The sequence below is a fragment of the Trematomus bernacchii genome, unplaced genomic scaffold (assembly GCF_902827165.1).
Source record: "Trematomus bernacchii unplaced genomic scaffold, fTreBer1.1, whole genome shotgun sequence".
Taxonomy (NCBI): Eukaryota; Metazoa; Chordata; class Actinopteri; order Perciformes; family Nototheniidae; genus Trematomus; species Trematomus bernacchii.
The window spans coordinates 22,295,811-22,415,377 of record NW_022988043.1 but is presented as its reverse complement, the minus strand read 5'-3'; the positions used below and the strand labels follow the sequence as shown (position 1 = coordinate 22,415,377).

Below are 119,567 nucleotides of genomic sequence, written 5' to 3'. Positions count from 1 at the left end.
TTTTGTCCTGATACTGCGGTACCGCCTGCCAGACGGCAGCAGACAGAACAGTTGCTGGGGTGGTGGGGGTCTTTGATAATCCTGTGGGCTTTCTTCCTGAGACGCTGGGAGTAGAGGTCCTCCATGGATGGCAGCTCCGTCCTGGTGATGTGCTGCCGGGGTCTTTTGGAGTATATGCAAAAAAGAGCTCCTCCTCTTTGTTCTGCTTTGATTGAGTTGAATAAAGGTTATAATACTACAATGTTAACTAAAAAACATGTAACATCCTGGTATCAGGATGTTGATCAAATAGCATGATTATCAGAAGTGTGCCTTTGGCTGACCACAATGAAAGGCCACTTTTATGGCTGTTTTATCTTGAAAATATACAATTAATAGACACTGAACTTTCGATTTCCTATTAATAGTGCTACACAATGAATATCTTAAATCACAACATTGTTACATGTATTTATATATAGAATGTAGAAAGCTATCTGAATAAATAATGTACCTCTCAAAAGTTACATAAATATGACTCATTAGATACAATCATTCTATAGCCTACAATAGAACTATACAATCATGTGTCTAACAATTCGAGAGTAGCCTACCTACATATAAAAGTATTTGGGGGAATGAAACATCTCAATTGAGTCAGTGAGGATAGTTTTTCATATTGACTTGAGGATTGCTAATCAAGCTAATACAAAAATATATTCCTTGCAGGTACCATACAATGAACGATTGTCTATCAAGCATCTAACCGAAATGGTCAATGTCAGTTTTCAATTATTTTAGTGTAAATAATAATGAATGCAAGAAGACGAAGTAGAGTAAATTACATTGCAGCAAAACCCGCGCTTTTATTTTGTAGGCCGCTGCCGCCTCACTTCCGCAGTGCCTTCATTAGCACAGCTAGCTTGACGCAGCGGCGGAAAACCAAACGGAGGCACAGCGGATCAATTCGGAGCCACGGCGGTTGATCGGGATTATGCGGCGACACTGATTGCTGTACCGGTAAGAAACTGCGACCTCAGGCCGCTCCAAACGAGCCCTTTGACGGTCCGTTTGTCCTGTTTGTTGTTTTACCGCAAACCACCTAGCTTAGCGCCCGTGCTTTCCCTCCCCTCTCCCTTTGTTCGCTTGCGCCTCTTTTTTTTTTTGCACCGATGCGGGTTTTGTAAATACTGGCGCAATATGGCTGCCGTCTCTGCACATATGTTAACATGTTGGGGTGTAATAAACTGTTGTATGTGCTGGCCAATTAATGAGGAGGAGGAGGGTAAACTATGACCTCTGGATAGTCATCTTCATCATCATCAGCCAAAACAAGCAGCAACAACAGTGATATCCTCAGAAACACATCACTGACACCCTGCTGCTGCAATGTTACCTGAGAATGTGCCACAGTGGGGGATGAGTTCATCTGTAGTCTCTGCACAGGTTATTACAAATGAGTGGCATAATGTTATCGATACAATGCTTCAGCAAGCACTACACTTCAATACCATACGCCACAACATCAAGAGATGCAACGATAAGTCGACTAATCGATTAGTGGTTCCCAATATTTTTGAATGGGAACCCCTATTTTTTTCAATCTATAAACCGACTGACGCCCCCTGACTCACATTAAGTGACATTAGGATAGTTCATATTATATTTAACACACAACCATAGCAGTAAATTACTTGCAGAATGTACACTTATTGAACTAAAACAGTGAATGCAATAACAGCAGGAAGTTTGTAAAATTAGCATTTTGGAAGAATCTTTTGCATATTGTTTAAGTTTAGGCCAACTCATTATTTAAAGTTATTTTACACCCTTTGAAATCATAGAGCCTTGTGACCCCCATTAAGGGTTGGCTTCCTCTAGCAGGGGTCATTCAAGTATTATTTTTATGGAAAAAGGCCAGGAGTTGCAATTTTAATCTCAAATATGGAGATTCCCTCCTTTTCTCTGTTTAATATCATATTTAAGTGAATTTGGTCGTGTTTGAAGTGAAAAAACTAGACACTTGAAACCATTACAATAGACTTTGAGAAACGGAGATGAACATTGTCTGTTTTTAAAATACATGTGATATATGACAACAATGAGATTGTGTGACAGGAGTGCCAGAGATGAGATTTTATGATTGCTCATGATTGCAGGTTTGGTTTGCTTTAAAACTATCTATTACAGTAAATTAATCAATCAGTAATTATGATGATGATCTATTTATTGTTTCAGGTCGTTTTCAAGGTAAACATGTTACTCACCTCAAAACAAATCAGCTGTTGCTTGTAGTGAAGTTCTTGCCTACCTTCTCCAGAAAAAAATGGGTAATGGGTAAATAAATGAATGATGAATATAGCAAATTCCTGAAAGTGATGGCAGTTGTATTTTTCCCGCCTCACTATAGAGTGGTGCAGTGAACATGTTTCCTGTAGCAGACCTTGAAGTTGGCATCGCAAGGGCTCACTCCACTAAAAGCAATGGCATTTTTTGATTGGATTTTTGAATATTGCAGAAAATAAGATCTGTGGCAAACACATGTTTATGATACTTACATGTTCTGTTCAGCATAGTAATATTTACATATTAACAATGCTCTATAATTTATGAATAGTAAAAGGAATCGATTGAAGTAAAAAGCTAATGTTAGGCTAAAAACAAACTAGCTTAGCGAGGTGACGTGAAGTTGTGCAACTGTGACGTAAAGGCGGCTTATATTTGATGTTTAGTAGTCTCATTTAGTGACGTGTTAGCAACCATTGGTTTTAAAAGCTTCAGACATTCCCAGGTAGGGTATTCACTGACATATGTTATGCCGTAGAACAAAAAACAGCCTTATTTTGGGAAAATAAACAAAAACACATTCTTCGAGACGAAGGAACTGGAAATGATCAAATGCAAACTAATTTCAAAATGTTTGGACTAATTCATGCACCCTTAACGGTTTTGCAGACTCTCAAACCAACCTCTTAAATGTCTGCAATCAAAAGTGAATTATTGCATTTTTACAGAACACTGGTGTGATGGTGTTTGTCACATGGAGCAGCTGTCAGGAGTCGACTGCACTTCTACCTTCTCACAGCAGTGAAAGGCTTTAATCCAAACATCACAGTAAAGTCAGGACTGACACACCCCTCAGCCCTCACACTCCCCCCGTTTACACGCCGCAGAATCCAGCTACCATATCCACAAACGGGACATTTTCACTGTTTTCTGCTATTTGTAATTTACAAAATAATCTGCAGATCAGTTAATAATCAAAACAATCAAAGGCTGCAGCCCTACTTGAAATTCCGACGCCTGTTGCTGCAGACATGTTACAGTCCCTGCTTGCTGAGGCAGTGTTGGTGTGCTGTAGGAATAAATCAGGCTCAGTTTTTAATGTCTGAAGATGATGATGATGATGGTGAAATCTGCCCGTCTTCCTCCAACTATAACTCTCTGGTCCTTTAAACGAGTGGTTCTGCAGCCTCAGTCCTGTGCTTTAATCCCTCAGATCAGATGTGTACCTCCTGCTGGGTTCCTGCCTTTAATCTTCCTGGCCTGGCTGGTCCTGGTTTGATCTCGGTGTGTTGTGAGTCAGTGCGGCCTGGTGTAGTGTTACTGCAGCGCTGCATGTGTGTGATCATGTAGCAGCAGCAGGCCTGTGGTTTGTGTTGCCGTTGTGGTTGTTGTTTTGCAGCTTGCAGCTCTTTTCAGGTTATCCGTTATTTTGAAACCGTTGATCTGGGAACATCAGGAGTGGTTCTGTGTGTTACTATCATGAGTGTCCTTTCCCAGCCCTGTCTGTCTGTGTTGATGCTGCCAGCGTCTGTGACCTTGTGAGACAAAACATATTTGGTTATCGGGATGTTACGTTTATGCAGATCTTCCCAAGGGTGTCTGTTGTTCTTCACACGGCCTGTTTTGCACCGTGGTGACCGTTTTAATAAAGCTAATAAGCAATTTTGAATAAATTCACTGAACTTCAGAAACTGGAAGTATTCATTAGTTTTGGTTGTGAGAATTACTATCAGTGACAACTTGTTAAGTTGTGAGAAAAGCCTCCTGTGATAGCAGCTGCTTTTGTGGTTTTTACTTAAAGGGGCCCTATTGTGCTCATTCTCAGGTTCATATCAGTATGTAGTGTCTCTACTGGGACATGTCTCCACGCTTTAATGTTCAAAAAGCTCTTTATTTTTCTCATACTGCCTGTGCTGCAGCACCTCTTTTCACCCTCTGTGTGAAACCAGAGCCCAGTCTGCTCTGATTGGTTAGCTGGCCGGCTCTGCATTTCCACTACAGCGCGGTTTAAGCGTGCCGTGCCCGGCCCGTTTTTGGTTGCGTTTCCACTTGGCCTAGTTCCGGCTAGCGGGTACTATTTCACAGTTTTTCTGGCCCCATAAAATCAAGGTGAGCCAACAACCAGGCTGAGTCGGGCTGAGTTTGCTAAACTAGAGAATCGCTGGCAAGGGGGCTACAACTACAACAAAATGAACATATTTGACCGTGATTTAATTGTAATACATTCAAAATGATGCCGAAGTAACAACATACTGATACCGGTTAGTAAAAACCATGAATTAATGCTTTGACAAGTCTGCAGACAGACGGCAGGCAAAAAACCTTTTAAAATGCGTGTTTTCTGAATGGAGATTGGCTAAGCTAACGCAGTATATGCTCCGACCGTCCACACTCACAACAACGGCCTATACAGACATAAATAAAGCAGTGACTGTATTCGCCATGACACAGGCAGTCTGTGGTTTGTACTTGTTTAACTTTTGTCTAGTTTCTGAACAGATATGAGGAGCTGTGAGCTTGAGTGCTAACAGCTAACGGCTGTGTTGTTCGCATTGAAGATGACGTCACGGCTCCGCCTACACTGCGTTACTATAGTTTCTGCCCCAGCTACTAAACTGTAATGGAAACGCAGCATAAAGTGTGCCAGTCCTAACAAGGCCTAACTATTCCGTACTAAGCCGAGCGAGGCCCTGCAATGGAAATGCGCCATTAGAGATGTGGTTTCAAAGTTGTTAGAAATTACAAATATTTAAACCATATTTGATTCAAAATATTCTCTGGTAACAGTTTTGTCTGTTATCATAATAAAGGAGGTATTTCAATATGTAAGCCTGAGTAGTTATGTTAGGTGCTAAACAGTTGGTCTGAATTGTATCAAAATCACAATATACAGGTGTTCTATCCATTCTTCAATCAAACTGAGAACAATGACACAAAGATGATAAATCCCTCCAATATCCTGAATCATATCACAATTGCAATATCACTCAAATGATAACACTTAGATATGTTTTCCAAATTGTTCTGACCTGCATGCGATAGATTTATTTAACTTTTGTTAGTCGTACAAGAAAAGGACTTTGAATACATCAACATTAAAGGTGGGGTAGGTAAGTTTGAGAAACCGGCTCGAGATACACTTTTTGTTATATTCCATGGAATGCTCTTAACATCCCGATAGCAATGAATATCTGAAGTGCTTTGACAAAAAATCCATAAAAAAATGTCATCTGTAAAAAGTACGACCAATCATTTTAGCCGGCCCGGCTAAAATAACTGGATGGCCTACCTGCCTGTCAGCCTTCCATCTGTGCACAAACTTATCTCGTGCCCTCATTGGTCATGTGCGCGTTGGTGTGTGTTGGAGGAGGGGCTCTATAAGGAAGTGGCAGATTTTCTCCGGTTGTGTATTTTCAAATTCTAGCGATCTCGAGCTGGTTTCTCAAACTTACCTACCCTACCTTTAACTAGGTAACTAAGAAAGAAGTTGTCTTTAATGTCCAACGTTGTTCTAGCTTTGTGCTTGTGCAGGACTCCTTGACCTTTGACCTCTAACCCTGTGACCCTGTGTGTGTTGGGAGGTTAAGCCTCTTTGTAAAACAATAATGGGGTTATCAAAGAGCTCGAGTCAAACTGGCAGTTAGTGATTCACTCCAGGTAATCTGAGATACAACAAGGTGAGACTGGAGAGGATTTTACGATCTCATTGTTTCCAAATCTTTATGAGTTTACACTGCAGCACGTCTAGAGGGGAATACGGTCCCTTCAGGTTTATTTAGTGACACCAATGTGAGCTTTTATCCCTCTCTGCCTTTGATCCGATCCCAAACAAACTGAGACATGATACAGCATTACGTCTGTGGGCAACTGCCGGAAGCCATTGATTAGAAAAATCAATAGTGAGCCTTGTGAGTGTAAGGACTTTTAAATTGCATCCCTGATCTTTCATTGAGTCAGGGAAAACATGTCTGGCTCTTAAAATAATTATTGTTACTGATAACTGCTGTTGTTGGGAACATTAGGGATGCACAATTGTACTAGTGCAATATTCAAATCCTAGGAAGGGAAGCACCGTGTTTGTAAAAGGCTAAATAGTTGTTCAAACTAAAAATAGCTGTTGAGCTGCAGAGATCTCCTGCCCTACAAATCGTATTCTACAGACTTAACAAACAGATTTGTTTGGTAAAAGTCCTCTTTACAAATCACACCATGATGATATACATATATTCAATTATATTAAAGGTAGGGTAGGTAAGAATGGAGAAACCAGCTCGAGTGCGCTAGAATTTGAAAGTACACAACGGAAACAAATCTGCCCCTTCCTTCAGACTTCCTTACAGAGCCCCTCCTCCAACACACACGAACGCGCACATGACCAATGAGGGCACGAGATAAGTTTGTGCACAGATGGAAGGCTGACAGGCAGGTAGGCCATCCAGTTATTTTAGCCGGGCCGGCTAAAATGATTGGTCGTGCTTTTTACAGTATTACAGCTTCCACAGATGACATTTTTTTATGGATTTTTTTGTCAAAGCACTTAAAATATTCATTGCTATCGGGATGTTAAGAGCATTCCATGGAATATAACAAAAAGTGTTTCTGAAGTGAATTACCTACCCCACCTTTAAGTATAATTATGCTAAAAAGGATCAATTCTTCTGATATTGTAAATCATCCCAAAATGCAATACCACTGAAAAATAATCCCAATAAGTTTTTTACAATTTGTGCAGCCCAAATGAGTATGTTTTGTAACCTTTGTGTTGACTTGTTATGTTATTTCAGTGTGGCTTCTGATGAGCATGCAGAATAATGAATTCTACTCGTAATCTTTAAAGAGGACCTGTTGTGCTTTTGGTGTTAGTGTGTTATAGGTTGAAACGCCTCCATTGGACTCCTTTGTTTACTTCCTTAACATAGTTGCATCACTATGTAACACATGCACTTCTATAGGCTAGAGCTCTGACACATTGTACGTGATAGGCTAAGGGGCGGGACATCTCTAAGCAGTTGAGCAAAAGAAGCCGGCCAGCTAACCAATCAGCGCAGAGTCCATAGACACACACAAGGTTAAATCCACTGTCTCTGGCGTGTCTGGACAAAATGATCTCTGTTATCATTTAGTAATAGAATATCGTTTTTTCAAAGCTTTGGGGCTTAGGGACATGGGGCATGTCTCTTGTATAAAGAGACATGAAAATGGTTTGAGAATAATTAATAATACGTTTAACATTCATGTCTGCTCCACCCCCACCCCCCCCAGGCTGAAGACACTGACTCCACATCGTGTCACCTGTGACGTCGCCTCAGCCTCCGGTTGTTAGTCTGTACCCGGCCTGTATGCAGCCTGTCCAGGGCCCGGCCTAATTCCTGGTGCTCCTTCTTTCCCACCACCTCCTCCCTCCTTTCCCTACCCTTCTCCCCCCTCTGCCCCTTCCCTCTATCCTCACTCCCCCCGCACGCCCGCCGGCCTGCTGTCCCGCAGAGCGACTCCCAGCCTTTAGCCCGGACCGGCGGCCTGGCTGGCTGCCCCCCTTACAGGTGGATGAATGAAGACCCCATTCAAGAGCCCGACGGCCCCGCGGCCCCCCCGAGCAGACGGGGGTGAGTACAAAGATTCATCAAACACTGAAAACACTAATGTCAGTTTGAAAATAACACACCGATTTCTTTCAACAGTACAAAAAGAGGAAGAAGATAATCAAGGATGTCATGGAAACGATGGTCCGTTTTTCAAATTAAAACATCGTTGTGCTCATGACCTCAGAGTGTCCTTGAACGCATCACCTGTCAGTATGATGGATGCTAAATGTTTGTGCTTCTGTTTCAGGACATTCAGGCGTTTCTGCAAACATGATGAAAAAGAAGAACTCGCATAAGTAAGTCTGATGAATGTAATAAAATATATATTTTTTACAATGTTTTTGGAGGCCAGATGATATAAGCTTAGGCCTGCAAGATATTGCCAAAAATTACATTTAATAACTCCATAAAACTCCAGTGATGAAATAAATCCATGTCATAACCAGTCAAGTACTTCACTGAAATCACTGATTCTCCAGTTTAGGGGTAGGGTGTCTATGTGCTGCAGTGATTTTAAGTAAATTATTATCACACCAATACATTTCAGGAGCAGTCATTTAGAATTAGGCATATCGTTATAATTATTAGGATTGTTAATAATATCACAACACAGAAGTGACATGGAAAACCAAATGTATTTGTGTAATAATTCCCTACAGTGCATACTGTGTTTATTTTATGTTGTTTGTTTATTTAAGTACATTCTGAATATGTGACATTAACCAGCCCTACTATCTCTAAATATTTCTCCCCCTCCCCCCCGTAGGAAACAGAGGACCAGTGTGGGTCCCAGTAAGACTATGTCTCCGCCCAGAAGGAACATAGTGGGCTGCAGGATCCAGCACATCTGGAAGGAGGGCAGTAAGTCGATTAGAATCGTGTGGTTTTTTATCTGGCTGGGGGCTTGACATCCGCTCTTGAAACACTAAATGTTGCATTTGTAATCTTGGCTTTTTATAATAATTGCTGGGGCTTATAGTTATTAACTGATCAAGATCAAACGTATATCTTTCAAAAATAAAAGTACTCCATCGGGCTCTCAGTTGTTGTTAGGACACACGGAACAAATACAACTTGACAAAGAAACAAGCCCCAATCCAAAAGCTGTTTTATGTGAAAGAAAAAAAGAATTAAAAAAAACCTATATAACTATAAAAATGTAAAACATATATTAGTAATTAGATTACAGCAGATTGCAAAACAATTGTATATAAATAAAATATATTTAAAAAAAAATCTATGTTATGGTAATATGCAAATTATATTGTAAAAATAGAGGGAATAGAGTGTTTGGTCTGTACAATTTTAATGTCTTTAGTCTGACAAACCTACAAACCTTGAAGAAATTCAGTTTACTGAGATTTAAAACACAATAATCTGAGACATTAGAAAATTAAACTAGAGACAATTTGTGATCCATCGGGGTCTCAGTCTTGTTGGGATGCATCTCTGAAAAGCTAATAAATGTGTGTGTGTGTGTGTGTGTGTGTGTGTTTGTTCCCTCAGGTAAGTCGTCCCAGTGGAAGGGGACGGTCCTGGACCAGGTCCCTGTGAACCCGTCTCTCTACCTGATCAAATACGACGGCTTCGACTGCATCTACGGCCTGGAGCTGTACAGTGATGAGAGGGTGGTGGGGCTGGAGGTGCTGCCCGACAGAGTGGGTGAGGAACACTGTCCATACCTCCATCAGCCTGAGGGGGCTAACATACAGAGGTGTAAAGTAACTAAGTACATTTACTCAAGTATTGTTCTTAAGTACAATATTGACATACTTGTACTTTACTTGAGTATTTCCATTTTAAGCTACTTTGTACTTATACTCCACTACAATTCAGAGGTATATCGTGTACTTTTACTCCACTACATGTATACCTTTAGTTACTTTACAGATCTGGATGAATGATGGTAAATATAATCAAGTGTTAAATCAGACTTTAGTTCCACCTGGAGTAAATTCACAAGCTACCCTGCAGTATACAAAGTCATTCAAACTAGCTGCACCTTTACCAGCTTTGAGAACACTTTCATGATCAATCATTATAAAACATTTAAGAAATATTTAAAAAATCGATATAATTATAAAAAAATGAAATCACATTTAAGACATTTGATCAAAGCAGATTGCAAAACAGTTATTTGTAAATAAAATATATAAAAAAATAGAACATCAATTAATTGGCACTAATATTGCAAAAAAAGTTTGGTCTTTAAGATTTTGGATAAAATATTATTTATTTCAGAATATGAACAAGTGTTGCCAAATTCAGACGATAAATAAATGTTTACGCTTGTAAAGACAGGGTGACATACCTACGTCTCCCTGGAATACTGAATGACAGTCTGATAGTGAGCCGGCAGTCTGCGGGACAGTGGCTTCAGACGATAAACACAGCGCTGAAGCTCGAGCTGCGAACTGAGCCACTTGCTGGCAACAGCATTTACAACAGGCGGAGTGTGTTGTGTATTTCCTCGGGAAATACACACGCACCAAAACACTCACCAGATTTCTTCCTCACTTTCCCTCATCCGAGTAAAAATATCCTCGTCCTCGAGGCTACTAGCTTAGCCTAATCATTACGACACATGAACCTCCTTCATCCATCTGCTGACTGCTATGAGAGGGACAGCCTGCTAACAAGCCTCTGAAGGCCTTCCTCTCAGGATTGTTTCCTGGAACATTCATTATGTTATGTGACACGTGTTTGCTGAATATTTGGAGATCATTGGAAAGTTAAGAATCTCCTCTTTCCAACAGTGTATATAACAACAATGTGTTTTGGGTTCGATGTGACTGATTTTGATAGAGCAGGTCACAATTACAAAGCATGAATCAAGCAGATTAATTTGTCTTAATTATGTTATTGATGAATTTACCAATAGTTGCAGCTCTTAACACTGTTTAGTATTTTGATGTCCTGAGCACAGACCCCCTGATGATGTCACACTGACCCCCTCCCTGTGATTGGTTTAGCCCCGGCCCGTGTGAGCGACTCCATGCTGGCGGAGACGATGATCGGCAAAGCGGTGGAGCACATGTTTGAGACGGAGGACGGACCGAAGGAGGAGTGGAGGGGGATGGTGCTGGCCCGCGCTCCCATCATGACCGCCTGGTTCTACATCACCTACGAGAAGGACCCCGTGCTCTACATGTACCAGCTGCTGGACGACTACAAGGAGGGAGACCTGCGCATCATGCCCGACTCCAGTGAGTGGAAGCTGGTTCTACTGGAGTAGAGCCCTTCAGCTCCATAACTTCACTGAGTAGTAGTGTAGTTACCAGCATAGTGCACCACGGAAATGAGGATACCCCAAAGTTTGATGTTAGGAATGTATAGTACGGGTCAGAGTTCCCGTTAGAATATTTTTTTGCCGGTCAAAATGTCCGTTAAAGTTTAAATCTTCCGGACAAAATGAGAAAAGTGCCGGTCAAAGGTCTTCTTTGTTATTTATTGAGCTTTAAAACAAATTGATATGATTCGATATTAAACAAACTAATTATAGTAGATTAACTACATTATTCAAACGTGTACAGTAATTTACAATAACACGGGAATAATAAACGGAGCGCTCTCTCTCCCTCTCCTGACAGCCCGTCAGTATCATGCAGCCCGCGGATCCAGTAATGAGTGACCCGACAGTAAAACTAAACATATCTATAACTAGTTTAGGTAGTTTGAGAGGTAATTAAAATAGCTACGTGTGATATTCTAACCTGAAGTGTGTGTTTTGTTCCGCTCACCGCTGCAGGTGATCATGCAGAGCTGCGTGTCGACTCGTCAGCAGCAGCTGATCTCTCTCTCCCGTCAGATTAGACTTTACTCGCGTTTATGTCCATATCGATCTAGCTAGTTCTAGCTAATGATATGACTACCTGCTTATTAAAAGACACCTAAACAGTAAGCTTCGCTATGCAACCGGGTGAGGCCACAAAGTATAGCGCAGCATTATGCATTTGTTTACATGCCCACGGGAACCCCGAGGCATTACCAACAGATCAACTCACAATCAACCCATACAGGACATCTCTTTCTCCACATTAAGTGTTAGACATTAGAATTTACTATTCTTGTCTGTCACATACTCTTCTTGTCTGTCACATACTCTTTTGTCTGTCACATACTCTTCTTGTCTGTCACATACTATTCTTGTCTGTCACATAAGTGGCGCAACTGATGCGGTATTGCGCTAAGGGGAAATAATTTTGACCGGACATTTTGACCGGAGAGATTTCGATTTGCCGGTCTTCAGCATATTTTACCGGTCATAGTCCGGTAATGAGGCTAACGGGAACTCTGGTACGGGTCCCCAGAGAAACTGCTGGAAGCGAACTTGCATATGTAGGGCGATTTGCTAAATTAGCATAAGTTGCGTTAATTAGCATTAGTGGCATTATAGCTTTTGTGGACAATAGTCAAATAAAAATAGTTTGGACACTTTTTGGGTGGTTTTGGCGGTTATTGAGTCCATTTCTGACCTTTTTCAAGATAAATTGCAGTTTTAACCAGAAAGGTTGCCATATTTTTACTTTTTGTTTTGTTGCGACCATTGGATATAGAGAGCACAAGATGACAATTATTATCTCTACTGTGGACAATTATTTTTCTAATAAATAAGCAATCTGTCCAATCAAGTTAAAATCTAAATTATTCAAAATCAGCCCCTGGGGACTACAAATATGGCAATCTTCTGGTTAAAACTGCCATTTTTTAAGCTGAACATTTCAGAAATGGACTCAATATCTTCAATACCCTCAAAACCACTCCAAAATTGTCCAAATCAGCAAAGTATTTTTTAGCTATTGTCCACATAAGCTATAATGCTAATTACCGCAAAATGTGCTTAATGTGCAAATTGCTCAACATATGCAAGTTAGCATCCGGCAGTTTCTATGTGCTGGGGACCCGTAATATACATTTCTAACATAAAACTTTGGGCTACTCAACATTTCCGGTTTCACAATAGGACTATTTTGTTATGTTTCTACATGAGTTGATTATCCTCCCAGCTGCTTACATCTCTCTCCCTCTCCCTCTCCCTCTCCCTCTCCCTCCCCCTCCCCCTCTGTAGACGACACGGTGGCGGCGGAGCGGGAGCCCGGCGAGGTGGTGGACAGTCTGGTTGGCAAACAGGTGGAGTACGCCAAAGAGGACGGAGGCAAGCGCTCGGGCATGGTCATCCACCAGGTGGAGGCCAAGCCCTCCGTCTACTTCATAAAGTTCGACGACGACTTCCACATCTACGTCTACGACCTGGTCAAGACCTCCTAAGACCAGAAGACCCGGTCCAGGATCGGGACCCCATAAAAGACTTACTGAGACCTGCCTAGACCCTCCGAAAAACAAAACAAAACTCCCCAGTGAAGAACAAGTGATTTGAAACATCCATCTGGGACGGATGATATCATTCATAACTCTTGCTTTCATGGAATGCCTTCAACACAAGAAAAATACTTCATTATGGAGGCCCCCCCCCCCAAGACAGGAGAACCACCACCCGCTCCACCTGTATTCAATGATATATCCATCATCATCAGTGTCCAGATGTTGTTAAGTTCCATTAGGATTCTTCAAGACACAAAATGGTTTGATTACCCCAAATAAGACTAAGTTATTTGACATAATAGATTTTAAATTTTGGAATATTTGTAGCAATACTTAACGAATCAGAAAACTAATTTTCTCCAAGCTGATGGGACCCAATCTTGAGATCTTCCTAGCGAACAGGAAACGTCCCCCATCGCATTATCCTCCCCTCCAGAGTGGCAGCAGGTCTGAAACTATTTAAGTAAACAGAACCCCCCTCTCCTGAAACCTTGTCAGACTGCTTGTTGGGGGGGCGGACCGGTCTGCCGTGGTTAATGAAGGGTTGGGACTTCAGGAAGACAGAAACCTAGGGATGAAGTGAAAGCTGAACCATCGTCTCCATTTGTGTTTATCCAAGGTCAACGGTGACTGGGTTGCAATTAGAGGAAGAACTAATCTCCAATCACAGCATTTTACTGACCCTGCCCCCCCCCCCTACAGGGCACCACAAGAGTGGAATAAAGTCTGAAGCGCACCGTGGAGAAAACAGAGAATGCGGACTACTTTCTGTTTCCACCCTTTCACCATTTGTGTTGATGCCGATGCCTTCATTACCCATAATGACTTGAGGTTTCAGCAGGAGAGGGTGTGTTGATCCGGCTTCATCGGTAAGCATCGTTAGCTGTCCTCTGGTCAGCCGATTCTCACTGGAAGCGCTTGTGGTCGCCGCACAGATTTAGTTTTCAGTGGGAGTGCTAATGATGCTAAAGAGCTAATTCCACGAGTCCTAGGCCCTGGATAACGAGGGTGATGCTGAAACGTGTTCACTCAAACGTTTCATGGTCACACAAAGAAAGGTGAGAAGATAGATATCAGTTATTGATACGTCCAGGGTGTGTTGAGGGTAACACTATACTTAAAACTCCTATTCAACACTTTAATAAATACGTAATAAATGGTTTATAGCACACTACAATGTATTCTAAGTAAATACAAATGAAGAAGCAATGAAAATAAGTTTTTCACTAACTTATTAATCAATAGGTTAATTATAACTAAATGATAGTGTGTTATGAACCATTTTTGTACATATTTATATGGAACTTTTAAGGTGCTTATCTGTGAGCAAAGACTTGACGCGATCCCCAAAATGTCTGAATGAGTGGCTTCCCTTGGACGTCTGATGCTGTATTGATCCGTTCCGATCAGTCCTGACTGAGGAGAAAACTAGCAGTGGCCATGTCCCGCCCCCAGTGTGCGGCGCTGTTCTCTGATTGGCTGGACTCAAGCACAGATGTGCTTTGCTACGGACCAAACCGATCCAGTGTTCATCTGTTAAAAGTTGATTTGTATGTTTTTATAAAAAAATCTTTCCCGTTCTTATCTCTTCTTCTGCTTTCATATCGGCGCCCTGTATAGTTTTAACTCTTTGTTTATATGTTCATATGAGCCGGCACATACGGACCGCCTTGTTTCCTCTGTATATTATCTGTTCATTCGTTTCACGTCTTCTGTTCTGTGTGCACTGTATATTACCCAGTTAGCTGTAGGAAGTTTCAATTTCAACCAAAATGACTGAAGTTGTCCCGACTGCACTCCGCTGGATCTGGTTGATATGTAGGATTATTATTATTATTATTGTTTATCTTTGCTGACTGACAAATCTCTCCTTTTATGTAGTGTTGGGGATCAGTTCCAGCTCCCTGTAGAGTGGTGCAGTCCTAAAACCTGGAAATGATTCAGCGTTAAACAACTTCCAGTTCCATTTGGTTTCAACGTTCTCTTGGTTACATGCTTGAAAAAAGGTCTGTGCTAAACACAAGTTTAGGAGTTTCACGTTTTAATCTACCACCATAAAGTGCGTCCTTGTGAACTTCTGAAGTTTTTACACATCATAAAAACAGCGTTTGCTTAACAATTTAAATTACTAAACATTAGTCGCCTTTAGCTTAGCAGTGGTGATGCGCGGACAGGTTTATTTATAGCCTAGTCTTAGCATTTACACATACAATATTATAGAAGTGCTGTTAAAATGTGGAGATTATCCTGCGGAACTAAACGTGTAAGTATCCGAAACATGTGTTTGCAACAGATCTTATTTTCTGAAATGTTGTAAAATCCCATTGGCTTTTTGTCGAGGAAGCCCTTGTGATGCTAACTTCCTTGTTTGGCATACAAAATACACTGCACCGCTCTATACAAATGTTCCCTTTTTCTTTTACGGTTCAGTCAGCGGTTTTGGAAGATCTCCCAGAATCCTCTGCTCTTACCAGATGTAGCTCGTCCCAACAAGGACCCCACTCTCCCATTAGCATTAAACAGCCATGTTGCCTGATCCATGTCTCCTGAAGGGACTCAAACATCTGTTTGAAAGAACATGGGTGTCACAACGTTTTGTTCATTTGTTTTTATTCTCGAACCTGCGTTGCTGTTCTAAAATCTGCCGTTTGATATTGTGCAATGTGTTTCACCGTTCTGATACTAGTCCATGGAGACTCCTGAAGTGAACGTTCCTTCTCCAGTCTTTGATAACATAAATACTCTTTGTGGAACTCACACGTTCTGACACACAATCTGTGCAGCCTCTTTGTTCAGGAGCCGACACGCCGTTCGTATTTTACAGAAAAACGTGTGTGTGTGTGCGTGTATCAGCGTGTGTGTGTGTATCAGCGTGTGTGTGTGTGTGTGTGTGTGTGTATCAGCGTGTATGTGTGTGTATCAGCCCCTGTTCAGAGCAGTGTTGTTTTTGCAAGCATGTATAGCTCAGTGTAAATCGATGTGAGTTGCATGTCTGTGTAGTTTTCAGTTGTTCGACTGACTTCTGTCTGTTGTGGCTTTTTTTTTTGGTGCCTTTTGTTTTGATTTCTCTGTTTTTTCTTTGCCCGTTTCTTTTTGTACTATGTGTCCCAGAGGCTGCTGCTGTTTTTTTTGGGGTTATTGAGCATAAAATAGAAAAACAAAAACAAAGAAAATCCTCCTTGAAACAGCTGACAACAGTGTGTGTGAATTCTGTTTCTGTGTGGAGTGTCCCCTTTAAACAGTGCCAACTACAGATTCCAGTGTTGTACAGAAGCTCACAATATTTACTAAAATAAACCATTTCTCTGTTTTTTCAATCACCAGTCTGTCACTTTCTTTATGTTTTTACACTTGAATTTCATGAAAGAGACGTCACAACAAGAAGTATGAATGTAGACCGGTAAGGGCAAAGAACAACCAATATATGTATTGGTGGAAAGAAAAATGAATCCATTTAAATTAAAAGTGATCATAGTTTTTATATTAAATATTAGTCGCAACATTAACTATATGGTTAGAAACTTAAATAAGTGTGTTGTGTTTTAAAAAACCTAAAATCCCATATATATTAATAATTATAATTATAATACACTTTAATTGAAAAGCAAACTTTAAAAACATAATCTCAAGATGCTTCACAATTCAATGAGTGTTAAAGAGTTAAGAATGATAGAAACATATGAAAGAAGCAGGACATACAGAACTGGAGTTTAGTTTAAACGGAGCATATAAGGTACAACAGAAAACTAGGACATAAAACCATGTATATAAATACAACAGAGTAGTAATAGTATAATATAATAGTAATAAGATATTCCATCCTGTAGAATTTCTTTAAAGATGCAATGTATCTAATACAACATTTTCATTCTTTTTTTTACAACGTAATGTTATAGTCGCAACAGACTATCTTAATAGTATACATATGTATTTTATTTAGTTTTGGAGATACATTACGTTGTGGTTGTAATTTCATTTTTTTTAATAACGAATGCTAAGAAAATGTGAATTTTTTCTTCAGATTTCTAAACACTAAGGGTCTCCTAGTGTTTAGAAATCATTTAGAAAAAACTGTAATGTAATTATAATAATGATTCAGATTCAAGACTTTATTTTATTAAAGTCCAAAATAATAAAATGTGGCAGTCTTCCAATTACAGTGTATGTGAAAAAAACAGAGTTATTATTGATCACTTAAATAAAAAAATATTCTGGACTGCAATGAAATACAATTCTCATTCAGGTTAAAACAAATAAAAAAATCCTCAACTTAATATAAAGGCAGAAGGCAGTTACATGAAAAGGATAAGACATGATTAAATGATGTGCTTGCATTGATAAAACGCTTTTTGAAAAGCTTTCGACAACTGATTTAAACATGACTCTAAAAGAAATGAAAGAAATTAACATAATATGAAAAAATAACAATTATTTGCATTTGTATTTAAAATCCGCAGTTACTTTTTTATATATACACGAGGGTGCATATAGGGTGCAGTTGCCCTTCCACACCACTGGATGCCGCTGTTGTTTCATTTTACAGTTTGCACTCCCACAATGCACCTCTCCAGATAGCTTATAATGCTTTGCCTTTCTAGCTGTTAAATACAAATATAAACACACTGGTGGGTTTTATACTGTTTCCTATTTGTAACTTGAGATGATTTAAGGCACGTATTCTAATGTTGAATATTTCAAATGTGACACCGTGAGTCAGAGAGCTAGAGAGGAGGAACACTCTGCCTCAGCGCCATGTTGGCCATGTGATCTTTCTGGTTCATGAGTGTGATGATTGGTGATCTCACGGTCCATCCGTGACGGGTGCAGCCCAACCTTGTTACGCACTGCGCCTCAGCCCTTCTGATCCTGAACCAGGAGTCACATACACAGCAAACTGTTAGTCAATGTCGATGAAAACTTGGATGATAACATATTTTTGTCCGGTGAAAATAATTTTAAAATGGTTCCCTTTTTAAAATATATGGTTTGAAATACTATTATAGCAGGGCAACTAATTTCACATTTTGATGTCGTTTTCATTCCAGCTCTGCAAAATGATCAATAACTTATTTAAAGTTTTAGGCTATAGTTAATAACGAACTATCAGAATACGGGTCATTATTATGTAAACTATTAAAAACAATATGTAATTAATATGTAGCGATAGACGTAATGCATTTTTCCTAACCACCCTTTATGACATAAAGTTTATGTCATACCTACCTCAATACATGATTTCTTATTTCAGTACCCTTTAGAACATATCGATAACATCTTTAATTTTCAATTGCTGAAATAATAATAAAATAAATGGGATATTGTGCAGTATTTTGAAGTCAATACTAATGTACTTTTACTTAAGTACAATTTTGAATGCAGGACTTTTACCTGTAGCAGATCTGAGTACTGTTTGTACCACTGCCCTGGCCCTGACGATCTTTAAGTGACATATTTGATGGATATTTATTATTATAATCAATGCATGAAAACAATGCAATAAACTGCACAGTTCACTTAGCTGTTTAATACATCTACAAACACAAAGGCTTAAGTCTATATTGTTTTGTCTGTGTGGAGATGACAGGTACATGAATATGAAATGTAGAGTATTAGATTGTGACACCGTCAGTCAGAGAGCTGGAGAGGAGGGACAGAGAGCCTCAGGGCAGGTTCACAGTGTGATCTTTCTGGTTCATGAGTGTGATGATTGGTGATCTCACGGTCCATCCGTGACGGGTGCAGCCCAACCTTGTTACGCACTGCGCCTCAGCCCTTCTGATCCTGAACCAGGAGTCACATACACAGCAAACTGTTAGTCAATGTCGATGAAAACTTGGATGATAACATATCTTTGTCCGGTGAAAATAATTTTAAAATGGTTCCCTTTTTAAAATATATGGTTTGAAATACTATTATAGCAGGGCAACTAATTTCACATTTTGATATCGTTTTCATTCCAGCTCTGCAAAATGATCAATAACTTATTTAAAGTTTTAGGCTATAGTTAATAACGAACTATCAGAATACGGGTCATTATTATGTAAACTATTAAAAACAATATGTAATTAATATGTAGCGATAGACGTAATGCATTTTTCCTAACCACCCTTTATGACATAAAGTTTATGTCATACCTACCTCAATACATGATTTCTTATTTCAGTACCCTTTAGAACAGCGGTTTTCAAAGTGTGAGGCGCGCCTCCCCTGGGGGGCGCCAGAGAGCTTCAGGGGAGGCGCAGCGTGAGAAAAAAAACAACGAGAAAAAGACGAGTGAAGTGACACTTGCACACTTTTGGCTGTCTGTGGAGACCGAGTTCCCCCACCTCGCCAAAAAGGCTGTAAAAGTGCTCATTCCCTTCACCTCCACCTACCTGTGTGAGTGCGGGTTTTCCGCATTGACTTTGATCAAAAGCAAGTGCCGGTCAAGGCTGCAGCCAGAGGATAATCTGCGTTTATTCCTGTGTGCATCAAAGACGCAGACTCATTGTTCCCACTAAAGTAGGGGTGAGTGTAATAAGGAGGCAAAGTTGACGTGCAGTGTGTTGCCGGGAGCATATAAGGATGTATCCACGATGTTGAAAATGTACAAAATGTTTAAAAAATATGTGTTGAGAACACGGCGTGCGAAAATATACGGGTCGTGCTGCAGCTAGATGTGCCTGTCCTCTGTAAGAAGGTGTCGGCGACTGACATGCAAGGAAGAACGGCTGTCCACAGGCTGTTCCAACTTTAACAACTTTATTAACTTCCAAGGTAGTGAATTGAACATGCAATTGTAATTGGGTGTGTGGTATATTTTCGTGCACGCACACGCATGTTCCACAACACACAAACTGAACAACACTCAATTTTCTGATCGCTACCACTGTCCTTGCGATTATAACAACAAAGTGCACGTTACTGATGCAATATGGTTGAGACCATTCGGGCTTATTCTAGAGGGGTGCAAGGAATAGTCCAAGTAGTGGGGGAGTTGTATACAATATGTTTAAAACATAAAAATAAAAAGGTTTAAAAAAGTTATTGTTTAATGTTTTAAGGAGGTGACGCTACTCAGCCAATCAAATCGGTGCAGTCAGTGAGTCAGCACGATAGATTCAAACACACACACAGAGACGAGACAAGAGGAGAGAAACAGTCTTCATTTTATCTTACTGGACCTCTTTGAAATGCAATTATAGCAACAACAACAATAATAATAATTATAGCAATAATAATTGGGAGGGGGGGCGCGGCTGTTCTTATGTTCTCTGAGGGGAGGCTCACCTTCCCACACTTTGAAAACCCCTGCTTTAGAACATATCGATAACATCTTTAATTTTCAATTGCTGAAATAATAATAAAATAAATGGGATATTGTGCAGTATTTTGAAGTCAATACTAATGTACTTTTACTTAAGTACAATTTTGAATGCAGGACTTTTACCTGTAGCAGATCTGAGTACTGTTTGTACCACTGCCCTGGCCCTGACGATCTTTAAGTGACATATTTGATGGATATTTATTATTATAATCAATGCATGAAAACAATGCAATAAACTGCACAGTTCACTTAGCTGTTTAATACATCTACAAACACAAAGGCTTAGTCTATATTGTTTTGTCTGTGTGGAGATGACAGGTACATGAATATGAAATGTAGAGTATTAGATTGTGACACCGTCAGTCAGAGAGCTGGAGAGGAGGGACAGAGAGCCTCAGGGCAGGTTCACAGTGTGATCTTTCTGGTTCATGAAAGTGATGAATGGTGCGTTCATGGTCCATCCGTGACAGGTGCAGCCCTCCCCTTGTTACGCTCTGCGCCTCAGCCCTTCTGATCCTGACCCAGGAGTCACAACAACAGCAAACTGCTAGTGTTAGAAACTAAATGTAATGTCATCATTTCATCCAGGTGATCCATGTCGAGCACCTTGTCACTGAGAAATAAGAAAACACTGATTTGAGTTTCCGTGGAAAGTTATGTGTACATGAAAGGTCTCCTACTATTTGTAGGCATATATTACAGGTCTCAGATATATAAAAACATGTCTATGAAGTGTTTTACTCAAAATACCAAACAGATCATGTATTCTAGCCATGCCTCATACCCAGTGGCGGTTCTAGAACGACGTAGTATGCTTGAAATAGTGGCTCTGGAGCAGCTTTACACGACATTGAGAAACACCCACTGTGATGATGAACACTGCTTTGTTTCAGGAGGAAACTCAGTTATCCAATCAGGAGAGACGGTTTTGATGTAAGAATACATATATATTGCCAGGAATACACAAATGAATGTAATGGAGTTTTGGCGATTAGGCCCCGTTGTGCAGGAGTATCATTCGGGAGGGGAGAACCGATCCCCCGGGGTCTAGACACTGGTGGTGGTGAATGGATAGTTGGGGTCGGTCTGAAGGGGAGGGGCTTAGCTTGACCCTGGATTCAGAGGGACAGGAGGTGAAAAGGGGTGGAGGAGGGTTGCGTTGAGTCACCTGGAATGACAGCTGTCAGAGGGGGGAGAGCAGATTTAAAAGGGTTAGCGGAGCGCTATGATAGGCTTGTGAGAATAGAGCGAAGTGATTGGTTAAGCTGGGGAGTGACGCCCCCGATCACTTATTACATCACATTACATGTTACCTGTTAGACACTTTTATCCAAAGTGACTTACATACATTCAGTACTGTGGGCAATCCCCACAGGAGCAATTTGGGGTGAAGTGTCTTCAGGGACACAACGACATGCTGACTGCAGTGGGACTCAAACTTGCTATCCCCTGATTCGAAGACCAGTGCACTAACCCACTGCGCCTCCTTATTGAGAGGAGAGAGAGTAGTAACATGTAAATAGTAAATGAATGAGTAAAGAAGGTCTTCCTGGTTGAACTTGCGCTGAGCTTCATTAGTCTCAGATCACTTCCACATGTTCTCCATCAGCTCCGTATGGCACCTTGGACACAATACAAGAAGAACATCCTGTTTGTTTTTGAAAGACAAACCTTTATTAATGATCCAAACATTTCATTTGATCACACATCCCATCAGTAAAGTCTGTTCAATGATTTCATGATCACTTTCACTTTATCCACACCATACATGTGTTTCATCTCAGCTATTTCAAACAGAATCATACATGATTTCCTTATTGATTATTATCATGATAAGTTATGTTCTATAAAACATCAGAGTACCCAATTTCTATTTGGTTAACAACAACAACAATTAGTGTGCAAAAAAAAAACATTTTATTTCCCGAGCAAAGACTCTAAGCTATTTACAGGAGAATAATAAATGATGTATTTATTGATTATGATCATGACAGTCAGTAATATCATTTTAAATAAACATGTTATGATGAAATAAGTGTTATAACCATCTGGGAACTCATGTGTAGTTAATTTGGGCAACAATAACATTTAATCTGTCAGAATAATACATGTGATTATAAATGTCTCTGTTGTTTTAGAAAGTGGTCAGAATAAAATGTGTAGAATAAAAGAAGCTGCTTTCTCTCTGAAGACTTGTGCGTTACAAGAGAAACAACAACATGAATCAAAAGAAATATCCAACACATATTTAGAGCAAAGTTTTCATATCAGTTCAGGTGAACAAGGATCCTCCTGAGCAGTGACAGCCTCCATGGCTACACAGACACAGGAAGGAGCCGGAAGAAAGTCCAACATCTACAGGAACAACTCATGAGAAGATGTTGAAGCACATCCCATCATGTTTGATTGACAGCTGATCTCTGCACAGTGAAGACATGGACAATCAGCTCTGATGGACACACGGTGACTTTAAGAAGTAGAAGAGTTCCTCCAACGACTTCAGGCTATTTCAGTTTACAAAGCTCAGCAGTGTTTCCATCATCACAACAAAGACGGACTCCAGCATGTAGCGGCTGAGTGAATGTGGTCTGGACTCTGTGGAGGAGAGTCATGGTTTCAGAGACGCTGTAGAAGGACAGAACACCTGCTCTGTGATCCAGGTACACTCCTACTCTGGAGGACAGAGGACCTGAGACGGGAGTGCTGATACTGTTGTAACGAAATGAATAACTGTTTTGGTCACACTCTAAGGACCAACATTTGTCATTGTATCCAAATAAACTTCCCCCCCCTGCTCTGATGATATTCTTGTATGCGACTGCTACACAAACTGCTCCCCCTCTCCGCTCCACCTCCCAGTAACAACGTCCAGTCAGACTCTCTCTACTCAGGACCTGAGGACACTTAGTGAATCTGTCTGGGTGACTAGAATAAGACTGTGGTTGTATCATGAATGTTGCTTTTCTGCTCCCCTCAGATAATAACAGCTGTGTGTATGCTGTGTTTGGATCCAGAGTGATCTCCTGTGAATATGTTAAGAACCCAGCTCTGGTGGTGGGCTCTGCTGCTGACAGAAAAACCTCCACTTCAGTCGGTGAGAAGTTTGTCCATCCCTCTCTCAGGACGTCCTGTAGTTTGTCTCTGACTGCTGACAGGGCCGCCGTCACGTCCTCAAAGTAGCTCAGAGGACGGATGTTGATGCTGGATGAGTGTGTAGGTTCACTGAGGGCTGACAGTGAGGGGTAGCTGTGCAGAAACTGGTTGTGATCCTCTGTGTGAGACAGCAGCTTCAGCTCAGCGTCTTTCCTCTTCAGCTCAGAGATCTCCTGCTCCAGCTTCTCCTGAAGCTCTCTGACTCGACTCACTTCTCTCTTCTGCTGGGATCTGACCTGCTGCTTCACATCAGAGCTTCTCTTCTTCATGAGACGGATCAGCTCAGTCAACATCTTCTCACTGTGCTCCACTGCTTTATCAGCAGAGCCATTGACGGCCTCCACCTCCTGCTGAAGCCGCTTCACCTCCTTCTCTCCGTCCTGGATTCTCTGCTGGATGTTTAGTCGACTCCCCTCCAGCTCTCTCTGCCTCTCAGTCCTCTCTGCTGCAGCTGACACCGTGTCGTGGCCTTTGTGTTCGTCCACAGAGCAGAGATAACAGATACACTGCTGATCAGTGCGGCAGAACATCTTCATCACCTCGTCGTGACGAGAGCAGATGTTCTCCTGGAGCTTCTTGGAGGGCTCCACTAGCTTGTGTTTTTTAAATGTAGCTGCGTCATAGTGAGGCTGGAGGTGTTGGTCACAGTAAGAGGCCAGACACACGAGGCAGGACTTACAGGCTCTCCGTTTCCTCCCAGTGCAGACATCACAGGCCACATATTCAGCTCCAGCATAGCAGAGATCAGCAGGAGCAGGTGGGGGTCCAGTCTTCTTCAGCTCCTCCACTAAAGCTGCTAACTTGGTGTTTTTCAGCAGGACAGGCCTCGGTGTGAAGCTCTGCCTACACTGAGGGCAGCTGTGGATCTTCTTCTCATCCTCTCCGTCCCAGAAGCCTTTAATACACTTCATGCAGTAGCTGTGTCCACAGGGAGTGGTCACCGGATCCTTCAGTAGACCCAGACAGATGGAACAAGAGAAGGTTTCCCGGTCCAGCTGACCTCCTTTCTGCGCCATTTCCCCTCTCAGTGGCAGCGAGTGTCTGAGTTTCACTTCCTGAGAGCTGAAACTAGTGACAGCTGCTGTGTGTGGGCGGTGAATGTGGCCTATCAGCTCTTGTTCTTTACCCACATGTTGGTTACACCCCTCCTCCTCAGTGTGGATCTGAAGGGGAGGAGCCAGGAAATACAGAGTGGAGCTGGCTGTGTCTGAGAGCAGGAAGGAGAGGGAGGGCTTATCAAACTCTGAGGCCCAATCCCAAACCACTCCCTCGACCCTATACCCCTCCGTGGCGGAGTGAACTCCGTCTGTAGCCACACTCGCAGCTCAACGAGGCTCCCTCCTGTCAGATGACTCCTCCTGTGGCAAGCTTTGGGACGGCCTCCCCTCTCTCCGGCAGAAACAGGAAATGCCGTAACTGTATGTAACAACGGTTTCAAATCAGCATCTCTTAGACAAAAAAATGTAAATTAAGAACTCAAATAAAACTCCAAACATCTTTCATTGTGTTACTTTTTTGTAAAGCTCTTTTAGTTTTAAACCTGATGTTTATAAGCTTCTTAGTTTTTGCAACAGTCTGTAAATATACACAACTTTATAATAAAATGCACACATTTACCTTTTTCTAGACCAGCGGTTTTCAAAGTGTGAGGCGCGCCTCCCTGGGGGGGCGCCAGAGAGCTTCAGGGGAGGCGCAGCATGAGAAAAAAATAACGAGAACAAGATGAGTAAAGTGTCACTTGCACCCTTTTGGCTGTCTGTGGAGACCGAGTTCCCCCACCTCGCCAAAAAGGTTGTAAAAGTGCTCATTCCCTTCACCTCCACCTACCTGTGTGAGTGCGGGTTTTCCGCATTGACTTTGATCAAAAGCAAGTACCGGTCAAGGCTGCAGCCAGAGGATGATCTGCGTTTATTCCTGTCTACATTGCATCCCCGCCAGAGTCCTGCACGGGTCTGATTTTCAAGACCCGCTCACGCCCCGCACCTGCAACGAGCAATACCGAACCCGCCCCACCACCCGCACATATTGCCAATTAGTTCCGCAAACCGACCCGACCCGTCGGCACAAGATCAGCAAACCGACCCGAACCCGCATATCCTAGGAGCACTGAAAACATGCAATTATTAACACACGCAGTTGCGTATTTGGCTCAAAAAGCGTGGGATGTTGGTTATTTTCTCCATCCAGGATGACACCAAAAGCCTCCTAGATGTTGGATTTCGCTCTTGAAGTGTTATTTACAATGCTGTATTCTCCGCTAGAGCTTCACCTCAGCCATTTCGAATGTGGCGCGCTCAGCAGCAGATTGATGTGGTGCAGAGGTTATGATTATGCGCGGTCCCGCGGGGAGAGGTCTGAGGAATCTTACCACCCGCGAATCACTTTTTTTGCGGGTCATCCGTCGGGTACCGACCCAATGCAGGACTCTGATCCCCGCAGGACTCTGATCCCCGCATCATCCACCTGTGCGCATCAAAGACGCAGACTCATTGTTCCCAGCACTAAAGTATGGGTGAGTGTAATAAGGAGGCAAAGTTGATGTTCAGTGTGTTGCCGGGAGCATATAAGGATTCATCCACGATGTTGAAAATGTAAAAAATGTTTAAAACAAATATTTAAAACAAAAAGATAAAAAGGTTTTAAAAAGTTATTTTTTAATGTTTTTAGGAGGTGATGCTACTCAGCCAATCAAATCGGTGCTGTCAGTGAGTCAGCACGATAGATATAGGCCCCGGCTCCACGAGGACAAATACGGCAAAACGCATCGGAGTAACGCAAATGCAACCGCAAAAAACCTTCCGTCCCCACGCAATATACACCGGATTGTGTCAAGCTCCACGAGACGGCTCCGTTTACATCCAAACGCTGGAAAAGCTGCAGTACATATGCCGAACCTGTACGTGGCGCTGTAACTTCCTCCACAAAAGCAGCAACTTCCTCCACAAAAGCAGCGAAGAAGAATGGTTGTCATGGCTGCACTTCTGTGTATTCTCCGCGGTGGGGGCCGACAGAACCGGGCAGAGTTTTTCGCCGGTCAGCGTGTGTTAAAGTTTAAATCTTCCGGACAAAATTATAAAAGTGACGGTCAAAGGTCTTCATTGTTATTTATTGAGCTTTAAAACAAATGAATAACGACGATATAATGATATATAATCATCAAATACATCTCTTTTTCCTCTCTTCTGACAGCGTCAGTGTCTGTCTCATGCAGCAGCTGATCCTGTAATGAGTGACCCGACAGTAAAAATGAACATATTTATAACTAGTTTAGGTAGTTTGAGAGGTAATTAAAATAGCTAAGGGTGATGATCTGACTTGAAGTGTGTGTTTTGCTCCCGCTGCATCACAGCGGCAGGAGCTGCGTGTCTCCGTCCTGTCAGATTAGACTTCACTCGCGTTTATGTCCATATCGAGATAAAGATAAATAATCTGAATTCAAGGAGGAGCTCCTGTAGATGTTGCACAAAGAACTGTAGCATGGTCAGTAGCGACTGGAGCACGATAGCAACCCCGCGGGGGAGAGGCAGGGAGAGGCGGGGCTATGAAAACGAATGACCGTATAAGCGACTCCACGGCCCCGTTGGACCCCCCAGAGCGCTCAGTTCCCAGATCTATCCACCTTTGGACCCGTTGTCGTTTGCGGGGTCTGTTTCTACGTTTCCCTTACGGCGTCGTGGAGCTTAGAGGGCTATACGCATGAGAAATATGCGGATTCAACCAGTTTCCGTCCTCGTGGAGCCGGGGCCAAACACACAGAGACGAGACAAGAAGAGAGAAACAGTTGGAGTAACTTCAAATGGCGTGCTCAAAAAAGAGAAAGGTAGACAGCGAAAACAGAGCATTTAATGACATTTGCTCTTACTGGACCTCTTTGAAATGCAATTGAATAACCCTGCATTATAGCAACAACAACAATAATAATAATAATAATAATAATAATAATAGCAATAATAATTGGGAGGGGGGGCGCGGCTGTTCTCATGTTCTCTGAGGGGAGGCTCACCTTCCCAGACTTTGAAAACCCCTGTTCTAGACTAAACACAGGTATGATCCTAAGTTAAAAAAATATGAGGTTATCATGAGGTTGTTAACATCGCAGTTTATCAGTGGATGTTTGCTGGAACTACTTGTAAACAGCGTGTTTCCTGACGGACACACACAGCGTGACTCCGGTCAGGTAGAGACCAGTCTCAAGTCAGCACCGATGCAGACTCGCTGTTTGAGGGCTTGATAGCCCACTCCCCCTCCACACCTCTCCACACTCGTTGGTTTGGAACAGCACTTAGGCCCCGGCTCCACGAGGACGGAAAACTGGTTGAATCCGCATATTTCTCATGCGTATAGCCCTCTAAGCTCCACGACGCCGTAAGGGAAACGTAGAAACAGACCCCGCAAACGACAACGGGTCCAAAGGTGGATAGATCTGGGAACTGAGCGCTCTGGGGGGTCCAACGGGGCCGTGGAGTCGCCTATACGGTCATTCGTTTTCATAGCCCCGCCTCTCCCTGCCTCTCCCCCGCGGGGTTGCTATCGTGCTCCAGTCGCTACTGACCATGCTACAGTTCTTTGTGCAACATCTACAGGAGCTCCTCCTTGAATTCAGATTATTTATCTTTATCTCAATATGGACATAAACGCGAGTGAAGTCTAATCTGACAGGACGGAGACACGCAGCTCCTGCCGCTGTGATGCAGCGGGAGCAAAACACACACTTCAAGTCAGATCATCACCCTTAGCTATTTTAATTACCTCTCAAACTACCTAAACTAGTTATAAATATGTTCATTTTTACTGTCGGGTCACTCATTACAGGATCAGCTGCTGCATGAGACAGACACTGACGCTGTCAGAAGAGAGGAAAAAGAGATGTATTTGATGATTATATATCATTATATCGTCGTTATTCATTTGTTTTAAAGCTCAATAAATAACAATGAAGACCTTTGACCGGCACTTTTATAATTTTGTCCGGAAGATTTAAACTTTAACACACGCTGACCGGCGAAAAACTCTGCCCGGTTCTGTCGGCCCCCACCGCGGAGAATACACAGAAGTGCAGCCATGACAACCATTCTTCTTCGCTGCTTTTGTGGAGGAAGTTGCTGCTTTTGTGGAGGAAGTTACAGCGCCACGTACAGGTTCGGCATATGTACTGCAGCTTTTCCAGCGTTTGGATGTAAACGGAGCCGTCTCGTGGAGCTTGACACAATCCGGTGTATATTGCGTGGGGACGGAAGGTTTTTTGCGGTTGCATTTGCGTTACTCCGATGCGTTTTGCCGTATTTGTCCTCGTGGAGCCGGGGCCTTAATGTGGCGGACCCTCCGCGCGAACGCGCAAACGGAGGGGTAGTGTGTAGGGGTAGGGTGTAGGGCGTGGTTTGGGATTGGGCCTCAGTCACTCCAGGAGGACGAGCAGCGCTCAGACTCTGACCTACACAGAGCCTCGGTTACAACCTGCTCTTCATTTGAAAAGAGCTTTTAGTTGTAAAATAAGTTGGTAAACTTACAAAATCTGAAGGGGGTTGAATACTTGTTTCCTCCATGTAAATGTATAGCCTCAATGTCCTGAGACAGCTGATTGAGTTAATAGTTGGATCTACAGTAAGTCGTTTTTACTGTAAGTACTTGTTGTAGTGGTAGAAGTACTATTGTGTGTGTGTGTGTGTGTGTGTGTGTGTGTGTGTGTGTGTGTGTGTGTGTGTGTGTGTGTGGGGGGGGGGCTTTTATCTAGAAATCCTTATCCTGTGCGTTCACACTAGCTATGAACCTGAAACTACACGTCCTCTTTAACTGACACCAAAATGATGATTTGAGGTTGAAACCTTCTTTTAAATCTTTTCTTTTTACCCTCCAACAGATGTGTCTCAATGGAGAAGAAGAAACCTCAGATTCCTGAGAGTCCATGGAGGTGAGTTCCTCCGAGGAGACGTCCCCCGCTGTGTCCCCTTCCCAGGACCCCCCCCTCCCCCCCACAGGACCCCATCACAGAGACACCTACCTAACGTGATCCAGGAGACTGAACCTCCTTCTTCACTCCCTTCCTCCCCTCCTCATCTCCTTCCCTCCTCTCCTCTCAGAGGACCCTCAGACCTCCACAGACCCCCTCCCTCTCCTCCCTGAAGACCCAGCAAACATAGCTCTGTTTGTGGACGTTCCTCCGAGCGCTGACCCCCTGAACGTCCTTCCACATGTGGACCCCTCTACCTCTTTCCTGACCCTTTCTCCACAGCAGCCCCCACCCTAAAGGTCCCTCTAAGCACCGCTCTGGGTCCCTGTTTGCGTCACGTTCCAGTTCTACACCCCAGAACCAGAACCAGAACCCAGAGGAGACTGCAAGTGATCCAAAGAGACTAAGTGAAGTGTTTTGTCCGTGCTGCTCTCTGACAGAGGATCTGTGAGGGTCTGAACGTATCTCTGATTTTAAATAAAATACATCATTGCGGTCTGGTTATTTTGTACTTTATAACTCTATCATCTTTATTTTCCATTTCATTGTATTTTTGAATGACTTTTTTTATTGTTTTTAATCTATTTTATTTTCACATTTTTATCAATTGCTCGTCAAACCCTTTGAAGTGTATCAGGAACTCTAAAAGGTTATCATTGTTTTAAATGTGATAATTGGTCATCATTTTATCGTTATTTTTACTTTACTTCCTTTATTTACCTATTATTAAGATTGAATCATTTATTGAATCATAATTTTTAATTCACTGTATTTTCACTTAAATGTAGTTTATTATGACTTTTATTCATTTTATTTTCAACATTTTACCACTTTGTAACATCCTCATGTTTGCCAATTGGTCGTCAAACACAGATTAATAAAGTTTTTTGTTATATCATCAGTTTTATTTTCTATTTCCCAATAATTGTCGTTGATTATTATCCAATCCAATCCACTTTATTTCTATAGCACATTTAAGAAAGTGCCGTACATCAACAACTATATAAAAACATAGCATGAATACATAAAGAACAGACAGGACATGAAACAAATGTAAAACAGGAGACAATGAAACCAGACCAGAAGCCACAGACTGAAAACTCTCCTACATGACGTACAAACAATACAAAACACTAGTAAGATAAAAACCAACATTTAAAAGCACAAGTTTCACCTGGTCTGTAAATGCCACGGAAAATAAGTGGGTTTTTAAATGAGATTTAAAAACAGGCAGAGTTGGAGCAAGTCTAACCTGGAGAGGCAACTCGTTCCATACGTTTGGAGCTGCAACAGCAAAGGCTCTGTCTCCTCGCTGCTCTAACCTCCATTTAGGGACGACCAGAAGGAGTCTGTCAGCAGACCTCAGTGACCGTGTGGGTGTGTATGGTTTTAAAAGATCTGCCAGGTATGGTGGGGCTAAACCGTTTAGGGCTTTGTATGCAAACAATAACATTTTAAATTGTATTCTAAAACTGACTGGTAGCCAATGTAAAGAGGCGAGTACAGGCGTAATATGTTCACGCCTACTTGTCCTTGTAAGGAGGCGCGCAGCAGCATTCTGGACCAGCTGTAGGCGGGACAGGGAAGCCTGGCTTACTCCAATGTACAGAGCGTTGCAGTAATCCAGTTTAGTGGATATAAAACAATGTATTACTCTCTCAAAGTCATTCAAAGAAAGGAAATGCTAAAATTCTTTATGACTTGTTTTATTTTTCACCACTTTTAACATCCTCATTGTTGTTGTTTGCCAAACACAAGTCTAAATATCCGACTCCACTTGGCTTCACATTTATTACGTTTCCTTAAATCTGTGTTTTATTCGTTATAAATGGTGCTAATGATGGAGCTATATGAGCGTCTGAAAACGTAATCTGATGAAATGTCAGTATCTTTGTCAATAAATCGTTCCGAGGACAACACAGTAGTAAAACAAGATCTTCGTAAAATTCTGTATTTTATTGGGTATTTGTATTAATTAACACAAGTTAATGATTAATTAAGGAAAAAGGCAAGACTGGGAACATATCTCCATAGCAACAAGACATTTTCTCTGCTGGTTTGAGAGATTTAGCACATTGAAACGCCCGATCAGTGATTCCTTTTTAATCTGGAAGGTAAGAATTCTGTTCTTTTCTATGAAGTCTGAGCGCTTTGATTACAGCGAGGTGTCTGAGGGCTGGGTAAGATATTTACACTATGTAACACTTGCACTTCTATTGGCTCATGCTCCAACACATTTGTACGTGATAGGTGTTGGAGTAGAATACCTCTGCTACGCGCCGTTCGTTGGATGAGGCTGGATCTCTATTAAATTAAGAAAGGAATTGAAAACACCGGAATCAAAGTTATAACAAATTATCTGAGTTTACTTCTAGTAGGAAACCAAACACATATACAAGTTATACAGAGTACTCCGGGTACTCCGGGCTTTTAGATTTGTGATGCGATTCGGATAAATGCATCGGGATCAAACCAACTCATCAAACCAAAAAGAAATTGGACTTCAGGTCTGTGATGCGATTCGGACACAGATATCGGGATCAAACCAACTCACCAAACCCAAAAGCATTTTTACACACACAAACATCAGTATTTCTATCTGTCCTTGGGGCGGAGATTTGTCGATTCTTCCTTCCCACTTTTCTCCCAAGCGAATTAGAGAGCCCCTGGGGAGGAGCTGTTTAAACTGACCACCTCCCCCAAGTGCCCTGACTGGCTGGATTCGCTTCTGGCCGAGGTCAATCAGAGTTTTCGAACAGAGTGAGATCCCCAACCACACTAGGTCAAAAGTCAATGTTTATCTTTACCTTATCTTACTCTACATTCCTTCCCAGGGGATATTTTCACCTAAACCATTCTCCCACAGACATTTAAACTTTTCCTCACCTATTTAACGATGTGTCTTTAACGACTTGAAAACAACATCTGTTCTTAGGGATGATAAGAAGCAATGTAATGTTGTCTTTAACGACCTTAATGACGACATCTGCTTTTAGGGGTGAGCCCAGGCCAGGTTGGTGTATGAAACACAGAATCTCTGAGTCAGTGAGTTTGAAAGTGAGAATAACATTCCTATTCTATATATAATTACCCAAACCGTTGTGATTACATAAAACAGTTCAAACAATACATGTTTACTTCAATACAGTGTAGAATCATATCTTCTTACTTCATAGGTTAAGGGGCGGGACATCTCTAAGTGGTTGACCAATCACAACAGAGCCTAACCTGCCTGAACGCCTCTATTGGACTCCTGACATTCTAGTTATCTTTTAACGCTGTCAGCTATATTTGTCTATCTGTAATGGCGCGTTTCCATTACAGCGCGGAGCACTGTTTAAGAGGGCTGTGACGTCAGCGGCCCGTTTTTGGTTGCGTTTCCACTTGGCCTAGTACCGGCCGGCGGGTCCTAATTCACAGTTTTTCTGGCCTCATAAAATCGTGGGTCTCGGGCCAGAGACAACGAGGCTGAGTCGGGCTGAGTATGCTAAACTAGAGAGAGAATCGCTGGCAAGGGGGCTACAACTACAACAAGATGGACATATTTGACCGTGATTTAATTGTAATACACGTTTCAAAATGATGCCGAAGTAACAACATACTGATACCGGTTAGTAAAAACCATGAATTAATGCTTTGACAAGTCTGCAGACAGACGGCAGGCGAAAAACCTTTTAAAATGCGTGTTTTCTAAATGGAGATCGGCTAAGCTAACGCAGTATATGCTCCGACCGTCCACACTCACAACAACGGCCTATACAGACATAAATAAAGCAGCGACTGTATTCGCCATGACACAGACAGTCTGTGGTTTGTACTTGTTTAACTTTTGTCTAGTTTCTGAACAGATATGAGGAGCTGTGAGCTCTGAGTGCTAACAGCTAACGGCTGTGTTGTTTTTCTGGGGTTCTCATTGAAGATGACGTCACGGCTCCGCCTACACTGCGTTACTATAGATACTACCCGAGTTCCTAAACTGTAATGGGATGCGCCATAAAGTGAGCCAGTCCTAACGAGGCCTAGCCATACCGAGCGAGGCCGAGCGAGGCCGTGTAGTGGAAAAGCGCCATTAGTAACGTGTTTTGTGAAACATGTCACAGAGCACAAGATACAACTAGAAAATGCATTTCCTGCTGAAAATGCGTGCAAATGCTGAGCTGCGTACATTTGTTGCTGAATTTATAGCTGAAAATGCAGAAAAAGCTGAATATTGTAATCGTTGAATGGTGACTGTAGCTGCTTTTAGCTACAAACTGCTGAACTTAGCGTAAAAATGCAGAAAAGTGAAATGATTTGAATCAAAATGGTTAAAGCTCAAATGCATTGCACTGACTGTTGAAAGCTTGAAAGTGAAATGTTAAACTGGAAGAGTAGGACAAATAGTGATGAAGCTTAATATTTAAAAGAAAAGTTGAAAAGGTATAAACAACTACAGTAAATTTGTATTTGCCATGCGTAAAAATATGTTTTAGTGAGGGAGGGGTCAGACTGAGTGAGGATGAACACTGTGCTTTGTTTCAGGAGGAAAACTCAGTTATAGGTTGCTGTCGAATAGTCCAAAAATCATTAACCTCTGTGTGAAACGTCATGGGGTTAAGGGATAGTGGATAGGAGAATTCAAAAGGACTTAGGAGAAGAGACTGCGGTGCTTTGAGAATCCGCCTCACAAACTCATTAAGATCAACAGCTTTAGTGCGTTTTGATTCAATGCTGAGTACAGCCAAACTTGACAGTCTCTTCTCTGTCATTGTAGACCGCAAATACCTCATCCCTTCCGTACTTGGGTCAGAATGCTTCTCGTTTTGCGCCGTCCCGTTCAAATGAAATCGCCGCCAATCACATTTCCACGCTCGCGCCAGGGCCGGGGGAGGGGTTACAAGACTCGCGTTTTGTGCTGCATTCACTTGCACTCGGACATTAGAGACTTTCTCTCATAAATGTCCGATGAGCTACAACTTTTCTTTCAAAACAAAGATGCCAACTGAGGTGGCAGCTGGGGTGGCAAGGCTATTTTTTAGGGTGGCAGTTGCCACCCCATGCCACCCCGGTAGATCCGCCCCTGCTCATACCCCTCTGTTTCAGCCCTGTTAGAGCTGTGCTGATTCTGGGTCCGTAGCTTTACAACAAAAAAAAAGAGGAGAGCTCATGCAGGATGATTTTACCCAGATTCTCAGCTAAACGCTGTTGTGATTAAACGCCATATTATGTTCCAAACCACATCAAGGATTATTTCTGAAACAGTATGGAGCTCAAATGCTTTTTCTCTTGCGGGTTTACCACAAGGTGAGTTCCTTTTTTTATTTCCTGCTTCTTTACACATACTCTCTCCAGTACAGCTTAGCTCTGAGTGTTAGCGATGCTTGCTAATGTAAACAAAGAAGACCATATTACGTCCAAAACACGTTGCGCATTGTTTCTGATAGCAATGTTTCTGATAGCAACGTTTCTGATAGTGCCGTGGGTGCAAATTTTCCGTTGTACCCCCATTTTTAGAGATTTGGGTACGGAGGAAAAGAGAGAGGGTTTTATTTTCTGACACTTTATGAGTTCCCTTACACACCGGGGACACATATATTTGTATAAAATACATTTATTTGGCTGCTTGAGTGACTTTACAGATTCAGATTATTATAGCTAATATAAAATATAAAGTAACTAATACAGGCATATTGACATGTAATTATAGGGTTAGATATCCAGCAGAACTATGTCAAGTAATTAAAATGAGCTCCACCTTTCCCAGCTCTAACAAACACATGAATGCATCAACACTCACAATCAAGTGATGTAGTATAATTCAGAAATGGGATATTGTGCAGTATTTTGAAGTCAATACTAATGTACTTTTACTAAAGTACAATTTTGAATGCAGGACTTTTACCTGTAGCAGATCTGAGTACTGTTTGTACCACTGCCCTGGCCCTGACGACCGCGGCTTTCACACCAGCGCTTTTACCTTTCTAGCTCCTAGCTAGAGCTTTTCTGGTTCAGCTCCGGTTTCCCTTTTCAGCTCCCGCTCTGTTCACACCGCCCAGCTGCCGCTGCTGCGTCATGACGTCACCGTTTACATCGCTGATTTGCTCCCCAACGGCGCTCACAACAACAACAACGGGGGACTGCGTCGGGTCGATGATCGTGTTGCTTTTAATCATACGAAGCCAGATTAAATTAAATAACGACTTCTCCAACCTTATACTTTTCTCCAGAGTGCCGTGGTTCATTGTTTATTAATGTGTTTCAGCGGCATTTACCGACCGCTGCAGTGCTGGCTGCTCTTCCACGGGAGTTTATTCTCCCGTTAGCTCCGGGTTAGCTCACACGGCTCTAAAGTATTCACTGTCTGACTGTCACACAAGCAGCTGATACATATCCCCAGTTCCCCTTAAGTGAATGTGTGTCAGTCTGAATTGACGCTGTTTGGCATCACAACGCTGTTATGAAAGTTTCTCTGGTATAACATGGGTGATGTTAGCATAGCAACCGAAGCTAAACTGACTACTTGCTAAGCCGTTTTCTACAGGCACATTTTACCGGCGTATTTCATTATGATTCTACTTGTGATAGTCGGACATGACAACCTGTGCAGCCCATGTATTGATTCCATCCGATAGCTGCTATAATAACAAACAAAACGTCTGCCTGCTCTCCACAATGATCAATAACAGCGAACGGATGGTCAAAGTAAGGTACAAATAAACAGAATCACACGAAGCCTGGTTAGTGTTGCCTGACTTTATAAAGTGTGGGTTTTTTTATAAGTGTGTTGTTGCCTTCTAGTCACTTTGCTCAGCGCTACTGCTTGTAGGCAGGCATGACGAGACTCTTCAGTCGACCCATGTTCAGGGGAGGTGGGTTTAGTTTCCTGCACGCCTCGACGTAAGAGAGACGTAAGCGACGCCGCCTCTAGCTCCGAAGCTCTTGCCTCTAGACCGTCAATTTTATTTTTGGAGTGAACCGCATTCCGGAGCTAAGAGGCGGCGCCGCTGCGGTGTGAACAGGAAAAAAACTGTACTTTTCAGGCTCCAGCTCCGAGCCGGAGCTGAAAAAGTGCCGGTGTGAAAGGGGCAGTGACATAGCCTATTTGATGGATATTTATTATTATAATCAATGCATGAAAACAATGCAATAAACTGCACAGTTCACTTAGCTGTTTAATACATCTACAAAACACAAAGGCTTAGTCTATATTGTTTTGTCTGTGTGGAGATGACAGATACATGAATATGAAATGTAGAGTATTAGATTGTGACACCGTCAGTCAGAGAGCTGGAGAGGAGGGACAGAGAGCCTCAGGGCAGGTTCACAGTGTGATCTTTCTGGTTCATGAAAGTGATGAATGGTGCGTTCACGGTCCATCCGTGACAGGTGCAGCCCTCCCCTTGTTACGCTCTGCGCCTCAGCCCTTCTGATCCTGACCCAGGAGTCACAACAACAGCAAACTGCTGGTGTAAGAAACTAAATTAAATTTCATCCAGGTGATCCATATTGATTACCTTGTCACTGAGAAATAAGAAAACACTGATTTGAGTTTCCGTGGAAAGTTATGTGTACATTAAAGGTCTCCTACTATTTGTAGGCATATATTATAGGCAGTGGCGTTTTTATATGTACAAAAGTGGTGGGGCACAAAAAACTTAGATGTCTATATATAAGCTTCTGCAGTGACGTGCAGTGAGGTTCATGGCTGGTGAGGCACTGGCACTGACTCTTCAGGTTTACAAATATTATATTTTGACCTAAACCAAAATATAATATTATTTTCAAAAGCTTTTTTTGTCTGATGCTTCGATTAATTTTAAACAGACAGTTCAACAAAAGGATACCCAAAAAATGTAATTTGATCATTTAAATATTGAATTGTTCTCTCTAAGTAAGATCCCATTTTCAAAAAATTGCGGTCTTACCTTGACTTGAAGATGAAGTCCATTTGCCTATCCTTCTGGACAAAAAATTCTATAACTTTTTTGTAAAAGTCCTCCTTATCATCTTGTAGTTTCAAAAGTCTATCATAAATTTAATCGATAGATTTATGATTCGAAAATGATAAAAGTAGGGTAGACATGTGGATATTATCCGGCTGAACAAAACGTGCATTTATCTAACAGGTACGTTTCCCACAGATCTTATTTCAAGCTATTTTCTAAAATCCTATAGAGAAACCTCATTGCTTTTTTGCAGCTTACTTCCTGGTTTTAGGACGCGTCACTGCAGCTCTCGTCTCCTCTTATTATACATCCATGCTCTTCACACACCACACTTTTCGCGGCACACGTACTTACAGCCAATCAGCTCTGAATGATGTGAGATGACGTATGGTGGGGATGGCAGCTCTGTGCCCCTATGGTGTTTTTTTTTTTGCCACACACATTACATTGAAAAATACTCTGAGCATGCGCAGTGTAGTTTTTACAGTCACCGTTCACTTTGACAGTGAAAGGGTGGGGCATGATCAGGTTTTGTCCCACATGGCTCAAAACGGCACTGTAGACACTAATTAGAAGAACACAGACTAAAACAGCAATGCACAGACGAATCAGATGATTAAACATGACCTTAAAATATATTTTATATATTTTTTTATTTCTTTTTTTGCATCTCTTTCCATTTTTTGTAATCATTATGTGTAATACTTTCTGCTGACACTAGGTGGGGCTGTGCCCCACCTACCCCTAATGACCAGTCGCCACTGATTATAGGTCTTAGTGATGGGAATTATGGCTCTTTGAAGGGAGCCGGATCTTATGGCTCCGTTCCTTTCAAAGAGCCGTTCAAAAGAGCCGTTTTTTTAAAAGGGGGCGGGGTTACTAGGTTTATCTGCGAAATAATCACCAGGATAATGATTGACTGTATTGTGGGCCCTAATGTCAATAATCTGCATTGTAAACATGACACAAGGTGGCGCCATATCCATGTCATTCATGTCAGTGAATGTACTACTTTGAATTTACCCTCTGTATGCAGTGGCGACTGGTCATTAGGGGCAGGTGGGGCACAGCCCCACCTAGTGTCAGCAGAAAGTATTACAAATAATGATTACAAAAATGCAAAAAAAAAAATAAAAAAATATATAAAATATATTTTAAGATCATGTTTAATCATCTGATTCGTCTGTACATTGCTGTTTTAGTCTGTGTTCTTCTAATTAGTGTGTCTACAGTCACAGTGTGTGCCTATTGAGCTGTTTAGAGCCATGTGGGACAAAACCTGATTATGCCCCTTCCTCTCGCTGTGAAGTCAACGGTGACTGTAAAAACTACACTGCGCATGCTCAGAGTATTTTGTAATGTAATGTGTGTGTCAAAAAAATAATGACCAGAGGGGCACGGAGCTACCATCCCCACCATACGTCATCTCAAATCATTCAGAGCTGATTGGCTGTAAGTACGTGTGCCGCGAAAAGTGTGCTGTGTGAAGAGGAGACGAGAGAGCTGCAGTGGCGCGTCCTAAAACCAGGAAGTAAGCACAAAAAAGCAATGAGATTTCTCCAGAGGATTTTAGAAAATAGCTCGAAATAAGATCTGTGGGAAACGTACCTGTTAGATAAATGCACGTTTTGTTCAGCCGGATAACATCCACATGTCTACCCTACTTTTATAATTTTTTTATCATAAATCTATGGATTAGATTTATGATAGACTTTTGAAACTACAAGAAGATAAGGAGGACTTTTACAAAAAAGTAATAGAAATGTTTGTCCAGAAGGATAGGCAAATGGACTTCATCTTCAAGTCAAGGTAAGACCGCCATTTTATTGAAAATGGGATCTTACTAAGAGAGAACAATTCAATATTTAAATGATAAAATTACATTTTTTGGGTATCCTTTTGTTGAACTGTCTGTTTAAAATTAATCGAAGCATCAGACAAAAAAAGCTTTTGAAAATAATATTATATTTTGGTTTAGGTCAAAATATAATATTTGTAAACCTGAAGAGTCAGTGCCAGTGCCTCACCAGCCATGAACCTCACTGCACGTCACTGCAGAAGCTTATATATAGACATCTAAGTTTTTTGTGCCCCACCACTTTTGTACATATAAAAACGCCACTGTCTGTATGTGTTAAGTAAATAAAGTTGCCTTGCCTTGAATGAAATTCACGCAACTCCTAATATTAGATGCTGTGTAAGTGGCGATGGAGATTATTTGTTGACCCTGCTTTAAAGGATATTTTGCCTTTACAAATGGTGCGCTTTATCACTGCCTGGGTTTTGGTTGAAGTGCATCCAAATGCTGCTGCGTTTTCGCGTTTGGCTCATTTTCCATCCGAAAAACACGTCGTCTACCTGTCCTGTACCACTTGTTATGACTTCTTCTCTCTCCCTCGCGTATTCCGTTAAGACCCACCCCATCTCACTCCTCGTGCTGAAACCTACCAATCAGAGTAGGGGCGGGTCTTCACAGAATACGTTTGGGGAACAAAATCAAGCTTTTTAAAAGGCGAGTGGATTTTGGCAGGCAGTGAGTGCGGATCAACGATTGAACGATAACAAGAACGGCTCTCACCAAGTACGACTCGGTTCCCCTCGTTCGTACCAAAGAGCCGTTCAAAAGAATCGTCTCGTTCGCGACCGACACATCACTTATAGGTCTCAGATATATAAAAACATGTCTATGAAGTGTTTTACTCAAAATACCAAACAGATCATGCATTCTAGCCATGCCTCATACCCCTCTGTTTCAGCCCTGTTAGAGAAGTGCTGATTCTGGGTCCGTAGCTTTAAAAAAAAAAAAAAAAAAAGAGGAGAGGAGAGGAGAGCTCATGCAGGAGAATTTTACCCAGATTCTCAGCTAAACGCTGTTGTGATTAAACGCCATATTATGTTCCAAACCACATCAAGGATTATTTTCTGAAACAGTATGGAGCTCAAATGCTTTTTCTCTTGCAGGTTTACCACAAGGTGAGTTCCTTTTTTTATTTCCTGCTTCTTTACACATACTCTCTCCAGTACAGCTTAGCTCTGAGTGTTAGCGATGCTTGCTAATGTAAACAAAGAAGACCATATTACGTCCAAAACACGTTGCGCATTGTTTCTGCAAATCTGGATCAGCTCCGTTGTACCCCCATTTTTAGAGATTTGGGTACGGAGGAAAAGAGAGAGGGTTTTATTTTCTGACACTTTATGAGTTCCCTTACACACCGGGGACACATATATTTGTATAAAATACATTTATTTGGCTGCTTGAGTGACTTTACAGATTCAGATTATTATAGCTAATATAAAATATAAAGTAACTAATACAGGCATATTGACATGTAACTAGAGAATGCAATTCCTCAAGAAATTGCTAGTGGGAATGCTTTATGCTGAAAAGCTGACGCTAAACTGCTATGCTGAAATGTAATGTGTAAGAAGAAAGTGAAGAATTTAGATTGAAATGATACATGCACACTGGGGGCTTGAATGTCTGATGAGAGAAGAAAAGAAAGTAAAAAGGCTTGGAAAAGTAGCAGAATATTTGAACTGCAAACTTTTGAACTAACTTGATGGTGAATGATCTGTCGCCATGCCAACGGCATTTGATGACATCCCATAATACGCTTAGATGCGTTTATGGCTGCATCGTTACCAAACCTGTGAAGTTTTGGGCCATTTGGAGCATTTCCACTGAAGTTATGAGAAAACCGTATTTCATGGCGAGCATTGTGTTGCCATGGCAACGGCATTTGAAGAAATCTCAAAACTGTCCCGTAGATGTCTTCACGGCTGGACTGTTAGCACACATGTGAAGTTTGAGCACCGTTTGAACATTTTCATAGGAGTTATAGCGACATTGTCTTTTATGGCGAGGGATGCCTTTCCATGGAAACGGCATATGATGAAACCCCATAATTGACGTAGAGCTGTTAAGGGCTGGACCGTTAACCATTATGTGAAGTGTGGTGCTGTTTTGACCCTTTTCATAGGCGTTACGACAACATCGTGTTTTATGGCGAGGGATGCGTTTCCATGGAAACGGCATATGGTGAGATGTCAGATTTGACGTAGAGCTGTTGAGGCATGGAGAGGTGATATACAAGTGAAGATTGTGGGACGACCGGACCGTGTCCATTGGAGCTACAGCGACATCGTGTTTTATGGCGAGGGATGCGTTTCCATGGCAACAGCCCATGGTGAGATCTCAGATTTGGCGTAAAGCTGTTGAGGCATGGACCGGTGATATACAAGCGAAGTTTGGGGGACGATCGGACCGTGTCCATGGAAACAACATATGATGACACCACATAATTGACGTAGAGCTGTTGAGGGCAGGACCATTAACCATTATCTGAAGTCTGCTGCTCTGAGCATGTCAGTTGGAGTTATGACATCATCGTGTTCCATGACACAGGTGTTTATATTTGAGCTAACGACGTGTCCAGAGATCAAAGGTTTCCATGGTGATCAAATAAATGTGGCAAAGGCTCAAATTTGTTGAACAACACATTTGTAACAGTTTTGTTAAGTACAATTTTGAATGCAGGACTTTTACCTGTAGCAGATCTGAGTACTGTTTGGACCACTGCCCTGGCCCTGACGACCTTTAAGTGACATATTTAATGGATATTTATTATTATAATCAATGCATGAAAACAATGCAATAAACTGCACAGTTCACTTAGCTGTTTAATACATCTACAAACACAAAGGCTTAGTCTATATTGTTTTGTCTGTGTGGAGATGACAGGTACATTAATATGAAATGTAGAGTATTAGATTGTGACACCGTCAGTCAGAGAGCTGGAGAGGAGGGACAGAGAGCCTCAGGGCAGGTTCACAGTGTGATCTTTCTGGTTCATGAAAGTGATGAATGGTGCGTTCACGGTCCATCCGTGACAGGTGCAGCCCTCCCCTTGTTACGCTCTGCGCCTCAGCCCTTCTGATCCTGAAACAGGAGTCACAACAACAGCAAACTGCTGGTGTTAGAAACTAAATTAAATGTCATCATTTCATCCAGGTGATCCATATCGAGCACCTTGTCACTGAGAAATAAGAAAACACTGCTTTTGTTTTCTGATGAATAGAATGTGTACATTAACTTCTCACCTGTTTAAATGTCGTATTTAAAGTACTGTTACAGTATAACCAGGGCCGTCCCTGGCCAACATGAGGCCCCATGCAAAGTTATATGATGAGGCCCTCTGTTTCGCAAGCGTCGACGGGGGGCGGCGGGGGGTGCTAGTGGAGCCTCGCAGCGGCGAAACCGTGCCACACTAATTGCGCCGCATAAGCGCATATGGTGCGCCGCATTTTCGGCTCAGTTGAGGCACCCTCCGCAAGGTGAGGCCCCATCCGCAAGGTGAGGCCCCATCAAGTCTGCATGCCTCAGGGCAGGTTCACACTGTGATCTTTCTGGTTCATGAAAGTGATGAATGGTGCGTTCACGGTCCATCCGTGACAGGTGCAGCCCTCCCCTTGTTACGCTCTGCGCCTCATAGAGATGGCAAATCCGGATCCTTTTACGGACTCAGGGTCTTCTGAGTCAGTCATTGAAGAGATCCGGATCATACGAGTCATATGAGTCAGCATCACCAAGACCGTAGAAATCCTATCGGTGAAACCGAAAAGTTGATGCATTTCACGAGCATATTATTATTCCATATATTTTGAATATATATATATATTTGTATATATATATATATATAATATCTGCATGTATATTTTCTATTTCGACATGTATATTTTATATTTTATATTTTATTTTATTTTTCTTTCTATTCTTGTATATTTTGTAGTTTTGTTTTATTGTAAAATGCCTTTTATGCTGCTGTAACAACAACAATTTCCCAATTTGGGATCAATAAAGTACTATCTATCTATCTATCTATCTATTAAACTGACGTTATATTAACCTCTGCTACACAGTGTATTTTGCTTTAATAAAAAATGTTGATCACAAAAAAAAGGGTTATTTTGCGATTTGGCAAATCTGAGTCTGCTGTTGACTCGTGCATGAGGACGAGTCTGCTGGATCTGATCTGCTGCTATATACGGCTCCGAGTCCGCACGAGTCTGCTCTGCTGTGTGTTGCGCACAGTGAGTCAGGATTTGCGAATCTGAGTCTGCTGTTGACTCGTACATGACGACGAGTCTGCTGGATCTCTGGATCTGCTGCTATATGGTTACGGCTCCGAGTCCGCACGAGTCTGCTCTGCTGTGTGTTGCAGCGAGTCAGGATTTGCGAATCTGCGAATCTGCGAGTCTGCGAGTCTGCTGTTGACTGCGAGTCTGCTGTTGATAGCGTGGGAGCCGGGTGCTGGAGGAGGGGCTATGCTCGTGCACATGACGAGTATGGATTGCTGGATCTGCTATGCTATTACGGTTAGGAGCCGTCGGCTCCTCTGAGTCCCCACGAGTCTGCAGGAAGTTTCACTGATCCGCGTCCCCTCCCCTGAGCCAAACGATAACTTCTGGAAGGCAGCTATCCTGTGACTGTATACTTGCTAAAGGGTAGGCAGATGGACTGGGGTACGTTGTAATGTGATTTTACATGTTATAAAGAGAGTAGCGAGTGACGCAATTTATAGTTTTAATTTGTACGTCACACCAAGTGTGGGACTCAAGGACTCGGGTTAATGGAGAGGGGAGACTCGTCACGACCAGCTCATTTCTAGGATCCGGGTTAATGATCCGGATGAATCAGGACTCGCCCATCTCTAGCGCCTCAGGCCTTCTGATCCTGAAACAGGAGTCACAACAACAGCAAACTGCTGGTGTTAGAAACTAAATTAAATGTCTTCATTTCATCCAGCTGATCCATTTCGAGCACCTTGTCACTGAGAAATAAGAAAACACTGCTTTTGTTTTCTGATGAATAGAATGTGTACATTAACTTCTCACCTGTTTAAATGTCATATTTAAAGTACTGTTATGGCGCATTTCCACTACACGGTCGGCCTCGGCCACACTCGGTACGGCTCGGTACGGCTTGGCCGCGTTGGGCCTTAACAGGGCCGACTCACTTCATGCTGCGCTTCCATTACAGTTTAGGAACTGGGTAGTAACGCAGTGTAGGCGGAGCCGTGACGTCATCTTCAATGAGAAATCCAGAAACACAACACAGCCGTTAGCTGTGAGCACTCAGAGCTCACAGCTCCTTATATATGTTCAGAAACTCGACAAAAGTTAAACAAGTACACACCACAGACTGCCTGTGTCATGGTGAATACAGTCGCTGCTTAATTTATGTCTGTATAGGCCGTTGTTGTGAGTGTGGACGGTCGGGGCATATACTGCGTTAGCTTAGCCAATCTCCATCTAGAAAAACACGAATTTTAAAAGGTTTTTCGCCTGCCGTCTGTCTGCAGACTTGACAAAGCATTAATTCATGGTTTTTACTAACCGGTATCAGTATGTTGTTACTTCGGCATCATTTTGAAACGTGTATTACAATTAAATCACGGTCAAATATGTCCATCTTGTTGTAGTTCTAGCCCTCTTGCCAGCGCTCCTCTCTCTAGTTTAGCATACTCAGCCCGACTCAGCCCTGTTTGTTGGCCCCGATAGAACCACAATTTTCTAGGGCCAGAAAAGAGGGGAAAAAGTGGCCCCGCGCCGTGCCGCGCCGGAACGAGGCCTAGTGGAAGCACAACCAAAAAAGGGGACGGCACGACACGGCACGCTTAAAGCGAGCTACGCGCTGCAATGGAAATGCGCCATTACAGTATAACCAGGGCCGTCCCTGGCCAACATGAGGCCCCATGCAAAGTTATATGATGAGGCCCTCTGTTTCGCAAGCGTTGACGGGGGGGCGGCGGGGGGTGCTAGTGGAGCCTCGCAGCGGCGAAACCGTGCCACACTAATTGCGCCGCATAAGCGCATATGGTGCGCCGCATTTTCGGCTCAGTTGAGGCACCCTCCGCAAGGTGAGGCCCCATCCGCAAGGTGAGGCCCCATCCAGTCTGCATGATCGTCCTGTAGGGAGGGACGGCCCTGAGTATAACAATATTACTGTTACATTGTGAATTTCATGCCAGCACTAGTAAATGACCAAGAACATGTTTCATTTTTAATGGCTATAGTTAATAATGAACTATCAGAATCCGGGTTATTACTGAGTTATTATGTCAAAATAATAACAAAACAATGTAATGTGTAGATATGGAAGTAGAGACAGTTAATGAAATGCACAACTCTTAACCCTCGAAACATTAATTCTTATTTCAGCACCCTTTGAAAGAACATATTTTATTTTTAAATACTTAAATAATAATAAAATGTTAACAATTGAGACTGTTTTGATGGCATCACTTCCACCCTTTTTTATTTATTAAAGGACTCTTTTATCATCAAGTACTGACAACTCATGGATGGTGGAAAGTAACAAAGTACTTTTACTTAGGTACAAGTTTGAGGGACTTGTACTTAATTTTAGTATTTTCATTTGATTCATACCCATTACATTTTTGGAAACAAATATTGTACTTTTTACTCCCCTGCGTTTTGTCTGTGTGGAGATGACAGATACATGAATATGAAATGTAGAGTATTAGATTGTGACACCGTCAGTCAGAGAGCTGGAGAGGAGGGACAGAGAGCCTCAAGGCAGGTTCACAGTGTGATCTTTCTGGTTCATGAAAGTGATGAATGGTGCGTTCATGGTCCATCCGTGACAGGTGCAGCCCTCCCCTTGTTACGCTCTGCGCCTCAGCCCTTCTGATCCTGAACCAGGAGTCACAACAACAGCAAACTGCTAGTGTTAGAAACTAAATGTAATGTCATCATTTCATCCAGGTGATCCATATCGAGCACCTTGTCACTGAGAAATAAGAAAACACTGATTTGAGTTTCCGTGGAAAGTTATGTGTACATTAAAGGTCTCCTACTATTTGTAGGCATATATTATAGGTCTTAGTGATGGGAATTATGGCTCTTTGAAGGGAGCCGGATCTTATGGCTCCGTTCTTTTCAAAGAGCCGTTCAAAAGAGCCGTTTTTTTAAAAGGGGGCGGGGTTACTAGGTTTATCTGCGAAATAATCACCAGGATAATGATTGACTGTATTGTGGGCCCTAATGTCAATAATCTGCATTGTAAACATGACACAAGGTGGCGCCATATCTGAAGTTACCTACTGTAACTCCAGCTTCTATGAGTATTGGCGTAGCCCTCTAAGGCTATCGCTATTGGGTAATCCCCCTGCGCACCCGCGCAGCACTGAAAACACTTGTAGTCCACGCCCGCCCGCAAGGTGGGCCCCACCCTCGGGCTCCCTTCCGGTATAAATAGGAAGGAGGCCCGACAATCTGCTCCCACACAAAAACCTTTTCTTCAGCTATTCGTGGAGCCAGTGGGGCCCAGAACTTAGAGGGCTACGCCAATACTCATAGAAGCTGGAGTTACAGTAGGTAACTTCAGTTCTATTTCGTATATGGCTTCGCCCTCTAAGGCTATCGCTATTGGGTTAAGGGCGAAGCAAGATGTAGTCTGCGCCCCACTGGGTCGCCCCGGTACAAGAAGCACAAACACACCTGCTCAGATAACAACCCATGCCTATTGCGCCATGCGAATGGCGCATCACAGTCCCTGGAATATATCATAACATGAATATTTACCATGAGAGGACGAAGGCTGGGAATAATACATACCCGTCCGCTGTGAGAAAGTAGAGACGAAAGTCACACTTTGCCCAGTGACAGAAAGGAGGGGAATAGCAGCTCTCTGCGTGCAGACAGGCAGAAGAGCGCACAGCTGGGTCCCCAACATCACTCACTCTGACAAGACATTCCGTACGAAATGTGTCAGGGGAAAAAAAGGGGGACGTCCCTCTCGTAAGAGGGAAAAACAGGCCATTCTCCCTGTGCCGAGGCAGGAGAGAGGCGCACAGCTGGATCCCTGACGTCACTCACTCTGACAGGACACTCAGCACAGGGTGTGTCAGAGAGGAATGGGACACATCCCTCAAATAAAATTGAATAAATGAACAGGGAGAAGACCAAGAAGCAGCAGTGCAAATGTCTTCCACTGACATTCCTCCGTGCAAAGCCGTGGAGGAGGAAATTCCTCTGGTGGAGTGCGCATTAATGTTCTCCGGAGGATCCATCCCAGAGGAGACATATGCCTGTGACACAGCCTCACACAGCCAGTGTGACAGCCGCTGTGCAGACAGAGGCTGCCCGATCGAGCGCTCTCTGTAGTGTACAAACAGGCGCTGAGAACGGCGCAAGGCAGCTGTGCGTGCTACATAGCAGGACAGCGCGCGCACAGGACAGAGGAGATGAGACGTGGCTTCTTCCTCCGACCTGTGAGGAGGGGGAAAGAAGCCATCCAGGGTGATCACCCTTGACCTAAAAGAGCTTGTGATGACCTTTGGCATAAAAGCTGGGTTAGGGCGTAAAACAGCTGAACTGCCATCTCCTTGGATCCGGAGGCATGACGGAGCCACAGAGAGAGCAGACAAATCACTCACCCTCTTTGCTGATGTTAGAGCCAAAAGTAGTACTACTTTGGCTGATAACATCTTAAGGGGAACCTGATCTAAAGGTTCATGTGGGGCTTTGCTTAGTGCGCGTAACACCAAAGCCAAATCCCACTGAGGCGCGTGACACAGGTCTGAGTCTCCGTACTCCTCGCAGAAAACGTTTCATCAGGGGGTGACTAAACACCGTCCCGACCCCGAAACCCACATGACAAGATGATATGGCAGCAGCATACACCTTGATTGTGTTGAAAGCCAAATTCCTGTCCAACAACAGCTGGAGGAATGACAGCACGTGAGGCAGGGGGCACGTAATGGGGTCCAGGCTTTTCTCTACACACCAACGCTGGAACGCTGTCCACTTGGCTGTGTAGGACGCTCTGGTAGACGCGGCCCTGGCTCCCTGAATGGTCCGGACAACATCTTGAGAGAGGCCCAGCCCCTCTAAGTGTTCCCGTTCAGGGGCCATGCCCATAAGTGCTGGCCTATCACAGGGTGACTGTTGATCGCTCCCTCCACCTGCGAGAGAGCGTCCCCGCGCCACGGAATTTCCCACGGTCTGCCTGACAGCGTACGCTGTAGGCAAGGAAACCAGGAAGCGCCCGTGCGCTCCGGGGCAATTAGGATCACTGACAGTCGCTCCTCCTGCACTCGGTCCAGGAACCGAGGGATCAGCGGGACTGGTGGGAAGGCGTACAACAGTCCCCTGGGCCATGGTCGATGTGCGAACGCGTCCACCCCCAGGGGGGGGTGGTCCTGCGCTTTCAGGGAGAACCAGAGGGCGCATTGCGCGTTCCCGCGTGCGGCGAACAGATCCACCTCTGCTCTCCCGAACCGGCTCCATACCTGGGAGACCAGCTCGGGATGGAGGCTCCAGTCCCCCTGGCGAGGACCTCCTCTGGACATGAGGTCTGCCCCTCTGTTCAGCTCGCCGGGAACATACATTGCTCTGATGGAGAGCAAGTGTGCGCGCGCCCAGATCAACAGCGGCCTGGCTGTGTTCAAAAGCTGCGCTGAGCGTACTCCGCCCTGGCGATTGATGTAGGCTGCCGCGGCTTTGTTGTCTGTGCGAATCAACACATGCTGATTCCGCAGCAACAGGGCAAAATACTGGATTACTCTCTGTACGGAGAGCAATTCCAGCACGTTTATGTGGAGGGACATGTGAGCCGGCCACTGTCCCCCCACTGCCTGTGACATACACGTTCCTCCCCACCCTGAGAGAGATGCGTCTGTGAACACCGAGATGTGTGACGTAACTCTGCCCAGGGGCACACCCGCTGACAGGACGTGGGGACTTTTCCAATAGGTTAAGTCTGAACCCACGGAAGGAGGGATGGCCACCAGGCGCCTCTTCTGTCGCACGGGGTCGATGCGCAGGCGAATAAACCACCTCTGGAGTCTCCTCATGTGAAGGAGACCCAGGGGAATCACCACGTGACCAGCTGCCATCATGCCAAGCAGCTGCATTACGGAGAGGGCTGTCACCACGCTGCGGGGTGTGACGCGTCGGAGAAGAGCTGTCAGTGCCTCCACTCTCTGCTGTGAGAGTCACGCTCTCATGCGGGCTGAGTTCAATTCCACACCTAGGTAAATAATACTCTGGGAGGGAAGAGGGCAGCTCTTCTTCCAGTTTATGATGAAACCCAGCTTTGACAGATGTGATACAAGCTGTACCGTCTGTAAAGCAACTTCCTCTCTGGATCGAGCTAGCAATAGCAAGTCGTCCAGGTAAAACAGCACTCTCATCCCTCCTCTGTGAAGCGGCTGCAGCGCCGTCTCTACACACTTCGAAAAAGTGCGAGGAGCCAGGGAATAACCGAACGGCAGACGGTTGTACTGGTACGGTATTCCCTGGAATGAGAAACGCAGGTATTTCCTGTGTTTTGGGATGATGGCTACGTGGAAGTAAGCATCCTTCAGGTCTATCGATGTGAACCAGTCCCCCTGGTGAACACACTCCAGCACCTGTCTGATCGTCAGCATGTGAAAAGGCCTTTTCATTATGACCTTGTTGAAAACTGACAGATCGAGGATGGGTCTCATCCCCCCTGTCTTTTTCGGGACAAGAAAATAGCGGGAGTAATACCCCTGATTTTCTTCCCCTTGAGGAACCCTGGAAATAGCCTCTTTCAACAGGAGTTCCCGCAGCTCTGCCTGGAGCGCAAGACACTGTTCTTGGGATGACAGGAGTGTTTCCTGTATCCCATTGAACTGTGGGGGGGGGGGAGGCGAACTGCAGGGTGTACCCTCTGCTGATCAGCCTGCTCATCCATCTGTCCATCAGACACACGCGCTGCCACTCTGAGAAATTCTCTGAGAGCGGGCGCACATGGTCGAGATGTGTTGTGGTCGTCTTGGCAACGAGCCACGTCAGAGCCCTTGCCGCCGCTGCCTGTGAGTCAACCCAAGGTGGGCCTGACGCGAAAGGGCTGTGAGGGAGCCTCCACACGTTGCGTTTCACTCTGGCTCTCATCATGAGGCGTGTACACGCTCAGGGGATGAATGGAGATGTATGCAGTGTTGACCACATGAGGCGTTATAACGGCGCTCATGGGTTTATTATGACCGTGTGTAGGAGACGTATCTCGGACAGAGGAATGCCGCGAACTCTGCGGTTTATTAACCGATAGGTTAAAACCAGCAGGTTTCTGCAGCGAGCCCTGCTGCCTACTAATCAACAGATTGGTGGCAGCTGGCTTAGTTGGCGAACTCTGCAGTTTATTATCCGATAGATTAAAAAGTGCAGGTTTTTCGCAACGAACCCTGCTGGCTACTAACCGATAGGTTATAGACAGCTGGTTTACACAGAGTGGAGGATATGTGAGAAACACTTGATGATACTGATGACTCAGACAAAAAGTTGGAAAATGAACCCATTTTATTACTCTCACTATCCCCCCCAACACGTCAAAGGCGGCTCTGTTTTCTTGGAGGCTCATGTGGAGCGGATACAGAGCGGGAGTGCCTCCCTCCCCGTTGGCTCACCGCCGAGAGACCCCTCCGTCTCTGGGGTGGCGGGGGAGCGGAGACACGGGGCGGAGCCCCTGCCGCCGCCGACGGGCGCTGACGCCGCGGTTGCGGTTGGTACCTCTCCGCCTGCCGCTGTGGCCGGGTTGGACGCTGCGGCTGCTGCGGCTGCTGCGGCTGCTGCGGCTGCTGCGGCTGCTGCGGCTGCTGCGGCTGCTGCGGGTGTTGGTGCCGCCCAGCAGGCTGGAGCCAGCTGACGTGCTGGCGGATGTCGTCCGCCTGTTCCGCAGCCGCCTTCATGGATTCCACCATGGCGTGGAACTGGGGTCCGAACAGCCCGTCCGGGCTGATTGGAGCATCCAGCAGCACTTTTCTGGCCGTTTCTGTAACGGACGCCTGCTGCAGCCAGAGGTGGCGCTGGATTTGCGTCACCCACGCGGCGATTCTAGCCTGGGAGACAGCAACAGACGCACACAGTGTGAGCGCCGTGCTGGCAGCCTTGGCGATCTCCTCCGCTTCGTCAGCGGCCAAGGTGGTGGACCGCTCCACCAGCGTCACCACCGAGTTGGACAGCAGCGCGATGTTGTTTGCCGCCGCCGACGCCTGAAAGGCACACTGGTGCACCCGGTCGGCCTGGCGGGCAACATACTGGTCCCTGGGGGAGGCCAACGTAGGGCGCCGTCCGGCGATCATGTTGGCCTGCCTCACCCCAAAAAACGCCGTCAGGCCCGGCTCCAGCGAAGGGGTGGCTGGGAATCCCACATCTGTAAAACCCTCCACCTTGGTGAGGGGAACAAACGTGGACACCGGGGCCTTCAGAGTCCTCGGGTTCGCCGCCGCCCCCTCCTGGTACCTCCTGATGGCGGGGAAGCGTGGCCAGATCGGGTCACTCCTGACCGTCTGCACCCGCGAAAAAACTCCGGCCATGTCGTCCGGAGCACTCCTCTCCTGAGCTGGGGGAACGGGGAGACCTCTGCAGGCGGCCGCCTTGCAAATGATCCCCGGCAGTTCCAGCAGGATGCCACCTATCGCCGGCAGCGCCGTGGTGACGGAGAAGGGGACCGCGTGCTCGGCCAAGTCGACACCCTGCTCCGACTCTGTCTCCCCCGTCCGGGGGAGAGGAGGGAGGGGAGAACCATACGGTGAACCGTGGAGGGAGATGGGGTAGGAGTCGTCCGACTCCTGCCCGGCACTCGGCTCCAGGGGCACGTGTCGGCTCCAGGGGCACGAATCGTCGTCCTCGGTCGCAGCAGCGAGAGCGTCCGCTCTACGCTTCCTGTCGGCCGAGGGGAGACGGGCACAGTGCTGGCATGCGACCTGCTGGCTGAGAGCCGCATACGCGTGCTCTGGCCCCAGGCAGGATTCGCATTCAGTGTGCTGATCATAACTCATGATATAGCCCGATCCACATGAGGGACAATCTCTGACACAATTGTTGCTCATGGTTTCTCGGATATATTATGTCTCAGTGCTTCAGTAACGGGGTGCTGAAGAAAAAGAGGGAGCAGATTGTCGGGCCTCCTTCCTATTTATACCGGAAGGGAGCCCGAGGGTGGGGCCCACCTTGCGGGCGGGCGTGGACTACAAGTGTTTTCAGTGCTGCGCGGGTGCGCAGGGGGATTACCCAATAGCGATAGCCTTAGAGGGCGAAGCCATATACGAAATAGAACCATGTCATTCATGTCAGTGAATGTACTACTTTGAATTTACCCTCTGTATGTGTTAAGTAAATAAAGTTGCCTTGCCTTGAATGAAATTCACGCAACTCCTAATATTAGATGCTGTGTTTTTAAGTGGCGATGGAGATTATTTGTTGACCCTGCTTTAAAGGATATTTTGCCTTTACAAATAGTGCGCTTTATCACTGCCTGGGTTTTGGTTGAAGTGCATCCAAATGCTGCTGCGTTTTCGCGTTTGGCTCATTTTCCATCCGAAAAACACGTCGTCTACCTGTCCTGTACCACTTGTTATGACTTCTTCTCTCTCCCTCGCGTATTCCGTTAAGACCCACCCCATCTCACTCCTCGTGCTGAAACCTACCAATCAGAGTAGGGGCGGGTCTTCACAGAATACGTTTGGGGAACAAAATCAAGCTTTTTAAAAGGCGAGTGGATTTTGGCAGGCAGTGAGTGCGGATCAACGATTGAACGATAACAAGAACGGCTCTCACCAAGTACGACTCGGTTCCCCTCGTTCGTACCAAAGAGCCGTTCAAAAGAATCGTCTCGTTCGCGACCGACACATCACTTATAGGTCTCAGATATATAAAAACATGTCTATGAAGTGTTTTACTCAAAATACCAAACAGATCATGCATTCTAGCCATGCCTCATACCCCTCTGTTTCAGCCCTGTTAGAGAAGTGCTGATTCTGGGTCCGTAGCTTTAAAAAAAAAAAAAAAAAGAGGAGAGGAGAGGAGAGCTCATGCAGGAGAATTTTACCCAGATTCTCAGCTAAACGCTGTTGTGATTAAATGCCATATTATGTTCCAAACCACATCAAGGATTATTTTCTGAAACAGTATGGAGCTCAAATGCTTTTTCTCTTGCAGGTTTACCACAAGGTGAGTTCCTTTTTTTATTTCCTGCTTCTTTACACATACTCTCTCCAGTACAGCTTAGCTCTGAGTGTTAGCGATGCTTGCTAATGTAAACAAAGAAGACCATATTACGTCCAAAACACGTTGTGCATTGTTTCTGCAAATCTGGATCAGCTCCGTTGTACCCCAATTTTTAGAGATTTGGGTACGGAGGAAAAGAGAGAGGGTTTTATTTTCTGACACTTTATGAGTTCCCTTACACACCGGGGACACATATATTTGCATAAAATACATTTATTTGGCTGCTTGAGTGACTTTACAGATTCAGATTATTATAGCTAATATAACATATAAAGTAACTAATACAGGCATATTGACATGTAACTAGAGAATGCAATTCCTCAAGAAATTGCTAGTGGGAATGCTTTATGCTGGAAAGCTGACGCTAAACTGCTATGCTGAAATGTAATGTGTAAGAAGAAAGTGAAGAATTTAGATTGAAATGATACATGCACACTGGGGGCTTGAATGTCTGATGAGAGAAGAAAAGAAAGTAAAAAGGCTTGGAAAAGTAGCAGAATATTTGAACTGCAAACTTTTGAACTAACTTGATGGTGAATGATCTGTCGCCATGCCAACGGCATTTGATGACATCCCATAATACGCTTAGATGCGTTTATGGCTGCATCGTTACCAAACCTGTGAAGTTTTGGGCCATTTGGAGCATTTCCACTGAAGTTATGAGAAAACCGTATTTCATGGCGAGCATTGTGTTGCCATGGCAACGGCATTTGAAGAAATCTCAAAACTGTCCCGTAGATGTCTTCACGGCTGGACTGTTAGCACACATGTGAAGTTTGAGCACCGTTTGAACATTTTCATAGGAGTTATAGCGACATTGTCTTTTATGGCGAGGGATGCCTTTCCATGGAAACGGCATATGATGAAACCCCATAATTGACGTAGAGCTGTTAAGGGCTGGACCGTTAACCATTATGTGAAGTGTGGTGCTGTTTTGACCCTTTTCATAGGCGTTACGACAACATCGTGTTTTATGGCGAGGGATGCGTTTCCATGGAAACGGCATATGGTGAGATGTCAGATTTGACGTAGAGCTGTTGAGGCATGGAGAGGTGATATACAAGTGAAGATTGTGGGACGACCGGACCGTGTCCATTGGAGCTACAGCGACATCGTGTTTTATGGCGAGGGATGCGTTTCCATGGCAACAGCCCATGGTGAGATCTCAGATTTGGCGTAAAGCTGTTGAGGCATGGACCGGTGATATACAAGCGAAGTTTGGGGGACGATCGGACCGTGTCCATGGAAACAACATATGATGACACCACATAATTGACGTAGAGCTGTTGAGGGCAGGACCATTAACCATTATCTGAAGTCTGCTGCTCTGAGCATGTCAGTTGGAGTTATGACATCATCGTGTTCCATGACACAGGTGTTTATATTTGAGCTAACGACGTGTCCAGAGATCAAAGGTTTCCATGGTGATCAAATAAATGTGGCAAAGGCTCAAATTTGTTGAACAACACATTTGTAACAGTTTTGTTAAGTACAATTTTGAATGCAGGACTTTTACCTGTAGCAGATCTGAGTACTGTTTGGACCACTGCCCTGGCCCTGACGACCTTTAAGTGACATATTTAATGGATATTTATTATTATAATCAATGCATGAAAACAATGCAATAAACTGCACAGTTCACTTAGCTGTTTAATACATCTACAAACACAAAGGCTTAGTCTATATTGTTTTGTCTGTGTGGAGATGACAGGTACATTAATATGAAATGTAGAGTATTAGATTGTGACACCGTCAGTCAGAGAGCTGGAGAGGAGGGACAGAGAGCCTCAGGGCAGGTTCACAGTGTGATCTTTCTGGTTCATGAAAGTGATGAATGGTGCGTTCACGGTCCATCCGTGACAGGTGCAGCCCTCCCCTTGTTACGCTCTGCGCCTCAGCCCTTCTGATCCTGAAACAGGAGTCACAACAACAGCAAACTGCTGGTGTTAGAAACTAAATTAAATGTCTTCATTTCATCCAGCTGATCCATTTCGAGCACCTTGTCACTGAGAAATAAGAAAACACTGCTTTTGTTTTCTGATGAATAGAATGTGTACATTAACTTCTCACCTGTTTAAATGTCATATTTAAAGTACTGTTACAGTATAACCAGGGCCGTCCCTGGCCAACATGAGGCCCCATGCAAAGTTATATGATGAGGCCCTCTGTTTCGCAAGCGTCGACGGGGGGTGCTAGTGGAGCCTCGCAGCGGCGAAACCGTGCCACACTAATTGCGCCGCATAAGCGCATATGGTGCGCCGCATTTTCGGCTCAGTTGAGGCACCCTCCGCAAGGTGAGGCCCCATCTGCAAGGTGAGGCCCCATCCAGTCTGCATGATCGTCCTGTAGGGAGGGACGGCCCTGAGTATAACAATATTACTGTTACATTGTGAATTTCATGCCAGCACTAGTAAATGACCAAGAACATGTTTCATTTTTAATGGCTATAGTTAATAATGAACTATCAGAATCCGGGTTATTACTGAGTTATTATGTCAAAATAATAACAAAACAATGTAATGTGTAGATATGGAAGTAGAGACAGTTAATGAAATGCACAACTCTTAACCCTCGAAACATTAATTCTTATTTCAGCACCCTTTGAAAGAACATATTTTATTTTTAAATACTTAAATAATAATAAAATGTTAACAATTGAGACTGTTTTGATGGCATCACTTCCACCCTTTTTTATTTATTAAAGGACTCTTTTATCATCAAGTACTGACAACTCATGGATGGTGGAAAGTAACAAAGTACTTTTACTTAGGTACAAGTTTGAGGGACTTGTACTTAATTTTAGTATTTTCATTTGATTCATACCCATTACATTTTTGGAAACAAATATTGTACTTTTTACTCCCCTGCGTTTTGTCTGTGTGGAGATGACAGATACATGAATATGAAATGTAGAGTATTAGATTGTGACACCGTCAGTCAGAGAGCTGGAGAGGAGGGACAGAGAGCCTCAAGGCAGGTTCACAGTGTGATCTTTCTGGTTCATGAAAGTGATGAATGGTGCGTTCACGGTCCATCCGTGACAGGTGCAGCCCTCCCCTTGTTACGCTCTGCGCCTCAGCCCTTCTGATCCTGAACCAGGAGTCACAACAACAGCAAACTGCTGGTGTAAGAAACTAAATTAAATGTCATAATTTCATCCAGGTGATCCATATCGATTACCTTGTCACTGAGAAATAAGAAAACACTGATTTGAGTTTCCGTGGAAAGTTATGTGTACATTAAAGGTCTCCTACTATTTGTAGGCATATATTATAGGTCTTAGTGATGGGAATTATGGCTCTTTGAAGGGAGCCGGATCTTATGGCTCCGTTCCTTTCTTTGGCGCATTTCCATTGCAGCGCGTAGCTCGCTTTAAGCGTGCCGTGTCGTGCCGTCCCCTTTTTTGGTTGTGCTTCCACTAGGCCTCGTTCCGGCGCGGCACGGCGCGGGGCCACTTTTTCCCCTCTTTTCTGGCCCTAGAAAATTGTGGTTCTATCGGGGCCAACAAACAGGGCTGAGTCGGGCTGAGTATGCTAAACTAGAGAGAGGAGCGCTGGCAAGAGGGCTAGAACTACAACAAGATGGACATATTTGACCGTGATTTAATTGTAATACACGTTTCAAAATGATGCCGAAGTAACAACATACTGATACCGGTTAGTAAAAACCATGAATTAATGCTTTGTCAAGTCTGCAGACAGACGGCAGGCGAAAAACCTTTTAAAATTCGTGTTTTTCTAGATGGAGATTGGCTAAGCTAACGCAGTATATGCCCCGACCGTCCACACTCACAACAACGGCCTATACAGACATAAATAAAGCAGCGACTGTATTCACCATGACACAGGCAGTCTGTGGTGTGTACTTGTTTAACTTTTGTCGAGTTTCTGAACATATATAAGGAGCTGTGAGCTCTGAGTGCTCACAGCTAACGGCTGTGTTGTGTTTCTGGATTTCTCACTGAAGATGACGTCACGGCTCCGCCTACACTGCGTTACTATAGTAACTACCCCAGTTCCTAAACTGTAATGGAAGCGCAGCATGAAGTGAGTCGGCCCTGTTAAGGCCCAACGCGGCCAAGCCGTACCGAGCCGTACCGAGTGTGGCCGAGGCCCACCGTGTAGTGGAAATGCGCCAAAAGAGCCGTTCAAAAGAGCCGTTTTTTTAAAAGGGGGCGGGGTTACTAGGTTTATCTGCGAAATAATCACCAGGATAATGATTGACTGTATTGTGGGCCCTAATGTCAATAATCTGCATTGTAAACATGACACAAGGTGGCGCCATATCCATGTCATTCATGTCAGTGAATGTACTACTTTGAATTTACCCTCTGTATGTGTTAAGTAAATAAAGTTGCCTTGCCTTGAATGAAATTCACGCAACTCCTAATATTAGATGCTGTGTTTTTAAGTGGCGATGGAGATTATTTGTTGACCCTGCTTTAAAGGATATTTTGCCTTTACAAATGGTGCGCTTTATCACTGCCTGGGTTTTGGTTGAAGTGCATCCAAATGCTGCTGCGTTTTCGCGTTTGGCTCATTTTCCATCCGAAAAACACGTCGTCTACCTGTCCTGTACCACTTGTTATGACTTCTTCTCTCTCCCTCGCGTATTCCGTTAAGACCCACCCCATCTCACTCCTCGTGCTGAAACCTACCAATCAGAGTAGGGGCGGGTCTTCACAGAATACGTTTGGGGAACAAAATCAAGCTTTTTAAAAGGCGAGTGGATTTTGGCAGGCAGTGAGTGCGGATCAACGATTGAACGATAACAAGAACGGCTCTCACCAAGTACGACTCGGTTCCCCTCGTTCGTACCAAAGAGCCGTTCAAAAGAATCGGCTCGTTCGCGACCGACACATCACTTATAGGTCTCAGATATATGTTTGTTTGTTTGTAGCCTTTATTTATCCAGGTTAAAAATCCCATTGAGATCAACGATCTCTTTTACAAGGGAGACCTGCGGTACATTGAGTTACACATATAAAAACAAACAGAAAACAAAAAGGACATCACAACATAATCACAGGGGTATACATTAGCATCTATATAAAAACATGTCTATGAAGTGTTTTACTCAAAATACCAAACAGATCATGCATTCTAGCCATGCCTCATACCCCTCTGTTTCAGCCCTGTTAGAGAAGTGCTGATTCTGGGTCCGTAGCTTTAAAAAAAAAAAAAAAAAAGAGGAGAGGAGAGGAGAGCTCATGCAGGAGAATTTTACCCAGATTCTCAGCTAAACGCTGTTGTGATTAAACGCCATATTATGTTCCAAACCACATCAAGGATTATTTTCTGAAACAGTATGGAGCTCAAATGCTTTTTCTCTTGCAGGTTTACCACAAGGTGAGTTCCTTTTTTTATTTCCTGCTTCTTTACACATACTCTCTCCAGTACAGCTTAGCTCTGAGTGTTAGCGATGCTTGCTAATGTAAACAAAGAAGACCATATTACATCCAAAACACGTTGCGCATTGTTTCTGCAAATCTGGATCAGCTCCGTTGTACCCCCATTTTTAGAGATTTGGGTACGGAGGAAAAGAGAGAGGGTTTTATTTTACTGACACTTTATGAGTTCCCTTACACACCGGGGACACATATATTTGTATAAAATACATTTATTTGGCTGCTTGAGTGACTTTACAGATTCAGATTATTATAGCTAATATAAAATATAAAGTAACTAATACAGGCATATTGACATGTAACTAGAGAATGCAATTCCTCAAGAAATTGCTAATGGGAATGCTTTATGCTGAAAAGCTGACGCTAAACTGCTATGCTGAAATGTAATGTGTAAGAAGAAAGTGAAGAATTTAGATTGAAATGATACATGCACACTGGGGGCTTGAATGTCTGATGAGAGAAGAAAAGAAAGTAAAAAGGCTTGGAAAAGTAGCAGAATATTTGAACTGCAAACTTTTGAACTAACTTGATGGTGAATGATCTGTCGCCATGCCAACGGCATTTGATGACATCCCATAATACGCTTAGATGCGTTTATGGCTGCATCGTTACCAAACCTGTGAAGTTTTGGGCCATTTGGAGCATTTTCACTGAAGTTATGAGAAAACCGTATTTCATGGCGAGCATTGTGTTGCCATGGCAACGGCATTTGAAGAAATCTCAAAACTGTCCCGTAGATGTCTTCACGGCTGGACTGTTAGCACACATGTGAAGTTTGAGCACCGTTTGAACATTTTCATAGGAGTTATAGCGACATTGTCTTTTATGGCGAGGGATGCGTTTCCATGGAAACGGCATATGATGAAACCCCATAATTGACGTAGAGCTGTTGAGGGCTGGACCGTTAACCATTATGTGAAGTGTGGTGCTGTTTTGACCCTTTTCATAGGCGTTACGACAACATCGTGTTTTATGGCGAGGGATGCGTTTCCATGGAAACGGCATATGGTGAGATGTCAGATTTGACGTAGAGCTGTTGAGGCATGGAGAGGTGATATACAAGTGAAGATTGTGGGACGACCGGACCGTGTCCATTGGAGCTACAGCGACATCGTGTTTTATGGCGAGGGATGCGTTTCCATGGCAACAGCCCATGGTGAGATCTCAGATTTGGCGTAGAGCTGTTGAGGCATGGACCGGTGATATACAAGCGAAGTTTGGGGGACGATCGGACCGTGTCCATTGGAGTTACAGCGACATCGTGTTTTATGGCGAGGGATGCGTTTCCATGGAAACAACATATGATGACACCACATAATTGACGTAGAGCTGTTGAGGGCAGGACCATTAACCATTATCTGAAGTCTGCTGCTCTGAGCATGTCAGTTGGAGTTATGACATCATCGTGTTCCATGACACAGGTGTTTATATTTGAGCTAACGACATGTCCAGAGATCAAAGGTTTCCATGGTGATCAAATAAATGTGGCAAAGGCTCAAATTTGTTGAACAACACATTTGTAACAGGTTTGTTAAGTACAATTTTGAATGCAGGACTTTTACCTGTAACAGATCTGAGTACTGTTTGTACCACTGCCCTGGCCCTGACGACCTTTAACCCTTGTGCCCTCCTCAGGCATTTTTGTACATTTTTCCTGACTTTTTTTTTTGATTTGGTGTTCATTTCAGCTGCTTTTGGCATGAATTTTTGCAAGAAGTCTTCTTTTGAGTCAAATATTTGAAATCCAATGTCGTTTACTCTTACATGTTTTGTATACTCTCGTGATGCATTTTGCACCCTCTGGACCCCTTCGTGGCAAAAATGTACACGCTCATAAAAACTGCTATTAAATCATCATACATCAATATTTTATTAAACTTTTTTTTCCATGAATCACTTGAACAACTTCTAACGTGCTCAAAACTACCAAACATTCAATAATGTTCAGGATTTTAACCCTTTAAATGCCTGTTTTATTATTTGAATTATTTAATTTCTCTTAAAAAAAAACACAAAAAATGAATTTCTTTCAATATAATAATTAGTACACAGTAAATTTCTCTGAGTAAAATTGACTCAAATTGAAGAAAATGTTACTCTAAAAATATAACATTTGGTCCCAACCTATATAGAGTAAAATGTACTCTTTCTTCAGAGTTGTATTTTTAGAGTTCATTTTACTCTATTATGTGCTTAGATTTGACTCTGCTTAATGGTTATTTACTCTATAGTGTATATTAAAAACAACTCTACTGCCATTTTACTCATAATAGAAGGTCATTTTACTCCCAATAGAAGGTAATTTTACTCCCAATAGAAGGTAATTTTACTCCCAACAGAAGGTAATTTTACTCAGAATAGAATAAATGAACCATAATGATCTTTACAATAAAAAAGGTCAATAAACCAAAGTGCTTAAGGAACATGAGTGGGCGTGTGTGAAGCTGACCATTGAGCGGCCCAACCAAGCAAGGAGGCAGAGGCAGAGAGTTCAAATACAACCCGGTGTGGGCATTTATTCCTCTTTGTGGTACAGGATACACAGCCTCAATATGACTGTCTCACGTGAACACAGTCACCAGCACCAAGGATCTCACACACACACACACTAACAGGAAAACAGAACCTAAATACACACAGGACTAATCAAACCAACAAGACACAGGTGAGGAGGGAGGAGAAACAGAGGGCACCAGGTGAACGCAATCACCAGCAACAGACAAGACGGGAGAGGGAACACTTTTCAAACTAAAACAGGAAACAGAGACAGACAAACTAAAACATAGACAGATTGTGACAAATATATGCATAAATGACATATAATCACATGCTTCCTGTGCAATGTTTTAGCGTGGAACAAATGAATATACTTCGCCAATAATGAAGCTATATAATCCGTAACGGAGACCGAGATCTATGGCCCCAGAGATCACCTCCGTTACAGCGTGGTCATGGTTTAACTCCAATAGAATTGACTCTGCATTTTTGATCGCACTCTAGAAGCTATGAGTAATAAATACACTCCAAAATGATTAAATATCACTATTTCAGAGCAAAATAGTAATTACTCTGGAAAAAATACTCACCAATATTTCCTGTGTAGAGGGATGGAACTTTGGTGGTTATTAGAGTCTTGGATGTGTCAAAGATTAGCAACAAAATTGATTTGACTGCATTATTAATTTTTACGTAGTGTCAGATACTACCTCTGGACACCTTTGTGGCAAAAATGTACACGCCCCAAACAGCTGCTATTAAATCATCATACATCAATATCTTTTTCTACTTTTCTTTTCATGAATCACATATACAACTTCTAACGTACTCAAAACTACCAAACATTCAATCATTGGCAGGATCTTAACTCTTTAAACGCCTGTTTAATTATTTTAATTATTTCATTTATCTCAAAAATGCCTCATTGACTTCCATTCAGACCACATTTTTTTTATCTCACTGCCATTGCAGTATAAAACCATGCTTTTTGTAATGTCAGCATTTCATTTAGAAGAAAAGTAGTGATATTTGATATTTCTACGCTATTCCAACAGATTACACCATTTTCCCACTGTAGGCCGATGCATGAAATTCTTACATTTTTGCCAGTTATATTATGGAGCTGTGTGACTACCAGGGGGCCCCGAGAGATGTGTGTGTGTGTGTGTGTGTGTGTGTGTGTGTGTGTGTCATTTCCAGCAGCAGACCAGCAGGTCCTGCAGCATGTGACCTGGTGCTCTCTCAGGTGATAGAACAACAATATTTTAGGCCTGTGCACAACGAGCACACACCTCTCCTACCTCTCCGTGTGTGTGAGAATCTGTAAGCATGCATGGATCATTTCATGGGTAAAAAAAGGCCATCTTTTGAGGGATGTGTTTGATGTGTCTTTGAAGAGCTGCTTGATTACTCAAAAACAAAAAACAACTGTTAGTGTGTTTATGCACCTGGCTGCCAAAGATAAACATGCAGTTTGACCAAGGGCTTATTTCATTAGTGAGCAGAGAAGGAGAAAGACCTGGAGCAAAGAGAAGGAACTCAAATGAAGAAGCATTTCAGTGCAGAGGAGACTTCAGAAATAATCTTGCAGCCTTCTTCTGCCAGCGAGCTGCAGGACTCATCTGAAGTTTCGAGGGTGGGTCTGACACTGAATGCTCTCTGGAGTCCAGCATTTCTTTGAGTTCCTCTGACCCTTCATCTGAAAGTGGAGAGGACACTGAGGGTCCGGCCCACCATCCACCACCACGGGGGGTTTTCTTCTCACAATCTGTGAGGACACCCTGGTTTTCCCCAGCTCCTGGGAGAACGACCTCCGTTCTTCTCTGTCCCCTCACTGTGGACGGGACCCTCAGTGTCCTCTCCACTAGAGTATAGAGTATTAGATTGTGACACCGTCAGTCAGAGAGCTGGAGAGGAGGGACAGAGAGCCTCAGGGCAGGTTCACAGTGTGATCTTTCTGGTTCATGAAAGTGATGAATGGTGCGTTCACGGTCCATCCGTGACAGGTGCAGCCCTCCCCTTGTTACGCTCTGCGCCTCAGCCCTTCTGATCCTGAAACAGGGGGAACTATTCCAGTGATTGGTGTTACTTTAATAACCAAACTTCAAGAGCTGTGGTCTTAAGTTATTGCATTTATAAAGTTTAAGTGGAATAGGGATAACAATAAAAGTACATATAGTATATATCCAAATATATGTTTGGAAAGTTGTACAAACAAACACAAACTAACTAGTACTTGAAATACTAGAAATTATTTTCCATTTACAAGGAATATAATACCAGAAAGAAATATTTCACAGTTTGAAGGCAAATGACGATGCATGCAAAACTTCTTGGAGACAATCCGGTCTACTGCCAGAGGAGGCAGCAATGCGACATGACCGGCTGCCGTGACGCACCAACGAAGAAGAAGAGATATCGCCCATGATCGTCCATGTGGCTCCTTCTGAGACAGAAACACTCAATGATAGCTTAACATCAACTTAATCAATATAATAAAACCAACAGCAGTGGTGGAGGTGAAGCTGCGAGCAGCTCCACGGGGAACTCAAGATGCAATGCGACGACGTAAGTGTGTTTCATCAGATTTAAAGCTCCTCATGTGCTAGGCTAGGTCTTCATGCTAACGATAGCTAACCGGCAACTATTTAAAAACGGATACATATATTATTATTATTATTAATAGTTTAGTGCCTACGTTAGCTACTTAACATATGGGGGTGAAAGGGTAGTCTTTAACAGTATTTGAGACACTTTGACACCAAGCTAGGGGAACCCATTATTTTGTATGTAAAATGTGACGCCAACCCATGTGGTTAAAAAGTACATTTTCAGGTTGTCTTGCTTGTATGTACAATTGCAGTGGTTTTAAAACGTGTATAGATCCCCCTTCTGGTAGAGTCGTATTTGAATTTATCTCGGCAACATTTATTGGCATTTCTTGTGTAAACAGAACTGGAATCATAGGAATCACATTTAAAATATCTCCTGAGCTTGCTACATGGACTGTTTGTTGAATTTGATATGAAAAATAAAATTAACTGAGGATATAAAGTAACGTCTACACACTGGTTACTAAATTAAGGCTATTTATATATGGATATAAATTCAGTGGCATGAATAGTATCTGAGACAGTCAATATGCTAGTTGTATGTCAAATGTCACGCCAAACTCCATTATAAAAAGGTAATTTAAACGTTGTCTAGCTTCTCTGTAAACATGCAGATTTGTCAGAACATGAGTCGACACACACATTAAGAAAGACGTTATATTTTATTATTATCTTATATTTTATCTTATATTTATTTACAGTACATCTTTGAAAAGTACAGTATATTATCATTATGTTTCACTTTCCTTAGTTTCCCAGCAGAAAGTGTTTACAGATAGATGTTTTTGCTTTGAAAATATTTTGTATTCATAATATGAAAATATAGTCTCTGGTTGCCAGCAGAGTCCTGTTGTGAAACCGGAAATGTAGATTACCCCAACGTTTTATGATAGAAATGTATGGTTGGGGTCCCCAGCACATAGAAACGGCTGGATGTCATGTCTTTTGTTGGGCAATTTGCACAATAAGCATAACACTGTTAGACTGTCACAGAAGTAATGTCTGATGATCTCCTAATAGGGTACATTTTTTCTGTAGTTATTGACATTGTAGCTCAGCATAGTGTAAACGAAGGATTGCATACCCTTCCCTCGTCTAACACGGTTAGCCTAGCCACCTTAAGCCTATCAATGACAGAAATGTAGCCAACTGACTACCTTTTATAAGTTTATTAGTACAACAAGATTATATAAAAATGCACTTTGTGGAATATTAACCAGGGAGTATGTGATTGCGTTTGAATTATATTAGAAGTATATTTTAGTTTTGCATACACACATTTACAGAGATAAATCCCACACAACATTTGGATAGTGTGATGCTGTGACCAGAAGAGTGTTGAGAGCTTTTTAAAAAAAAAAGTCACATGAAAGAATGAATATTTGGTGGACACTTATGCTGTAGCAAATAAAAAGGTTCCTAGTATGACTGTAATGTTTTGAATCTGCTTCCTGCAGGTGATCTGGGACATTATCGGGAACAGACAGTTCTGCTCCTTCAAAGTCAAGTAAGTCTGAATCTTAATCTGCTCAAATTCATGAATTGAATAGATAGTTGTGCAGCTAGTAGATGAATGTGTCACTACTTCAAGTCTCCATCTCTTTTTTGACTTGATGAAACTAATTGGACCTATGTACCTAAATGCAACAGTGTACTGTTAACTGCACAGATAATGGCCTAAGAAAACATCTTCTCTCCTCTTTCTGTCCAGGACCAAGAGTCAAAGCTTCTGTCGAAATGAATACAACATCACAGGGCTGTGCAACCGCTCGTCCTGTCCGCTGTCCAACAGTCAGTACGCCACGATCAGGGAGGAGAAAGGTAAACCCGTCATACACTTCCACTTTAAAGGGGCCTATTCTGGTCATTTTCAGGTTCCTATTAGTATGTAGTGTCTCTACTGGGACATGTCTCCATGCTTTAATGTTCAAAAAGCTCTTTATGTTTCTCATACTGCCTGTGCTGCAGCACCTCGTTTCACCCTCTGTCTGAAACCAGAGCATAAAAAAACCCCCAGCTCTGTTGTGATTGGTCAACTGCTTAGAGATGTCCTGTCCCTTAGCCTATCACGTACAATGTGATAGTGCGATAGTCAATAGAGGTGTTTCTAAGTGATGTCACCATGTTCAGGAAGTAAACAAAGTAGTCCAATGGAGGCGGTTCAGGCAGGGGGGGGGGGGGGTGTGTGGAGAGAAACTCCCTCTGGAGGGAACACTGGGATTTTAGCCTTTGCAGACCATTTATGGCGCGTTTCCACTACAGCGCGGAGCACGGTTTAAGAGGGCTGTGGCGTCAGCGGCCCGTTTTTGGTTGCGTTTCCACTTGGCCTAGTACCGGCTAGCGGGTCCTAATTCACAGTTTTTCTGGCCTCATAAAATCGTGGGTCTAGGGCCAGAGACAACGAGGCTGAGTCGGGCTGAGTATGCTAAACTAGAGAGAGGATCGCTGGCAAGGGGGCTACAACTACAACAAGATGAACATATTTGACCGTGATTTAATTGTAATACACGTTTCAAAATGATGCCGAAGTAACAACATACTGATACCGGTTAGTAAAAACCATGAATTAATGCTTTGACAAGTCTGCAGACAGACGGCAGGCGAAAAACCTTTTAAAATGGGTGTTTTCTAAATGGAGATTGGCTAAGCTAACGCAGTATATGCTCCGACCGTCCACACTCACAACAACGGCCTATACAGACATAAATAAAGCAGCGACTGTATTCACCATGACACAGGCAGTCTGTGGTTTGTACTTGTTTAACTTTTGTCTAGTTTCTGAACAGATATGAGGAGCTGTGAGCTCTGAGTGCTAACAGCTAACGGCTGTGTTGTTTTTCTGGGGTGCTCATTGAAGATGACGTCACGGCTCCGCCTACACTGCGTTACTATAGATACTACCCCAGTTCCTAAACTGTAATGGAAATGCGCCATAAAGTGAGCCAGTCCTAACGAGGCCTAGCCATACCGAGCGAGGCCGAGCGAGGCCGTGTAGTGGAAATGCGCCATTACATGCACAGAAACCTATAGAACACACTACAGGAGAGGGAAAACCTCCAAAAGCATAACAAATAATACAGACAAACAGTTGATTCGAGTATGAAACAAAAGAGAATGATTCCCTACCTAAACACGTTTTATTTCCTGCTACAGGTCAGTGTTTCCTCTACATGAAGGTGATCGAGAGAGCAGCTTTTCCTGCCAGGATGTGGGAGAAGGTGAGCTTCATTTCTTTCACAGTTAATGGGGTTTCTCTTTACCCAGAGATGATTCTACCTGTATGTTTACTTCAAATAAAACCTCATTTGTTAGAATTCACTTGGTTATCTGAAAAATACAGACTATATACAGATTAAGATTTACATTTGGACTTGTATGTTTTGCACTGCTATCTTTTTTTGGTGTGGCAGTAGCTCAGGCTGTAGGGACTGCGGGGAGCCGGTGGGTGGCCGGTTCAAACCCCGAGAGACCATAGTACGGAGAGTGGACTGGTACTTGGAGAGGTCCCAGTTCACCTCCCTGTGGTGGGGCCCTTGAGCAAGGCACCTGACCACCCCCCCCCCCAGACTGCGCTGTACAATAGCTGCACACTGCACAGGTCAAAGGGGAAGTCATTGGTCTGTTGGATTTGAGATCACTGTAATCTAAGTAAATGGACTTCACAAAAGTATATTCTTGCTTGGAAAATGTATTATTCCCTACTTAAGATTCGCTTTCTGGTGCCTTAGCGGCAGTTTTAGTTTGAGTTAAAAATTCAGTTTGATTTCTTTGTGTGTGTGCAGGTGAAGCTCAGTAGGAACTACGAGAAGGCTCTGGAGCAGATCGACGAGAGCCTGATCTACTGGCCTCGATTCCTCCGTCACAAATGCAAACAGCGCTTCACCAAAATCACTCAGTACCTGATCCGCATGCGCAAACTGGTCCTCAAGAGACAGTAAGTACTGTTACTGTGATGCATAGTGCTGCTGAACACTGCATCACACACCACTTAGGAAGTACTGAGCAGGAAGAAGGGCGCTCGGAACACACAATAAAGCACCCTAATGTTATTTCCATATTATTTTAGGAAAACTGGAAACATGTTACAGGTTTCTCACGGGGTCCTGTGAGAGTGAACTCAAGAATAGAAACTTGCCTGACCACAAAATCATATCAAATAAAGCTTTATTGATCCCAGAGGAGAAATCCAGCTACAGCACCAAGACAGAAACGACAAGAGGCAAACAGAGAAAATAAAGATTACTACATAACATGTTTTTAAAATTACATTTCAAAAATAGATTATTTGAAAACCAAAAGTATTTATACACAGTAGGTTTCCATCTCATCCTAACGTCAGCGTGAACACAACTTGAAGCTAACATCAAAAGCCCCTTCAGTGGAGAAATGTAGCGTGACTGGTGTACTGTGTTTCCAGGAGGAAGTTGGTCCCTCTCAGCAGGAAGGTGGAGAGGAGAGAGAAAAGGAAAGAGGTGAGCAGGAACTCCATGCTGTTCACTCCAACATTCAGGCTGCATCCACCTGTTGATTCTAATGTGTACTAATGTCTGTCGTCTGTAGGAGAAAGCTCTCATCGCCGCTCAGCTGGATAACGCCATCGAGAAGGAGCTTCTGGAGAGACTGAAGCAGGGAACGGTACGACACACACACTTTGAATATCTGTACATCGAGGCAAACTCAAGACATAGTTCACCTGGAACAAAACAATAACGTATTTAAAAGGAGATCAAGCAACTGCAGAGATGAAATGTTTACGTTTTAGATAAGATGCAGAGAGCCATTTAGAGACAGATTTCTATCCTTGTAATTATAGTCTGAGAGTCATCTGTTTATAAACGTGTTTGGTTAGAAACCTGAAATGTCTGTGGTTAAATCAAGTTTAAGAGACATTCTTCGACATAAACTGTCATAAAAACAGCAGTTGCTACCATGCGACTAAATGAGACGACTAAACGTCATCACAGCGAACATTAGCCGCCTTTAGCTTAGCGGTTGTGATGCAACCATGATGTAGTTCTCTTATAGCATCATGTTAGCTATCAGATATTGGGATTACACTTTAGCTTCAAAAACATGAAAGCGGTGTTAATATGTGGAGATTATCCTGCTGAACAAAACACGTGTCACGTTCATTTCATTTAATTGCTTCTGCTAAGAAAGACATTTCCGTTTTTGAAGCAACGTAATTTATGACGACAGCAGCACTGGTCGAGTTTGTCTGTAACTGTCCAAGTATTCAACTATGCCGTGTACTAGTTAGTAACGCTAACATACATTTGATTGTGTTCTCAGTATGGAGACATCTACAACTTCCCAGTTATCGCCTTCGACAGAGCTCTGGAGCAGCAGGATGAGGAGACCGAGGAAGAGGAGGAAGATGAAGAGGAGGAGGAGGAGGATGACGAGGTAATGAAGGATGCTTACATCAGATCAGCCTACACACAGGTTGCAGTCGAATAGTCCGTTTAGCTTAGGAACCTTCCTAACGGAGTGAAATGACCCGGAAGTCCCTCAGTGGCAGCCATGATAAGTGCCGTTCGAATTCTCTAAATGAAAGGAAAGGAGGTTTCAAACTTCCTTTATAACCTCCTTTAGCTTAGGAACCACTGGACCTCCCTAACCTAAAGGAGAGGAGAAAATGCTGCCCCACAATGCCTTGCGGCCGCCGCATTTGCCGTCACACAACAGTCGGCCGTTCACGGAAACAACCGATTATGACCGAGAAATGATATCATGAAAGTTACGGTGCTTATTAAGCATTTTAAAACGTATGTGGTAAGTTGCCAAAGTGCTTTGTTTTGAACGTTCATCAGTATTATAATCAAAAAGAGAAATATGAACGTTAGTTTTTACTGAAATGATCAAATAAAGTCAACATGTCACAGTCTTTACTGAGCTGTGTGGGGGTTGTTCAACTTTTAAAAGATGTTTGAATGGTGATATACACAGTGATAGATGTTAAGGACTAACGTTTATAATAAATACATTTGTATTGATTTTAAGATCTTTTCATACAATCATACGTATTGGGATCATATGTATTAATGTGGACCGGAGGGAGAGGGTGACGAGCATAAGTTTCCCTTTTTATTTCAATTCCAACTTTGGTCATGAAGAATATGTTTCTCTGTTGTCCCCGTTCATAAAGCATAAAACAACAGCATCAGAGCGCGGTGCAGAGTCTCTAGATGAGTTTACAGTAGTCCCTCGTTCTTATTAAACATCCCTGTTGTAGTCCGCTGTATAGAAAACTGTAGTTTCCATAGTTTCCCCACCGCAGCAGACGCACATTTATGACCTCCGCTGGCGCATCATAAACACGTCGGATAGTGAAAGTGCAGTCGATTCTCTAAAGTACCGCAGTCTCTTCTCCTAAATCCTTTTGAATTCTCCTATCCACTATCCCTTAACTCCGTGACGTTTCACTCGGAGGTCAAGGGATAGACGATAGGAGCTGATTTTTTGGAGTATTCGACCGCAACCACAGACTACACACACTGTTTGAGTTTCTATTCTTATGTGAACTTTATCCTTGTGTCTGCAGGGCGTTGGGAAGAGCGAGTTTGTTGCAGAAGAAGAATTGGAGGAGAGCGACCTGAGCGACTTTGAGGTGAGTGGAGTTCAAAGGACAAATGTTTGTTTTCGGGGTGTACCGAATAGTTTGAACCTTTAAAAGATCCATTCATGACGTTGAGAGAATCAATATTTAAATGTGTCTTTGCAAAGTGTTTAAAAACCCTGCATTGGATAAAACTAATGTCAAAACTAATGATTTCAAAAATAAACCAAGGATGCAACATTACTCCAAATGAAAAGGGAAAACGATCATACAGAGGGCTTCCCATAGTAATATCCATACACTGAGTTTCACAGAGTAGGGCATTAAAACACGTCTTTTATCAAATATACCAAGTGTGAGTTTAAGCATGTTTAAATTGAACAACAGAAATGTTTTTGATCTGAATGTTTTTGTTTCTTCCCTCAGGAAATGAATAAACTGAAGACGAGCAGCGACGAGGAGGAACAAGACGATGAGGAGGAGGAGGAGTCCAGTGGAGAGGAAGAGGAAGAAGAGGAGGATGAAATGGAGGTCGAGACAAAGACGAAGGCCTCCTCCAAGTCTAAAGGCAAATCTCCAGCCAACGGCTCGACAGTGAGGAAGAAGCGAGCGTACGTGGAGATCGAGTACGAGACAGAGCCCGCCCCCAAGAGCAGAGCCACGTAGTGATGTCACTTCCTCTGCTGCCAGTCAAACTGCCTCTGCTGAGGTCATCAGTTTGCTCGTACAGACTGTGAATGGAAGTTTGTAAAAGGACACACAGGACGGATCTGACCTGGAATCAGATCAGAATATGAAACACCCAGAGTGACTTTAACTTTATTTTCTGATTAACATGGAGTTTTAAAAATGATTGCTTTATTTTCTTTTATATGTGATGTCCTGTTTGAAAACACAAAATAACAGATGTCAATAAATCCATTTTGGGAAAAAATGTAAACCTGCTTGTTAACTGTTTCTATAAATATCTGAATACTTCACCCACAAAAATGTTTTTTTGTTTTATTCCTTATACTTTTGCTTGACAGTTTGAATACAGTAAAGTACTTCTTGTATTGCTTTCTTGCTGAGAGTTGGATTGATTATCCAGCAAACTGCTTAGCTTAGCATGAATCCAGAAAACTATCACTAACTCTTATCATGATATATCTTTATATATTTTGTATATGTATGAAAACCAGACCCGGCGCCAGAACAAATCTACAGATTTTCATGGGAGGGCACACAAAACCGTCATGTGCCACGGCCAGTGGCGGCGCCAGAGATTTTCTTTTTTGGGGGTGCTGTGGGGTAGCTTGACGTTTCATAGAGGGTGCTCAAACATTTAGGGTTTCCCATTAATGTACCGGGCGCTACAGTGGAATGTTCTACTGCAACACTCCCCACACGCACACACACAGTGTACCCGCGACTGTTACGATGAAGGCTCGATAATCAGCTCACGGCATATAGGTGTAAGCAGAGGTAAAGTGCTATTTTTATAGGTGGTGTGTGGACCTAACCTCCTTTAGGGGGTCCTCACCACCTCTAGGGGGGTCCGGGAAGATTTTTTTTTAAATATTGAAGTTAAAAGCATCAATCTGGTGCACTTTGAGAGCAACATTGAGAGATCTATGGATACATCTCTCAACACCCATATGAAACAGAACTGTAAACAGATTTACTTTTTCTTTATGGATATTTTACAAATCACTCCCCTTTCAAACTATTCTTGTTTTACTGTCATAGTATTTCAGACCTGTTTTTCATTTATTACTCGTATATTACTATCTGCATCACATACATCGTAGCATTAAAGTTCACAGTTTATTTATAATTAAAAAATATATATTTTGAATTTTTATAAATAATACAAAACGTGTTTATTGGGGGAGGGCAGGAATGTCAAATGGGAGGGCCTGGCCCACGGCGCCGGGTCTGATGAAAACCCTTAGTAAAAATGTTTTGTGACATTATTCTTGAGTGACTACGGAAATGTTAATACTAAACTTTTCCTGACTTTGGTACATACCAAAGTAGAAAACACTAAATAATATTTAAAGAAGCACAGAAAGGCACAGACGTAAATACAGTATATACTTTATTTACAAAAAACGAAATCACCGTGGCAGGCAGTACAATAAGCTACAGCTGAAGAAAATCATTACGGAGTTAGAATATAAACAGTCAAAGAATCATAAAAGCATGATTTTACTTAGGCAGACATAAAACAGATCACAGAAAAAATAATAAAATGTACAGAGCGTTTTACAGCCGGCCTGCAGGGTTAAGAGTGGAGAATTGTTGCTAATGAAAACATCCTGAATTTTAAAATACATTTTTTTAATTCAATAACAGTGCCTCGAATGGCCGATTAGTGTAATGATTTATAATGTTGTTTTTACAAGAGGATATCATTTTAAAAACTAAATGTACATTTATCGTTATGAAAATAAATGTAGCTTATGTTGTTGATGCTCACAGCTGTAACTCAAGTCAGGTATTTTAACACTCAATTATTTCGTTTCATTTCCTCACATTTTTCCATAGAAAATGGTGAATATGCTGCAACAACACTGCTGTTGCGTTTTAATATATATTTGAACATTATTTTAATAATTAAATGCTTGTGTTTTCCTTCTGCGGTCATGGCAACTTTAAAATGTAGATTTACATTTTTGTATTTATTAGTTTATTCCACTCATGGCAATAAAGTGACTTGAGCTTATTTTTGTGTAAGCGAGAAAACACTTATTTTCTCTGTTTTGTCCTTTATTACCCTTACCATAATGTTATATTTATATATTTCACAACACTTAAATTAAATGTTTTTAGAAACTGTAATGTAGATAAATAATTAATCAAATGTTTGCAATAATAAAAAGGAAAAATTTAAATACATTTGGGAGCGAAATAGGTTAAAAATAACTATAGGTATTTATTTGACTGAATATAGAAAAAAGAAATCACTTTATTAATTTGATTTATGAACACAGCATCATATTTTTAGGCTATCAGGCTATCATATGTTTCAAAGTTCCATTTGTTGAGTATGAATATTGTTGATCAGTGTGTTTTCCCTGCTGGAGAGACACTGATCATAGGATGTCATCTGTCCAGCTGATCCATACAGTGTATATGTTTGATCCATCAATAAGAGCAGAGTCATATCAGGTGAAAGCTGCATTCATCGATTTATTTTTTTAAAACACTGAATCCAACAACTGACACATTACATGTTATACTGTGTGCGCATCTGTCGGCTTGTTTTGGTATATTTCTCCCCTCTAGTAGCCACAAAATCAAATAATTCAGCTTTAAAATATTTAAAAAGTATAAGATAAAGTTTAGCAGAGCTACTTTGTTGGTGTTTTATAGCTAATGAGTGCTGGAATGCTTCTCAAAGAACAACATTTACTGAACAATGCAGTTAAATAGGCTGGGAGAACTGGATCATGTAGCGCCGGGATCACGCTCTACAATCCCTATTTATTAATTTGACATTTAATCATTTAGTTGATGAAAGCACTTTAGGGTGTCAAGGCTCCGTCAGATCACGCTTATAAGAAAACAAAATGTGTTGGAAGGCAAGATAATGTCAGAATAGAGTGGTGCAGTAATGAGTCCTAAACCTAGGAAAGGACTTCTACCACTTCCTGTTCCCTCGTCTTGAGTCAATGGTTTTTTGAACGTGTTTGCGGTTAGTAACGTGAAACAAGGTCTGTGGTTAAAACAAGAGATCTTCACATTTTGTCCAACGACATAAAGCACGGCAGTAAATACCCCACTGGTAGGAGCTTATTTCCTGCAATATGCCGAAATCCCATTGCTTTTTGTTGAGACAACCCTTTGCGATGCTTACTTCTGGGTCGGCCTTCAAAAACAAGTCATCACTGCACCACTCTATAAGTCTCTAAGATATGTTTTGGTTGCAAATCTTCTGCTTATTCCGCTTTTAAGAACCGGAATGCAGAGCCGTTAAAAAGAAAACTGAACATACAAAACACGTAAAGGTAGCAATAAATTAAAATCTGTGTTGCTTCCAGTTTTACCTTTCCCTCAATACACACTGAACCAGGAGGGGCACGAAGCATGGCCACTAGAGGGAGCTGTGACACCGAAAATAAAATGTAAATATATATTGAAAACATGTTAGAAAACAAAAATCAACATGAACAAGAAACATTTGAATAATAAAAATCTATCCTGAACTGGATCCCCCTGCAGGACCAGTAGTGACATTCTGGTTCAGGTAGGTCATTTTATTCTTCATCATCACCTTCATCAGATCAGTTGGTTTACATAAGAACCTTAAATAAGCTTAGGTTATTGGATTGAAAGATTTAATTTTTTTGTTTTGTTTTTTTAAAATGCAAAAAGTAGAGATTAGGGATGTTGTGTTTTGGGTTTCTGTGTGAACAACGTTTCTTAGAGTTCTTTAGGGATCCACTGGGTTCCTAGTGACAGAATATTCAGTCTCATTTGGCCAGGAAGGGTTTTGATGTCCTTGATTATTATTCTATTTTCTTTCAATTAAAATTCTATGCGGGGCAGCTTCCAAGTTTCTGAATGTCATTCTCAGATTGGGTCCGATATAATGTGTGCAGAATCACTCCGTATGGAGATGCTAGCCATGTTCTTAAGCCTTGTCCAGTATGTTCTGTCAAGCTGGGAATAAAGGAGGTGATTTAGACATGATCAAACCAAAGTACAATGAAGCTTTAACGCAATTCTATACAGTTTGGGAACTCGCGAGAGATGTTAAAGAAAGACTGAACAAAACTGAACCAGAGATATGTCGACTTTTAATACATAATATGGGACAAACTCAAAAACCCTGGATCCTACATTTTTCGCAAACATAGTACAGTCTGCTTCTAGACACACCGTGACTTTCTAACGGCAGACCTTTCGTTTGTAACTCAGGCGTTTCTTTTAGAGGGTCAATCAGTGCAGGCCAAAGGACATTTAAGAAGTGAAGTGGTTCCAAGTATGGAGTAGTGCCCATTAACCTGCATTTAAGAGAACTGGTACACTACAGGAACACCTCCAGATACGCATTCCACCACAAGAACAACAGATTCAAAAGTCCACATCAGCAACTTCAGTGTAAATGCGTCCACATTACCGACACAGTGTAAATGCAATGGGTCAGAGGTCAGAGGTCAGAAGGGCAGTCGGTTCATCTATCGAGTGTTTGGAAGTTAATGCATGAGAAACAAGTGAAACAACGAGGTTGCTGTATGAAATCAAGCAGAGCGAGAAATGTTTTCTGTGAAGAAGGAACCCCGAGGACGAATGCAGACATTAACGCAACTGTTAGAATTCATGAATTTGAAGCAAGAGTTTTTAAGAGTTGGATTCAACCAATGATGGGCATTTGGGTGATATAGATTCGATTATATAGCTACATTTGAACTGAAGGTGGTCCTTGATTTGGACCTGAATCTGTCAATAGGAATGTCCAGAGTTGGAATTATGGTGACTTGCTCTTTAGGACCAAGGTTGATGGACTACCCTCACTTGAGACGGGTCAATGCTAGTGGAAGATAGTTGTCTGGTGTCGGGCTCTCCCATTCTCATCTATCTTTTGGCCAAGAAAGCCTGTGTGTGGGTGAACGCGGTCTCAGTTTTTCTCACATGCCACTGTTTGTGTTTGGGACGAGGGGAGTCTACATTTGAAGGAAGCTAAACATTGAGACTGCAAGCTGGTAAGGGCATCTAGACTTTGACCAGAGTTCTTTCATAATCCGAGGCTTTGTCTAATTCAATGTCCAGATTTCAAACTAAGTGACCCCTTTTGATAAAGTGTAGTCCAGTTTTGGGTTGTTGGTTGATTCAGATTCAGGCTTCGCATCTATATTTTCATCAGTGTTCTTTTGTGACCACGATATTCTTGAAATTTGGACAACCATCATATGACTCAGGCCAACAGCACTCCAACTTGGGAGGTCCTGAGTGCAGTCAAGTTTTTGGGGGAAAATGTTGGGCTGAAAATGGGCAGTGATGGGACTGGAATGAGACCCAGCATGTGTCATTTTGACAGTGATTCAGGGGGTCCTGATTTGAGAGTTGTCCAAAACTGATCCGAATTTGAGAATGACTGGACGTCTGGAGAGGTTCTCCATCTAGTTGAGGATGTCCTGATTTAACCAAAGCTAGTGATGTCTGATTGGGTGGAGGATGGCCGAATCTTTGTCTTGAGTACTAACCTCAGGTTTGGAGTCAAAACAGTTGGTTGGACTGTGTTGAACGTAATCCACCTAAATTCTGTTTGACGCACTCTTAAGAAGCATGTTAGTGCCTGGTGGATCCCTGTGTATCTTTCTGCCTCCGTCTGTCCGTCCACCGGTCTGTTCTATTGGTCTGTAGTTCCTGTCTGTGGTTAGCAGCTGCAGCCTTCTTTGGCCGGCTGGCTGTCGGCGTTAAGGCGGCCCCCCTGCGGAGCAGACGGTTTGTGCTGGACCCCCGACTCAGCAGCGTTCAGGTCCAGACTGCCGTCTTGGATGTTCTGGTATATCCTCTTCGCTGCTTCCAGGAAGGCCTCTTCCACATTCTCCCCTCTGAGGCAGAAGAAGGAACACAACATTTTCAGAGATGAATAAACATTCAGTAAAGAGTCTTACAGGTAGATCAGATTCAGAACTGTATTGGTATACACATGGCACCAGTTGCACGTCAGGTAGTAATACCACAAGTAAACTCTTCTCAAATTCAACTCAACATATGTCTGTATCTGCAGCAAATGGAACCTAAAGTATGACATTATTAGTATTCCCAAAAACAAATGGCTCTATTTTAAGTGTTTAACGTATTCTATATATTCTTTTTTTCGGGACGTTATTCCTGATTCTTTGCTGTCCGAGCAGCATCTGAACGTTGTCAAGGTAGAGCTCATTTAAAACAATGGTATAAACTTTTAGGTAGTATTATCTATAACAGCGTATGTTTAACATATCAAATGTTGTTCTGAAAATTACTTAAGCGGTCATAAATGGAATAATAGTAACAAGTACAAAACAACTTACCGTTTATGGTCAAAAGGGAAACAAGAAAAAATAAAAACTCAAAGTACCTCAAATGTGCAACTTAAATAGTAATCAAGTAAATGTTGTTCGTTACTTTCCACCGCTGGTTTTCTTTTATTTGGAAAACCTTATGAAAATAAAACACATTTATCTCTTTCAAGGGATCTGTTTCAAAATGTTTGAGTGACAAGACCTGTGTGCGAATGTGGATATATATGGATTCATACTTTTTTTTTAAGTGTGTGAATGATTTTGCAGCTGAAATTGTATGCGTTTTATCAAAAAACAATATTCAAAATAAGACACTTGAGTATTCACAGGAAAAGGCCTATCATGCTGAAATAGTGTGTGCATGAACTTACGTTTTTGCGCTGGCCTCAAGAAACAGCAAACCTGATGAAAAACAGGGAGTAGAAATCTGAGGTCCTGTTTTCATCTTAATTTGAACATGTTGCTGCTATCTCTCTTTCTCTCTCAAAGAGGTCACACCAAAATAAAACCCTTCTCACCATTCTCTTCAGCAAACTGTTTGGCCTCCTCGTACGTCACATCCCTCTGAGCCTCCAGGTCAGCCTTGTTACCAATCAGAATGATGACCTGGACACAGCAGTCAGCGTAGTTATTGAACAAATATAAAAATGCATGATCAGTAGCAACATTGGCATCAGTATGCTGAGGTCAGTGGCGGCTAGTCAATAGAGTATTTGATGAAGATGGCTGCTTGTGTAAGTACTTCTGGAGAATCCGGACTTCTGTCCCAGTTTATATTGTATAAACTATGTCCAGGACAAAGTGTTTCTTTCAAAGTTAATGGAGATTATGGAGGTATGCCACACTACCCACACAGCTGACTTAGAGCAACTATTTCTGTGTGATAATACACTACTCCTTCTGTAAGAGTTACTATATCTAATTCAATAACTAGGCTGGTTGATTAGACTTCTCACATTTTTAAGCCTCAATTTGTCCTTTAGCACTGTTTGCCATGTTTTGTTAATGTTTGTTGTGTAATGGGATTCCGGCATGTGCGCGCGCGTGCGTGCGTGTGTGTTGTTGTGTTAACTCACTGTGTTGGGGTTGGTCAGGTTCCTGGCATCTGTTAACCAGCTGCTCAAGTGATTATAAGTACTTCTCCTGGACACACAGAGACAAAAACAAAGTTATTCATCAAAGGATCAAACTAATATGAAACCTCCCACACTAACTCCCCTCTCCCGGTCAGTACCTGGTGATGTCGTACACCATGAGGGCCCCTGCGGCCCCCCTGTAGTAGGACCTGGTGACGGCCCTGAAGCGCTCCTGACCGGCCGTGTCCCAGATCTGCAGCTTCACTTTCTGACTATTGACCTCCATGATCCTTGTCCCGAACTCCACCCCGATGGTGTGAGGACAGTCTGCCATGACTGCACACACACATCCAAAATATTCATTATTATGACAGTTTAACCAGAAAACAGCCAACAAAACAGGACACTGCTTTCTTCTTCTTATTTTCCGTGAAGGTATATCATTTGATATGAACTAATAATGTACTTTGGGCATTGATTCACACAAACAACTGTTATAATAACATATTGCATGAATCCAACCTTAAAATTTGACCCAGACAGATTATTTAATAATAATCTAAACGCTTAATGTACATTATCATTTAATCACTTATTCAGCTTCAAACAACTATTATACATCAGCCGATTGTAAAAAATGCACTTTCAATATTCTTTCAAATGTTAAAGGATTGAAAATGATCATATGGTGGATGGAAAGGCACCTAATGAGTAAGAGAAGTTGGAGGAGAGTGGAAGAACAGAAGGAGAAAGAACTCACATTTTTTCTCTGTGAACTGGTGGAGAAGACATGACTTCCCTACTCCCATATCACCTGGAGAGAGAGAGAGATCAATTAAGTTGAGTGTCTGGAGGGAACATAGGGATTTTAGCCTTTGCAGACCATTTACATGCAAACAAACCATAGGAAAGGGAAAATATGCATATTAGGGCCCCTTTAATGTTTGATTTGAATATCCCCATACTACTAAAATCAGTTAAAATAATTCCATTGTTGTGTTTTAGTTTAGTGCACGGGTCTAAACACTACAATTCCCATGCACCTCAGCAGCAAAATTAAAGGTCTGTGATTGGATGTTGTTTAATAAAATGCAGAGAGACGCGTTTAACTTAGCTACATTTGTTTTGAATGTCCAATGGCTTCTTGAACTTATTCTTTATAACAGAAGAACATTATTCAGAATATTAGTTCAGCAGAGTTTCGCATCCAACTGTCGTCATCATTCAACACAAAAAACATTTAAAAGAAAACTGGATATCATGTATTTGTTCCACTCCTCACACACTACAGGCCTTTAGATGTTAAAACGCGAGCTAACAAGCAGTCAGTCCCAGACGAGTCATCCGTGAAAAGTTTCACTTCTCAGGAAATACTTTTCACGGAAATAAACCCGAGCAAATATCCGTCTGAAGGGTAGAACATCTATTTAAACATGGTGCCTGGAAAAAGGAGTATGCACGCGGAAATATTTCAAGGTACTTATATAAATTATGTCAAATGACTACGATGGTCCTATAAAAACTATTACTACTGCTGCTTCAAATATAAATATCTTGTTTTTGTATTTAATACATTTGCCAGTTACCAACTTACTTAGCAACAAAACAATTTACATCAAGTGTTCCTTAGTATCCACGAGGTGAAGATAACTCTTACAAATATTTATTGTAAAAGGAGCAATACTGCCATTAAAATCACTCTGTTGTGAATACTTTTGTACTTTTACTTGCAACAAAGAGGAACATTTACTTTACAAAAAAGGTGAAAAATACTTGTGTGTACTTTCTATACTTTTATACTTTTTAAGTACAATACCACTACCAATAAAATCTGAATCTGTTCAGTATTCTTAAAATATGATACAAATATATATAATGAAGTAAATCAATATTTTCCTCAGAGATATAGTAGAGTAGAACTATATAATGCTGCATACTTATTAGTAAATGTACTAATAATCCAGCTGGTTGCAATATTAGTACATTAGTAATATTAGTAACTAGTAGTAAGTAATATTAGTTGCGCTACCTGCAACAGAATGCAGACAGTGACAGTACAAAATACAAGAATAAAATAAAAATAGAACATCATTATTTATTCAAACAAAGGGAGTTAAGTAAATATTTGCAAGTTGTATGCCAATAATCAACAACAATACACGTGTACAATTGTGTGTATATTACAATATATTCAGTGGTGTATTAGTATTATAAAGATATGAATACTTCAGAGGGAGTTTCCCTCTCCCCCACACCCCCCCTGCTTGAAACGCCTCCATTGGACTACTCTGTTTACTTCCATAACATAATGACATCACTATTTAACACTTTCTATACTATTGGCTAGCGCTCCAACACATTGTATGTGATTTGACTGGGCTCTGGTTTCAGACAGAGGGTGAAAAGAGGTGCTGCAGCACAGGCAGTATGAGACAAAGAAAGAGCTTTTTGAACATTGAAGCATGGAGACATGTCACAGTAGAGACACTACATACCGATATGAACCTGAAAATGAGCAAAATATGTGCTCTTTAAAATGATCACCTGACTACCCGAGCGTACAAATAATACATAAACAGCATGGTCACCAGAGGCCTGTACTACGAAGCCGGTTCAACATAACCTGGATATGTTTGAGTTACCCGGCTTACCTAATCCAAAACAAACGCGCTCTCGCTAAGCGGTCCTACGACGCTGGTTATCAACTCGTTAACTCAAGCCAGCTTTGCCCTATCTAGTTATGTGCGCGTTCACATAAAAGGGTTAGCAATATTTGACCAATCACAAACATGGACAAGCGTACTGACAGCGCAGCGTCATACTTCCTGAATGAAAAGTGAACTATAATATTAGACAAATATGAAGACGTTAAACTTTAAACATCCATGACTTAAACACTTTATCCAGGATCAAAGCCACATAGCTGCACCTGCAAGGTGAATACAGCTGGTAAAAGAAAAAGCGTTTGAATGCGTACATTAACAGTTTTATGATATCACTGCTGCCCCGACACGAGTGGATCTGACTTTAATTACATTTGACTCGAGTGTTTCGTCAACTTAATGTGTTGCTTAAAATAATACTTCTGCATACAGTATGTGACACTGTGAGTGTTGCACGGCCAGATATGGCTCAAGAAGCTGACTCAGATAAGGAAATATATGATACATTATGATGTGATATGATATGAATGATAATGGGACACATCGACGTCTGCACTCACAGTGCCGCGGACTGTAGGCTACGTACTGTTACTTTGATCCGGTTACTTATGTTGTGGCAGATATTTAAGTAAGCTTTCTTAACGCTAATGTTATAATAGTCAGATTGCTCTGAAGATGGGAGGGGATATTCTATTAATGTTCACAGTCAGTTGATTTTTGCCGGCCGTCTTTCCTGTAACGGCAGTTTTTCTGTATTTCCTCTATCCTGTAATATGACTTGATCGCTTTAAACTCTGCATACTGAGCTCTGATTGGTCAGCAGGCGGTGCTTTCACTGAGTTGATCTCTTAGCCTGCAACCTAACCTGCTCCGGACCAGGCTAGCCGTTCGGGCATAAGTTACCATGGAGATCTAGCCCGCCAAGAAGAGAACCAGCGTCGTAGGACCGGAAACCCAGAGTTCTCCCTGAAGTTAGCTCGCTAAGCAAAAATCCGGCTTCGTAGTACAGGCCTCTGGGCTGTACGTTCTTGCAAGGTGCAACTAGTCAAATGGACCACCCTCACACTAAATATGAAGCAGTCAAGATCCAGAGGAGTTGTTAAAGGTCAGGAACGGGATCATTTCTGGGGTAAGATGACCATTCAAAGTATGGCAGGCAGATCACGGGCATTCCTGTTATGATGATCTGTTTGAGCATTTTGTTATTATACTTTTTTTTATATTGTGAGCGATGTGAGGGAAATTAATTAATTTGAGAGACACTTGGACTGTGAATAAAACGAAGATACTAGGACAGGGTTTATAGGTATTTATGTTTTTCCATTTGTGGGATGCCATTGGTTTAGTTAATTATTTAGTTCGGGATTCTGCAATGTTGTGCGATTGTCCCTGTTTTTTGTTGTTGTAACACTTCACATATTATCCCTTGGATTATTTTGAGATCTCTAAATCCATTACAAAATCTATCAATCAATAATAAAAAAAATATATTAAAAACGTTTGATATTTTTTGTAAAAAAATCTTAGTTTATAAAGTAATTAAAGCTGAGCAGAGTAGAAGAACCAAGCAGTGTGAAAAAAAAGAAAGAAAGAAAAATACAAGTACTTCAAATGTATTTTAGATTACTTGAATAAATGTACTTAGTTACATTCCATCTCTGGCCTTTTATGTATGTATGTACCAGACCCCCTTCAGTGTATAAATCCAACTTACCAATGATGATGTATTTGAAGATGTAGGAGTAGTTGTAAGGTGCGGCTGTCATCTTGATACTGGAAAAGGAAAACAGGAAAAGAGGTGTGAGTTCATGCACAGAGTCCACATCAGATCACACTTTATCTGTGAGTCACAACGCTGAAGTCAGCTTCTCATTTGCTGACATTGAATATCCTCAATTTGTTTGCCTCTCTTACTGCACGAATGTGCATTGGACATTTAAGGTAGTTTGGGAGCTTATTTAAACCCTTGCAAATTGTAGAAACATTTTTATACATGTAAAAATGCGAAAAAAAGGCAATTCTACATATTTTTTTACACAACTAGATCACATAGGATCAGGTCCCTTTGAAAACATAAACCCATAAATGTCAAATCTGGACTAGATGATCACAAATACTCGTTAATACTTAGTTTCAGACTTGTACTTTTTGTGAAAATGCGCAGAAGGGAGATTTCACTCGCTTTTTTTTTACACCTAGACAACATTGTACCAGGTCCAGATCATAACCCACTATGCCTAGACTGATCATAAGGTCAAGGTTTAAATAAGAAAGTCTCGCGTGTTTTGTTTTGTTTATCTTGCTAATTCAAAAATAAAATAAGGCAAAGGTTTCACAATTCTGAAACTGTGTTTAAAATAGCCTCTTTGCTTCCCTGGGATAATATAGTCCAGATTTGACCAGTCTGAACATAGCTGTTACTGATCTGGACCTTTTCTAAAGTGGTCTAAATGTGCTAAAAAAGAGTCAAATCTATAACTGAGCAACAAACAAAAGGAAACAGTCGATTGGGCTAACACACAGCTAGGCTAACAAACCGAGCTTAGCTTTTAGCATGAACCGTTAACCGTAATGACAGTCACGCAGTGAGAACGCAGTCATCTTTAGCAGAAGTATTACACAAAATCAGCTGACTTCCCTCTCTGATAAACCCTCTCATTCCTTTTTCTGTTAGCTTAGCTCTAGAGCTAACCGGCTAACAGCTGCAGTGCTGTCAACGCCTTGCTAACAGGCTAACAAGCAGGAGGCCAATTTTATCAAAACTACAATTAATAAAGCACAAGACAGCAGGGGTGAGGTAAGATGCTGGCGTTTTACCTTCGTCACGGCTGTTTATCCAACTGGTAAAACTGATATATCTACTGGTTAGACGGCTGGTTGTATGTAGTTAGCTGATTAGCTTAGCCTGGTGAACCGTCAGGAAACCTTTCCTTCCGCGATACTTCTTCTCTAGCGATAAACACGGGAAACACCGCGAGACTTACAAGTGTCTAGCGCTGCCCAGCGTACGAGAGGACAGTATCACAGACTGATGGGAAACCAACCAAGATTGAGGTACCTTTATTATAGTATAGCCCAGTTAAGTTAAATTAATTCGTTATTTTTATTTCAACATAAATATGCCTTATGTATAAAAGTGTAGCAAAATGCTCAGCGATGGAAGTAAATAGCTACAGCTATCCAATAAATGTCCCGTTAATTAAATCCATCCAAGTGAAGAAATAAATACAATATTTATCTCAGAGATGAAGTTATGTCAATGTATGACCCAACCCAGGTTATGTACAAGTTCTTTAGAATTGTACTTGAAATTATTTTTTTAAAGTACTCAAATCTAAATAAAGACACCCTAAGCCAAACCTCTGACATACTTTGATGATGATTTATATACAGCTATTGCTAATTTTACAGCAGAACAGTTTACCACCTTATACATTCAATTTTATGAAGGTACAATTATTCAATTATTGTATAAGAGTTTACTGGAGCTGGACGGCTCCAGCTGCACTGTCACACAGAGCGACACAGGAAAACCTTCCTGCCAACAGCCATAACCCTTTACAACACATCACCTGTGGCCAGCAGAGAACTCACTGCACATCGTTTCAGTTAGTTTAGTTTCTCCCTCTCCAGCAATGAACATTTTGCACATCTGTAATTGATATATTATATGCTTCTGTAATACAGTATTGGCCTTTCATATAACTGTCTCACTGATATCTAATTATATATATATTTGTGGTTTATTTTCCTTTCTACTGTAGATATACCGTATACTTGCTGCTGTTAATTGTTTTATCTCATTGTTATTACGTTGATACCTTTTTTCCACCTTTAAAGTTTTTTATTCCTGAACACACTGCTGCTACTGTAACTAAATAATTTCCCCTTGGATCAATATCTATCTATCTATCTATCTATCTATCTATCTATCTATCTATCTATCTATCTATCTATCTATCTATCTATCTATCTATCTATCTATCTATCTATCTATCTATCTATCTATCTATCTATCTATCTATCTATCTATCTATCTATCTATCTATCTATCTATCTATCTATCTATCTATCTATCTATCTATCTATCTAGCTGTCTGTCTGTCTGTCTGTCTATCTATCGGTGCATGTATCAAAATGTATAATACACAAATTGTATATTATCAAAGTGTAAAAAAAGCACAAATTACACTCAAGTATTGCTACTTTTACTAAAGGAGATCATCCGAGTACTTCCACTTTTAGCGTCTCTGCTGTTTTTCCATCCTTTGAAATAAAGGCAAATATAATAAGTACAATTTAGTTTTTAATATTACAATATCATTTTATAGATAATCTTTTAGTCCAATAACAACAAAAACGACGTTCTCCTGAGATTATAAAAAATCCAGTAAATACAAAAAAAGATAAAAATAAGTGACAGTCATAGAAATGAACGTAAGTCTTCAATAGTTCATAGTCATGTGTTTGCAATAACATTGTGCAGATCAGAACAAATGCAAGTTTCAGTTATAGCCAGTGGTGGGTAGGTACTTTTCCCGAAGTATTGTACTTAAGTACAATTTGTACGTACCTGCTCTGTCCTTTAAAAATCATGTATCTCTAGCAGTGTTATTGAAATGTTTCTGATAAACTGAAGAGCAAGTGATCCCACATGTGTTGAGAAAATGGTCCTAGCTTAATAAACTATTTAGAAATGGTCTTGGCTAATTTGGAAATGCTTTGTTAAAAAGCTGAAAACAGGTTTTTGTTCTGGGAAAAACACACAGGACAGCAACAAAACTACAACATGATGACGTTATAGAATATGATGCATTGCTGTAGTACAACAAGGGAGATGAAATGAGCAAAACCTCAATGTTCTACTTGTGTCATATCATATTATTTATAACAGTAAAACGCTGTCTGGAAACATTGTAGAATTATACTTAAAGTATATTTTGCTGAGATATTTACATACTTTCACTAACATAAGATTTCACATTCAAGACTTGGACTTGTAGTGAAATCATTTCAGTGTGTTACTTTTACTGCAAGATCTGAATACATGGTCCACCACTGATTATAACTCACAATGACATCAGAGAGTTCATGTGGAATGAAAGATCAAAAACAATTCAAACAAATGAGCGACCTGATATTCACAAATGTAACTGCACAGAGAAGATTTTTTACACTCACAGAAGATTTACATCACAATTTTACAGACTTCACCACACTCCAGCTGTCTCTGAGTGGCTTTAAAGAAGCTACAGCTGCTCCAAAGAACAGCAGGAAGTAGACAAAAATGAAATACTGTTAATTAAAATACAAAAGCCTTTAATTGGAAATGAAATTAATTTAGATTAGTGGTTTAACTTAATACAGAAAGTGTGATGTGAGTGCTTCACGTGTGTGTTCAGTAATATAAAACTACCACTTTGGAAATGTCCAAAAACATCCATGCACATTGTTCTGTCCAAACGCAATCAGGTGTCTGCACATGATCAGACGTTTATTAACACATAGAAGGCTTCTCAATACTCTAATTTCCCCTCCTCGACTCCCCTCCTCAACTCCTATCCTCGTGTCTTAGTCCCGCCCGGAGGAGTCGAGGAGGGGAACCGAGGAGAGAGGAGGGGAAGCAGCAGGCGTTTAGAGAAATGAGATGTCCTTCAACATGGCGCGCTGAAATCCATTTCCGGGTCACTACCGGAGGACCGAGGAGTCGAGGAGTCGAGGAGTCGAGGAGTCGAGGAGTCGAGGAGGGGAAATTAGAGTATTGAGAAGCCTTATAGTGTTGGTGCAGACAGTCTGTCAAAGTTTGGAATGTTGAGCTGGTTGAACATTTCACAATCAATTTGTACATTTAACTGTAATTGTTCTTGACCTGAGTGTCTTTGCCAGCATGTGCACACATTTGGTTGTGTGATGTGTTTAATAATGTCCCTGATGAAGGCTACAAGCCCAAGCACATACAAAGTTATGCTTTACGCACCAGCTTTAATTATCTTGACTTGTACGGTTTGCTGATACAAGGTCATTCCTCGGTACTAACACAACATATTGCAATAAAGTACACAGAAAAAACTGAAAAGTTGACTTTCACATAACTGTATTAGGATAGTTGAAAGCAATAATATTAAATTGAACCTAATCTTTTTATTTAAACTTAATATTATTGCTTTCAACTAACCAAATACAAATATGTAAATTCTCTTGACATAATACATTTAATTAAAGTCAACGGTTTTCAAGTCTTTTTAAAGAAAATAATTGACTAATTTGTGCTAACCTGCTCATGTTCCTCACGGATGACTCTGTTTATTTTGTATGTGGATTTTCTGTTGACGCAGATTGCTTTTTTAAAGTTCACCACACAACAGCGACTGAAATATCTTCATGTAATGGATAAAGGCCAGAACAGTGTCATGTTAAGGTTTATGACTCAAGCAGTTCAAATAGGTCAACACAGATATTCAGTGAGAAATAATAAGTTGTTGTTTGTGGTTCTTAGGCTGCGAGAACTGTAGCTTGTAGATTTCATGATGATGATGATAATGATGAGGATGAGGATGAGGATGATGATGATGATGGATACATAGTCGGTGTCAAGCAGCAGCTTTGGTTTCCCACTCCTGTGAAAACAGTAACAAAATGACTCAATATTGAGCATGATGGATGTAAATGATCTGAATCCGATGAAAAGAGATTCTCTGAATGGAAGCTTTAACCAGCAGCTGTTGGTGTGACAATCTGACCTTCCTCTTCTGGAAAACTTTCCCATGTTCGATGAACAGCGATGAAGGAGCTCGTCTCAGAGAGTTTTTAGCGGAGGCCGTGCGCCGCAGCAGAGGGTTCAGGAATCCCGCCTGGATCGGGACAGAAGAGTTTCCCATCAGTATTATGTACAGTGGTCATATTATTGTATGTACAATCATCTTTTGCTCTCTATAACCAGAGGTGGGAGAAGTACTCAGATCTTGTACTTAAGTCAAAGTAGAATTACCATGGGTACGTATACTCTGTTACCGAAGTCCTGCATTCAAAATGTTACTCAGGTAAAAAGTAGAAAAGTATTAGCATCAACATATACTTTAAGTACCAAAAGTAAAAGTAGTCATTGTGCAGATTGGTCCATCTCAGAATAATATATATGATATGTTTTATAATGATTGATCATTAAAGTGTTCTCAAAGCTGGTAAAGGTGCAGCTAGTTTGAATGACTTTGTATACTGCAGGGTAGCTTGTGAATTTACTCCAGGTGGAACTAAAGTCTGATTTAACAGTTCATTATATTTCACATCATTCATCCACATCTGTAAAGTAACTAAAGGTATTAAATACATGTAGAGGAGTAAAAGTACACAGTTTACCTCTGAATTTTAGTGGAGTGGAAGTACAAAGAACCATACAACGGAAATACTCAAGTAAAGTACAAGTACCCCACAATTGTAATAAAGTAGAGTTCTTACATTTACCCCACTGTCTATAACAATGTAAAATGTGTACATTATGTGAAGGCTTTAAAAGGACCAAGCAATTTATGTTATTTTTTATTTTCATTATGTGTGTCCATCCATCAATTTTTATCTGATCAACTGGGGCCGGGCTGCGGGGGCAGCGGCTAAGGAGAGAATTCATAACGTTTCCCAACAATGTTTTCCAGCTTTTCCATGGAAACCCCCGGTCATTCCCACGCCAGACTAGATGTAAGATCTCTCCAGCATGTTCTGGGGCTCCAGTCAAATAGGTTTTCTTTGTTAAGAAGGTTTCAAACTGAGTGAAATTTAAACGTGATAAAAGCTGTTTGAGTTCTCTAAATGCAAAGGTTCTTTAATGTGTTCTCCTTTGGCATAGGGAACAGGGGACCATTCTTTACCAAAGGAAAGTAGATGAAGCCAACCCACCATTTCTTGTGGCCTCAACATTCAAAGCGTCGCACCATACGGAGTAATGCTAAGAGTCTTAAAACGTGGAAATTAGTTAGCATTTGAACATTTCCCTTTCCCTCATCTCAAAGTCCAACGTTTTTGGTTAGAAGCCTGAAATAAGTTCTGTGGTTAACACAAGCTAAATAGATTTTCACGTTTTGTTCTATGACATAAAATACGTCACTAAATACTCCACTCGTGAATGTTCAAAGCTTCCATGTGTCATAAAAACAGTGGTTGCTAACAAGTGACTAAATGAGACTACTAATGGTGCGTTCACACCGGACGCGATGCGATGTTTGGAGGCGGCGAGATTACATGTAAAGTCAATGCAGAGATGCGGACAGACGCGAATTCGCTCCGACAGCACGCATGAAGTGGTTCATGCGAATGCCGCGGCGCGATTGAGGCGATTGAAGGGGGCCGCGACAACCGCTCAAGCTCAAATTCGCGTGACGCGATCTCGCGGTAGCCAATCAGCGGTGAGGATCTCAGCCTGCCGTCACTGACGTAGAACCACAAAACCAAAACATCAGCCGTTAGGTGTTAGCACTCAGAGCTCACAGCTCCTCATATCTGTTCAGAAACTAGACAAAAGTTAAACAAGTACAAACCACAGACTGTCTGTGCCATGGCGAATACAGTCGCTGCTTTATTTATGTCTGTAGGCCGTTGTTATGAATGTGGACGGAGCATATACAACGTTAGTTTAGCCTGATCGATCCGATACAATCTGCTGCAACTCTAAATGAAGAACAGTTCATTTTGAAAGGTTTATATAAATCCTTGTGTGTTTCCCACCTGAGCGCGCTCACTGCAGATGGCCAGCGACTGTCTAAATGAGGTGCGTTTGTTTTGTTTCCCGGCAGACGTCAGGTTGATCTCTGACCCCGCCCTCAGCTGCACCGTCCTCTTCCCAGTCAGCTCCAGCTTCTGCACGCCTCGCTCCAATTCCAACGACTTCCTGTCTGGAACACAAACACATGATCACACAGTCATTATAAAGTCTACAGTCATTACCTAAGGTGTTTATAGTTTTCAAAAATATTTAACATATTCATGTAAGAGTCTGGAATTTCACCAGCAACGCTTTAACATGTGGGTCCCTGGTCTGTTTGTCCATAGCACTGGCAGAGGTCTGTGCTCTACATTTAGATCTACATCTGCTCATTTTTATTGTAAAGAATGAAGAAAATAATTGGTGATCATAAAAAAACAGTGGAGGGCTTGAACATGAGAGTTTGTAATCTGCAGAAAAACTGCTCTGTTATATGTTGAATATATACAGAATTCGTAAGAAAATATATGTATTTTTTTATTCTAAAGTGATTAATTGGTATGGGCCAAGGAAAAATCTAAAATCTTTTGGAACAAATCCTCATCACACAAACAGGCTTGCCGGAGGTCTGTGAGAACTATGATTCTTAGCTTGAAAATAATAATATCATAGATACGAATATTATATTTCACTTTTGCCAATAGATCCCCTTAAATATTACAAACAGGCCCTTTATCTTAAAGATGGACCAGCAACTAATGACCAAATTCACAGAACTCTCTAATATTATCAACCTGACCTCAGATCAGCATCAGCATATGCAGCTGTAGCTTGTGAAGGACAGAAAAGTCAGCATTTTTTGGTTAAAACTTCTCACATCATTTGAACTGTGGGGGCTAACCTATCAGAGGACAATGCTGAGATATATTTAATGAGGATGTATTCTGCTCATCTTCAGGTTCATATTTGTATTTAGTGCCTCTACTGGGACATGTCTCTATGCTTTAATGTTCAAAAAGCTCTTTATTTTTCTCATACTGCCCTCTTTTCACCCTCTGTCTGAAACCAGAACCTAGTCTGCTCTGATTGGTTAGCTGGCTGGCTCTGTTGTGATTGGTCAACTGCTTAGAGATGTCCCGTCCCTAAACTAAATGTTTAGTTTAGTTTTATTGTGTGTCCTTTGTAGAGGACATCGGAGGCCTGTACTACGAAGCTGGATTTTCGCTTAGCCGGCTAAATTCAGGGAAATCTCGGGCTTTCCGGTCCTACGACGCTGGTTCTCTTTTTAGCAGGCTAGATTTCCATGGTAACTTATGCTGAGCGGCAAACCTGCTCCGGAGCAGGTTAGGTGGCAGGCTAAGAGATCAACTCAGTGAAAGCACCGCCTGCTGACCAATCAGAGCTCCGTGTGCGGAGTTTAAAGCGATCAATTCATATTACAGGATAGAGGAAATACAGAAAAACTGCCGTTGCAGGAAAGACGGCCGTGAAAATTAATAGAATATCCCCTCCCATCTTCAGAGCAATCTGACTATTATAATATTAGCGTTAAGAAAGCTTACTTAAATATCTGCCACGACATAAGTAACCGGATCAGAGTAACATTAAGTACAGTCCGCGGCACTGTGAGTGCATATCATATCACATCATAATGTATCATATATTTCCTTATTTGAGTCAGCTTCTTGAGCCGTATCTGGCCGTGCAACACTCACAGTGTCACATACTGTATGCAGAAGTATTATTTTAAGCAACACATTAAGTTGACGAAACACTCGAGTCAAATGTAATTAAAGTCAGATCGTGTCTAGACGGGGCAGTGATTTCATAAACCTGTTAATGTACGCATTCAAACACTTTTTCTTTTACCAGCTGTATTCACCTTGCAGGTGCAGCTATGTGGCTTTTATCCTGGATAAAGTGTTTAAGTCATGGATGTTTAAAGTTTAACTTCTTCATATTTGACTAATATTAAAGTTCACTTTTCATTCAGGAAGTATGACGCTGCGCTGTCAGTACGCTTGTCCGTGTTTGAGATTGGTCGAATGCTCCAAATACCACCCCTTTTATGTGAACGCGCACCTAACTAGATAGGACACGGCTGGCTTGAGCGATCCACTTGATAACCGGCGTTGTAGTACAGTTTAGCGCCAGCGCGTATGTTTTGGCTTAGGCCAACCGGCTAACTCCAACATATCCAGGTTAGGTTGAACCAGCTTCGTAGTACAGGCCTCTGGTGTTAGTTATGCGAAGCATACAAACAACATTAACATACAAGTACATTTAGACAACATTAGAGCACAACAACTCAATGCAACACATATTGAGCCCTCATTTGTAGTACTCCATCCTTTTTTGAAATGCAGAGATACATCTGACACTTGATGTATGTTTTCCAACTGCATCCGTCTGCTATGAACCCTACAGAAACCTACGTGTTAGTTTTGGCCCATAGTGGACTCCATTTGTGTTGTGTAAAATGGGGGAAATAAAAAGTTAGCAAATCCCCATGTCCTCCTCAGAGGACATTCATAAAAACATTTAGTTTTAGGTCAAATAATTATTACACTGCTCTGAAACTCACTACACTAACTCCTAAGATGTTCCCTTACTATAATTAATTAAAAATATTGAACTCACAACACAGGTAATTACAAAGTAATTTCTCTTTCTATAAATAGTGCTTGTGTTGATGGACGCCATTTTGAAATACGATGAAATTATCTTTTTCAAAGCCACACCCCCACATATGTCATATGTTTGAAAAGCCCAGGGTGTCCTCTGTGGAGTACAATTGGACTTAATGCTGTGGCATGTATAACCTCTAAGTAATGGACCAAAACCCAATGTGCTCCACAGAGGACAAACATGAATGGGTGGGTCTCTGGAGATAGACTTGTTGCACTATTTCTTATTTGTATTTTATTATATATGTTGCATTGTTGGAGGAGCCCGGGTCATAAGATTTTCATTGCCATTTCTACACTGTAGCTTATGTGCATGTGACAATAAAACCGTTGAATCTTGTGTTGGATCGTTAGCCAATAGAAGTGCAGTGATGTCACTATGTTACGGAAGTTAACAAAATAGTTCAATTGAGGCGTTTCAGGCAGGGGGGGTGGAGTGTGTGATTTTAGCCTTTGCAGACCATAAACATGCACAAAAACACACTACAGGAAAATGAAAGCCCTAAAAAGCCCAATAGGGCCTTTTAAAATGAGAACATCAACTGTAAACTATAAAAGTGAGGTTAGGCCTTCATTTTTTCTGTTGGCAGAGAGTTTATTCATCATCTGAGACTCACTGTGGCTGCTGAATGTGGTGTTGCTGTAGGTCACAGAGTCTTTAGACGACACCGAGCAGGGGCGAACTGAATCCTGAGAGCTGTGAAGCTGAAACATCACAAAATCTGATCATTATCATCATTAGCTGTCATAATCAAAAATCATGGAAACCTAAACATATTTAGAATAATGGAAAATGGGTGAAAAATAAATAAGAATCTATTTACTATTTTGACATTATTGTTATTTTCATCATTATTAACACTTAATCCATTCTTAACTCAAATTACAATTGTTGCCCCAATACTGTAGAATAGGGGTCTTCAATATCTTTCAGGACTCTTAAAAAGAGATGGATGCAGGGACCCCCAAATACATGTGTAAAATGTCATAATGAGTTTCATAATGTTTTTTTTTATTGTTTGCAGGGCGGTTGCCTAGGGCGCCAGATCTGGGGGGGCGCTGCGCTGATAGCTCTGGGAGAAAAAAAAAATGTTTGACTGTTGGTGCTCATCCTAATTTTCAGCCTAGATTCATACATACATTCATGTCATACAACATTCATAATTAAGTAAATGTAACACAATTTTCACCCCGGTTACACGTTTAATTTGCCAGCTAAAATCTCGCCTATAGGGCAGCAAATTGGCTAGAACCGGCCCTGATTGTTTGGGAGTATATTAAAGGACTGATTTACCAATCACTACAGAGAATGTATTGATTGTTTATTATGAATTTGGAGTGTTTTTGGGTGGAGCTTAAATACTTGGCCATATGGAGTGTACCATGTGATCCAGTATGGAGGTGTTGGAATAGATGGGCTGGTCTTGATATGTTCCACTCAGATGGAAGGGGTCGTCCATGTATGTGTTGGAGTTGGGAAACCTTTGAGTCTGCAGCCCACTGAGGAGAGGGGAACAAACGTAAAAACTACAGGACAAGAAGAAGATGTGGGGTGCCTCAAGGCTCTGTTCTTGGACCATTTCTCTTTTACATTACATTACATTTCGCTGACCCTTTTATCCTAAGTGACATACATTTCAATACTGTAAACATGCCTACGACAAATAGGATCAAGTATCTTGCCAAAGGACACTTCAACATGTTGACTTCAGGGGGTGGGAATAAAACCGGCAAACTCCTGATTTTCAGAACAGCGTCTCACATAAGTTGTAGTATTAATATTTATATTGTTATAGTTGGTTGAAGTGGAGCTCATTTTAACAATATCTAATGATCTTTTCATTATGGAATAACCTGCTGATTATTTTCCCATCAATCGACTGAAGGTTAGGGTTAGGTTTTGAGAAAAAAGTATAAATAGTGAGAAATGCTTTCACAATTACCCGGAGCCCAAAGTGACAATGTTTCTTTAGTCCAACCAACAGTCTCAAACTCAACAGTTTATTTATTGTAAACTACACTTGGGTCTGGTGTGGGGTAAGTAAAGATTTGAGATACATTTAGTCGACTTGACGTATAGTGTGGCATAAAAAGACAAATAGCACTTTTTTTTTTATGTTAACACTTTGACAACATACACCAACTGTTTTACCTCAGAGCTTTATCTGTGTTCTCCTGAGTTTTGGCAGCTCCGTCCTGCAGCAGCTTTAACCAGTGCTCCTTTTCACCTGAACTACTCACCTGAAGGAAGGAAGGAAAAAATGAAAGAAAGATTATAAAAATATAATTATTCCTGTTTCTTTAAGAGATGTCTTCTCTACAGCATATATCTAGCATATTCGAAACCCTTTTGTAAATTATATATATTGGAAGAGGGTCTGCTTCCTCATAAAAACCTAATCGTGACTAAGGATAAAAAGGTGTCCTTCCAACTTATTCATAAACCCATAAATATTACCATTTCAATATACATGTGCACATTTCTAAAATACATAAAAGCAAACTGCTCATTCTATAATACATTTCATTGGTCCAATCTTCCAAAGATTAACTGATACAAAATTGTAAATGTAACAATTAAAATAAATCTTATTTTGTTGTTTCCTTTAAGGATACCAGTACTTTCTTAGGATATAAAGACACTGAAAAAGAGATAAGGTAAGGGGAAATGCAGGTGTTGCAGCAACACAAATAGAGAAAATAACTAGGAATAATTAGAAACAAAATAAATAATAAAAACTATAAAGAATATCTACATATAAATACAAAGTAAAAAAAACAAGTGAAAAGGTCAATACAAGCAAAAAACAATACATAAATAAAAAATATATACATTTAAATGAAGATAACTGTGTATTTTATAACATTTTAGTATGATCTACCTCACACATTTGTTATTGTTCTATTTGTAAAGTATAAATCTCCCCTTATGCATAATGAATCTGTAATACGTTCCCTGTATTCCTGCCTTCCATCTCACCTCCAGCACGGCCACCTGGTCACCGAGCATGCTCAGTGTGATCCTGTAGGAGTGGTCGGTGTCGGGGCCCGCTCTGACCTCACAGCCTCTGAGCTGGACGGTGTACTGAGGCGACCTCTTCACCTCCTTCCTCTCCTCCCTCTCCTCCCTCTCCTCCTCCTCCTCCTCCTCCTCCTCCTCCTCCTCCTCCTCTCCAAACATGATTAGTAGACCCGCCTCCACCCGACACCGTAAACTCTGCCACTGACAGTTCATCAGCACGCTCAGGAAACCTGTCAATCAAACACAATAACGTCTGAGATAACTTATGCATATAATAGAATAAAAGATGTATCCCAAAAATAGATCAGAGACAATTACAAAAAAGTAAATAAGTACTAAATGATTTAGTATATAACATATAAAATTGAATCAATACAATTATAAAACATCTAAAAAAATATGAAATGAAAGGTCCCATGTCATGCTTTTCCGGTTATTACCGATCCCCTTGTGTGTTATGCAGGTTTTTATGCATGTAAACGGTCTGCAAAGTCACAAACCCTCAAAGTACACCCTGTAGCGAGTAAAACTCTAAAGGCCGCTACACACCCACCTGAGACCAAAGAACGCGTACCGAAGGCGTCCCGACTTTTACGTCAGCTACGTCGCCTGCGTCGGCTACGCCGCCCGCTACGCCGCCCGCCTACGAACACACCGCAAATACTTCAGTCGACGAGTGGCAATAACTGTCCTTACCAGCAGGCAGCGGTAGTGTGAACAGCCAATCAGAGTGATTGCTTGGGTCGACTTTCTCTGACCTCCCGCGGCCGATTCAACATGGGAGGCATCGGGAGGTGTGAAAAGGTGCCGTAAAGAGACGACGGTGCGGGACACACCAACCTGAGTAGGGCGCCGCGAATGCCCGACTGCCTCTGACGGCCTCTGACTCCCAAAATCGGGCTGGTGTGTAGCCAGCTTTACACAGAAAAGACCTGTCTATGCTGCCCCAGAATGCCTCGTTGGACATTTCTCTTTTTCTTCCTGGGTACAGTGACGTGCCCATACCCAAATGGACCCATTGGTCCAAATGGACCAATCCGTGGAGCCCTTGCGTCCGCGGAGCCATTAGGTTAAGTCCGTGGATTGGTCCAAATGGACCAATCAGCGGACTTGCTCACACACACACACTCAATCTTTTCTCAGCTGCAGCTCCGCCAATTTCTCCTCCCTGAGACGGCAAGACGCGGCGAGGCTGTGAGTCGTGTGTTCGGGCTGGGTCTCGCTGTCTTGCAGACGGCCACTGGGCTCATAGGGAGGGGGGGGCAGGAGCTCCAACAAACCGTTTAGGACAGAGAGTGAATATACATACTATACAGAGATGCTGTATGAGAAACCAATGTGAGTTTGGAAGATTGCACAATGTAAATCTGTTTTAGTAGACCTCAACAATGGAATTATGATTAGTAGAAATGGCCATGACATGGGACCTTTAAGTTAAATGAATACAGCAAATACATGAAAAGTACAAAGTACAAATTAATAAAACAAATATTTAAAATGAAATAAAAGTGACAAGTAAAGAAATAAAATGAAAGGTTTCTTAGGAAATGTATACAAATAAATAAATTGAATGCAATAAAAACATATACAATTAAATAAAAATGAACACTATAATCATTTAATAGAGCATACAAATAATTTGTAAAATAAACATTTTAAATAAGTGTATTATTATTACAGATAAAACTAACCAATAGTTTATGACGCAGATCAAAATGAGCTCCTACTCGACTTACTACAATACTGAAGTATGCCTAATGAGCACCGAAACTTTTGATACCTTAAAGACATTTGATACTTTTGAGAAGTCACATCTTACAGCAATAAAAGTTTAACTATTAAATAATGCAAAACAATGAATGGCTCCGAAAGTAAGTTTGAAGTATTTGGACAAACCAAAGTAATGGACACATGATAGTCGTAATCATTTTATTTAAAAAATAACAATATCAGTACCTTTGTCTTTGTTGAGGCTACAGACAGTTGAAGCTCTCTCCTCCTCAGAGTCAGTCTGGACTAGACTGGACTGAAGAAACACAACATGCACAGACACTTCAACTTTATTATTGAACATTTGTCTAACTTATTTGGTCATGTATATAACTCAATGCTTTAGAAAGACACTATAATTTGCCATGACCAGAGTGCAGCCAACAGGCCAACATTTACATTTTTCTGTTTTTGCCTATATAAATAAAGAAAATATACAAACAACAATTGTAAAGCGCCTTTTCTTTTCTTGTTTGTACGAGACATTATGAAAATCACTGAAATCTGACTTCGTACAAAAACTCCATCTCATGTGGTGAATGAATCAGCAATTAGTGTTTGAGTCTTATAAGACTCAACAACTCTTTATGAGACATTCTATTATTTTCTTTCTTTAATTTGTTACCGTCTGAAGGTTTTTGTGTAAAGTTAGGGAAAAGGGAATAAGGAGAAGTTCTCACCCTGCCAGACAGCAGCGTGTCTGATCTGATCAGAGACAAGGAGCTCTGAGTGTCCCCTTCTCCTCCAACACTCACGTCCTCTATCACCTGCACACACACACACACACACACACACACACACACACACACACACACACACACACACACACACACACACACACACACACACACACACACACACACACACACACACACACACACACACACCACACACACACACACACACACACACACACACAATGAACAACTGCGAAGACATCCTACAGTGTACAGTATTTGTTGCGTATTGTGTCCCCATATAAATATGGGGTTGGGCCCCACCAAAGGGTCCCCAGATTATTAGTGAGATGAATACTGGCAGAGGTAAGAAGAAAAAACGAAGTACTAAGTAAACTCAAATGTCTTTTTACTTTCTGGACTGAACATTATTTGTTGTGAAAGATTGATATTTGAACAGTTATTGAAGTAAAGTAACATTTTCAATTAAAATCAATCAGAACCTATCACACTCAGCCTGATAACTGTGGGATAACTAGGATTTGGTTACACTTCAACTGCTTTGCTCTTGACTTCATATCCTCTGATGGAATATTTTCCATACAATAACAATCCATTATTAGGTACCTCAAAAGCTAAACACACGTTGTACATACAATCAAATTATAGCTATCCGATAAATGTAGTGGAGTAACTTCGAACGTGTTCTTATAAGCACAGTAACTAATACATTTACATAATCACTATCCACCAGCAGCTGTTAATAGAGCGGTGCAGGAATGAGTCTTAAAACCCAGAAATGAGTTAGCATTTTACCATATCTGATTCCCTCATCTCAAATTAATTTTTTTTAGTTTTGGTTAGATCCCTGAAATACCAGTTTAAGAGATGTTCACATTTAGTTAAAGACTTCAGTGAATACCACTTGTGAACACCTGAAACTTATATGTTTCTTGAAAACGGCGGTTGCTAACAAGTGACTTAGTGAGACTAGTAAATAGTGATGTTACGTTCGCGAACGATCCGATTCTTTTGAACGATCCGATTCTTTTGAACGATCCGATTCTTTTGAACGGCTCTTTGGTACGAACGAAGGGAACCGAGTCGTACTTGGTGAGAGCCGTTCTTTTTATCGTTGGTTCACTGCCTGCCATAAATCCACTCGCCTTTAAAGGTCCCATGTCATGCTTTTCCGGTTATTACCCGTCCCCTTGTGTGTTATGAAGGTTTTTCTGCATGTAAACGGTCTGCTGAGTCAAAAACCCTCAAAGTACACCCTGTAGCGAGTAAAACTCTAATGGCGCATTTCCACTGCAGGCCTCGCTCGACTTAGTACAGTTTTGTTAGTCAAATCAAATCAAATCAAAGTTTATTTATAAAGCACATTTAAAAGCGATTTTTGGTCGGGCCAAAGTGCTGTACATGTAATAAATACTACAATCACATAAAAACACATTACTACAATCACAATAAAAGACAATACATTACAACAGATATATAAAAAAACACAGGGAAAAGTCAGGAGTCGTGCTCCGCTCTGACTTAAAGGCCAGGGAGAAGAAGTGTGTTTTAAGAGAAGATTTAAAAACCCCTAGGGTCTGGGCCGACCTCACATGGAGGGGCAGAGTGTTCCAGAGCCTCGGGCCAGCTGCTGCGAAGGCTCGGTGCCCTCAGGTTTTGAGCCTGGTCTTGGGCACTACCAGCAGCAGCTGGTCAGCAGACCTTAAAGCTCTGGCTGGGGTGTAGCGCTGGAGGAGTTCAGCTATATAGGCCGGAGCCAGCCCATTTAGTGCTTTAAAAACAAATAAAAGGATTTTTAAATCAATTCGGAACCGAATTGAGGCCAGAATTGGGGTCACGCTTTTTGTGGCCAGTGAGTAGACGTGCAGCTGCGTTCTGCACTAGCTGCAGGCGTTTAATTGATGCCTGGTCCATACCCACGTACAGAGCGTTGCAGTAGTCCAACCTCGAGGTAACAAAGGCGTTAATAACCCTTTCCAGGTCTTTAAAAGATAAAAACGACTTGATCTTGGCCAATAGTCGTATTTAAAAAAAGCAGGTTTTGACTACGGTGCTGACCTGCTTATCGAATTTAAAAGCGCTATTGAAGGTCACTCCAAGGTTCGTGACAGAGGGGAGGATATTATTTTTGAGGGAGCCCAGAATATCAACCTGGGAGGTTAGAGGTTGGGGTCCAAAAAAGATAACCTCAGTCTTGCTCTCATTGAGGTTGAGGAAATTTTGGCTCAGCCAGGATTTGATCTCTGCTAAGCAGTCCATCAATAGCTGTAATGAGTTTACATTTGAATTGAGTGGCAGATATATCTGTACATCGTCGGCGTAGCAGTGGAAGGGGATGTTGTTAGGCCTTGTTAGGCCTTGTTAGGCTCAGCTCACTTTAATGCTGCGCTTCCATTACAGTTTAGGAACTGGGGTAGTATCTATAGTAACGCAGTGTAGGCGGAGCCGTGACGTCATCTTCAATGAGCACCCCAGAAAAACAACATCAGCCTGTTAGCTGTTAGCACTCAAGCTCACAGCTCCTCATATATGTTCAGAAACTAGACAAAAGTTAAACAAGTACAAACCACAGACTGCCTGTGTCATGGCGAATACAGTCGCTGGTTTATTTATGTCTTTATAGGCCGTTGTTGTGAGTGTGGACGGTCGGAGCATATATTGCGTTAGCTTAGCCGATCTCCATTTAGACAACGCGCATTTTAAAAGGTTTTTCGCCTGCCGTCTGTCTGGAGACTTGTCAAAGCATTAATTCATGGTTTTTACTAACCGGTATCAGTATGTTGTTACTTCAGCATCATTTTGAAACGTGTATTACAATTAAATCACGGTCAAATATGTTCATCTTGTTGTAATTGTAGCCCCCTTGCCAGCGATTCTCTCTCTAGTTTAGCAAACTCAGCCCGACTCAGCCCTGTTTGTTGGCCCCGATAGAACCACGTTTTTGTCGGGCTAGAAAAAAGGTGAAAAAGTGGCCCCGGGCTGGAACTAGGCCAAATCAAAAACGGGCCCGGCACGACACGGCACGCTTAAACCGCGCTCCGCGCCATGGTGGAAATGCGCCATAACACAGAAAAGACCTGTCTATGCTGCCCCAGAACGCCTCGTTGGAGATTTCTCTTTTTCCATTTGTTTCTTCCGGGAACCACATGACGTCATGCGGTCCAATGGACCAATCCGCGGAGCTCCTCACACACCAGGATCCCTTCGCGTCACTATCAAACGTAGTGGGGGGACCTTTAGCGTACATTTTCAACTAACAGGGAGTCCCATTGACTTGCATAGAGTTCCCTGGTTGGTAATAGACGAGTTGGGATCGTGGAGAAATGCTCTCTGCAGAGCCATTCTCACAGCGTTTATAAAACCTTTTCTTACTCAATATCAAGCCACACTTATTGTTTTTACTTCGGCTGTGAGTGTTTGTGTGTGCTCAGGATGAGCTTCGCGCTGTCTCGCTGTATCGCCGACCCGGAAACCACACCAGTAAGCCAGCTCACTGAGCAGCGAGCCTTGCAACATCCCGACCAATCAGAGCACACTGGGCTCACAGGGAGGGGGGGGCAGGAGCTCCAACAAGCCGTTTAGGACAGAGAGTGAATACCGGTGAATACACATACTTTACAGAGATGCTGTATGAGAAACCAATGTGAGTTTGGAAAATTGCACAATATAAATCTATTTTAGTAGACCTCAACAATGGAATTATGATCAGTGGAAATGGCCATGACATGGGACCTTTAAAGGAACTTGCTTTCCTGAAGGCAAATTTGCCATAGATATAGATGATGGCATAACGCATGCTGCTTGAGTAGTAGTTTGGCTGGCTGAGAGATGTAGCAAGTTATACATTATTCTGTGAGAAAAAGTAGATTTCTGGCAATACAGTCAATCATTATCATGTTGATTATTCAGCAGATAAACCTATTAACCCCGCGGCCCGCCCCCTTAAAAAAAAACGGCTCTTTTGAACAGCTTTTTTGAACGGCTCTCGGAAAGGACCGGAGCCATAAGATCCGGCTCCCTTCAAAGAGCCGTAATTCCCATCACTACAAGTAAACGTCATTGCGCCAAACATTAGCCGCCAAACATTAGCCGCCTTAGCTTAGCGATGGTGACGTGAAGTTATGGGACTGTAATGTAGTTCAAAATCATAAAGTGGTGTTAATCAGTGGAGATTAACCTGCTGAAAGAAACATGTACTGTAAGTATCTTGCACTTGTGTTTAAGACGATCTTTTATTCCAAAATACAATGAAAAAATCTCATTGTTTGTGATGCTAACGTTGGTGATGGCCTACCTTCCTCCACTCAGCGGCCTGCTGGAAGCTGCTGTAGCCCAGCACCAGGCTCTCTGAGCCCAGCAGCAGCAGTTTGAGCTGGTGCTGGATCTTCCCGCTGCTCTTCGACTTGTAGACCAGCTGACAGCCACGCAGACTCAACTCCAGCTGAGGCAGCAGGTCCTGGGCACACTTATAACACTGACACACACACACACACACACACACACACACACACACACACACACACACACACACACACACACACACACACACACACACACACACACACACACACACACACACACACACACACACACACACACACACACACACACACACACACACCATGATCTATTACAAGGAACTGTGAAGACATCCTACAGTGTACAGTATTCTTTGCGTATTGTGTCTCGCACAATATCAGAGCATGGTAAGTTTGATAAGGAGTTGGTTAAAAATGAGCAGAGTATTTTCTTTTATTAGTTGTTTTGTCAAAGTTTGTACATTTACTACATTTCCCATTTGAACAAATACAAAAGTTGGTAAAAATATCCTTGGACTTTCTCAGGAAATTCAAAAGCTGTTTTTCCAGAGGACAGGTGTGCGCCACTTCAGAGGACATGTGCTACATCAACAAGAAGTCGGATTTACAAATTAGACAGTACTAAAAAGAATTCCTAGGCTGAGTTTCTTACTCACTAGGGTAGCTGAAAACAATGATTGAAATCAAACTGATTTTAGACTATGAGTCAACTACTTATAAGACTCCAATAATTGGAAAAAGGAGCATCATGCATCAATGTTAAAGCAGGTTGTTATTTAATAGTTGGTTTATGTGGAGCACATTTTGAACCTTTAACTATGATTTTCTTTATTATTATTGATTAATCTGCTGAATAGTTAGTCCAATAATTGTATGAAAGCAGTGATTCAAGTAGTAATCAGCTGATTTACAGGCTTATGACTTTCATGTGTTTTGAATTTATACAATGTTTCATTTGTAAAGTAACTAATATAAATGTAGGTGAAGTAAACTATCCTAAAATTATAATACTCAGTGATGGGAAGTAAGTACACTACTAGAAAATGTTTGAGACTCTTGTATTCTTATTGAGTATTCAATGTTTATGTTACTTTATACCTCTACTCCCACCATTGTGCACTTTGACTTCTTTACAATATATAAAATATAATTAAGTAAGATTTGATTATATATTATTAAATAAAGCTACCCATCTAACGTTACAACGAATAGCTCCACCTTTACCATCAAGTGAATAATGTATCAATAAATACAGTATATCCAATACTATGATGTACACTTTTTTCATATAATATATAATAAGTCGTTTTTTATTTTGGCCCTTTAAGTACATTTTCCATCTTTATACTTTTTCTTCTTACAATAGTTTAACCACGTGGTATTGCTACTTGTAACAGTTATGAGTATACACTGAAAAACTAAAACGTTGACTTTAATTAAATGTATTGCGTGAACAGATTTCACATAACTGTATTAGGTTAGTTGAAAGCAATAATATTAAGTTTAAATAAAAAATATTTGGTTCAACTTAATATTATTGTTTTCAATTTACTGAATACAGTTATGTGAAATTTGTTGACAAAATACATTTCATTAAAGTCATCGGTTCACTTTTTTTCAGTGTACTTCTTTCACCTCTGGATATACTTAGGTAAAGTAACTTAAGCCCAAATGTTATCACCTTAAACTTGGGCTTTAGTAACTGTAAATGGTTTGGCTTCTCACCAGCAGCACGTCGCTCCGGATGATGAACAGCTGTTTGGTCCACTGTCCGAGCCATTTCCTCTTCCACAGGTAACCACAGAGGCGGGACTCTGGGACGGGCCGTAGGCAGGGCTGGGAGGCGCTCCAGTGGATGTAGTGAGCTCGGTCCTTCGCAGGCTCATCATCATCATCTTCCTCCCCGTATGACTCATAGTGACTACTGTCTGACTCTACGTTCTCTGAGACAGGGATGGAGATGTTTTAAAACACGTTTCTTTGTGTGCACAGAAAAAACTGTCAACGTTTCAGTTTATGTGTTTGTAGATACCAGTGTTAGATGTGGTTGTGTTGGGCAAGTAAGGTTCTGCCTCCTCGTAGGTATCTTCATCTTCATCACCTCCTGGACCCCCTGGAGGAACGGGTGGCACCACAAGGCCCTGGATGGATGGGTTAGATTGCTTATCATCTATATATTCAATAGAATCAGCACGTATCGGCTTTGACTCTACATTCCTGCTATGTCAAACCAAAGTGTACTTTTCAGAAAAGGTTTATTGTTGTGTGTCTTTTATTGTTAGTCTGAACTGAATCTAGCAAATAAACATACTTGGGTTTCATTAGGCCAAATCCAATTTAATTCATACATTCATTCATATTATCCTGATCACTTAACCTTCCGTTTAACATTTAAGCAAAAATTGGCAGATACTGTAGTGTACAGATATTGAACGCCAAAATACGCATTATTAAGACATCGGTATTCTTTGAACATTTCTTTTTTTCCTGTATTAATTTCCAATGTTTTTCTTTTTTATCGGATTAGTGTCGACTGATTGGTACGTTTTTCTGATTTGTGATATTGGGCTATATAAATAAGATCGACTTGACTTCAGGGCCGTCCCTCCCTACAGTCAGATCACGCAGACTGCGTGGGGCCTCACCTCGCGGAGGGGGCCTCATCTCGCGGAGGGGGCCTCATCTCGCGGAGGGGGCCTCATCTCGCGGAGGGAGCCTCAACGCCATATTATGTTCCAAACCACATCAAGGATGATTTCTGAAACAGTATGGAGCTCAAATGCTTTTTCTCTTGCGGGTTTACCACAAGGTGAGTTCCTTTTTTTATTTCCTGCTTTTTTACATGCTCTCTCCAGTGCAGGTTAGCTCTGAGTGTTAGCGATGCTTGCTAATGTGAACAAAGACCATATTACGTCCAAAACACGTCGCACATTGTTTCTGATAGCAACGTTTTTGATAGGGCCGTGGTTGTAAAGCCAGCCTATATTTCCAATATTACGTCATATCGGCAGCAAATCTGGATCAGCTCCGTTGTACCCCCGTTTTTAGAGATTTGGGTACGGAGGAAAAGAGAGAGGGTTTTCAATTTCGGACAATTATTTGAGTCTCCTGACACACCGGGGACACATATTTCTGTATAAAAATTACATTTAGCATATTAGGGGACCTTTAACTTACAACCCTAGAAGACAAACCTATGGATTTGTGGGAAAACCTGGCAACAAAGCTGTAAACGGCTTTCTTAATACATCCATGTTGGGGTTTAAGCCTCTGTGGGACCACCAGAGTCAAATTAAACACCCAAAATAAAAGAGTAGGAGACACTATACCCATGGCAAAACATCGGTATTATACAATACACATGAATACATCAACACTTCTACACCTTTGTGCTCTTACCCTTTTCCTTGCTGAACATCACTCTCATAAAGTGAACTGAAGCTAAATGGCTAAATAATGGTTGTAAATGAGTTGCATATGACAACATTTCCCAGGAGATGGAGTTAGTGTTTGTGTGTGTTCTGGCCATCCATCACGTAGACCAGATGCTAATCAGCCGCCATCAGTGACCACTTCCTCCCTCAGCCAATAGGAGGACAGATAGAGGGGAGATGGCCTCATATGTAAACACTGAACATCCTGGCACTCCCTGCAACACATGCACACACACACGCCCGCAAGCACAGACACATAGACACACAACCACAGGCACACACATATACACAACCACGTACACAAACACACATACACAACCACACACAACCCTGCCTTCTCCTCCCAAACCTCAGGAGGACTCAGTCTGTCATTACTGACCCACATCACAGACCAGCCTCCTGTTTCTGTTATCTAAAATAAAATTCCCTTTTTTCTTTGACCTCAGGGGAAGCCATAATGATGACAAGAAGTGCAAGACGGTGAAAAACAACCCTGTGAAGAGAATCAGCAAGGAGGAAGTATTCAGATCTTTTACTTTAGTAAATCAGTATAATCAAGAAAATATAGATTGTAGGGTTATATAGCCTGTTTTTGTAAATATAATAGCAATGTAAAACATACCATATCTGCTCAGCAGGCGTTATTTGTTTTTGTGTTCTTTTGACCTTTTGCAGTTCTTTAATTCAGTGTAGTATTGGATGCTTGCAACTTTTATGGATTTATTAAACAGATGGTAAGCTCCAAATCCTCCATTATCGTAAAGAAAGACCACTTTTCAACTTTAGCTTCCCAAGTGGTGAAAGTTCAGGCTAAGGTATTCATTTTAGAGCAAACTGGTTCGCACTCCCAACACGTCAAATCTAAACCTTGGCCAACAACATAGACTTTGACCCAGTAAACTGGTTTTCGTGTTCCACCTTAATATTTTGTCACATTTGTTACTTGACTAGATCTTGACTATATAGCCTCCTGCGGACGAGGTGTTGGTCCCGCTATATTCTAGTTTCTGTCTCTTTGGATTGAACCCAAACTATCAAAATCCCTAATGAAATCTGGGGATCTGTTCCAATTGTGTTGACAATTATTTAAAAATGTTTTTAACCAAAATATCGCTGCATATCTAACCCATTGCATCTTTAATTGATTTATTCAACATATTTTGAACTGAATTAATTATGATAAAGCGGAAAAAAAACTGTTCAACTAATTCAAAGTAGTTACAGGTTAGGATAAGGTATTACTGTTGGTGCAAACAAAAATATTTGTTTAGGTTTTCTGTTTAATTGTAGGCACATCTTACACACTGTATCTATAACCCAGAAGACCAAATGAACAACTTGAAATTAACAACAGAAGACTGGGGTCAATCCCAGCATGCATTGAGGGAGAAAAAGTGAGGAATCCGGGGTCAGGTGACTTACCAAGTTTGCCAACCACAACGGTAAGTCGTGATTTAGGAGCAGCTCAGGGCCCTGGACGCCCTCTGCACAGAAAGATAAATACATCTGTTTAAAAAAGGTTTCAAATATCTACTAAAATAATTGTTAATAATGATTCTCTTTGTAATTCAGTTTTAAACTTGAGTGGACATGTCCTGATTTTAAACTCAGTGTTACCTGATCCAGGAGTGTCTGATGATGATGGACAGCTCATGATCATGTACTCAGTGTCTTCCACTGGAAACACAACAAACACATCCATCAGCAAACCTAAGAAGTGCTATAACTGAATCAGTTAAACTGCTTTCTAGATCTTACACTCCAACCGCCACTTCAACTTAACTGCACACATTACAATTCTCTTCAGGACTTTGACTGAAATGTTCTATATTTAGCAAACAAATGGCTAATTTGACTTCTTTCAGTCACTCTGAAAACCTTACATTGAAAATATTGTTAAAATTCTTTCAGTACTATTATTTGTAATTTCCGAAGTGATAGAAGGAGTAGTGGTACTGTATATCATTCTTGCTGATACTACTACTGTAACTTTGTAGTTTCGAGTAGAAGTAGTAGTAGTAGTGGTAATAATAGTATTAGTAGCGGTAGTAGTACTACTGATAGAATGTTACTACTATAGAGAATGGGAACCGGTGTTGTGTCAAATGATGCACCCCCGTCATGAAATGCACCCCTTGACACGGGAACGCGCATTTGAACGGATAGTCCGCTGTTCTATGTTGTCTTTTTGATGGTTGGGTTGTCGAATCCTGGATTTTGCATTCACTCGTCACTTGTTTTTCAGTTCATTTTTTATTTAATATATGTTTTTATTTAATTGTGACGTCCTGTCTGTATACTTGTGTGTGTACTTGTGCTTTACAATGTATTGTTTATTTTTACAGCAAGTGCTTGAGGGTGGGATTAATAGAAACATTTTTATTTTGGGGGGTGCTTTTTATGAACAGCCTGGTTGCCACGATATGCACCCCTTGCTATCTCGGACAATAAACATGTCATATACATGAAACTTGCTCCATTTATTGGTACTAGTCCTACAACTAGACCCTCCAAAGTGCTTGAGGGTGGGATTAATAGAAGCATCTTTTTTGAGGGGGTGCTTTTTACGGCAGGCCAGGGGGTGCATTTCACGACGGGGGTGCATAATTTGACACAACACCGGCACCACGGCCATTTTTGGATAATGGCGTTAATAGCAGCGGCAAAATACCTTCATTTCTATAAGCTTTCACCAGTCATCCTTCAGCTATTTTTCATCACATATAAGTAAAGTATGCAGGAAATATAATTGCCCTCTCCAATAGAAGCTCTCGGTGCACCAACATATTTATTCATACAGCAACATTACATGTTTAATATGTTACCTATGTCAATATTCCCTGTGCAGTGGTTTGTGTTACTGTAGTTGCGCAGTGCACAGTCAGCCTGCTGATGTTGACTACCTCTCTTTCTTTATCATGATGGGAAATAATTGAATATAATCCCATTCTCCCTTTTTGTTCATTGGTCACAGGAGTGGCTGTTATCGACCATGATTACAAGTTTAAAGTGAACAAGTTGCACTTCTTGGCGCTATTGTAGGTTAGTCAAGTGGCAGTCGCCTGTATCTTTGAAAGATGGCCGACCTTCTGTTGATGACATCACATTTCCACTCCCTATAGCTAGCAGTGGTAGTATCAGTAATATCATTATTACCTGGAGTGTCGTTTGTGTGCAGTTTAGACAGCAGTTCTGAGATGTCTTTCTTTTGAGTCTGAGCGGCGTAACTCAGTTTCTCTGAGTCCAGAGCAGACAGGAAGGACGGCAGGTCCCAGATCAGCTTGGCCAGCACTGAAGACAGATGAGCAGACAAGTAGAAAGACAGGGAGGACAGACAGACAGGTGAACAGAGGGACACAAAGACTCTACTGCTGTCAGACTGGCCTCATGAACAAGGTCAAATCTACAGTGAGATAACAGAGAATCACCCCCAAATACTTTCACAGACTTTATGAGTCATCCTTTCACTGTTGACATACTAGAAGCAGGGCAATGAGTCATGTTTGATTACATTAACACTATCTCTCCCTTTTAAACAAACTCTCTTTACATTTGTCTGAGGAAACCTTTGTGTTTAAATAGTCAAAGTAAAATGCATCACTATAAAGTAGATCTCAGTAAATGAATGAACCAGAAATGTCATGTATCCAACATATTTACATTTCATGTCACTTGTTAGACGCTTTTACCCAAAGCAACTTACATACTCAATACTGTGGTCAATCCCCACAGGAGCAATTTGGGGTGAAGTGTCTTCAGGGACACAAAGACATGCTGACTGCAGTGGGGATTGAACCAGTGCTCCCCTGATCCGAAGATCACGCACCAACCCATTGAGCCACAGCCTCCCTTAATGGTACACTAAATGGTTCTCCGTGTTTCTCTTGTTTCATAATATTCACACAACAGGAATGGATGGAAACAAGATTAAATTAGCATTTTCTTGTGCTAACTTGTGAAGAATATTGTTAAAACTTGCTACATTTTGGCAAAGACTTACCTAAATAGACCCTTTCTTTCCGTCTTTCTTTCTTTCCTTTTTTTTCTTTCTTAGCTTGTCATGTTAACATACAATGATAACACTTTGACATTTAGCATTTGGCTCAAGTTGAAATCATTTATTTTTAAATCCTTTAGTAAATACAATTGATGTGCTATCTTATACTTAAATATGAGCATGTCACAATAAGCATCGTTGCATCCCAACATGCTAACTGCTTGTAGGGCAAGTTGCTTTTTTTAAGGTGAATTTTCCGAAAAAACATGCTTAGTGCTTCATCTTTAATTTCCCAGTTTTACAACGTAAACTACACATAATTATGTTATTGCTAACATTCAAGTTAACATGGCTATTTATTTTAAAACAACATACAGTACATTGCAGTAAACCATATGGAAAAATATCCAAACAGAAGTCAACAAAATAATAAATTCAAAAAAATGAATCCTAAAACACTTTATGAATTTTGTTAATGAAATAAAAATATGAAATAAAAAATAATCAACAACAAAAAGAAAAAAAACTAAACAAGAGTAGGCTATTACACAATGTACTTGTGTATTTTTAACATGCATCATTTAACGTTATTATGTTTACATCCTAACCAGAGTACAGTTTCCGTATTTATCAAATTCCCAACTTTATGTTTTTTCTTGTGTCTTTGTTCGAGTAGCATCTATCACAAAACTTTACAGGTGTGCCGGTCGATTATGATGATGTAAACAGTAAACACTGAAAAACTGCAATAATATTACGTTTAAAAAAAAAAAATTAGCTTCAACTTAATATTATTGCTTTCGACTAACCTAATACAGTTATGTGACATTTGTTGACATAATACATTTAATTAAAGTCAACGTTTCAGTTCTTTCAGTGTAGTTGTAGCAAGGTAAGCTACCAATTTGGCCCTGCGGCTGGTGTGACCCCATTGCATGATTGTTCTCTTTAAAATAAAAACAATCAGTCAGTCAGTTCATGAGATAAAGGTTTCTGTCCTCACAATGCCTTTCCTGAGCCATACACAGCAGACTCTGGTGGGGGCTCCCTTCAGTTTGTCGTCAGCAGGTTGATAAAACATGAAACGTGTCATGAAGTCAGTCTGTGTTCATGTGATGAATGAAGCTGTTGTTCCTCTCTCACTGAATGAATACTGACTTTGTGTGTAAGCTTCAGAAGAGCTGCAATCTTTGAAGGCAGTGATGTAAGACGCCTCTCAGTTCACATTATCCACTACAGATAAAAATACAATCTGTTTACCCAACATTTTACTCTCCTAGGGTACATTAGTACACAAATAAATCATATGTTTTTCCCAGTATTTATGATAATAATGTGATCCTGTTTGTTTGCTTGGTTCATGTGTTATATACTGTATTTAGATGTAGGTAAGTCAACATATATAAGTATAAAAGTGGTATATTTAGATGTGAAATAAAAAAAATTAAATTAAAAAGCCCTTATTTGAAAACACAAACAGCATCAGGAAACTGTGTTAAGTAAAATTGAAGAAAGTCGTTTTCCACTATCTTTATCCAAACATTTTTTAATTAAATGACAATTATTGTGTTGTTATTTCTATTCTTGTACTGTCTATGTGATGCTAGGACTGAGACCCCACATAGCAACGAGGCCGCCCCGCTAACTGCACATATTTTTTTGTGTTCAACTTTGTAAGTGTTACTTAATTTACTTTAATAACTCAGATTTACTTCCTGTGCAGAATTTTGATTTGAATTAAAACACTGTTGGATGACTGAGTGGTGCAATGAGGATGCATTTTTGTAGGCCGACCCGGAAGTTAGCACTGCTGGGGTTCAATTAACATTTCAATTTGATATTGGAATATTGAAGAAAACAAGATCTTTGACAAACACACATATATGATACGTACACATTTAGTTCAGCAGGATAATCTTCACATGTTAGCACCACTTTCTGAAGCGTAAATGCAATCAGAGGTAACAAGCTAACTTTAGGCCATAAACAAACATAATCACTGTCACATGACTTCACGTCACTGCTGCTAAGCTAAAGGCGGCTAATGTTCAGCGTGCTGACCTTTAGTAATCTAATTTTGTTACTTTGTCAGCAACCTCGTTTTATGACAGAAGCTTCGGACCTTAATAAGGGGCGAATAGTGTATGCAAGAAATGTGCAATTCATGGAGCAACAATCAGCTGGAGTCCATTTTTTGTAAATATGTATGTCATTGGTAACTTGCAGATGCTGGTGACAATTACTACTGATGCTTCTGCAGTACTAACGGCCCGTCCACACAGCGGCTTTGGAAGCTTCTTCCAATGCTTCTGCCCATTCACTTTGAATGGGGTGACGTCACTTTTCGCCGAACTGCATTGTGGGAAGCAGAGCAGAGCTTTCCTGGCGTTTCAGGCTGCAAAAGTTGAGCAATGTTCAACTTTTGAAGCTTCTGAAGCTTTCGGTGGAAGCGTCAGCCAATCAAATCATATGTCAGTACAAGCTCTAGCCAATCAAACCGCTGCTTGTGTGTCAGGGGCGGGAGATTCATGTGATTGGTTGTTGGTCGAGCTTCAGACACGCCCGCCGGCAAGCTTTTTCCAAAGCCGCTGTGTGGACGGGCCGTAAATCTCAGCCATAGCATTGTCCAAAAACAAGGCTATAAAGTAACTACATCACAGTCACATGACTTCACTTCACCACCGCTAAGCTAAAAGCGGCTAATGTTTGGTGTGATGATGTGTAGTAGTCTAATTTAGTCACTTGTTAGCAACTGGTGTTTTTAAGGAAAAAAAATAAGCTTCAGACATTCTAATGACGTATTTTATGTCGTAGAACAAAACGTGAAATTCTCAAAAACTAGTGTTAAGCACAGATCTTATTTCAGGCTTCTAACCAAAAACACGTTAAAAAAATTGTGACTTTGAGAAAAGGGAACTGGAACTGCTTTCAGGAACAGAAAACTGAATTTCTTGAGATTTTTGTCCTAACATTAAGGTGTAGAAGTGTGAAACACACAAGCCAATGTCTCCTTTAGACAGTACAGTTGAGGTTATTTATTCTGTTAATGAGTGAATGAAACCCTGAACTGTCTGCGCCTGTTGAGGTAACGTTTCCCACCACAAATACTCAAATGTTCTGGCCTTCAAATGTTAGCTGATGTGACAGATATACACACTGATAAGCTGCTGCTAATGTTTAACATAGAATAAAGACTGTATGTGTTGGTCCATGTTTGTTAGTTACTCATTGTTCTACATCATTTAAGAACTCAAGCTAACTGTACGATCATTTATAAAGGTTGTCGGCAGTGAATAATGTGAAACCTTAAAGACATCTATGTTTATCCGTTGAACATATCTACTGGTATTCGTACTGTAAACACGTACTGTATTACTTGCAGAACCTGTACTGCAGGGGTGTCAAACTCAATTTCAACTCGGGCCACATTAGCATCATGGTTGCTCTCAAAGGGCCAGTTTTATATATAAGACTATATAAAATACATATATAAATATTTAATATATATAAAATAATGTATTATATCACATTTTTGCCTCTGCATTGGATTATTATTGGATAGGGTAATAACTTCATCATTAACTACGTCTGAAAGCAGAAGTCTAGGGAAAACAATTGCAAGTCCTTTCAGTGAGAATGTCACAAAATGATTTAAAAAGAAAAGCCAAATTCTGGAAAAAAAGTCAAAAGAAAAAAAAAGAAATGAAATTTTGAAAAAAAGTAACATTTTGAAACAAAAGTCAGATTCTGAGAAAAAGGCTAATTCTAAGAAAATAAAAATATTTTGAAGAATAAAAGTCAAATTCTGAGAAAAATTTCAAATTTGAGATGCATTGTGGGACATGTGCTTCTGTAAAGCGGCACGTAACCGTATAGTAAACATATTATATTCTTTGCAAGCTCTTGTGGGCCACATAAAATGAAGTCACGGGCCGGATTTGGCCCCCGGGCCTTGAGTTTGACACCCCTGCCGTACTGCCTCCGTGACCATTAGAACTGCTTATGGGACCAGATACTCATCAATCAAGGACTGCTACGCAACTTACACATCTTAGAAACTTCTCATTGACCAATCCCACTTGAGATCCACTAGAACCATATGAAAGAAAAATATCATTGTAAAGACCCCAGAACTTCCTTAATGAGCAGGAAGTTTATGTCATTGATCTCTGGAACCTCCTTCCTCCTGAAAGACCTCTAAACCTGTTTACAGCAACTCCAACTACTACTACATAGCGCTTTTTTCTGAGCACTTTCTTTTCAATGAGAATGCCCATTGTTTCACATCAAAAAACGTGTCATTTTTGTTTGACCTTCGCCATTTTTGTGTGGCCTCTTAGGACTTTGACAATATTTCACCTTAATAGATGAGCGGCAGTGACGTCAATGTAGAAGGTGGAGGCGAAGCTTGTTTTTGGCCGTGTCTTTCTGAAAGAAACTATCAAGAAACAGACAGAAAAGGCCGTTTGTTTGAGCGGGCTGACACCAAGTGTTGCTGCTGTTGAGTGTTGCACTTTTATCTCTGCAGATCATTCACCTCACTCTATGGCTCTCTTTGAGTGGTGACAAGCCCATCCATTCAAAGTGTGAGAGCAAGCATCTTCCAGTTGGTGTTAATGGTGAAAAACAAGTCAAACCAGTATATAAAGTAGACCAAATGAATACATAAAAGGCAAGGGGCGAAGCTTATGTCTTTTAAAGTTGTGATATGTGAATTCACAAAGCTGTATGGACACAGGGCCTTAGGGACCTCTGAAATATAACTTTATTAAAGACAATAAATGTTTAAATGTTGATCAACTATATAACTTTCTTCCATAGTAAATGATTCACATAAATCAGATCCAGTTGTAACCCCTGAGAATGTGAGCATCTTTACGGTTTGCAAAGTTTAATAATGATTTCTGTTTTGTTGTCAAAAATCTAACTGTAGTGAATGAATCTGAAAGGTTTGGCAAAGCCTGAATTATCATCAATAGGATTAGGAAATGTAAAATATGCAGAGAGAAAACAGAAGCTTTTGTGTTTGAGCTCCATTCAGAGGGACAGAGTTAGTCCATTCACCCTCTGAGTGAGTGGGAGACAGGGGTTAAAGGTTTCTGATTAACGTCTCTCTGCTGATTTAAGGATCCGACAGATCTGCTTATCAGCCCGCTGCTGTTTTAAACACGGAGCTGCACATACCTCACACACCTACAACACACCCACAACACACCAGCAACAGCACAGCAACAAGACATCATCCACAACAACAACAGAAAGACCGTAGGAAGACAAAAGTGAAGGAATAAAGAGTTTGTGTTTCTGAGCGCTGCTTATCTGACCATCAACATCACTTCCTGTCTCTGGCTTTGATGCTGCAGAACTCACACATGCATACACATGCACGCAGGCACATACAGTGAATAACAGTCACTGCCGATTTGAATGAAAGTTAGATAATGCTGTTTTGGTGAAAAAAAATTCAAAAGCACACAACAAATAAACAATATCAAAATAATCAGCAACCAGAAACAACTCATGATTAAGAATGCATCGGCCTCTCACACTGAACAAACTGAAACGTTCACTTTGATTAAATGTTTCATGTCAACAGATTTCACATAACTGTATTAGGTTAGTGGAAAGCAATATTAAGCTGAACCTAATACAAATTAAACGTTAAATGATTGCTTTCAGCTCACCTAATGCAGTTATGTGAAATGTGTTGACATACAGTAATACATTTAATTAAAGTCAATGTTTCAGTTTATATTGACTGTATTAATGAAAAGACTAACAAATAAAGTAATAACTAAGAGCTGACATACAAATTAACCAACTAACTGATGTTCTAACAAACGAATTGACAAACAAACACACACACAAAGTTTGTTCAACCTGCCTTTGCCAATAAATAATATACACAGAAAGTATTTCATTCCAAGAACGAATACAAGTTTAGTTTTCCCAAATAACAAGAAGCACATTTCTCCTCTTACTATTGGTATAACTATGACATACTGTATTTTGTTTAAGATACTTGTATTTAAAAATACGAAATATATTATTCTGGATAATCCGGATATTAATGTTTTAAGTGTTAAGTAAAGGGCCCATGTCATGGCCATTTCTACTGATCATAATTCCATTGTTGAGGTCTACTAGAATAGATTTATATTGTGCAATTTTCCAAACTCACATTGGTTTCTCATACAGCATCTCTGTATAGTATGTGTATTCACTCTCTGTCCTACACGGCTTGTTGGAACTCCTGCCCCCCCCCCCCTCCTGTGAGCCCAGTGCGCTATCAGCGATACAGCGAGAACAAGCGAAACTCATCCTGAGCACACACAAACACTCACAGCCGAAGTAAAAACAATAAGTGTGGCTTGATATTGAGTAAGAAAAAGGTTTATAACGCTGTGAGAATGGGTCTGCGGAGAGCATTTCTCCGCCATCCCAACTCGTCTATTACCAGCGTTCAGGGAGCTCTATGCAAGTCAATGGGACTCCCTGTTAGTTAGCCAAGGGATCCTGGTGTGTGAGGTCCTCCGCGGATTGGTCCATTTGGGCCAATCCTGTCATTTGTTGTTGATTTGGGTGATCACATGTCACAGAACCCAGGAAGCAAACAATGGAAAATGAGAAATCTCCAACGAGGCGTTCTGGGGCAGCATAGACAGGTCTTTTCTGTGTTAGAGTTTTACTCGCTACAGGGTGTACTTTGAGGGTTTGTGACTCTGCAGACCGTTTACATGCAGAAGCTACAGAACACACAAGGGGACGGGTAATAACCGGAAAAGCATGACATGGGACCTTTAAGTAATTTTAGAATCAAAGTTTCAAGATCAGATTTGTGTGTGGCCAACAGAGCTGATCCTGAAACTGGCTGAAGTGAAAAAGTTTAAAAAAAGAGTTTGTTTGTGTTGCGGGGTGTGGAGCAGCTTTCTCTTTCATCCTCTGGTTGGTAAAAATAGAAAAACAGGAGTTCAGAAACGTTGACATTACTGAGCTGCTGGGTTGTCCTGCGCTGCAGTACGAGAGAAACTGTAGCAGTTCTAAAACCCCAAGACTTACTACCAGCAGTAGTATAGAAAATACAGCAGTAACCAAGAATCAGCATATGATTATTGTAACCTTGTGTAAGGTTAGAGTAAAACAAAGAATAGCTCCTTTCAAGCCTGCTGAATGGCTGTTGAATGTGACGCTTCACGATCATCTGATGTGGAGTTCACAGATCTCAACTTGACCACCATGTCATTATTCAAAGGTACCGCCGGATTTCCCCAAAGTATAACAAATGAAACATGAATGAATGCTTGTTTGTGTGTGAATATGATATAATATGCTGATTCTTTAGTCACAACTACACCATGCAGAAGAAGAAGACACCAGGCCAGGGGATTTAAAGAGCTTCAGCCAAAGCGAAACGATGGACAACCGTGTAGAAAACATGATGAAAGTATGATCATTCTATTAGATTCATTTCAAACCTATCCCAAATCAAATCAGGCTGAATAAGGACAGACCATACTACCGAATCAGACCCAAGTTGGAATAAACTGCAATAATCCTCATAGTAAGCACAGGAAGTCATTCAACTAAAAGTAACTGCAGGAGTCAGTCAGAGGCTAAATTGTGGGTCTGAGTCTAAACAGTCTATTAGTGCTGTCTCCTGAGGGCAGCAGGGAGGAAGTGAGGATGATGAAGGAGGATGGAGGAGCACAGACGGGTGTTCCCCATTGTTGAGCTGCTGTAGTTAGCATACCACCACCATACCACACTTTGGACCAATTTAGATATTTTGTCATTTTAGATGGAAATATATGGAAATGGAGGATTCAAATGTGTCCTGTTTTACACACGCGTCCTTTAGCTACCTTTATCAAAAATAATCAAGTGGTCTTGTTACAAAAAAATGGAGCTGGTGGAGAAGAAAAGTTGGAGGAAGACTGTACAAAAAACCCCCTCAGTTATTTAGATTTATTTCTTGTAAATGTATGTATCAGATCTTGGACATTGTAATTGTTTTCTCGAAATAACCACACAGATCTAAATGCCTATTATTTTGTATTTTTCACCGACACTGAAAAAACTGTAACGTATAGTTAATAATAATAAGTTGAACCTAATATTTTGTGTTTAAACTGATTATTATTGCTTTCAGCTAACCTAATAAAGTTATGTGAAATCGACACAATACATTTAATTAAAGTCAACGTTTCAGTGCACAATATCCGTATTGATGAGCACGACACTCACAATGAAAAAACTGAAACATTGACTTTAATTAAATGTAACATGAAAATGTCACATAACTGTATTAGGTTAGTTGAAAGCAATAATATTAGGTTTAAATCAAAAATACAATATTATTGCTTTCAACTAACTGTGAAATCTGTTGACATAATACATTTAATTGAAGTCAAGGTTTCAGTTTTTTCAGTGCAGTGACATTTAGTCTCTGCATTTAACTCAAGAGCCGTCAGTAGGTATCATACAGCGCCCAGGGAACAGTGGGGGTTGTGGTGCCTTGCTCAAGTGCACCTCGGCAGTGCCCAGGAGGTGAACTGGCACATCTCAAGGTACCGGTCCACTCTCCGTCTGTTCTGGGAACCGGCGGCCCTATGGTTCTCAAGCCAAGCCCTTTCAGATTGGGTATCAACTCACACAATCTATTTGATTAAATCAGAATTAAAACATGTCTAAATGCTACATTTAAAACTTTATAATAGTTCTAAGTTGATACACGTTTTCATTGATGTAGTTAATGCCAAAATGTCTCTCTCTGTTTTGTCCGTTCATATATTAACAAATAAACTTAAATAGGCCGGAAATCTATTCCAGACATTTTCATCAGCCATATATTTATAAATATATGATTCATTTATAATATAATGTACAGTATCTCTTCGTATTAAATGTCGACAAATACATGACAACATTATAGAGTTTTTACGTATTTATTTGATATACTGATTATAAAGCGGAAATAGATAGACCTAAATAAATAAATAACTTACACATTAAGGTAAGAACATTATAGATAGAAATATATGAAAACTATGAACTAAGAAGAAGTACACATTTTACAATTTACATATTATATTGTTATTTCCTTCTCAGTTTGATTTCATATACTTTATACTCTAAAATGTTATTATTATTATTAATAATAATATTATCATCATTATTATTATATTTTAACCAATAATGTGAATCTAAAGGGTTTCCCATGTAAAACACACGTACATTTGCATTGTAATAAAGTGGCCACAGTACCTTTCTGTTTGTCCATGTCTCTGTCTCAGTGGCTGCTGTTCTTCAGACTCATTTCCCTGCTCGAGTTCACAGCATGAAACAAAGAAGGGAAAGAGAGACAGAAAGGTTTCCTCCTCAGTGCACTCCCTCGCTCTGTTTCTGCTCTGTGTGAAGATGTTTGAGCTCTACAGACCCAGTCCTGCCTCTCAGTGACATCACGAGGGAGGAGAGAGAGGGCGGACCAACACTCACTGCTCTCTGAAAGAAGACACATCTTTCACTCTGAACAGGGCTGCCCCTGGTCAACTTGTGGCCACACGACAAGGTGTCTCATG

At 41.5% G+C, this 119,567-nt stretch overlaps 6 protein-coding genes and 10 non-coding genes across 18 annotated transcripts; 12 read left to right on the top strand and 4 right to left on the bottom strand.

Annotated features, from left to right (window-relative positions):
* Nucleotides 1-903: 903 nt before the first annotated feature.
* Nucleotides 904-16,489, top strand: spinb (spindlin b). 3 transcript variants are annotated; one of them, XM_034118321.1, is made up of 8 exons: nucleotides 904-999; nucleotides 7,750-7,868; nucleotides 7,944-7,988; nucleotides 8,095-8,143; nucleotides 8,614-8,708; nucleotides 9,354-9,509; nucleotides 10,820-11,053; nucleotides 12,916-16,489. In XM_034118321.1, exons 2-8 carry the CDS (start codon nucleotides 7,814-7,816, stop codon nucleotides 13,113-13,115), a joined length of 834 nt encoding a protein of 277 aa, XP_033974212.1. In that variant the 5' UTR covers nucleotides 904-999; nucleotides 7,750-7,813; the 3' UTR covers nucleotides 13,116-16,489. The 3 variants fall into 3 exon arrangements, with proteins under 3 accessions (XP_033974212.1, XP_033974211.1, XP_033974213.1); XM_034118320.1 differs by having other exon boundaries at nucleotides 7,528-7,868; XM_034118322.1 differs by lacking the exon at nucleotides 7,944-7,988 and having other exon boundaries at nucleotides 7,528-7,868.
* A 1,446-nt stretch (nucleotides 16,490-17,935) lies between these two features.
* On the top strand, nucleotides 17,936-18,035 carry LOC117473265. Its single transcript, XR_004555013.1, has one exon. It is a non-coding gene; the product is annotated as a small nucleolar RNA U13 (small nucleolar RNA).
* Nucleotides 18,036-18,850: 815 nt separating this feature from the next.
* LOC117473264 lies at nucleotides 18,851-18,950 on the top strand. Its single transcript, XR_004555012.1, has one exon. It is a non-coding gene; the product is annotated as a small nucleolar RNA U13 (small nucleolar RNA).
* A 1,940-nt stretch (nucleotides 18,951-20,890) lies between these two features.
* On the top strand, nucleotides 20,891-20,991 carry LOC117473263. Its single transcript, XR_004555011.1, has one exon. It is a non-coding gene; the product is annotated as a small nucleolar RNA U13 (small nucleolar RNA).
* Nucleotides 20,992-22,126: 1,135 nt separating this feature from the next.
* Nucleotides 22,127-24,724, bottom strand: LOC117472794 (E3 ubiquitin/ISG15 ligase TRIM25-like). The gene has a single exon (XM_034118198.1). It carries the CDS (start codon nucleotides 24,642-24,644, stop codon nucleotides 22,980-22,982), a length of 1,665 nt encoding a protein of 554 aa, XP_033974089.1. The 5' UTR covers nucleotides 24,645-24,724; the 3' UTR covers nucleotides 22,127-22,979.
* Nucleotides 24,725-36,885: 12,161 nt separating this feature from the next.
* LOC117473261 lies at nucleotides 36,886-36,986 on the top strand. The gene has a single exon (XR_004555009.1). It is a non-coding gene; the product is annotated as a small nucleolar RNA U13 (small nucleolar RNA).
* A 5,352-nt stretch (nucleotides 36,987-42,338) lies between these two features.
* LOC117473259 lies at nucleotides 42,339-42,439 on the top strand. Its single transcript, XR_004555008.1, has one exon. It is a non-coding gene; the product is annotated as a small nucleolar RNA U13 (small nucleolar RNA).
* Nucleotides 42,440-42,900: 461 nt separating this feature from the next.
* On the top strand, nucleotides 42,901-43,000 carry LOC117473266. Its single transcript, XR_004555014.1, has one exon. It is a non-coding gene; the product is annotated as a small nucleolar RNA U13 (small nucleolar RNA).
* A 3,114-nt stretch (nucleotides 43,001-46,114) lies between these two features.
* On the top strand, nucleotides 46,115-46,215 carry LOC117473262. Its single transcript, XR_004555010.1, has one exon. It is a non-coding gene; the product is annotated as a small nucleolar RNA U13 (small nucleolar RNA).
* A 2,198-nt stretch (nucleotides 46,216-48,413) lies between these two features.
* Nucleotides 48,414-52,331, bottom strand: LOC117472613. The gene is made up of 4 exons (XM_034117906.1): nucleotides 52,088-52,331; nucleotides 51,198-52,036; nucleotides 49,647-50,126; nucleotides 48,414-49,511 (listed from the first exon to the last, which is right to left on the bottom strand). The coding sequence occupies exons 1-4, from the start codon at nucleotides 52,329-52,331 to the stop codon at nucleotides 48,414-48,416; spliced, it is 2,661 nt and encodes an 886-aa protein (XP_033973797.1).
* Nucleotides 52,332-55,367: 3,036 nt separating this feature from the next.
* On the top strand, nucleotides 55,368-55,468 carry LOC117473258. Its single transcript, XR_004555007.1, has one exon. It is a non-coding gene; the product is annotated as a small nucleolar RNA U13 (small nucleolar RNA).
* A 1,080-nt stretch (nucleotides 55,469-56,548) lies between these two features.
* On the top strand, nucleotides 56,549-56,649 carry LOC117473257. The gene has a single exon (XR_004555006.1). It is a non-coding gene; the product is annotated as a small nucleolar RNA U13 (small nucleolar RNA).
* A 6,764-nt stretch (nucleotides 56,650-63,413) lies between these two features.
* LOC117473256 lies at nucleotides 63,414-63,514 on the top strand. The gene has a single exon (XR_004555005.1). It is a non-coding gene; the product is annotated as a small nucleolar RNA U13 (small nucleolar RNA).
* Nucleotides 63,515-63,849: 335 nt separating this feature from the next.
* On the top strand, nucleotides 63,850-71,573 carry mak16 (MAK16 homolog (S. cerevisiae)). Its single transcript, XM_034118738.1, has 10 exons — nucleotides 63,850-64,030; nucleotides 65,532-65,581; nucleotides 65,786-65,895; nucleotides 67,228-67,292; nucleotides 67,857-68,008; nucleotides 68,492-68,546; nucleotides 68,635-68,709; nucleotides 69,367-69,480; nucleotides 70,619-70,684; nucleotides 71,060-71,573. The coding sequence occupies exons 1-10, from the start codon at nucleotides 64,016-64,018 to the stop codon at nucleotides 71,297-71,299; spliced, it is 942 nt and encodes a 313-aa protein (XP_033974629.1). The 5' UTR covers nucleotides 63,850-64,015; the 3' UTR covers nucleotides 71,300-71,573.
* Nucleotides 71,574-72,696: 1,123 nt separating this feature from the next.
* On the bottom strand, nucleotides 72,697-84,374 carry LOC117472457 (ras-related protein Rab-14-like). The gene is made up of 8 exons (XM_034117643.1): nucleotides 84,188-84,374; nucleotides 83,085-83,143; nucleotides 79,468-79,521; nucleotides 78,866-79,043; nucleotides 78,708-78,774; nucleotides 78,150-78,237; nucleotides 78,003-78,033; nucleotides 72,697-77,175 (listed from the first exon to the last, which is right to left on the bottom strand). The coding sequence occupies exons 2-8, from the start codon at nucleotides 83,134-83,136 to the stop codon at nucleotides 76,998-77,000; spliced, it is 648 nt and encodes a 215-aa protein (XP_033973534.1). The 5' UTR covers nucleotides 83,137-83,143; nucleotides 84,188-84,374; the 3' UTR covers nucleotides 72,697-76,997.
* Nucleotides 84,375-87,535: 3,161 nt separating this feature from the next.
* Nucleotides 87,536-95,861, bottom strand: LOC117472456. The gene is made up of 7 exons (XM_034117642.1): nucleotides 95,730-95,861; nucleotides 94,902-94,990; nucleotides 94,132-94,249; nucleotides 93,367-93,454; nucleotides 90,086-90,252; nucleotides 88,111-88,221; nucleotides 87,536-87,987 (listed from the first exon to the last, which is right to left on the bottom strand). The coding sequence occupies exons 1-7, from the start codon at nucleotides 95,757-95,759 to the stop codon at nucleotides 87,961-87,963; spliced, it is 630 nt and encodes a 209-aa protein (XP_033973533.1). The 5' UTR covers nucleotides 95,760-95,861; the 3' UTR covers nucleotides 87,536-87,960.
* Nucleotides 95,862-119,567: the final 23,706 nt, after the last annotated feature.

Excerpts from the sequence above, each read along its gene's own strand:
- spinb (XM_034118321.1), top strand. The coding sequence starts at position 7,814 with ATGAAGACCCCATTCAAGAGCCCGACGGCCCCGCGGCCCCCCCGAGCA. Across the intron at positions 8,144-8,613 it reads AAAAAGAAGAACTCGCATAA|GAAACAGAGGACCAGTGTGG; the intron begins GTAAGTCTGATG and ends TCCCCCCCGTAG. Across the intron at positions 9,510-10,819 it reads GGTGCTGCCCGACAGAGTGG|CCCCGGCCCGTGTGAGCGAC; the intron begins GTGAGGAACACT and ends TGATTGGTTTAG.
- LOC117472794 (XM_034118198.1), bottom strand. The coding sequence starts at position 24,644 with ATGGCGCAGAAAGGAGGTCAGCTGGACCGGGAAACCTTCTCTTGTTCC.
- LOC117472613 (XM_034117906.1), bottom strand. The coding sequence starts at position 52,331 with ATGAGTTATGATCAGCACACTGAATGCGAATCCTGCCTGGGGCCAGAG. Across the intron at positions 50,127-51,197 it reads CGGACGACATCCGCCAGCAC|GCAGAGCTGCGGGAACTCCT; the intron begins GTCAGCTGGCTC and ends CTTGCGCTCCAG. Across the intron at positions 49,512-49,646 it reads AGGAAGTTGCTTTACAGACG|CAGAGAGTGGAGGCACTGAC; the intron begins GTACAGCTTGTA and ends TGACTCTCACAG.
- mak16 (XM_034118738.1), top strand. Across the intron at positions 68,710-69,366 it reads AGAGACTGAAGCAGGGAACG|TATGGAGACATCTACAACTT; the intron begins GTACGACACACA and ends TTGTGTTCTCAG. Across the intron at positions 70,685-71,059 it reads GCGACCTGAGCGACTTTGAG|GAAATGAATAAACTGAAGAC; the intron begins GTGAGTGGAGTT and ends TTCTTCCCTCAG.
- LOC117472457 (XM_034117643.1), bottom strand. The coding sequence starts at position 83,136 with ATGACAGCCGCACCTTACAACTACTCCTACATCTTCAAATACATCATC. Across the intron at positions 78,775-78,865 it reads ATGGTGTACGACATCACCAG|GAGAAGTACTTATAATCACT; the intron begins GTACTGACCGGG and ends CTGTGTGTCCAG. Across the intron at positions 77,176-78,002 it reads CTTGAGGCCAGCGCAAAAAC|AGGGGAGAATGTGGAAGAGG; the intron begins GTAAGTTCATGC and ends CTTCTGCCTCAG.
- LOC117472456 (XM_034117642.1), bottom strand. The coding sequence starts at position 95,759 with ATGCTCGGTGACCAGGTGGCCGTGCTGGAG. Across the intron at positions 93,455-94,131 it reads CCTCCATACTGGATCACATG|CTTCACAGCTCTCAGGATTC; the intron begins GTACACTCCATA and ends GTGATGTTTCAG. Across the intron at positions 88,222-90,085 it reads TCTGCAGTGAGCGCGCTCAG|GCGGGATTCCTGAACCCTCT; the intron begins GTGGGAAACACA and ends GTCCCGATCCAG.